The following is a 144,179-nucleotide window of genomic DNA, read 5'->3' as shown; positions in this document are numbered from 1 at the left end:
TGACACTGTTCTCCTTAGTACAAGTGCATTTAGCATAGATGTGTTTTTTTTTTTCATCATAATTACATTTTGTTGCTCAATAATTGTAGCCTCCTTACTAATTTAATGGAAAATGTTGTTAACGAGTATGGATCGAGTAGTGCAAGTGAAACCCACTTCAAATGTATTCCTGCCACAAAAATCTTTTAATTAAAATACTTTTATGGAAGAGGTTAAGGAAATATATTTCTATCTGTTATGCTTCTTATTACTATAACATACAGTATATTTTCTGTTGTATATCTACGTCTCACACACACATGCACACCCTGACAGGACAGACAATGCAGAGAAGGGTCAAAGGAATTCATTATTCAAACGTCAGGCTATTTTTAGAACCACCCCAGTGACTTTAGAATTATTTATTAAGCGCCTGATTATTAAAACATGTACGTTTGGTTGGGAAAAGCCATCCAGAAATCTCACAGATAGAAAGGGAAGGGATGGGAGGCAGGGTTATCCCCCAGGAATCTCTCTCTCTCTCTCTCTCTCTCTCTCTCTCTCTCTCTCTCTCTCTCTCTCTCTCTCTCTCTCTCTCTCTCTCTCTTCTATATTTAACTCAACCACTGTAAAATTCATTGAACTCAAACCAATATTTCTAAAAATGTAAAAATGCAAATTAAAAAAAAAAAGGGGGGAGACAGTAAAGAAAGCCCACACAGCCATGTCGCCATTATGCATCTTTTGGGAACACGAGGTTGCGTGCATTATGACGTCACAAATATGCGACACGACCATAGGAGAGGGGAGGGGTTGAGTAATTGGGTACAACTTGAGCCACAACCACAACAGATGAACATTATTGTCTATTATTATCAGCGGATTTCTTTATTATCTGGTTTAACTGTATGAGGTCAAATTGGTCGATGATTGCCAATAATTATGTACCACCGATATTATTGTGCATCCTTACTCATAATAGCAAAATTGTCCAGTGGGAAAATTAACTGATCACTAATTTGACAGAATTTGCCATATCGTCACCCTCTTACAATAAACTGCCTAATTCATCTTTTTTTTTTTTTGCATAAAAACAAAACAAAAAAATGCTTGAATCATCAATTTTTTGTGTTTCCTGAAAAATCTAAAAAAAAAAAAATGACTTAGACAATTATTTTAAGAAGGTGTCGGTATATTTTTATTTCTAACATAAATGTCATATTGCCTCACAGTAATTCCTTGGCTTAAGTACAAAAAAATCAAGTAAAGTCAGAAACACAGAAACACACTGAATAAAAGCAACAAATGTATAGAAACAGTCAAGTGACAATACATTAAACAGTCAACCAATCTTGTTAGTTTCTGTGCCCACTGACATATTTAAAGCGTAACCAGTCTCTTGCTCCACCCATCACTAATATTTGAAAACAGCGCTCAAAGGGGGTGTTGCCCTAGAGGACCGTAGGACTTGGGAATGGGGAGAGGGTTGGGTGTGGTCTGGCTGTGATTGGCAGAAAACTACGTTCGAAATTATTTCTACAATATGACAAACTATGCTAAATAAACAAAATGTCATGCTAATAAATCACTAACCTGAAAATAGGTATAACGATGTTTGCAAAACGCTGCTACTACACGACAACTCCCTAAGGATGTATGTACGATTCTGAGCCGCGGGGGTGGCAGAGTATTCTAGAAGTGACATATAAAATCACTTCTTGTCCAATGAGAGGACAAGCAGCCAAACTGTGTTTACCCCAGACGGTTTTTGCCCCACATTCAAGCTTTCAACAAACAGGCATGCTAAAATGTCAACATTATGACCAGGAAAACAGCATTAGTAGACACCCATTTATACAGCTTATCACCCAAAAAAAAAAAAAAAAAAAATACAGAGTTGAGTATCTATTTAAATTTGGAGAGTTGTCACATCTAATGTGCCACTTTGCGACCGCATAACATGGATAAAAATGGGTAGATTTTGCTAGTTAATTCATATTTCACAAACACAATATTAAACATACAAACATGCTTAGATTACTGGGTCCGGATAGAATATATTACATATAGTAAAGAATAAAGTTCTTTTTTTTTTCTTTTTTTTTTTTTTCCTGAGTTGACTTCCTCTTTAAGACTGGATTGTCTGGCCAATGAGTGACCCTGAAATGGGGTATATGCCACGGAAGAGGTGGGACTATTTTTGCACATCAATTTATTTCCGGTTCGGTTTGTGATGTGTGGGCTGCGTCAAAAATACTTGTGCTTCCGACTTTGTGCCCCTTGGTTACGCGTTCGCAACCCGGATGTGCAAAATCACGTCCCGCCTCTTCCGTGGCATATACCCCATTCTTCGATGAATAGTATGAAAAGTATTTATGAATAGCACACCCTTTCATTTCAATTTGGATTTTAGTTACCATAACTTGTCACAGATGTTGCAGGAAATTGAAACACTGAAATCCCCAAATGTAAATTAGAAAATAAGGATTAGCCAGAATTTCGTATTTCTGGCTTGGGATCAAATGAGACACGGAACTGAATAACAGCCAGTGTTACATAAAAGTGTAATCATCTAAATGTAATGTATGTCATTGCGTATTTCATTTAATTTTGGGTACTTCTAATTAAAATGGCAACCATATAAGTTTAATTCCATGGATGGAAATTGAAGCAGGGCACAATTAATGTGGTCTTGGGCACAGAGCTACTCCTAGGGATCGAGTGGCTGAGTGTTAGTTTATAATGGGACATATGAATATGATTATTAATGTAAACATGCCCTGAATTAAAAAAAATAAAATAAATAAAAATCCCCCCTCTTAGAAGTGTGCAATTTCTGCTTGGGCTAAAGGTTAACGGCGTTCTTATTCCACACAAACAATTGGAGAGTTAATTTGTGTGTGCATACACTATGTGATGAAAACATAAAATTAAAAGTGCAATCGTAGGATGTAACAAGTCTAAGTGTTGAAAAAGAAATGCAATTTATGCTGTGTGAAGTTGAGAACACGTTATGTCTCAGGTAATCCACAGAGGACATACCACCACCAAGGTCAACATAAGAGATGGTAGCCATATAACCTAAAGTTATCCATCAAAAATTTTAATGGGCACATTCCTGAAGTATTCAAGTATTTCATTCATTCAAGGTAAACAGTCATAGTTTAAAACAGCCTTCCACAATATTTCATTTCACTACATTCTTTCATACATCCTACATCAGCTATACGTTCACTGAAACGTGTGCCGGCTTAATCAACCATTAATTAATTAGTATAAATTATTCGAAAACATTGTGCTGTGTAATAAGTGGACATGAGCACATTTTGGGTTAATTTAAATCACATAGACGTAATATACTGTAAATGAAATATTCTCATTACCTAACCACAACTAAACTACAATAGATCTCGGTACACAGTCGAACAATAATGCCAGGCAAGGGTGGATACCATCCTAGCTCAGCAGCTACAAAAGCTGCACTCAGGTAAAATATTTGTAAACATTAAAAAATACATCAACATCAAAAATGCATCCTTTACTGTACTGAATGTCACTCATTAACTTGCAGCCGCAGCAACAAAAGTGAAAAATGAAAATTTGCGAGTGTCTTATGATTGTTTGTTCATCAAACAGTGTACTTCCAGGTTCTTGGAGGATGACAAACAAGCTGGCGGGTCAGTTGTCATTCACATATTTTTGCACAACCAATCGACCAAGTTTTATGGATATTTGTTTTTGTTTTTTTGTTTTTTTAAACTGCATAATTCTGCCAACTGTAACTCTATTACTACTTGCTATTATACTGTAGTGAAACTGCTGTAAAAAAAATAAAAATAAATAGTGCTCAGTGCTCAGCACTGCAACACTCCTTCCTCTTAAAGCTTAGCATTATAGATTTGTTCGACTCAAACCATTATGTGTATGAATCAAGAAGCAATCTATTGTCTTTAAACTGTAAAATGCTCATAATTTATTTACTTGTTGGGGATAGGTACATCATCATCATCCACTTTCCTACACATCTAACATCAGTTACACACGTGCACGCACACGCAAACACTTTGACCAAGCAGGAGCTGACAGTTCATTTGTAACAGCTCGTCCCTTGTGCCATGGCCCATGTCCTGCTTAGTTCTGTTTAATATTACAACAGACGAGGTCAGACGTAAAGAGGAGATGTGGATGGATGTGCTGATGACTAATGGGCTACAGGCCTTCCGATAGTAACTAATTTCTTCTGGAAGCCCAAGAAATAGAGTCGGAAATGAAGAAAGGCAACAGGAGTTAGAGTGGAAAAGGGAATAGATGGGAGAAAGCTGTGGATGAAAATTGCACAAGAAATTCCCCAAATAAACCAGTCAATCTCATAGCGATCTTGCTAGTCCCACCAAAGTGTTTTTTTTTTCACCCCCCCCCCCCCCCCCAAAAAAAAAGAAAAAAACACATGAACTCAAACTAACTTCACTAGAGAGAATTTAGCCTGAATGAATGAAAATTCATGTCAAGGCGCAAGCGGCAAAGATCCTCACAGACCTCGAGGTCTTTTGGGAAAGCTTGCCCTGCACTTGTTCTTTTCGTTTGAGGAAGCATGCGGCTTAGTCTAGACTCTTACATTTAACATGTCTCCATTATTCATGGTCTGTAAAAGTATGGCATAACTTGGCGGGATGCTACCAAACTGACTTTCTGATCCCGAGCTAACCCAATCAGTACTCTTATTGTATGCCTACTTTATTTTATAATAATTGTAACTCAGGTTACTGTCAGCGTACAACCTGTTATGTGCTGAGAGGTTTGGATCCCAAAGCACAGACACAAATAAGGTTTTAAGTATTCACATAACTTGACCAAACGAAAAACAATGAGAATGCATCGAGAATCATGATGCGCCAAGCCCCCTCGGGCTGCGCAGATGCACAGAGAACAGTGAGTAATAATCCGGCGAACACACACATTTCGCAGACAGCTTATATAGACAGTAAATCGATCCCATTGGTTGTGACTAGACATGTGAGTACCAGTACCGAAATGGCATTATCTGATTGGCTGTTAACCCAGTAATTACGGATAGTTCCTGACATCACCAAACATTAAAGATCCTTTACATCATATAGTCCTAAACTAGTTGAAACTAGATGATGGTTACATCAGTACAAAATAGACATTTGACCTTGGTCATGAACTCGTGGAGTCAAACCTAATCCAGGCGTGACCCCAGACAAGAGACAATACTAAAACATTTGAGTCATGACACAACCGACTGAGCACTGAGTGAACGCAGGAATACTTCTGTCGATCGCGGTCCTTCTCAATTCGTGTATTTTTGTGAGGCTTCAGATTATCAAGCATTCGCTGAAAGCCAAAGCCATGCCAAAAGGTGCATGGGCACTTCCATCAATTATCAATTCCAGTCAATGACAATGCCCACCTCTGCCAGTCAGACAAGTAATACAATCAATGACCTTTTTATTATTACTGAACACCAAAGAACAACAAATAGGTCAGTCTTCCCTTATTGTCAAACAAAATTAGTCATTTTCCACTTCAAGTGAGCCTGGAGCCTGAAGTCCTTGTTCAGGTGGTGAAATGTTGCTACTTCCTTTAGCAGACTTCCTTTAATTGGCACGAAGATGGGGAGGGATTTTCCCATATCTTTTCGGAAAGCTGTGCAGTGCTTTCTTCTAGGTTTGAATATTAATCTTGTGCTATCAAACCTGTATGAAATGGCCCATTAATGGTCCAAATAATACATATTTGAAATATAGATTTTTTTTTTCTGTGTGTGTGCATTTTTTCCCCAAAAGACAATCTTATTTAATTGTAAAGAAATATAGGAGTAAGCTCCATCACCCATGCTGTTGTGTAAAATAACAATTTTGAATATTTTGGAGTGGAGCCCATAGCCATAGCCACTTATTGCCCATGCTGAGTTTAGCCCATGGGTAGGAAACCCTGGTTCTCCAAAGCCAGTCTGCTGTCTGTCTTCCATGTCTCCCTCCACCAACACAGCTGATTTGATGACCAGGATCGTTATCAGGCTTCTACAGAACTTGCTGATGAAATGATAATATCAGTCAGCTGTGTTGGAGGAGGGACACATGGAAAACAGATGGTACAGCGTCTCTCGAGGACCAGGATTCCCTATCCATGGTTTAGCCTATCGACGGCCCAACAACAAAGCCCACTGCCCTGTCAAAGCCCAACTATCCCAAGTGGTGCCCATTTGGGCCCCAACTACGCGTTTGCTTGGTCTAGTCTACACAAGACAATCACGTTTTGTAACAGCCAATTTGGGTCAAAACCAATTTGTGCATAACCCTAATAATCATATATGACATCATATCACACATAATTTGTATTATTTCATTCCCTTACCCAGTAAACAACCGAAAAATAATTAGAAATTGAATTTCTATTCAATTCCCATCCCTCATTTTGCCTATAAAACTGGTTGCTTGTCTAGTTGACGTGTAACCACTATCAATATACAACAAAGCCATTAGAATTTGGTTGAGTTTTCCCAGGTTGTTTGGAGGTGAGCAGGACACTTTATCTCAGAGTGCATTAACCTTGTTTGAATTTGGTCTGTTCAGCATAGCAAGGAGTCACTGTTGGCCCACTTTCAGATTAGAGATGCCAAGACACATTGTCACTTTGCTCGGCCAAGAAGCCTGCGACCCAGTGATCTGGCATTGATTCTATTTTTCATCATCATTTTCAGCTTAACCTTAACCTGAACTCCCCTAAGTTCACTCCAGTAATTATTCCATTTCAAAGAATCGCACACCCACAAATTTGACATGAAGTTACATCAAAAAAGTGTGGGTGTTCAGATCTTTAGCTGCTATAAAGCTAAGTTGATAATGGCATTTTCATTGGGTGAATGGTTCTCTTTTGCCCTCCGAGGTGGAATTGCATGCACAGCCATCCTGATCCGCACCCTAACTGCTCTGGAATCGACACGTTTGGTCTATTTGGCCTAAATTGAGGCCACTGTCAGTTCAAATTGGCCATCAATGTATTCGCAGTGGCATAGCTGGTCAGTGGGCTGTGCCAGGGGACAAGCTGCTACAGCCAGCAGACTAGAGTGGGGGATTAAATGATCATCTTCGAGGTGGTGAACACCATTAGGCCGTTTGCCAAGCCTATTAGACAACTTACCTCTGCCACACATCATATACGTCAACTAGAAGGACAACAAACATAAACCTAATTTCAAATATGAAATGTATCATTCCATTCACCCTTTTGAATGTGTGATTTTACCTTAGATTGTGTCAGGAACATGGGAAGAAAACTGAATCGTCCATCGTTTTTTAACTAACAATGATTTGGTAGAATATTTCAATGTAATAAATGCATTCTTTAACTTTCAATACATGCAGTTTTTGTTTTGTTATTACTTGTGGTTATACTAACTAAAACAAAACAAGCGTGTTGCATGTAATATAATCAACCGGGTCTTGACTTTGCTGGTTTTCACATAAACGGCTGCCAGACTCAAGGGGTGGCAGTAGTGGCCGAATGCGAGCACACCAACACGACAGTCATCTCGGTCTCATTGTGCCACGACTTCTACGGTCAGTCAAAATGGGTCATTACGTGAAAGCGGTCTTTGCTGCAAAAACGATTAGGGCCATGAAATCGGAAGCGGTTTGCCAAATTCCACAACAACATGCTAACAAAGTTAAATGTCTTTTAATGGAGCAGAAAATCATATTGTTTTCAAGGGATATTTAGTAAGCTGCCTCTTTTGAAAATAAAATAAAATGAAATTAAAAACTGGTGGGAAAAAAATATTCAGTCATATCAAAATATCCACATATTAACATGAAATCACTATCTACTCACAACAAAAACATTTACATCTACATCATCCATACGAGGTGAGGATTGTGTGGACATCAATTAAGGATGCTTCCACTCTCCACTGCTCTTCTCCCTCGACAAGAATGGCGGCACCTCAACTCACACTGCTGTCATAGTTGAGGAGCTGAGAAAGCTCAGCCTGCCACAGGAGCTGTTAAGACAGTTCTACACAGGAATCACTAAGTTGAATCAGTCCTGTGTTCCTCCATTACATTCTGGTTTGGTGCTGCCATTAAAAGAGGACACAATCGGACTCCAATGAACAGTTATGGCTGACGAAAGTCAGTTTCCCCCTACCCACTCTTGAAGACTTGAACCAAGACAAGGGTATGCAAAAAATCTTTCTCACCCACAAACACCCGTGTCACTACCTCGTCCAGCTCCTTCTCTCAGGTAGGCGTTATGGAACTATGCACACAACTATGCCATTCCAATTGCTTCTCCCCTCTTTCCATCAATTACCTAACCAACTGACTCAAAATTCCATCGTGGCAATTTGCAAATGTTTGTCACTGTGTGACAGTATTACTGTATTGAATATTGGAGCTTTAGCACTCTGCATATATTTATAACTGACATTGATCAATATTCTACATAGACACTTTAACATACTCAAGGAATTTCTGCATCATTGCACATTCAAAGTTGTATCTCAATTACTGCGCTACTGGTCACTTCAAATAGTTCGACAACTATCTGCATCATCTGCACATCCGTCATTGTTTTGTAATTACCCCACTACTGGTCATTTTATTTGCCTGATGACTCTCCACTTTGTACGGCTGTCACTGGACGGTACGACAGCAAAAATGGTACCCTACCATTGCTCATATGTAAAGACACTGTATATGTATGTGTCACCTTTGTTTGTCATAGTAGTTCCTACAATCCTAGTGTAGCTCATACTATCAAAGATAAATTCCTTGTGTGCTTTTTCATACTTGGCAAATACAAATGACTATAATTCTTTTTATATTTTTTCAGTGTGCTGTCATGATGAGAGCTCAAATCACCACTAGCGAACTGCAAAATAATGTCGTTTTGACTTCCTGCATTGCAGAGATGGACATCTGCACATTCCACCAGGATTGTGATTAATTTTAGAAACATGGCCTGATTGATGTGCACCAGCAGAGTCATCACATTTTCACTGATTTTATGGAGCTAAGCAATACTGCTGATAATGGATGCATCATTATCAGATTCCTCAGCACAATCAATTGCAGCACTTTTCAGTGGAGTGTGCAATGTTATTAATGTTTTACTTAATTGATATCGCCACAAAGAGTCTCAATCGGGTCCAATAATTGAAGGCCACATAAGAGAAAACCTGCAGCTCAACATATGCTGTTTGATTCATTCCAGCCTGAGAGCACCACACTTTTCATGAAACGATCAGCGGACATAAGTGTGAGATCAAACAGGACAAAACAACAGTACAGAGGGGAAAAAAAAAAATGTGCTGATTTTCTCTTGCTCACACTGTCTATCAGAAAAAAAAAAGAAAAAAAAACTCTCTGTGGACCAGGGCTTGAGATGTGAAATTGTACAGCAAAAATGTGAGGAAAAGTCTACACAAACACCAGAATTTTAGAGGGGGTTCATCTGAGGCACCTTAAATGTTGATGTGGGCTGACTCCCAATGACATGCATGACTGTAAACAGAAGTCTGATTTTCAAAAAAACTTATGCTGATGATATAAAACTTTAGAGTAAGATCAGAATAGTAAAAACAAAAGCAATCAATCTTAAACAATCTCAAATAGCCACCTTCATAAATCTAAACGACATCTCACTTTATGATAACAGATTTGCCTTCCAGCCATTTGTAAATGTCATGCATTGTTTTCCCTCCAGATACTCTTGTGTCCATGGAGGCATTAACACTTTATGCTCACTCAGCTCTGCAAACTGTAATCCGAACACGCCAACAAGAAGAGAAAATGTAACCTGCTCTGAGAACAGTAATCCCATCGACCTGGAATCATCCCTCAAAATAGAAGTAGAGATCATAAAAAAATAAAACCTTGGTCACGGGAGGATGAATCCAAAACTCTGTTTTATGTCACACAACATCATGGACATGAGATGGATGGATGGATGGATGGATGGATGGATGGATGGATGGATGGATGGATGGATGGATGGATGGATGGATGGATGGATGGATGGATGGCAGAAATTTGCATTTGATCAGTGTAACACTGTAATGGTGCTGCATTCTTTTCACACTGCAATATCAATGGCTATACATAGAGGAGCTCGTTTCTGTTTTTATTTGGTGTCGTGAATAATCCGAGTAATGTATTCCCACACTGTCTCAATTCTATGGAATCAGAGATCAGAAATTCGAACAACAGCATCCTACACGGAGCCTTGGACTACGTGCAGCATATTTCCACACATTCCTTACACAGTAACTTCTTTCATACTAGAACTTGAACCACAACAAGTCTGTAGTGCTCTACTAAACCACACACACAAAAAAAGTTTGATGCCTTTACATTCAATGTACAGTTTTTACCTAAACAGTGCGCTACCTGAAAAGGTGTTGTTTTTTTTTTTTGTTTTTTTTGTAATTGTAAAGAATACTGTATATGCCCCAACCCCTTTATAAAGCTAACCCCTTAACACCTTTAATCCTGCTATACACAACATTAATAGCTTTTAGTTTCCCAAACACATCATGCTTCATATTTGTAAGACTTTGTAAATAAATATATGCACAGTACTTGTTCAAAACTAATATACTTTGGATTTTTATGAAAAAAATAATGTTATAATTAATGAATGTACACCTTTTTTGAAAAGATGCATGCACTTACAGTCTCACCAGCTCCCACTATAAACCTTTTTTACGCTTTCAGGCTCTATTCATCCCAAAAAGGAAACCTTATCTGAAAATCATCGCTTACAGTAGACAAAGTGTTTGTTTGATAAGACACTTGAAACATTTGAAATGAACACGCCAACAACCCTGCCCGTTTTGTATAACCAAGTAGTTTTAATGTCTTTCATTAAGTTTCTATAGTGTCATTTGATGCATGATACAAATTGCCTTCAGGACATATAGAATTTAGGACACGAAGATTTTAAACAAAAAGATAACAGGCAACTGCAATTATAATGGGATGTTGCTTTCAAAATAAATACATAAATAAATAAATAAATAAATAAATAAATAAATAAATAAATAAATAAATAAAGCTCATTTTACTATATGCCATCTTTGAAAAAAAAAGTCAAATTATAATGTGGATTGGAGGATAAATTATAATGTGGAATGGTGGGAATTAAGGGGAGGAAAGGATTCCCTAAACCCCGCACTCCCTTATTGGGCGGGGATTCCGCAACAAAATACACTTTGCACTATATAGAGCTGATGTAATTTAGCAATGACGCCCAAATTACCCAACACACACAAAACGAATGGATCATGCAACAAGGAAAATATGGTCTTCCCCGTGCGTGTGTGTGCGTCGGTGCGTGCGTGCGCTTACCGCACAGCAGCTGCATCCAGGCGCAGGTCTTGTACACTGTGGAGGTGTTGCAGAAGAAGAACAGTGCCATGCAGGCAATGCAGCCGATGATGAGCACCATTGAGAGCAGCACGAAGACCGAGGCCGCTTTGAAGGCTCCTGATGGGATGGAGCTGAAGTCGGAGAAGCTGCCAACGCAGGTGAGCTCCCGGCTGGGCGACGGCCCGGTGCCCACGCAGTAGTGGAAGAGGCCGAAATAGCCGGCCTGCTGCGTGTTGACGCTGTCGCCGATCCAGTAGGGCTGGATGAAGACCACCACGTTGACGATGGCGAAGCAGATGGTGAAGATGGCCCACAGCACCCCGACGGCCCGCGGGTTGTAGTTGTAGTTGTAATTGCCGTGATAGATCTTGGAGGCTTCTTGGGAAGGCAACATGTTTGTTCCTCTTCTTAAAAAAAGGAGAGAGAGGAAGGAAGAAAGAAAGAAAGACAAACCTCCCTCTTTCTCTACGCCCCCGTCCTCTGTACACCTTCCAAAAATGTAAATAAAATGCACACAAAAACACACTTTTCACCATCCAATTAATGGCAAAGCCTGATGTGGCTATTTATCTATTTAGGCCTTGCATGAAGGGAAAATGCTACGTGGAGAAAATACAAAAATCATAGACTATATAGTACAAATGAATAATTCACCACGACAAGTGATTCAACATTGCTCGTTTTCCTTGGGGCTACACCATGAATGATTTAAAAAAAAAAAAAATCCATCAAGAAGGGGATTTTATTTATTTCACAGTATCCGGCTCGATGTTTTCATTTAAAGCTGCCCTCCGTGCCCAATAGATGTTTTCATGGTGTACATTACGATCATCCAAGTGCAGGTGGATGTATGGATGTGGATGGATAGGGTGTCTTGCTTCGTCCCTTCCCATGCATCCGTGGGGTCGCCTATACTCCCCCTCTGTGTCTCGCCTATCTGGCCACGCAGGATTTGCAAATGAAGCCGAAGAAGGGAAAATAAAAGAAAGAGGAGGATGCAGGAGACCGAGAAGAGGCGTAATCTTGAAATAGCCTCCTCTGTCAAATCTGAGCAGTCCTCTCTTGTAAATCCACAATTCTCCACAGTCTCGGCTCCATCATCATCATGTTCCTCGTCGGACAGCCTTTATCCACAACGTCTAGCCACCGCTGTCGTTTCTCTCCGTAGCCGATTTCTCTCTCGCTCTCTCTCCTCCGTCCTCCTCCTCGCGCTCCTCTGCGCGCACCCCGGGAAGACGCTGATGTTTGTACTGACGACAGCGAGGGGGCGCGTTCACGTGCGCGGTCACAGTGGGTGGGGGTGCTGTAGGGGTGGGGAGGGGGATCGTTTGCCTCAAAGCGCGCCACCGCTGGTTTCATTTTGAATTAAAAATTGGAGGTTTTCAGTTGTCACCACAGTCAAACAAGTCCTCCAACAATAACGGCCAGTCTATCAATAGAGGTCGGGGGTGGGGTTAGGGTACTCGGGAGGTGAAATATCAAGGAAGTGATGGCATATGTATGCCCCATGAATTGCCTTTTTGGGCTCCTTATAATGTTTGTAAATCGGATATATGAAGACAATGGTGCATTTACCCAGTGAAATAGTGTGATGAAGGACTGTAATATAATTACTGAATTCAATATTCAAGTTTCAAAGACTTCATTTTATTTGTGCATGAAAAAACATTGTATCATTCCTTCTATCATTTTCAACTGTCCATCCATCCATTTTCTTGACTGCTTATTCCTCACAAGGGTCGTGGGTGCTGGAGCCTATCTCAGCTGGCTCTGGGCAGTAGGCGGGGGACACCCTGGACTGGTTGCAAGACAATTGCAGGGCATACAGAGACAAACAACCAGTCACACTCACAAGCACACCTAGGGACAATTCGGAGCGCCCAATTAACCTGCCATGGATGTCTTTGGATTGTGGGAGGAGACCGGAGTACCCGGAGAAGACCCACACAGGCACGAGGAGAACATGCAAACTCCATCCAGGAAGGCTGGACCCTGGACTCGAACCCGAGTCCTCAGAACTGGGAGGCGGACGTGCTTGCTAACCAGTTCCACTGTGCCGCCCTCATTTTCAACTGGAAATTGAAAATCAATTTAAAACAATATTTGTTTTGTTTTTTTAAATCCAAAACCGCTTATCTTCATTAGGGTGGCAGGCAGGGTTGGGGAATCCAGGTCCAGCAAGTAAAAACCCTGCCATAGATTAGCTTTAGCCAACAGGTGATTCTATTCAACTGGCAGGTAAGCAAGCTCGTCTCCACCTGCTGAGTATAAGCATCTGTGGTTAAAGCCAAATTGTTTTTGCTTTCTGGACCTGGACTTCCCAACCCTCGTCTGGGGTCAACTGGAGCCTGTCCCAAGATAGGTACAATTGAGCTTCATGTTTCAAGAGTACCTATTGATAGGGTTGATAGGGGAAAATAGTTGCTTGGTTTCAAAGACTGTATATACATGTATACGGTTTTTCACCCCTAAGACATTGCCCTGTCGTTATCTGTATAGATAGATAGCGAATATATATATACGTATATATATATATATATTTTTTTTTATTTATTTTATTTTATTTATTTTTTTTCACATTGTGAACATTGTGTTCCTTTTTTTTTTTTTTTAGCAGTATGACCTCTGGCAAAATGGTCTGCATGTCGCTAAGTAACAATTTGTGTGACCATAATACTGTAGCACAGGAGGTCCAAAATGTGAGGTCCCCGATTTTCAATTCCCAGAAGCACAAAAGTTAAAATTGCAGTAGGTGTATGAAAATGTGCAATTATTAGGACAAGCGCATCATTAGCAAACATTTATTGGCCTACTTTAGCTAGCAATGACTGACCATGATGATGAAATGATGTTGTTCTTTTATGTTTCTTGGTTTTTGTCATGCTATGTGTTGAGGACCACAATGGAAATAAGCCTTCTGGCTTTATTGTGTTTTTATCCTCGGTGATACCTGACTGAGTGATTGGAAGTATGTGTTGTCTGTTATCACCAAAATCAATCAATCAATCAGACTGAAACCTGCCTCGATTAACCCTGAGTTCCTCGCCTCGAACGTCACTTCACAAATGATTGACATAAATGGACATAAAGACCAATAAAAGTCAAAATACACCATAATGTGACCATTCAGCACAAACGTAAACAGAAGACACACAACATAACACGGCATTCTACCTTGTTGTATAGTAGAAGCACATGCCGTTTGGCACAACACCATCATCGGTAAACACCGCCACGAAAGTTTGTAATCCAAATCGACATAATCTTCAATTCCAGAATCTCTTTATTTGACATGTCTATTTTTAAGACGCTAAGGCTAGTAGCGAACCTGAGAACAACACTCCGAGGCTGTACCCGCCCCGCTGAATATGATTGGCTGCAGCACCGCTGGAAGGATATGACTCAATGCCATGAAGCGGTCTGTAACCATGGACGTCGCCATATTGGATTAGCGCTCATGAGGGGGTACAAAAAAAAGAGCTGCATGAAAGGACGGAACGCAGACGGACCATAGCGAAACTATTTAACCAATCTGGTTGAACAATACAATATATATTATGAATAATACAATTTGTATTGTTGAGTATATGTGCAATGAGATGATTAAACATTTATTTGGTTTCACCATCAAAACGGCCAAATGAGTGAAGTGGTATCTACAAAGTGGCCCACAACAAAAATGAGTTGGACACCCCTGCTTGCGTTATGCAACTTCACTTGCGTAGCGACTCGAGTGTTTAAGCATGTGACATAATAGGTTCGTGGCTGTGCATTTATTAGCTTAAACCAGCTGACATGGAATAAGAAAAATAGCTTTTAAAATACTAGAAGTTTTGTAAATGCTCAAACTAAAAGGAAGACGCCTCAAGAGTCGAGAGGAACAAATATTGTCACTTGGATGACACTGGCCTTAGCTACACTGAGGAAAACTTATTAGCACCCAGTATGATGCAATTAGGGATGTTCCATATCACTTTTGTTCAGACCGATATCAGTACGAGTACTGAGCTCTTCGATAGTCACTTATACCAAGTAATGATGCAGCTAGTACTTTTGATACATAAATCCCCCCCCCCCCAAAAAACAAAAAACAAAACAAAAAACAAGCAATGACACGTAATTTCAAAGAAAGACCTATATATTCCATTTTAGCATTTTTCCATAAAATTGCATGAAATTAATGGCAATTTTCTTGCCTTCTAATTTCTAATGTTATTTTTCTAAGAAAGATTCCACATTCATGCATTGTTTTGCATCTTCTGGTTGCAATGCACGGCACATCTGGGTGGCGTCTAAACAAACATGCGAGTCTGACCTTATCTCCCACAACACTCAGACTGAATTTCTTCATCCTGAGGCCTCATGTCATATGTTGGCTGCAATAGGGGCTTTGACGGGGTATTTTTGTGTGTGCGCGTGCGTTCATGTGTGTTATGTGTGTAGTAGTTTCCTGTGTGCACATGTGCAAGGATTTTATGTGCGCAAGTGTAGCGTATTAATGCGTGTGCTAAAACTGGCAGAGCGAAAGGTGCAATGGAGCTGCTACAGTGAGGAAATGTCATGAGAGAGGAAATAGACTGTTGAAGCTGGGAATGCCTCTTGAGGACTCAGGTGTGTGATGGAGGAAGATATACAAGGTGTTGTGTGTTTTGTGCATGTGTACGTGCATTCATGAGTGTGTGTGAGAGACAGAGAGAGGAGGGAGGAAGAGCGAGCAGAAAATGTCAGGCTGTGGCAAATGATCAGAGGACAGTATAATGCCAGCCTCATACATATAGAGAGACGGTGTTTACCTCATTCTCTTCCAGCCTTTGTTATTATGATTTGCATTACTATTGAATTGTATTCCCTACTGTACTGTATTGCATTTCGTACTGTAATGCACATTTTGAAATCTGACTTTATATGCAATTCAGTAGCAATTTAAAGAAAAAAAAAATGATATCCAAAATGTAGCACGGAACGTGAATGTGAATTTGACATATTGAAGTATTGTGACTGGTGGGAGACGAGGTTTAGGGGAGCATTAAGAGTGTTGGATGGACCCTCTCAAAAATGAGATGATGTATCTCATCTCAAGGGGATATCCTTTAATAAAGCAATATACCAAACATAAAGTCAATACAGGTTGGTTCTATTGACTAAATTGATAAGTGACTTTCAGTAAATGATATTTTAGTGTAGAGGTTTGGAGTTGTTTGGAAGAATCTAAAGGGTTAACCATGTATCTTGTTTGAGTCACAATGGTGTTCATCCCACTTATGTGAAATGCCTCTCTTTTTCTATAAAGTTACCCGTAATTATACACGATTACATTTGTGTATATTTTAGTTAAATTGCAACGTAACAGTGGTGATATCAAGAGGCAATGCTGTAAAGTATGTTTTGTGGCGTGTAACAACAACAATAATAATAATATTTTTTATTTTGGTTTGTTTTTACTGTATTATGCTGTTATCAATGAATGTTCTCACAATTGGATTTAAAAAAATTTTTAAAAGTAGCTTAAAACTAAAAAGCAAGAATCCAGAATGGATATTTGATTTGATTTGATTTGATTTATTTGTTCATTTTTCCTTTCGGACTTCTTCTGGCCGCGGCTTGTGCATAACAGAAAAGAAAAAGGGCTGGCAGCAGAAGAAGAAGAAGAAGAATGAAGCTTATAAATTCCCGCCCCTATACTGTTCCAGGACGCAGAAAATCATACAACTAACAGTTAAAAGTCAGCAGGGATAATAAATGTTCACTCAGTTCATCATTTCCATGATATTAGTTATCCAGTGGATTGCGTTTGGAGTCTTTTATTCCAGGAAAATAGATTATTAAAAGTTCAATCAGCTCATCTTCACCAATGATTTAATCGCGTCTGCTGACTTAAATCTATTATGGTTTTATCCATTTGTTGCGTCCTTCTCAATCAGAGTCAGGAAGCAGAATGATATCCATCCATTCATCTATTGATTTATTTAAGTGTCTTCACTGGACTGGATATAGATTACTGCAATAGTTAAAATATTGACGGGGTTTTGTTGTTGTAGTTGTTTTGGGATTTTTTTTTAATTTTTTTTTTATTTTTTGCCTCTGACACTATGGATGAGAAGAATCCTCTTGCAATACGGCATTTGCACCACTAGAGTGCAGCATTTAATTAAAACTGTCTGCTGAGCGCCTTATTCTTGTAAATTAAATTTTCATGGCTCATCCATCCTGCTCATACCACGGGAATAAATTATCTAAATCTTTTCACTCATTATGAAGAAGGTGACATTCAAATCATTGGTGCTGATAAGTTCTAAGTGAATGGGCTGCCTCAGTGACCTGCAATGCAAGAATGTGGTTTTTATTTGCAATATTAATGTGACTGAACAAGCCGTGCAACCACAAATGTGTTCACATTATTGAGGGTTTTTATGAATATACATCTTTTATGTATGTATGTATGTATGTATGTATGTATGTATGTATGTATGTATGTATGTATGTATGTATGTATGTATGTATGTATTTATTTTTTTAAATTTATTATTTTTATTTATTTAATTTGTACAACACAGTTCAGAGTGGATGATTGTAGTTTGAGGCTGTTTCATGAAAATGAGCCCATCCTACTCCCTTCTACTGTGGGGCCAATGCCAAGTAGCCTATGCCTTTCATAACCTTGACAACCAGGGGCAAAGCAAGGGTGTTGTGATGAGGCTCGTCAAAGTGCTCCATTCGAAAATTGAAGATTGATCAACTGAAGCGGCACTTAAACCAAGCTGCCAATTAAAGGCTCGATTAGTGTCACAGATCTGTGTAGGCTATGTGGTGCATGAAGCTTTCTACAACAAATTCAAATACCTTGATCTGCACCCACAATGACAACTTCACCAAACATTCAAGTGCGGTAATTATCAGCTATAGTGATAATGTTGATAGCTATGGGTAATTTATACTGACAACGCCGCTCTGCTTACCTTTTGATTTTGACATAGTAATACTTCCGCGGAGGATGGTAGCTGTTGTCTGGTGGGCAGATCTTATAAAGGCTTTCACACAGACACATTTTCATAAAAAGGCAGTTAACAGCACATTTACCTGGTTGTATATGTTCGATAGGTGGTTAGGTAGCGCTGAAACTCAACTACGTGTACACTTTATTTGGAATCACATTGTTTACCCACCACACAAATACTGTACATTCATTATTCTATAGGTTGCATTCATTATTAAGTTCAGAAAGTTTTAATATTGGACCTTTTCTAACCTCAAAGTTCACAATTTATACACAGAAGTAATTGTCTAATCAAGAAAGCCACATAGAAGGACTGTTTAGTCTCACATTAAGCATAACACAAATAAAAATAAAAGTCAACTTTCCCTGATGTGTCTAATGAAAGCAGTGTCCACTAAGTGCCACACAAGTGTAAAAGTTGGACTTTACAGCATAAAACCAATAAAACATTTTTTCTATCAAAATAGCTAGAAAGTTGGTGATTACCACTAACTGGCAAGCTGGCAAGGGGCTAACATTAGCAGTTTACCCACTGATCTGTATATATTACTGGATCACCGATAGCCCATAACATAACAACAACATTTCACCTCTCCTATCTCACGAGCAGACTACTGTATAATGTACTCAACTTAACTCAACTTTATTTATAAAGTGCTTTAAGAACAGGCATTGCTGTATACAAAGCGCTGTACATAAACACAAATATCGGTTGTGCAGTAAAGAATAAGGTAACAAAACAAGAACAGAGCAAACATTTTGAAGTGCGTATACAAGTTTTTTTTTCAAGTAAATACATTTTACTTTAATAAGAAGTAGGTGAGTGAATAAATAAATAAATAAATGCATAAATAAGTAGACTATACATCAAACTTATACACACCACAAAACACCAAGAACAAGTCTCATGGTGCGCCAAAAGCCAAAGAAAACAGATGTGTTTTAAGACGTGTTTTAAAAGAGGATAACGAGGGGGATTGCCTAATATTTAGTGGTAGGTCGTTCAAAAGGGAGGGACCGCAACAGCAAAAGCTCGATCTCCTCTAAGCCTCCGCTTAGCCCTCGGTACCTCCAGTTGAGTCTGATCTGCTGACCTGAGGCACCTGTGCAGGTGTGTAGTGGTGCAAGAGCTCAGCGAGATAAGGTGGGGCAAGACCATTGAGAGATTTGAAAACAAATAGAAGAATCTTAAAGTGGACTCTAAATTTTACAGGCAGCCAGTGAAGAGAGTCCAGGATAGGGGTTATGTGTTCCCTCTTACGGGCACCAGTAAGGAGACGAGTAGCAGCATTTTGGACAAACTGGAGACGCTGCAGGGAGGACTGGCTGATTCCAAAATAAAGTGCATTACAGTAATCCAGCCGAGATGTAACAAAGGCATGGATTACCATTTCTAAGTGCTGCTGAGATAGGAGATTTTTTACCTTAGCCAGCTGCCTAAGATGCAAACGCCAGGTCGCATATATCCGACCTCGACATCATCAAAAGTCCACAATATGCGCTCTGCGACGTCCGCGCAGGTGGGGGCATTACTCGGGAGACGTACGCGAATCGGCAAAGTTGTTTCGAGTAACAGTTGTCGCATTATATTTGACTTTAGTTTTAATCCCACTTGAAACATGAAGCATAAAGCTGACATTTGTGGTGATAGAGACCCTTCCAGCTGACGTCACTGCTTAGCTCCCACGGCGCCTCCCGGAGGGCAAACATCCCATAACAAATGAATGTTGAGAGCTTGATTTATGGACATTTTAATTGTTCAGCACTTGCATTTGAATGTATGAAAGGTGCTATCCATCCATCCATCCAGTTTCTTGACCGCTTATTCCTCACAAGGGTCGCGGGGAGTGCTGGCGCCTATCTCAGCTGGCTCTGGGCAGTAGGCGGGGGACACCCTGGACTGGTTGCCAACCAATCGCAGGGCACACAGAGACGAACAACCATCCACACTCACAAGCACACCTAGGGACAATTCGGAGCGCCCAATTAACCTGCCATGCATGTCTTTGGAATGTGGGAGGAGACCGGAGTACCCGGAGAAGACCCCCATATAAATAAAATTTGATTGATTGATTGATTGATTGATTGATTGATTGATTGATTGATTGATTGATTGATTGATTGATTGATTGATTGATTGATTGATTGATTTTCGGCAAGCGTTTTCGTTAAATGGTGGGAAATATGTCAAGTGTCACAAAAAGCATCCCGAGTAGGACACTACATTAATGCGAATCATTGAAACCAGTCGTTTGGAGCCGCTAGCTACCAAAAAAAATAATAATAATTGTTTGTTAGAAGGCAAAGTGGAAGTGGAAGCCTAAGGTATGTTGTTTTTGGTTGAAACAGTACGTCAATCAAGACTTTCACGGTGTAAATTGTCATTCATGAAATCGTTTGTGTCCGGAAAAAACTCATCTTGCTGTATATCAAAGTCTTCGAGCTATCTTAGCTTGCTAGCTGTTAACAAACAGACCGCACGTTTACTAAACATTCCTCAGCAGAAATTAATCCCGAGTTAAATTGTTAATTGTGATAGACGTGTTAAATCATTTACTTTTTATTCAAAATTACTTGAATACCACTAAAGATAATATGGCACAGTCATCACGTCTGCCTCCAATTTACAATCAGAGGTTAATGTTATAACCAACTGTATATGAAAAAGAGAAAAACTAACTGATACAAAATGATGTGAGCATATCCTCGTACTTTTTGTGGGTGCAAAGCGGTTGCGTCGTAGTTTCGCTCGCAGTCGCGCGAGCCACCGTGCTCGTCTTTCACTCCTCACTGTCTTCCGTCTGTTTTAAAATCGCTGCCGGCAGCCGAAAGAATGATGTCATCTCTGTTTGAGCTATTAGAGCATCCGTCGGCCGCGCACAAGTTCACCATAGCATTGGTAGCTGATTTATCAAATGTTTGACCTATTTTCTAGCTCACACTGATTGTTTTCTAATTCACTCGCATTGACGCCCTGCCCCCCACCGCAAGGGGCGTACTTAAATGTGACGTCACACTGCAAGGGTCTATTAATATAGCCACGTAGACGGCTCATTTATTACGCACGGCAATGACGTGACATCATTGTTGGGGGAGAAACAAAGCAGAGGTCACCGTGAGATGGAAAACAAACAAACAAACAAACAAAGTTTTCCGTGAGATGAGGAGCTTGAACAGGCTTTCCTCATTTTCACGAAATGTGATCCCCGATGATGGACTTCTAAATGTCAGTGGCTCTGACACGCTGGACCATACGTATTTACTTCCGCAAACACAGCGCTGTGATGTTGTATCTTCTTCTGTGCATGCGGGTCACTTTGTGGACACATAATGTTCACACAGCAGACAGACTGAGGTCGCAATTAATAGATAATGTAAACGCTTACTCAAAAATTGTCGGACTTCAAAAAAAAATTCCGAATTGAACATTAAGACCTGCAGTGTAAACGTAGCCTTAGATTTGTCAGAGGCATCTTTTGTTGAATTAGTTATAATTATTTAATAAATAAATAAATATATATATATATATATATATATATATATATATATATATATATATATATATATATATATATATATATATATATATATATATATATATATATATATATATATATATATATATATATATATATATATATATGTCCGTAAACATCCGCTATCCGCTTCCTCCTGCAAACATCATTACGGATATAATGTAGTATAAATGTATAAATGTATTTAAGGCAAGTTGTAAAATGTCTGGTCCTTTTGTTTATGTTTAACAAAATGTCATAAATCATGCTGTTTCTAGTAAGTACTGTCTCAAATGTTCTCCAATTTCGATACTGTAAATTTATAAGATCGTATGCCGAGAAACATTTCTTAGGAGTGGTAAAATGGCGGCCTCGCCGTTACAAAGGTCTTGGCCAATCGTCTATCCAGTAGTATACAGATCAGTGAGTTCACCCTACTCTCTGGACAATGCCCACTCAGCTGTGGCTACTGGCTATCAACAGTGAACTCCTGCTTTCACGTTGCATCATTACTTAAATTTTCTGTTCTGCGGTACAGTACATTAAATTCATTAATTTGTGGTTAACAAGCAACTTTTTGGTGTGCTTTAATGCTACGCCACCCACACTGGAAGCTACTGTTTTCAGCTAATGCTTTAATGTTGGCAGTGCTAAGCAGACGTGAGGCGGTAACTCCACATTGTATGGCTTTTGAGGCCCATTTTTCCCGAAAAGTTGTTGTTGTTGTTTTTTGTTTTTGTTTTTGTTTTAAATAACTTTTGGGGCCTACCTCTTTAAAGATTCTACTGCATTTTACAAAGCAACCAATCTCTATAAATCAAACAAGATAATTATTCCAAAGACTGCAGGCAGCTATTTATGGGATCAAACTGTGTTCCATGTATAATAGGAGGGAGAAGCTCAAACAGCCACCTTTCAGTAACTGATATATTCTCTGCACAGTCGAATGGAAACCAAACAGGATTTCTACTCCTTGGATAATTAGCTGTCAATCCACAGCCACCATCCCACTCTGATCTTCGCTGTCCACTTCATCATCCCATTTCATATTATTATAGATCAACAGAAACTTAGAGGGTAAAATAGCTAGAGTCGTATCTTGTCCTCAGGTACAGAATCTCTCTTCGTCTACCATTCTGCCACCATTGATTCTTTGATCAATTTTTGCACAATAGCTGTTAAAAAAAAAAAAAAAAAGCTGAAGTATCCTCTTGTCACTTTTACTGCCTTTAGGCAGTGAACCAAATCATGAAGAAGTCTATTCACACCCATCATGATTAAAAATTTGCACGATCCATCAGCTTCGGTATTCATTAGGGCCTATTGTTATTGTTGTTTCAATACTTAAAATTTCCGAACGGGTTCTCTCACACATGAGGTGACTAATAAGACAAGTTGTTACTCCCATTCTAAGCTAGGAATGATCATCCTTGTACGAGCGGTTTGATTAAGTGCTCCACTGAAAAGATGACACATTCAGTGATGCAATCATGAACAAGTGAATCAAAGATTCAAATAAAAGTTCTGGATGTGCTCAAAAAAAGAGCAGGCAATCATTTTAATGTGATTCCTGCTTCTTGCCATTCTGTCATGACTACATTAAACTTTTAGGGTACTGCTGAGGAGACACTTGCTCTTTCTCCCTCACATATGCTTGTCAGGGCTGTCACATGCAATTCTAGTATGCATGCACATGACATTATGGGCTTAACTGCACATCCAAACAGTAGATTGTAGTAAAAAAAAAAAATAATAGTAAAAAAATGAAGCATCATTTATTTAAGAATTATAGTGCATTGGGTTGGATGGTGTGCAATTTTTATACAAGCACATTAAAAGGGGATGGCCATGATATTTCATCCATCCATTTCTTAACCGCTTATTCCTCACAAGGGTTGCAGGGGTGCTGGAGCCTATCTCAGCTGGCTTTGGGTAGTTGACGGGGTACACCGTGAGGTTGTTCTACCCAATAGCATTTCGTGAAATGCTTCTATCTTTATTATTTATTGCTGTGACTATAACTGTCGGAGAAGCATGGGAGCATTCATTTTCCATTATAGTTAGTGTTGGGACAAGGATGTCACGTAAGTGATTTTTTCTTTTTTGTTGTTGTTGCATTTTTGTCTGACTAAAAAAACAAACAAACAAACAAAAAAAAAAGATTATTATATTGAACCATCAAGCATTACGGTAACTGTGAATTGTTTTTTGAAATTTACTTGAGATAAACAAACGATTAAACAAAAAACAAAAACAAAAAAACAAAAACAAATGAAGACTCATTTTTGTTTTCGACTAGAGATGAGCCCATTTGATTCTGGGCTGATGAAAAATTGATATGTCTTAATGCTGGGTTTGTTTGAGGTACAGTGTATGCTTCTTAAGTGCACCTCTTTCTGTGTGATTACACAAAAGCTGCAAGCTAGAGTGGTGGAACATGGGCCATGGAAGAGCTCATTAAATTTGGAAGCAGCTATGTTTAACATTTAAAAATATCACAGTAATGTTGTTGGAGCTTCTGCTCTCTGATGGTACTTCAGTTTTTTGTAATAAAACTATATGCTGGTATTTTTCAAGACCTAAAAACTATATTTGTTTGAATGTTAGAAAGAAAATGATTGCATCCCTTGATGATTGCTATCTTTAATTTTTCATTTTGCAAAACAGCGGTGAAATTAGCAGAGGAGCATAATACAGTTTATACAACACAATAAACGAAGGACAGTTAATTTGTGTTCCTGACATGTGGCTCAATGGAACAAGAAACATTTTGTTAGGGAAAAAACAATGTTTGTACTTGTCCTGTTCAGTTCATGTGGTGCAGTAAGAATAGCTCCAAGTTTTATTTATCATTACATTGACATTGTACCCAAACAAGAGGTTGCCATAATGCCATTCATTACAAAGTACTTACTTTGGTACCCTTTCTGGATCCCCAAAAATGAGAAATACTGAATGCAACTATGGGCTGAAGGCTCTATGCCTGATAAATAGGATGAATGATTACAGATCAGTTATTTTGGAAAATGGGGCTTATGGGTGACAAAAAATGGCGCAGAGCTCATCAATTATTTATGGTGCACCAAAAAGTACTGTTGCAACCCCAATGGTCTTTAGTTACCCAACATAACTGTACTTAACTTGTTTATTTTTCATTCATCCATCCAGGCATTTCCCAGACCACTTATTATTTGTTACTTTTATTTTTCTATTCAAAATGTATACCTGTACTTTCTACTTGTCAAAATAGGCTTATTACATTTTCAACCTAATAACAAAGAAGTACTGGTAAATAGAGAGCTGTAAATTAAGAACATACATAAAAACATAATTTTTACTTTTGTATCAAGTACATTTCAGTCTGTGCTTTTTTTTGTACTTTTATTTATACCAATCCTTTGCGTTCACCATTGTTTTCAACATAAGTATTAAGGTTTACTTGCAACCAGTGAGAGTAAAAATAAAATTAATATTCAGATAAAACCTAACTTGACTTGACTAAACTGGATTAATAAATTGTAGGAATCATTTTTTGCTCATCTGTTTTTCTTGACACAAAATACTTATAAAATGTCACTCCATGCACTGTAATATTTCTTTTGATCATAAATCAACTCCATGCTGACACATGTCAATTACTACACCAAAGGGAGCACCGGGAATAAAGAAATAACTTACTATAACTTACTGTAAACTTTAAGTCGACCATGTCCAACCCCCCACTCCCCGTCGCAATCTCTCTCTCTCTCTCTCTCTCTCTCTCTCTCTCTCTCTCTCTCTCTCTCTCTCTCTCTCTCTCTCTCTCTCTCTCTCTCTAGCTCCCCCGCGCGCGCACCTTTCTCGGTCCCTCCACAGGCTCTCAGGAAAAGACGAAGAAGGTTCTCCAAAATGGACTTACGGCGGTAGTCACCGGCCAATTGAGATGGTCATATTTTTCACTTTCTACTCGGATGCTATTTAGCGTCGCTTCTCCTCCAGTGTGCGCATCATGGCAACCATCGGGGAATTCGACCCACTCAACACGAGAGTCCCCGCAACTAAAATAGAAGTTACCGTCTCGTGCCGGTAAGATCAAACTCTTCCGCATCAACGTGCCCATGTTGTTAGCATTAAAAATTGATCTATGTGAAACATAATTTAACATTATATACTAAAGTTTCTATCTATCTATCTATCTATCTATCTATCTATCTATCTATCTATCTATCTATCTATCTATCTATCTATCTATCTATCTATCTATCTATCTATCTATCTATCTATCTATCTATCTATCAGTGCATTTCAACTGTCACCTATATTGAAATCTAGTGTTAGAATAACAACACTAGGACTGACAAGCTTCTAGCAGACCCCTGAGTGTGTATAATTATTTTTATCCCACCACCCCATCCCCACCAAATCAGTGACCTTTTGATTCTCCTGCTATCAGGGAAATGGTTGATCTGAGCAGCAGGTGCCTGCACAAGCGCTATTAAAGACATTCTATAAAGTCTATATTGCTCCTGCATAAAGTCCAGCCATGACTTTTAAGATAAGCATTGGCATTCACAGTCATTCCTAAAGAAATGATTCTTTCCATGCTTTTTTTGTATTAAGATATATTTCGGCACAGAAAGGGAGATCCGCTGCCAGAAAATATCTTATCGTGGGCTTTAAAAACACACACGCACACGCACACACATGCACGCACGCACACAATGGATTTTCTCTTAGCCTCCTGTTTGGTGTCATCTTGGCTCAACTGAATGAGCGGCGGGTCACCTTATAGGCCGACTAAATCGAGCTGTAAAACCCCGTCAGCCTTGTTGCGCCCATCAACCTAGCTGTGTGCTAAATGTCTCTTCAGTTCACTCCTGAATAATGAATAATGAATTGCTGGTGCTCCTGTGTAGTCTCTCCTCTGATCAGCCCCGCTTGAGATAGTGACACATCTCAGTGGACATAGGCTTTGAATTTTAGTACAGTCCCATGAAACAAAAACATTTGTCATAGCCAAATATAATTTGGCTTCAACTATCTCATTAAAAATGAACAGAACTCAGATGTAGAGTGGAACATCAAAGGATTACCAAAATACATCCCAGTAAACTAATCGAGCTCAGATTTTGCTAATATATTAAAAAAAAAAAAAAAAAACGGAAAAAAATAATTGTTCCAGGGTAAAACTTGCGCTGGCGCCATCCCAGACGATTTGGGTAAGAGATACACTTTGAACTGTTTGCACGCCAAATGCTGTAAAACTGCTTTCTGCTATAACATAACTGAAACTATTTAGCAGAGCGTACATTTCTTTGACATGCCTAACAATTTGGTGGCTGAAAGTCATCTAAACTTTACACCTACTGGAACCACGTCTACCTATTGGTATAAATAGTCTAACACGATTTGGGTGAAATTGATTGGGCCACAGGAAGACAGATTCAGTTTCTGGTTATATTTCATTCATAATGCCGTGCATCAAACCCTCTGAAGCATTGTGAAATCAAGTAATCGAACAAATGATTAATTATCATCCTTATGATATTTTTAAAACCACCCCTCTGGCCACATCTATGCGGGCGGCTGGAGCGTCAACGCACAGACATGAGTCATTCCTGTGGCAGGCACCTCACAGCGCAGATCTGTAATTGCCCCGGTCAACTTTATATTATCCACCTGTGGAGTTCTGATTACAGTTCCTTATAAACTTACTCACACTTTGACCTCCTGCATGGACACAAGCAAATCAGTTCCATCTTCTGACATGTCAAGGACTTTTGCCTCTCACGCGGCAATTTTAAAGAGAATGAGAGAAGCCAGCTGTGTTCACACCCACAACGGCACAAGGTGCACATCTTTAACTGCCCGAAGCTGTGTGTGTCTGCGACAATACCAAAACCAGGTTTAGTCGGACCAGATTACACTGGGCATAAAAATAGAGCCCTCAGACTGAACCTCAGTGACAGAGGTCTGAGTGGAGTTTTTTTTTTTTTTTTCTAAGTCATAGTTAACCACAGTAAAAGTAAGAACACAATCAGCCTTTGATAACATGTTAACGCACAAAAGAATACAATATGTTCTTTAAGCAAGGCATGAAAAAGAATATAATTGAAGATATTTGTTTTCACGGCATTTTCCCCCAACAGGAGTCTTCTGGATGTGGATACATTCTCCAAGTCTGATCCTGGTATGTATGATTTATTTCACACTTGACAAAATTAAGACTGGAACATTGCATCACATCCAAGCCAAAAAAGGCAGTATATAAGTTTTATTCTTAAACTATAGTAAATAAGCCAAAAAGGTCAGTGCTAATGGTGGGTCATCACACTGCCAATGCAGGGAACAATAAAACCTTACAGCAGAATTATAGAGTCAATGTTGAAGGAAGGTCAAGATAGAAGCAGTTTGGAACCAAAAAAACAAAAACAAAAACAAAAATCAAAGGGCATATGAATGTCATTGTTGGATAATAGTGTGACGAGTAAAACGCCTTGGTGTGAAAGAGCATGTTCCCTGGATACCCTGATCAAAAATTCCATAATAACCTGTGGCCCTCCTTCCGCTAATTAAGACACAAGGGAGCATGAAATTTTTTTGGTATTTCAGCTGCACTATTGATGTTATGCAGTAAGCCCCTCATAATATGTCACCAATGTTTTAATTCACCTTTAGCCTTTCGTCATTTTTATCTCAGAAATGTTATAGAAATATGAGATGTGAGATATGTTGTAGAGACTGGACTTAGCATGCAAAAATGATTGCTAAATGTTCTTGTCAAAGTGACAAGCTGACATAATGTAGTACCCCTAAGATCTCATTAGTGTGTGGACATGAAAACACACACAAGCATCGAAAGCCCAATAATTGGAAGATACCTGAAATTGTTGCCTCTGCATCACTGCGACATGACTCAATCAGGCCATTCATTGTGAGAAAGTAGCGCACATGAAGCCCAAAATAGAGCATAAAATATTTAACAAAAAAAAAAAAAAAACCTTTCAGACTAGATGTGCATAAATTTGGCGTTGCAATTTCTTGTCTTCTCTGAAAGGACTTTAATATCAAGTCTACTAAATGAACCTTAGGTAATTGCAGACATTCATTGTGCGCTTCTATGAAGTATAAATATTCGTTGCCGCAAAGGTCATCTTGGCAAGTCTTGCTAAGACCTGTGGGCAGTTATTTTGCATGACCTCATTAGTCCAGCAAACAATTTGCAAGAGCAAACGAGCAATGCTGAGCAGATATGTTGAAAATGCGATTCAGTAGTTTTTAAGGTATGATGTTTAGCAAAGTTGGTACAAGCACATAACTGAAAACATTAGCATTGATGCAAAAGTAGTAAAAAAGTAACATTAGCACTCTTAAAAACGATTCATGGCGTTAGTATCTGTTGTATATAGCTTAAAATCAAGGGCTTTCTCTGCATAAAAAAAAAATGATTTTATCCCATGAACACATTATAATCAATTGTAATTTATTTCAATAGAGAAAGCAGTCTTAACTTAATCATATATTGATTCTGAACTGACATGTTTTCCGAACCTTTTTAACTCAGGAGGGAATTTAATTCAGGACAACTTAAAACTCTCTGAACCATCCTTCAAAAGCTGAGTACAAAATAAAAAACTTAATAATGCTTCTTGCTATTTGCATTGTGGTCTTGCCATGCTGGGAATTACAGCATCAACTTCCTCTTTCACTGGAGTGTTTTGAGCATGTTTTGTGTACACAAAAAGAGAGATTTTTATTTTTCAAAGATTTCACAAATATATTTTTCTCCATGAATTCATTCATACCCACAAGAGATGCACAACCCCTATTAAGCTGCGTGCAGAGTGGCTGCCATCTTGATTCATTGGGTTAGTTCGACGTACGTCGCCCCTTTAGACCCGCATTTTTCTGTTGGGAAAAATGTCTCTCTTTCTCTAATATGGCTGTAGCGTGTTGTAAATTTACCAAGCTTATATGCAACATTTTTAACATGAACATGATGCAAATCTACTTGAGATTTTGATTGGGTAGTTCCAATCATGCTCCAATCATGAACCAGAAGTGTTGACATCATACAAATTGTGCGTTTTATTGGTTTCGACACACGAATATGTCATGTCCACTGCAAACATCAATGAGTCTGAAGGTGTTAAAGTCAAGGGCTTTCTATGCATCCATCCATCCATTGTCTTAACCGCTTGCTCCTCACAAGGGTCACGGGGGTGCTGGAGCCTATCCCAGCCAACTTTGGGCAGCAGGCGGGGTACACGCAGAACTGGTTGCCAGCCAATCGCAAGTTTTCTATGCATAAAAAAAATTTACTTGTTATATGTACACATTTTAATCAGTTAAAAATGTAAGTTGGCCTGTTTTGTGGAGAGAAGGAGAGAGGGGGCTGGAGAAGCTGCAGATCTACATGCTGCCTCAATACCTTTGTGACTTTGAATCAGTCGGACCAGTATAACTGTCAAATGGTTGTCTTTTTAAGTCAGTTGTTTTGTCTATGGATATTGAAATGTTAATGTGCAGTCATCTGTTCAATTCACTTCAACATTACCAAGTGGTGGCGTGGATCAGTGTTAGTAGTGCAGTTTGTGGGTTTGATCCCCAGCCATTGTGACCATGTCCCGAATGTCTTTGACCAAGATGAAGAACCTCCAGTTCCTGTTTGTATGTCATCATCAGTTGAATTATTCAAGGAGAATTGAAGAAAAGAACAAGTGACTAAAGGGAGTACTTTATAATCAACTTAATTAAGCTTGTAGAACACAAAACAAATCATGTTCTCGATACTAAAGTATTACATTTTCCTAACTAGAGAAGTTTTGTTGCATTTACGCAATGGCTAAGTTGAAATAACTCAACTCTTTGACCGCCAATAACGGTTAATAACTATTAGTAAAATCACGACGTATGCCGCCTAAACGTTAAATGACGTCAACTAAGTTTTTCTTTTTTTTTTCCTCAGTGCAACGTCTAAATGCAGCGCTGCCTGGTCAATGGGTTGTGGAATCAAAAACACTCTAACTGTGGCCAGCAGATGGAAGCATTGTATCTCTTTTTGTGAATGATCAAAGCCTTTGTCATATCAGTTTTTTTTTTTTTTTTTTTTTTTTTTTAGTTTTTTTTTGGATAACGTGTGGCAGTAAAAGAGTTAAAAAGATACAAATTGCCTCAATTTATTAGGTTGGTCCAGCACTATTTTTTTTTTACAGTATCTAATTAAATAGAGAACCATCACACAATGAAAATTAAGTTGGTTAAGCTTAATTAAGATTCTAGCATGCAAAACAAATTAAGTTGTTTGTACTGAAGTAATCTTGTGGCATTTATACAATGGCAGCTGAGTTGAAATGACTTTAAAAGATGCATGCAAATTGTTACCTCAAATGTTCAAGTTGAGTCAACTTTTTAGAGTATAGAGAGTCTCAGCTGGTCCACAGATATTATAGATGACTAAAGTAGGTTATCCATGGTTGCCATGACAATGTTGCAATTTACCATTCTCCTTACAACAAGAATATGTGCCATCCAAAGTTACATAATTCATAGTTGGTACATTAGGAGAAGATATTATTGCACAGTTGTCTTAATAAAAGAATCCAACCACTTATATTCAGCTTTTTAGAACTGATGATTTTGGACCAAAATTCCCTCTTCTGTAGCCACTGTACCTCTGCGTTCTCATAGTTTAATGAGATTCCCACTTTGCTGCTGGGATAAAATCAGTTTGAAGGTTTGGTGTTATGATAAAGGATAGGAGGGTGAATAAATGTACTGGGAATGACACCAAACTGTATCCAGTGATATCATGCATGCTCTCTGGTTTGTTTATATTTTACCAGACGCCGCAAATATTTTGTGAGTGCCAGGGGAATTGCAATTTTGAAAGTGCAGAGTGTTCACACTAGCCAAAACAAGAGATTTTTCTCAGGGTCAGCAATCTCGTCTTGAAATCATTGTGGAGTCCTGAAGCTATCGTTGTGTTCTTGATTCACTCATACAACACTTTACGTTGGCCTGATTTAATCAGACAGTTAAATAATGATAAGGTCAGCTTTTAGAAGGCACTGACAAACATTTGTGTTTGTTTATTTTGTATCTTTCACATTGTAGGATGAATGGGAGATGTCAATTTAAAATCCTGGTGCATGTCTACCTTTTGTTAATGCTCCTACTGGATACATTATAAAGCAAAAACAAGCCCAAAATTGTGTTATTTTAAATGAGATGGGAGACAGTATGAAGGATCAGAGTGACTATTAAAGTTTTGTTTAATCGACTCAGTGTCCAATATAAGTAAACAAAAATGGTCTGTGAACATAATCAAAGTGACAAGGCCATTGAGCGAGCCTAGAATAGTGTTTTATTTGGATCCCAAAGTGGGTGCGCATTTGTTCTCTCAAAAAAGTACCAAAGGGCCTTTCAAATAAAATTACATGGGAGTGCATCATTGCTGCATCTGGTAGTTTTAACTGCAGTGTTACCAAATTTGAATTATAATACATTAAAGCTTTGCCTTTATGGCTAAAACATGCATCCAACTATGTTCAACAGCAATGTTCGAGTTCCTGTCAGGACAGAGCATCTGGTTCTAAATAAACATATATCACTTGGAGCATGGCTGTCTGACTTTTACTCCCTGCTTACAATGCTCAAGAAATAACCCCAATGATCAGCCACTTGGTGATGGAAGACTGAGTGGGCTTTTCAACCGGTTATTAATAACAATAAAAAAGGTCAATAATCTACCAGACTACTACACCGATCGCATATCCGTTGAATTTGTCAGTCTGGCCAATCAAACGACAACAAAGGGGAAAACAAAATCATGTTGAATTTTTAATAAAAAGTGCAAGAGTGAAAACAACCTAAAGATTTGCCATTTTACAGAATGATAGTAAAGTAACTCCCCAGTTTAAAATATTGATTATTTAGTTGTAAATGTTGATATACTAGAAACATCTTACTTTGCAGGAGCATGTCCACCTTACAGCATGTTACAAAGTTTGGAAATTTGTTATTCATTTTGTGTTATGCCATGTGTAAATGCCAAAAGGTAACTTAGCATGATGCAAAATAAAATCGGACCCATTTTCTATGTGCTTAGGGAGATTTGATTTGCATTGGTGAGTTTGCCTGGGAGACATACAATTCATTGTGGTCAGTGTGAAAGGCGAGCCAGGTGTCCTTATTTGACCGGACCTTTTTGGGTGGGTGGTCGTGGAGAGGTGCAATGGGGTTGATTAAGCATGTTTGACCCAAACAACTGGACAGCTCGAGATTCCGGTAGTGAATTCCGGTGCCCCTTACCGAATCCTAAATATCATGCTAAAAGATTTCCTTTTCTTGGGGGGTAAAAATAAAATAAAATAAAAAAATTACACATGAAATACCCAACATGAAACATTTGGGAAGTGTGAACCCTATTTCATTTTTCAACATGCTCATTTTACCTACAGCATAACCATCTCTTCCCTTTTTAAAAAGAAAGTACTTTTCAGCGGGTGATCCACTGCAATCAAAGCTGGCTGGTATGGAAAAATTGCTTCTAAATCACAAAATGTTCACCGGTTTCATGGGAATGTAATAACAGCGGGGCCCCAACATGGGTGGTCCTATTGAATAATCATTGCTGCAGTCTGTGTCAGATTTGAACCGACAAAGATAGAATGATCAGATAAGCTGTGTCAAAACGTTTATCTTTGAAAAAAGTCAAAAGCACCAGAGTTTCATAACATCACCTTTGAAGTGAGACACGCTTTTTTTTCTTTATAATAGCGTCAATACAAGCAAGCTAGCTTTGATTGTCACCCAGAAAAACACATTGGATTGGGCATTACTTGCCCTAATGACAGAATACATAACCTACTTGTGACATGTTCCCATCAGCAGTTCCTTATTGGATGATAGCTTCCACATAATTCCATTGCTCTTTTATTCCCGTAGTCAACCACTCTATTTACATTCATAGGCACACTCTGCATCGGCCACATCTGGTGGTTATTTGGCAGGAATTATGCATAAGACTAAAATGCCATGACACTAATATGAGCGCAATTTAGGTGACAGGATAGACGTAATTAACAGAGTGGGCGCCATACAGGAGAGAGGAGATTGACGGGATGTAAATGGTTTAATTAAATCACACAGCCATAATCAGGGACACAACTAATCCCCATAGACCGCTGATTGTGTAAAATGCTAAATATAGGGTTACATTTTTCTGCTCATTCATATCATTCAGAGCTCATCAGCGTCAATTAGTAACTGGGTCAGTGAGATATACTAAGTCTGAAACTACCGCCTCATCATGTAACTCATAACCCCTGACAACACTGAAATCCATGGTGACAAAAATATATTTCTTACTTTAGGCCTACTTTAAAAAAATAAAATAAAAGTGCACAATATACAGAAGTGTGTCAGAAAATCGAATATTGTGATAAAGGCCATTATTTTCTGTAATGCAGTTAAATAAGCAAAAATACCATACATTCTGGATTCATTATAAATCAACTGAAATATTGCAAGGCTTTTATTATTTTTAATATTACTGATTATAGCTTTAGGGTATTATTATTAGAGAATGTTTTCGGGAATTATTTTACAAACAAGGTGACAAAAAAATTCAATCATGCATGATTTTCATAGTTTCCTCATTTGTGTTTTTCAAGATCCTTAACATGTCCGCACCACATCTGCTTTTTACAAATACATGGTAATGGGAAAACAATTTAAGCTGTAGGAGGACAGACTAAATAAATATATTTTGCTACAAAGTTTGAATCGCACATAATTTAGTTTGTCACCGCACTTGTTTGTGAATTGAATAATTTATGCTCAGCTCTGCTCTTTGAGATTGGTTTATTGGCCTTTTTTTTTTTTTTTTTTCCATGACATTTCCAAGATCTTTCATTTTTCTTTTTTCCCCCTCAATTTTCATCAATCAAGAAGTAGCAACTCAAGTACTCTACTTTCCTGATTTTAATAATCAGAACTTCTAGTGTATACTTTCCTTTCTTGCCATTTAAAGATATCCCCTGGCACTGTGCATTTCATTGTTAATTTGGGATACCTTGAAAAGCTAAAAGTCTTTTCTCTCGGCCCCATTATTCTGTCAAGCATCTCAAGCACTTTGGCAAGGTTATTCCAATTCCAAGAACTCACTGATGCAGACCTCAACTCAATTAGCAGATCTTCTGCTTGTATAATTGGTCTTTGGCCTCCAGATCAGTGTAAGATGCAGAATCAAATGTGACACCAAAAGTCTGTGAAGTGTTCTCTCAACTTAACGTGCAATTTTCAAGATTTTTGAGGCATTCAAGCGAATGATGTGACACGTACTAAACAGGGGAAAGCGATTATAACACACTCGACCATACCTCTGTACCCGTCTGCACAGTACCTCTGGAGGGTGGCTGACTCATACGCACACACAAAGGGGACAGAACATCAGGAGTCAGGATTCAAAGGCTTGCACACTTTGATGGCACTCCATATGAGATGATACTTTATGATACCTATAATCCAGCCACAGAAAGTCCCTCTAAGTTGGATGCAGGATTGAATCACTATTTTGTCTCTCCCAAGGCAGTTAGATGCTAGCATTGCGAGGCAGATGGAATCGCGAGAATGCACGCTACAATTTCACAAAGCCATCTTGCCAAGCTTCAAGCCGGATACTATTGTGGTGCACAAAATAGTGAGTGCCAGATGGTTTACTTGTCATGAAAGTGACAGTGAATAGGGTGACCAACATCCTCTTTGCCCAGACATGTTTTTTTTTTTTTTTTTTTTATAAATTCATGAATATGCCAAGTTTTTTCATTGCGCAACTAATGGGAAGCGGAGTGCACCGTATTGTTGTCACAACAGGTAGACCGGTTTGGTAGTCGATCGTGAGGGGTGTAGGGAAAAAATGAGGGTTATGTGAGAGCATGTTATTTATTTATTTATTTATTTTAAAGAAAAAAGTAGGCTAGCATTTCGCATAGCTCATTTCTCAAGCATTCAAATAAGATCCTGAGCCAGGTTGTCAGCACAGAACTTTAGCTCACTGATAGCCAGTGTTGCCGGTAACGCGTTACTTAGTAACGCGTTACTCAAAAAAGTTGCTTTCTAAAGTAACTAATAGTCTAACGCGTTACTTTATTCTACAAAGTAGTCTGATTAAAGTTACTGTCCAGAGAATCAATGCGTTACTCCACATTTTCATGAAGAAGGCAAACTATCTCACTGTTGTAACAGTCACAAACAACTACTGCTAACTACGAAGATGAGGCAGAAGTCATTGATCACCACACTGAATTCAGCCATGGTCTGGTCATGAATGGTTTGCACATTCAAAACAAAAGTGATGATACTTTTACTACTAGTTTTATTAACCAACAGGCACACAACACAACAAAAAAAGTGTGCATTATGGACCATAAAAGTGGTAAAAAAAAATAATTTATTTCCATCCTCAACTGGTCCGTGAAGCATTATGGGATGAGGTCGTCTCCGCCCTCTCGCCAGGGGGAGTGACGTCAGACAAGTTACATTTTCAGTAGGGGTGGAACAAAAAAACGATTCGACCGAACCATCGTTCGTCAAGGGGAGCTAAACGACCGTATCGGTTGCGAGTGAGGCTTTATGGTTTTCATAACAATAGCAAGAGTTCTGCGCCGTGCTCTACTTGTTTTGTTTACATTTCAGTAGCATCACCATTCAAGCTACTTCCGTGTTTCCGTGCTCGCGACACGGCGCGCGCGCGCGCAACGAGTGACAACATACAAATGTAGACAGTTAGCAGAAGCCGGTGCCGTACATCTCGGTATTTCCCATGGCTATCGAGTCCTCTCGGTGCACTTGTATGTCCCGGGCCGGCGTTGGTACTGCGCGCAAGCCAAAAAGAATAACTCCCGTGACGATCCAATGCATGGATTCAAACGACACAGGTATGTCCCACAGCCAACACACCAGCTATAAAAGCACACTGCAAGTATCTAATTTCTCAGTTTGTGGCTCCCTGTCAATGTCTACAACTAGCATGAGCAGCAGATAGGAGAACTGAGACGTGCCCGCGATTACGACAGCCCAAAAAACAAAATATAAACAGTAGTGATTCTGTGGTCATCATCGTGTCTCAGATTAAAAAAACAAAAAAAGATGTCATACATTAACCAAAAATGAAAGTGATGACAAAAGAAAAAACAATTGTTAAATACAAAAATTGTTGATTAAAAAGGGAAATGAACTTTTGGAAATATTTTTGCATATATTAAGTGGTTAAAATGTGTTTGATAGATTTATTGTTCCATAAGGTGGCTTCATATTTCTTTTGGCTGGACGGTAGGTTTATTTCATGTCTTAAATTTATGTTTCTGAAATACTTCACAATGTGCAAATATTCTGTTTAATTGTGTTGGTGTCTGTCTAAAGGTTAAATATTTATATTTAACATTAAATTATCAACCTTTTGTTTTCCTGATCCTTATTTTGAAGAGAAAAAACAAACAAACCAAAAAACAATTATAACTGTCAATAACTACTAATAAATATTTAAACTGATACATGTGTACACACTGGAATAGCGGAACAAACAAACAATAGAGGAATTTAGGGGATTTTCATTTTCAACCTGGATAGATTTTTATTTTTTGTTTTATAAAAAGTATTTACGTTACAAGAAGTCAAGAGAGACTGCCTATTTTGTTTTTCATAAAAAAAACCTTTATTTTCATGTTAAAAATGCACTTTCAATAAAGTATTTGGAACTCCGTTTCTACTGCATTATTTTTATGTTGAGATGGTGTTATCGGCAGCTGCTGAAAGTAACTAAAAAAGTAACTTTTAATCTAACTTAGTTACTTTTAAAATCAAGTAATCAGTAACGCAATTTAGTTACTTTTAAAACCAAGTAATCAGTAAAGTAACTAAGTTACTTTTTCAAGGTAACTGTGGCAACACTGCTGATAGCGCTCTGCGTCCCCAAACCTGAGCTATTTTCACCACCATTAAGAAAGAAAAGAGGTTGAGTAAACTTCAAAAGACATTTGGCATTTTTTTGTTTTATTTTCTACCCGTACAGAGGGGGCATACGATAAAACTGTTATGTTGTATGGAATCCTTGAGTAAACTTTCAGTGTTATTTAAGTGTCTCGAAGCCGGGCCGAGTGTCCTTTTTTGGAAATTATAGTCACGCTAAGTGAAGATTAGCAGTTTTATCAGAATTGGAAACCATGACTCATAACATAACTCTTTTCCCAGCTGCCTTTGGCATGAGGCACTTGCTGCTCATCAAGCTAGAAATTTGGTACACTCCTTTATTTGATTATTGGAGTGGCCGTGGCATGTTCAGGTGAATGCTGAGAGATGCAACTTGTCACCAAGCCAAAAATGCAACCTGTCCATCCATTTTAGGGAAGGTTAAGGAAGAGATGAGATAGTGTCTCTCAAAGTCTCTCTTGAAATGTCGTGAACTTAGTTTGATGCATTTGTTATGTTAGCAGAACAGTGCCATGGCTGCCTGGCTAGTGTTTAGCCTCTGAACAGGATCAACAACGCCTCCTACTGGTTGTTGCCACATAGTGGCTTCAATGCCTAATTCAATGACAACAAACATAATTGTAAGAATGCCCAACCAATAGTGTTCTCAGCCCAAACGGGTGACACAATTTATTCATGGTTGAGTTACATTCCCTGAGCTAAATTGTGCTATAGCAGCAGAAGACATTTAGCACTTTTCGTTTTCGAATATAAGTGAATCCTTGAATGTAAAAGCATTGGCAAATGGACAGTTTTTTTAAAAGCCATTTTGAGCAACGTTGTTTTGCAGAACAAAATGTCAAGATGGCAAAGAAAGTCTGTGAAGTACCTCTCTTCTTATCTAATTTATTGATGACTTAGAGTTTGTCCTTGAGATGTTATAGCGCGTTGCCTGGTCATCGTGTAAATTAAATTAGTTTGTGCTTCTCCGCCACCAAATTACTTGATGCCTGCATGTGTTTGCCCACACATGGAAGAGTAACTGTGTGATCAATTTTCGTTTCTCAATCTGCAGTCAAGATCAAGGAAACTTGCCAGTGAAGAGTGATGTTGTTTTTTTCTTGGATGGCTTTAGACAGTAAGACATATATCAATAAATGGAAGCACCGGACGTTGGAGGAAGCAATCACCTCTTCAATTTCAGGGCTGATACGTTTTATAAATTTACCCTTCTAGTTGTCCAACATACCCAAGACTTTTTTTTCCCTCGCTATTTCTGTTCTTCTGTCCTTTCAGACCATCATCTATCTGTAGTCTCATCCAAATGGACATCATTGTTAGATTCCTTTCAAATTTATATCACAAGCAAATTAAATTGCTTTGTTGTGTCACTTTGGCAGAACCTAGCCCAGAGATGTTCTATGTGCAGAACACAGGTCATCGCTGTAGTTGGCTCATATTCAAGTTTTGTGAGTTCCTAACAGTATGTGCTAAAAATGTTATCTTTCATCTATTTTGTAGAAATTAGAAGATAGGTTCATTCAGAAGTGGTTCATTAAAAACCTGACTGAGATGTAATTGTTTTCGTTCAACGACTTTTATATTACAAGCAAATGCTGATTCTATTCTGTTGTCTTCTATTCTGTTTTCACCTACAGTATATAATATGGCCAAATAGCCATATTATATACTGTAGTACTGACAAATAATGCCATAAAATTATGGCATTATTTGTCAATGTCTCTGACCATCTAGTTTTGAACCATTCTTTGTTAGTGTGCCCTGTGGTCATTGTTTGATATAAATAAATTGCATTATTTTATTTATTTTCTGCTTATATGTAGGATAACGTGTGAGAATCACATCTTTGATAGAGAAGGCACTTTCATACACTATCTTAAGGTAATTTATTCCACAGGTAATTTAAGTTCCAAGGTATTTTGCTCTTTTTTTACTCTGGCGTTTGCAGCCAGGTTGTGATTGCAAATGAGAATGTGTTCTCTACGGTGTTTCTCACACCGCCTTACCTAGTTACACCAAGAAAAAAAATAAATAAATATAAAAAAAATAAAATAAATAAACAGAGTTTCAGTAACTCGGTCGTAGACATTTTCTTATTTTTGTGTCAATCTGTGCAATTTTTTTGAAAGGGTACTTGACTCTTGGAAATAATACCAAAGACTTCACGTTACGCATTATTAAAATTCTTACTATACGTTCAAATCAATTATGCAGACGTGCAGCATATGTAAGGGTTATGCCACGGGGACTGACTCACGGCTACTTGGTTCTTTGCTGTCTTTTGTAAAGACGAAACCACAATAGTTAGCCAAACAATTTAAGAAATGTTTGGATTAGTTAAATAAGGTAAAATTTGTTAATATTCATTTTGTTAGTGTACAACACCAAATTCAGTTTCAGTTTGACTTTTGTGTTGATGTTACAGTAGTTTTATGGTATTTACATGAGCACCTTTAGGAAATTTTAACAGAAGACACAGTTGGCCTGCAGCTGTTGAATGTAACGAAGAGGAAAAAAATGCTAATTACATGAAAAATGGGAGAAAAAGTGGTTAGTTATTAGTGTTGTTCCGATACCGTTTTTTTGGCCCCCGATACCCAACTTTGCAGTATCTGCCGATACCAATACCATACCGATACTTAAGGCTTTTTTTCCTCAACATGAAAAAGCTGTGCTGCTATTGGTTCAGAGCATTCAAGGGCCAATAGGATATCTTAGATCGGCATACAGTGAACATATGACATACAAGTGAATGTCATGCACGAGCAAGACACAAGATGCTGCATCCAAAATCCTATATTAGCTTTGGAATTAATGGTATCGGAATGTTTCTTATGAGTACTCACCGATACCGATGTGTTTTAATGCAGTATCGGCGCCTCTGCCGATACCAGTATCGGTATCGGAACAACACTATTAGTTATACTGTTTTCACTAGATTCATGAAAGAGAAAGAAAGTCATCTGGATTTTCATGTATTTATCTTTATTCAAATTCCTCAAGAGACAGCTGACTCTTATTATGTTTTAGTCTCCGCTGTATATGTATAATAAATAATACTGAATAATATGAATAAGAAGAGCCATAGCGAGTAGTATTGGTATTCAAATAAACCACAAATGCATTTCAGATCCTTTTTTTTACAAGGGCATATGACGCCATTTCCTATTCATGAAGGCTTGTTGCAATTTATGCTGTCAGTCAGTGTTTTAAAGAAGATGCCCCCCTTTTTTTTTTCTTTTTTTTTTAAAATGAGAGTTCTTTCTTGCTGGTAGAAAGTCACTCGCGTTGACCTGTATAACACGGTCATATTCAGTCCCATCTTGTTGAGGTTTATTAAACATATTCCAGGCATGCATGACCTCAACTACTTTGTCGCTGCCCTTGAGGAGTCACACAAGGCTTTGTGTGTTTCCCCAAGCTTGTGAAGTCTTCTCCGTTTGAACCACAGTACCTCGATGAAGAGATTGAGTTAAAAGAAAAGCAAATGTCTGTTATTTTCTTCAGACAATGCGATAAGAGATAGTCATTTGAAACCTGATGAGGATGAATGTATTCTCAACTAAACTGTGCTCAACATAAATGAGTACAGCCTATTTGAAAAGTAAGCCTTAAATCCGTTAATCAGTGGACACAAGATCAATGTTTAGACTTTTGATGATGATTAGGCTCACCTGTGAATGTTTCATCTAAAAAATGAACGGTGCTGCATTTTCTTAGTTGTTTACTCGATCTTTTAAAACATGATTGAGCAATTGTTCGTTTGACAAATTAAATGTTTGTGTGAACATATTGGCAGAATTAATTTGAGAGCAATGGCCCATATTTGGTGGAGTAAATGAACCTCAAGGTTGTATTGAATAAATAAATAAATAAACAAATAATTGTTGGAGTGTATTGTATGCATTTATGTTAAGCACTGTGCGCTCTGTTCCTTGATTGAGCTCTTTCATAATCATATCAAATGGCTAAGCCATATGGGGTCGCTCAAGTATCAGTTCTTGAACCCCGTTGGGTCAAAGTCTGCAAATTTTTAATGTTGACTATCACAGCAGGTAACGCACATTTACGATGTCGACTGATGACTACAGTTCAATGGTGTAGTTGAGTCACAGTGGGGAACAAAAATAAGCGCATAAATTAACATTTCCTTCAGTTAAACCATAAAAAAGTAAAGTGGATTGTTGTTAGTAAATACCTGTAATCACTTAAAAACCAAAGACTCAAGTCCGAAATTTCGGTGTGCTGATAGATTTGGATCTGAATTTCAGTAGTCTTATCCTCCTGACTACCAGGGGAAAATATTATTGTCCAATCATGTTTATTTTGATATTCCCCAATCTTTATGAAGTAACTGGAATACTGCAAAAGATTTTTATTTTTTATTTTTAAGCTATGATGTGTCCACTGCAGAGGACATTTTCAAAAACTTAAATGCTAGGCTCAAATACAGTTACAATAATTCAAACAGTACTTTAATGTGTTCTTAAGTCTTATAGAAAACATGCTAACAATATTTAAAGCCTAAATTTGTTCAATAAAAAATGTTATACACTTAATTTTCCTTTTCCCTAAAAAGTGATTGCACTGAGGGAAGCCATTTTCTTTTATGAGCCCATCACTGGTAGCAAAGCCCCACCCGTACAGATTTGGTATCATTGGATCGCTCTGAATCTCCTCTATAGAGAACAAAAGGAGTTAATTCAATCGTATGCACTGGGTGGGAGATATTCAGGTTTGAAAAGGTCCACTACAGTGGACACATTTGAATTACTGGTAGTCAGGATACGAAATGAATAATAAAACAGCCTTCTAACCAACTGACGAACATATCCAGAGTGAAGGCTTTCAAGTTCCAAGCAGACCAGGAGAAGCTCATCCTTGCTTTTTTCTCCACAACTTCTGACTGGAAATCCCCCAAAACAGCATAAAACAACTGCAGCTCATTCAGAACGCTATAGCTAAGTTTCTAACTACAACAAAGCAATCTCAGCATATTACTCCTATTTTTTCCCAAGTCTTTTTAAAGTCACTGGCTCCCAGTCAGCTATGGAACAGACTTTAAAGTTCTACTAGGTTTAAGTGCTAAATACATGAAAGAAAGGGGACTTCAATTTTTCTTTTCTAAATAATACATATGTTCTATCCACTCCCCCTGGTCTAAACAAAGCATTCTGATGAAAATTATGATTGCGGAATATAACTGAAGCAGTAAAATCTACCCATTTTCATCCATCTCACTGCTGTCGCCTGAAAATAATATCACAGTTGCTCTCAGAGATCAGGTAATGAGCAATCACAGCTCACCTGTTCTAAGTTTGGTCATATGACGCTAGTAAATTGAACCGTAATTGGTCGTTAATTGCGCCTTGAGCAACGACATCATTTTCAGTTGACAGCAAGTGGCAAAATGGCCATCCCCTGAGATGGATGAAAACACGGGTGGATTTTGCTGTTTAATTCATATTCCACAAATGCAACATTAATCAGAATACCGTGATTGGACTTGTGGGGCTGCATACCTATAGAACAAACTACAGTAAAGAAATATTTTGGGTTGAAGAAATGCTAATGAACTATAAATCCAATATGCTATGAGGTTTGCAGACTCGGTTCAATTAGTGGAACCAAGAGTGCAAGCAACACATGGTAAAGCATCAAGCATATGCTACACAAATTGAATGAGCTCCCGACAGAAATGAAGTCAGCCCAAACAGCGAACACATTTCAATCCAACCTTTTCTTTCTCATGCTTGAGATTCAGCTGCCTGCCTTTTGTTTCTAAAAGTGACATTGCTACCCGTAAGGAAAAAAAAAAAAAAAAAGGGGTGGGGGGTGGGGGGGGATAATTTCTAGTTCAGTCATGATCTACATGTCCTGCCACTTCAAGGAACCCAATGTGAATTGATTATGGCGTGCTGTTATGAAGTGTGCTTCTGCCATCTATCGGTGGGGGTCTGAAACACACTCGTAGCTCAGATTTTACAAATTGGTCAAGTGTCACCTTGCAAGTTAACACACTCATATGTCTAGGCAAGACCGTAATCCATTGCAGGGGGCAAATTGTTCCCGCATCTAAACTATAAATAACATCTTTTTCACAACTCTTTTCAAGCACCTCTACAGTAATTGTTCTAATTCGAAAAGCCGAAAGAAGTAATTTCTCATTCCAGAGGATGTGATTCCTCCTGACATCCTCTGCTTTGCCACTGCTGGACTGTGTTGCACTGCATATACACGAGACCTTAATGTGATTTGTGCTTTCATCCAACTTCAGTCTTTTCACTAAGTCGCCTGGGCCCCGTCTTGTAGTCGATTGTCAAGAGTTGTATTTAGAAGTAGGCCTTGGAGTGCTGGCAATGAATAGCCTTGTGATTTGGGCGCTCTGAGGCTGACCAGATGGGCACTTTCCTCTCTCAGTCACTTTCCATAAAAGAGGTGATCAGTCAGGTTCTTTGGGTGACACTCCATTGGATTAGTGTGATGTCGCCGCCGTGCTTTGGTGCTGTTACTCTGCAACCTTGGGGAGATACCAAGGTCCCCTGACTTTGATTACAGGCAAAATGCTTTTGGTCGCTTGGACATCATTACTTTACATGTTGGAGAAGAGATGGAATCAGGGTGCAATTTAAGGACCGAATCTCCTGAGAATGTTCTTTGCTTCCAATGTCTTCTTCCTCTTGTCCAAAATCACTCATTTATGATGCTGTGATTAACAAAGCCCATTGGAAACAAAAAAATATGGCTAACAATCTAACAAATGAAGAATTATCGCCAAAAATGCATTACTCCAAAGGCTCCCTGCCTTCTGCTCTTTCTCCGTTATCTCCACTCAGTTAATTGCTCATTAGGAGAGAAAATGTGGTTTTAATCGTGTGCTCGTCCAAAACTGTCTGAAGTTCATTCCAGCTAATGAATTTCAGAGAAACATGCAGTGGCTGATTGTTCCCATCGAAACACAAAAAGCAACACTTGACCGATTATTAAAACATCCAATTAGAGCCTCTAGCGAGTGTTGTTTGTATGCTTAGGCAAGCACATTTGTGTTTTGTGTCTAATGTTATCATGACAAAGTGATGAATTTGTGGGTTTATAATTTGCTTGCTGCTGAATTATTGCTTATTTATGCAGTTGTGCTTAGTACAGCTCAGAAACAAAAGCTCTGGTGTGTAAGAAAACCATGCTGTAATACTTTTTATATTTACAGTATAGGCCCTATACTGTACTATACTATAGGGCCTACAGGGTGGGTGTATATGTAGGCTACAATATATTATGATGGTATATTCCAAGTTGGGTGTGTCTGTTTATTGTTGTTTCTACAAATTAGTTAAATACCCGTGGGATTAAAAACGTACAATCAAAAACAAAATGATTTTTTTTTTTTTTTTTTTTTTGGTTAATTTCTTGCTTAAATGAATTTTTCTGCGCTCAAATGTTTTTTTGTTGTTGTTGTTTTTTTTAATTGAAACAAATGTGGACTTGATAACTACTTAGGGGTAACCAGTATATAGGCTGTTGAGTCAGTTTGAACTCATTTGCAGTCCGAAGAGCACTTTACAAATTATAAAAGTTGTGGTCAAATTTGGTAAATACTTTACATGAGACGGTTGAGAATGGTTTAAGGTTTAGGTTCAAGGTCTCAAGTATAGGTGTTTGTTTGGCAAATGTCTGTGCACTCCCTTTTCAGTTTTTGTGTCAAAATTAATTCTTTTCCAACTCTTCTTTTCAGTGGTGGTTCTGTATTTGCAGGCTATAGGAACCAAAGAGTGGAGGGAGGTAAGAAAAACATTTTTTTTTATTACAAGCCAGCATCCAATGTCTTTTTTTTCTTTCTCCACACATCACACACCTGTGTTGACCTTGGGCGTGAGTGACTTTACAAAGTGCCAGGACACAAATTAAAAAATGTCAACCTCCTCACTGGCCCGAAGTGTAACCACAGTCTAAAAAATACTGTCCAAGCTGTAGACAGAAAGACAGAAAAACACAAGATTAAAAACAGAACATCCAGTCATGACTGAGGACAAGAAGAGGCACAAGGGTGATTAATCGTTTGTCTCATTAAATATGCACTTCACTCCTCCTCCTGGTATCTTCCAATATTGCACTCTGTCTTTACAATTTATGCCAGGTGCATGACCTTTCATTCATTGCCTTCACCTGTTTTGTCACATTTCCCTATTACCGTTTTTCCCCCCAAGAGGTGAAAGATGAGAAGTATGGTGGATGCATCCAACAACTCATATATCACTGACATGACATCGACAGCCAATAATTACTTCAAAATTCCAAGTCAACTTTTATTTTCATTGTGCAATTTGCTATAAGAATGGATGTTCTCAGAAATACAGTGTCCCTTCTAAATTTGCTTAAGTTTTTGTTAATACATAGATTAATCTTGGTTGTTTGATTGAAACATTAGCGAAAGCAGGGTTTGTATAGTGAAATACCTGCTCTTTTTCTTTTTTTTTTCTTTTGAAAGTAAATAATAGTAGACTGAAAGCATTTTGCGTTTGACATCAAAAGATTAGACAAGACCAAAATTTCAGATCTTTTTTTGAGGGGTTTATTTCTGGCTCTGGTACACAATTTGAAGGTAGCACCTTTTGTTTGAACCTACACATTTTTCATGAAAACAAAAGTATTGGAACAGTAAAACCTACAACAGGGGTGTTACGTTTCATTGCGTGGTTGAGGGAAGGCAGATCCAAATGCACGGCATCAACACAGCTGACTAAAATGATCAGTTCATCAGCAAGCTCTGTAGAAGCCTGATAACGATCATGTTCATTGAATCAGGTGTGTTGGTGGAGGGAGACATCGAAAACAGACAAGACAGTGGCTCTCAAGGACCAGGATTCCCTACCCCTGTATACATGAATAAAATAAAGCTCAATGCGGTATTTAGTTGAAAATCACGTTTTATTAAAATAACTGCATCAAGCATATGACCCATTGTAACCAACCATACATTGGCCTTCTTCAACTTTTTTGCTTATTGTTCATTTTTGTTGGTTTGTTTGTTTGTTTGTTTGTTTTTGTTCATTTGGTGGAGCCTGATACCCATTGTGTGTTTTGAAATTGCCTGAAACAAATAATAAAATACAAAATACAATACAAAATACAAATTTTAGTGGGTTACTCCTTTTGGGCCTTCCTTATAACAGGTGCTCGAAACTGTGTTTAAGATGGTTGGTTTGGTCAGTTTAAAACCTTCCACTTCTTGCTAATTAAAAGCTATATTGTTATTATTTTAGTGATGTGTTTTGGGTCATTATTGTAATGCATGAATTAAGGATCATTCAATCAGTTTGCATCTTTTTTTCTTTTCTTTTTTTTAATAGCATACAAAGACCTTGTTGAAAATGTCAGCCCCAAATCCAATTTCTGTCAGAGCCACGTGTATCTGTCTTGACTTTATTAAGTCTGAACAACAAAAATCCCAAGAAATTCGATTGGAGCAAGTAGGATACCAAACCACATAGGGAGAAGTGTGGACGCTCCGGTCTCTCAAATGTGATAGTAGAGCGGTGTTTGCTCACTTGCACAACAACGTAGAGATTAATTAAGCAGAAAAACCTTTAGTTAATCCACCATAATTAACAACGACTTGCATGACATTGACATAGAAACAAGAAAACACCACCAGTTTTACAGCCTGTTGCTGCAACTTTGTTGATGTTGCAAACCCTATTGCATGGTGAAAACAAAAAAACAAAACAAAACAAAAAACATCAAAGTCAATGAAATTGCTGCCACATCACACCAAAACACAACTAGAGCTACGTATATACAGTTGCTAGAAAAAGTATGTGATCCTTTTGGACTGCCCTGGATTTCTGCATAAATTAGTCATAAAACATGGCTTGATCCTTTTCTAACACGACCGTTTTCTTAAACAGTACTGAACACAACATAAGTATTCACAGTGCATGGTGGAAAAAAGTGAACCTTTAGATTCAATCATTTTAGAGCCTCCTTTGGCAGCAACAATCTCAACCAAACATTTTCGAAAATACATTTTTTCTTTCAGTTGCAGATCAGATCTGCACAACAGTCAAGAGGAATTTGGACCTTTCCTCTTTACAAAATGGTTTAAGTTCAACAATATTGTTGGGATGTCTGGTGTGAATTGCTCTCTTGAGGACATGCCGCTGCATCTCAATTGCATGAGGTCAAGACTCTGACTGGGTCACTCAAAAAGGTGCATTTTCTTCTGTTGAAGCCTGTTGGTGATTTATTCCTGCCCGTTGGTTCATTATTCTGTTGCATTACCTGGTAAGCTTTAGTTGCCCAATAGATTGTCTTGAAATGTCTTGATGGGAATTCATCTTTCTATAAGTGATAGCAAAATGTCCAAACATTGAGGGAACAATGTAGTCCCAACTCCCAAACCACCATATGGTGGAGTGGGCATCGTGGTTATAAAGTTGTTGGTCGTGGTGTGCTTTTTTTTCTCTCACACCTTCCAAATGATTCAACTTTGGTATCATCTGACAGCACAATATACTTTTTCAGTAGCACTGTGGAAAATCCTGTTGGTCTTTTTGCCAAGTTGAAGCCTGTAGTAATGTTTTTGTTGGACAGCAGTGGTTTCCTTCATGGTGCCCTCTAATGACATCCACTCTTATTTAATGTTTTACTTGTAATAGAGTTATCAAGAGATGTTAGCATTGCCAGAAATTTCTGTTGATCTTCAGCCGACCCACTAGGATTTCGTTTGCTGTTGTTGCAGTCGCCATGTTTTTTTCTTTATTTTTTTCTTACTGTGAGCTGTTGAACATCAAGGCTTTTATAGATACTTTTGTGAGCTGTTCCAGTTTCATGCAAGTTAAAAATTCTTAATTGTATGCATCCTGAGAACTCTTTTGTGTGAGGCCTACTTCCCATCGGCCAGAACTTCTGGAGTGTAAAGCATAAAAAAAAAAAAATAAAATAAAAATTGGTTGAGTTTTTATTTATAGGGCAGGTGAGCTTTAACTAACAACCCCAATCTCATCACTGATTGGTCACTAGTTTGACTAACTCCAATTAGCTCTTGGAGAAGTCACGTACATTTCCTACTCGGTATTGTGAGTGTTTATAGGGGGCGTCCAACAAAATGCATATAGTTTTTGTGTGGTATTGTTTTAAGAAAACAGTGTTTGTCTATTGTTGTGACTGTACGGAGCCCCTAAGGTGACGAGGTAGAAATTTAAAAAAAACTGCGTTCCCGCGCAAAACATTTTGCGTTCCCTCGCAAAGATTGCGAGGGTACGCAATCTTTGAGTACCCTCGCAAACTTTGCGTTCCCTCGCAAAGATTGCGAGGGAACGCAATCTTTGCAAGAGAACGCAAAGTTGTTTTGCGAGGGAACACAAAGTTGTTTTTTTCGCCTACCATGTTACCTTCGCTGCGCCGTAAACACTTCCGGGTCATCTTCCATGTGAACAAAAGCGACGTGTAAACAAAGCAGTGGAAAAATACATGCTCCATCCTAGTCGTTTTGGGAAAGCTTTCCCACTGTTTTGTTTCATGTTTACGAACGTTCCATCCTCGTCGCTTTTGCGTTCTCTCACAAAGATTGCGTTCCCTCGCAAAGATTGCGAGAGAACGCAAAGTTTTTTGCGAGGGCACGCAAAGATGTTTGCGAAGGAACGCAAAGTTTTTTGTTTTTTGTTTTTTGTTTTTTGTTTTTTGTTTTTTGTTTTTTGTTTTTTGTTTTTTGTTTTTTGTTTTTTGTTTTTTGTTTTTTTTCTACCATGTCACCTTAGGGGCTCCGTATAACTGAGATGTAAAACAGATCACATTTTATGCCATTTTTTTTCTTGCAGAAATCCAGGTTAGTTGAAAGGGTTAACATACTATTTCTTGGAGACACTGCAATGCGTATGCTCCGGAAAAGTTACAATAAACTGTAAAAACAAGTAAAGACCCCATTGTCATCATTTTTTTTTTTTAACTGCTCATACTTCATGGTTGTATATGGCATGGCATTGCCACTGCACATACCTTGTTACCATAGCAACCCATTCAGACAGGTCAGTACAAATCTGATATGTGGATGAAATATACGATCTGGTCAGTGGTCACTTACAAATGACTTTGCAGACAGAGCTTCAAGATCTGATTTGATCAAACATAAGAATCATTCTGTGGATCTCTCAGTTCATTTTGATGCTCTCATCACGTCACATCAATAAAAATGTGCCAAGTATATCACACTTTAACAGCCTGGAGATAGTCAGTCCAGCAACTAAAAACACCAACTCCCAAAATACCAGAAGTTGCCGTGATGATCCAACTGTTGTAGATGTATACATTATTTATTTTTTTTATTTAATGGCTAAAATTCACTTCCTGCTGTAAGACTTGCAAATGAGTCAAGTTCATATTTACGTATACCAGCTTCCCAAATGGTGAAATATTTTTTTCCCTCCGTCGCTTCAAGGAAAAAGGCTTATAAGACAACATAACCATTAATAATTCAGAATGTTTGACTAATCGAATTCCACATGGTCAAAAAACTTCCTTAAAACAAAAAATCCAATCAATGTTTAATGACCATCCTTGGTTGGCATAAACTTTCAGCCATCAGAAATGATGGTATTCCTTGTGTCAGGATTTAGTGCTTATAGAGACTGTAATGCATTGCAATCTCCAGAGTAAACAAACAGTCATCCAATAGTGTGCACACATTTTTGGTGCCACACAGGAGTAGATGACCATGCATGAATTGAAACCAGACAAATCCTGTTTGCTTTCGAAATGACATTTCCAATCAAGAAACAACTTGGAAAGAAAAAGTAACTCTGTGTGTGACCTTCTTTCCCTGAACCTGGAAACTCGTGGTGATGGTTGCATCGCCTTCACAACAAGAAAATTCAATCCATAGAGCGGGTTTCTGGTGGCAGGATCTATGCAGTTGAAGTGATTTTTCTCAGTGCCAAGATGACAGCTGACATCGGACGAAGAGAAAACACTTTTAAACCTGACAAGAACTAAATTGATCGGCTGAAAGGTCAGCGTGTCTAAGTTAGATGGGAAGAAAAGCCAGTGAGCCATTAGAGCACTAAGATTTGACCGTGACATAGTTGTGTTGTACAGAAACTGTAGTGCACAGTGTCTGCATTTGGATGAAAAAAAGATCAACCTTCAAATTGATGAGAGATGTCACAACCTTTCATTCTAACCATTGATTGATTGATTTTTATTAGTCTCAAGCAAGTACAAGAATACAAACGCAGGATGTTTGAGACCATTTTTTCCCAGACAGATACCAGTACGGATAATCAACTCTTGAGTAGTCACCAATACCAATATCAATTACTGATACCACTAGTATTCTGATACATGAAATTCCAACCCCCAAAAAGAAAAACAATGACAGATCATTTTAAGAAATTTTATGTATATATATATATATATATATATATATAAATATATAGATATAGATATATATAGATATATCTATAGATATAGATATATAGCATTTTTCCTTTTCCTGTTATTGTAATTTCATGTTTGTAGTTCCTGATTGTAAATTGGCCACAATCATGAGTATCAATAACTTGAAACAAATCCGTGGGTATCGGCCCAATATCGATATCTGGTATTGGTACTTACCATCCCTAATCAAAATAGTATAAAATAGAAAACAAAGGAAAAAAGACGGGGTGAGGGCACATTTAATAAGTGCAAGTTTGAGAAGGGGTGGAAGGAAGCAAACCTTATGAAGTTCAGGCCCCTTTACATTCTAATAAATTTAAGATCCATAAAAAGGAACACACAATTATGATGATCACATTGAAAAGCATGTACTGTACCCCTTTATTGAAACTTGATCCTAAATGGGCAACACGTGCCAAAATGTAGGGCAGTGCAATCCTGTGGTTTCTCTTCAATCAATGAAAAAGGTCAAAATCAGTCAAAATCATTATGACATTAAAGTTATGTTAGATTTTATTCTTATAGCAAATGTCAAAATTGTGAAACATCATTTATTTAGGTGATTAAAAAAACCGTCCGAAATTCTTTCCCTCACAATGTGGCTATTAAAAAAATCACAACTGATTGAAATTTGAAACAAGCAGGGATTTGTTGTAGGGTCGATATACGGCAGGTGGACTCTAAGGTCCAGGGCACTTCCTAGCGAGTCCTTGATAATGAATAGGGTGAGGGAACAGTTGAGACCATCGTCTATGTGTCCAGGGCACTAAAGACATGAGTCAAGGAATTGTAGCTATGGCGAGGCAGTGCCAAAATCAATAGCTCATTACATGGTGCTTTCGGGCCAGACCACGGAGGCGAGGCTGGTTGTCCGCTGGGGGAATTAGCACTGGTGTGATTGTCAGGGAGATGAAAAGATGGCTTGGCCCAGAAAGAAGGTTGGGACCTGAACTTGTGCAGGATAGAGAGGCACTATTCTTGCTTTAAATAGCCCCTGATTACTCACAGGAAACCACATTTAGCACAAAGCCCAGTCACTTGTTAAGATCATTTTTTTTTAAACGGACATTTGAGTGTTTTAACTGTCACAAATCTTGTAATCATGTCATGTGAATTTCTCATGTACTGTTTTTTTTTCTTTTGTTTTTGATTAAGCTTAATAACTTTTCCACTGTTGTAGTCTGGCCGGACAGAGGTGATCGATAACACTCGGAATCCTGATTTTGTCCGAAAGTTCGTCTTGGATTTCTTCTTTGAGGAAAAACAAAATCTAAGGTTTGACGTGTAAGTAACTTGATGTTTTATTCAAATTCCCCAGATAAATCTGAGGTGACTCTGTTGCATGACGACTCAATTTGGTGCAAATGAATCTCTACTCACTCGCAATCACCTGTCTAGTTCATGTTAAATTCAATTCAATCTTTATTCGAGTCACTTGGTGGCCTCACTGATTGAGTTAGATTTTTTTTTTTTTTTTTATCCCCACTTAACTTCACTAACCAATTTATTCTTAATCAATAGCTATCAAAGGTCACTCACATTCCACTTTAGCTTAATCTGCAGGGTATGAACTGTAATTATTGTGCCAATTGCTTTGACTAAACTGAAGATAGTGTAGCAAGGAAATTGTACTTAAAAAAAGGCTGTATACATTTTCATATTCTTTGCTGTACACTCATAGTCTTGAACAACTTTAGATCAATAACAAAAGCTGTACAAAAAAAAAAAACATACTATTTTTTTATGTTTATTATTGTGGTTGTACTTTGCAGAAGTGTGGCCACATGCAATCAATGAAACATAATTAGCCATAATTAACTGTTTACAGTATTACCTTTTCCAAACCTATTCCTATTCCATTGAAGACTAGGGTAGACATTTTTATCGCTTATTATATCTATTTTATGTTTTGCAATAGGTTTGATCAAGACTTATTTTTCTGACAGTAACATACACAAGCAGCCTGTATGAACTACTGCCAGGATCTCATTAAATCCACAAAAGCAAGTACCACCACTATGGATAATGCACTCTTGAGTAGCTGAGCTAAATTACGTGCAATCAACGACTATTTAGGCACAGAGGGAGAAGTTATATGAAAATATGAGCAATCAAAACATGTGATGTTGTCACTGTATGCAGACACACATTTTAAATGTCACATATAGATGCAGCATTCTTCTCAGTTCTAAAGAAGCAAATACTCTCAACAAAAATATAACACTTTTGTTTTTGCTCCCGTTATTTATGAAATGAACTCAGAGATCTAAAACTTCTTCCACATACACAATGTTACAATTTCTCTCAAATATTGTTCATAAATCAGTGTAAATCTGTGAGCGTGAGCACTTGTTCTGAAAGGTGCAGTTTTGTTTTATTGGGAACCCAGAAAACCAGTCACCACCAGTACTGACTGTTTTTCTGAGTCCCCAATAAAACATAACTGCACCTTTCAGAGTGGCCTTTTATTGTGGGCAGTCTAAGGCACACCTGCACACTAATCATGGTGTCTCATCAGCATTTTGATATGGCACACCTGTGAGGTGGGATGGATTATCTCGGCACAGGAGAAGTGCTCACTATTACAGATTTCGACTGGTTTGTGAACAATATTTGAGAGAAATGTATGTGGAAGAAGTTTTAGGTCTTTGAGTTCATCTAAAAAAAAATGGAAGCAAAAAAAAAATCGTTGCGTTTATGCTTTTGTTGAGTATATATTTGTGGAGATAATCCTTCTAGATCAGGGACCACCAACATCATGCTCACGGGCAGCAGATAACCCACAAGGACCACATCACTAACGCTTGGGACTGTTCTAAAAATAGCTTACCAATGAGATGCCTCTGTATTTTGTACGTCTATAAAAAAAAAAAAAATGGGGGAAAAAACAGTGCCAATAACCAGAGAGTTTTATCTAGCTATAATTTGTTGCTTTTATTTTTAAATCACACCTGCATTGTGTAAATTCAGAAATGACCGTATTTAAAAGAAAACAGTAAAGTTCAAAGATCAATCATTTTAAGTAAAGCATGCCCAATCCATAGCATTTGTGGAAAGAAACAACCGGCATAACTATGAGGAAGTGATTTTTTTTCAAAATAATTTGAGAAAATGTGTTATTTCAGAAGTGTATATCTCACTGGTAGCCTTTCGTATTAATCAATATCCAAAAAGTAGCTGTTGGTTTAAAAAACAACAATAATTCACTCAGATTCTGAGAAATTGCCTTCAATTTCAAAAAGGTGCAAGTTCAGTATTCATTCAAGTTACCTCTACTCTTCAGAAATACTGCTAAAAACAACTTGGTTGATAACAGTTAGACGGTAATTGTGATGATGAAAAGAAAAGATTGGTTGCAATGTTTTCACAGTGGTGTTTTAATTAAAAGCTCCCTAAATTTAATTGGCCAACAAGCGTAAATAAAATTTAACAAGAGGAACATCATTTCTTGAGTAATTGGAGTTAGTCAAAATGAAGCAAAGAAATAAAACTGATCACATTGTTTGTAAACAACACGTCACTGCTAATCAGCAACAATTGATCCTTGCAAATGTAAATCTCAACAGGCTTTGATAGAATCTTATCACATCTTTGTTTCTGCCAGGTACAATGTAGACTCCAGAAGCTGTAACATTTCCAAACACGTAAGTACAGTATGTCATTGTCAACTGGCAGTTTTGACTCAGTGCTGATAGCTCTCATTTGCAGTGTAAACTCATTTGCTGTGTTAGAGTGGAAAAACAGCCATGTTGTGACTCAGTGGGCATAAAGTGTCATTCAGAACTCAATGTAGCATGAGCCTTCCTATTGACAAATGTTCCTTTTTTTTTTTTTATTCACAAAACTATCAATCCTGCCGGAGCGCAGAAGGTGAGTGGTTTATGATTAAACTACTTTTGATGGCTACGCTCATCCTCCTTCACTCATTCCATGATTTATGTTCTCAACTGGTCCGCTTCATTGCTTTTTCTCCCATTCTTTCATCTCATTTCATCAAGGACAAACAGCTCCAAGCCGGAGAGTTTGCCCACTTCCTGGTGTTGTCTCGCTGCAGCTGGACTTCAAATGTACACACAGCTGGTGTTGTTTGAAGCTACACCATATTGTGTCAGGACATTTACAGGTGCTGAACACATCTAGTATCGTCGCTACACATAAACGACGTACAAAACATTAGATGTGTAATGTATCATCCTGTCTGTTGTTTTTCCAGACATTTTGTTCTGGTAGTACGGAGGCAGGTTGTAAACTTGGAGAAAAATGTCATCCATTGATAAAATGCATAAAAGATCTATAACAAAGCCCTGAAAAATGTAGTGTGTGTCACAATGTACTTGAAGAAATGTTGCTCTTTGCTCTGGGCATAAGGGACCATTCAATTAGACCGAGGTATAGAAATTCGTACTGGTTGCTACCCTGCTGGGCTATTAGTTCTGTCATGTTTTACATACAGTAGCTAGTTGTCATGCAGCTGGCATGAGATCCATTCCCACTCAATGTGCTATTCACAAATGCCCTGTGAATGACTAGCCATTAGACCACCCTCTGCCTTTTATTGGCTGATGAAACTTTTTACTTTGAACATCCATTAAAATGTTCCATAGGCATTAGCAATACAATGATCCCATACTGAAACACCATGTACGCTACTGCTTGTGTCACGTGCTGACGGGGTGAAGGACCCAAATGCAGGCAGAGCAGGGCATGAGGGCAGAGGAGTCAAGGAGGGATTTTATTAAATAAAACAAAAGCAGGAGGCAAATAAGGAACTGATCAAAACACAAATAAACTCCGGGCAAATGAACAAGGGGAAACTAGGGCAGGGCAGGGCAGAGAACAGGACAGGACAGGACAGGACAGGACAGGACAGGACAGGACAGGACAGGACAGGACAGGACAGGACAGGACAGGACAGGACAGGACAGGACAGGAGAGGAGAGGAGAGTGGCAGTAATTCAGGGAGGAAAACACCAACAATGAACCAAAAACAGGTGACTAAATACACACACTAATTCACAATGACTAGACACAGCTGGGCAAGACACAAGTGGCAGGGGAAGCTGATTGGTAGATACACCGGGAAGGGAAGACACACGCAGGTGGATAAGGTTAACAATAACGAGACCAGGGGAGACAAACCGGAAAGCAGAAACAGAAACGTAGGAACATGACAAACTCAAAACTAGAACCCCAACAAAAGCAACAAAAACCAAAACCCAACCCAAACCATAGGTGCGTTTCCATTACCCTTTTCCGCAAAAATAAAAGCGATATTGTACTATTTCGATAAAGTACAATTTTGAATTGTCGGTGTTTCCATTGAAGAGAGTTTCGCTTCTGAGGCGCAATTCTCGGAATGTCCCGTCTCGCGAGCCCTCGCTGTTCTGTAAGAGGTGCTCATGATGTTTACCGTAGAAGGACGCCCGGTGTAGTTATGTTACTTTAAAAAAAACACTCACCCCTCATCGGGCGGTTTCGGGCATTTAATGTTGGTGTTGTTGTGTGTGTCCCTCGGCAGTCGGCAAGCAGTTCTGACACGAAAGCGAGTGGCACCGTACTTCCTACTTCCTGTAATCCTAAAATGTTGTTGTTCCCATGCAGAGGCTGTGTAAAAGGCGGGTTACCAATTGTTAAAAGTTTCTGATGTTTTCTGCTAAATTAACCAGACATGGCAGGACAGGATTTCAAGCTCTCCTCTCCTTCAACTTTTTGAAGGAGGCTCGCTCGATTACACCTCTCTCTCTTTTGCGCTCATGACGTGCAGTAGCAGATACAAATCACTTCAACATGTAAAACTAAAATACAAACCCGAAATTAATAATTCTCAAAACAAATGGTAATTGCAAGTTTAATAAAAATACACATAAACGTGTTACAGTCCTTTCCGCCGTGACCGGGCGGGTGTCACATGACTACTAATGCGCAAAAAGTGTTTCCATTACACTTTTGCGAAATACTTATTTTTCAATACGTCTCAAAAACCACCTCATGAGAGCGCAAAAACTTTTTTGCGATATTTGAGAGTTTTTTCGCAAATCCGGTGTTTCCATTACCAGCTTACTTTTGCGAAACATGCCTTTTGCGCAAAACTGAGGGTAATGGAAACACACCTCATGACAGCTTGTCTGAAAAGCAGTAACAAGAAGTTCTAAGTTATTTAAACCCCAACCTGTCACATTACATTACATTATCCATCAAGAAATACAAGCTGAAATTCATACATTCAGACCTGATTCACCTTGTGCAAGGTCCGTCAACCTCCCATAGTTTTTTTTTTTTTTACCACTTACTCACACACTCACACACCGGCTTACTTCATGTAAGCCACATGGGTCTCCCAGGCGGAGGAGCGAACCCGCGCAAACCAGCACCGAAGGCAAGTGACGGTTCCACTCCTCCACCTGACCTGGAGCCACCGCCAATAGTCTTGTTTCTGTGTTGCCACCTCACGCTGACATCTTTTCCATTAGTACATGTCCACTGTTATATGCATGTTTATTTCTTATGTGCATCTTCTTGTTCAATAGCAAGTTACTAGAAATGCAAATAATTGATTATCACCATGCGGAAGGAAACAATCATTTCGCTGAATCTAGATTTTAGAATTTTAGAATTAGGATTTTTTTTTTTTTTTTTTGTCATTGCATAGACGTGTGTCGCTGTTATGGAATAACAAGTTGGTCACTTTTGTTGTAGGAATTAATGAGTTAAAATCAACTTGAAATTGATACATAAAATGTGGCATGATGGTTAAGTGGTTAGCACATCTGCCACATGGTTCTGAGGTTAGGGTTTGAATCTGGGACCCAACCTTCCATATGCATTTTGCATGTACAGTTTTCTCTAAATTGTCCTTATATATGAATGGTTGTTTGTCTATATGTGCCCTCCTATTAGCTCATGACTTGTCATTCAAAGTCAGTAGGATAGGGTACAGCACATCTGCAAACCTATTGAGGGTAAGCGGTGTAGATGATGGATGGATGTGCCTTGAAATATTACCTCTACAATTTATACACATTTTCATTATGGCGACAGTTTGACCCTTTAGAGATTTATACACTTTTTTATTTTATTTTTAATTTATCTGGTGACTCGTGTCCTGGAATTGATTAGACTGCAGCTCCACCATTATTTCTTTCGTCTGCCATACAAGTCATCCCCTTTTATCTCTCTTTTTTTTTTTTTTCAGGATTTTTTGGGCCAGACGTTTTGCACCCTTGGAGAAATCATCGGTTCTACAGGAGGTCGCCTGGAGAAAACTCTCTCGTAAGTCGTGCAACATAATCTTGTTTATTCTAATATAATCACTCAAGACAAATTAATTCCCAATTTCTGCTATTGTGTTCAATGATAATAAAATGTATGCTCATGAATATTGATGGCCGGCCCCTGATGAAATCTAAGCTGCAAAGCCCATCTCCGTGATGAAGTGTGTATCGCCTCAACAACGTCGATCAGCGCGAGAAGCCTCTTCTGACAGCCTTAGATCACATTCATCAGGAGGCCGCGACATCATCACCGAATATTCTCATGAGCCATATACATTCCTATATTATAGAATATTAGATATAGGAACCCCCACTATTACCAACTCAGAAATAGATTACTTTCCAGAACATATTACAATGCAACCACAAGCCTCTGATTTTACTTCAATTGAATGCTAGAGATTTTGATAAATTATATGTCATAATATGTGACAAGTGTCATTCATCCAATCATCCATTATCTGAACTGCTTATTATTTATATTATGAAGAAAAGTATGTCACTATACTGATGTCTAGTGTTTTTATCAAACCTTTGTTATCTTATACATAGTTCATATGAAAAGGAGCACAATGAATGCTCACTCAAACCCCCTTCACTCAATTGCCATTTGAAATTCAGGCCATGAGTCCTTTGAAGGTAGACTTCCGTTAGAAATGCAAACAAAACTGGTGTGTACAGTCAGCTTTACTTCATTCCCTCTTCATATCCTTTGGGTCCAACAAATGTGGTAAAAGCGCACCTCATGAAATATTGATGAGCTGTTTCCTTGTAAAATGAGGAAACCTGTGCTGTGTGCTTGATAGCAGTCTGTTCAGTGTCTTAGCTTGCCCCCCTTTTCTTTCAAGTGACACCCCGGGACAAATGACAGAGTGGTGGAAGGTCTAGCAAATAACAGTGCTTCTCAAACTTTTTACTCCAAGTAACATCCAACCAAAAATTTTCTCACTTCTCCAAGTACCACCATCATGTAAGTGTTCGTCATAAATGTGACAGATGTTTTTTTGTTTCTAAAATGTACATTTGGTATTGTGAGTTACTCTAAAATAATACACAGTTTAACATTGCGCTTTACTATGGGAAAGTTTAAAAAAAATAAAATAAAATAAATAGTAAACCTTGTAAGCTTTTTTAAAGAAAAAATTCTGGCCAAATTTTTGGGGTTTGTTTTTAACAGTTTAGCATACTCTGCCCTGTTAAGTGTCCTTGGGTGTCTTGAAAGGCGCTGGTAAATAGTAATAATAATAATAATAATAATAATAATAATAATAATAATAATAATAATGATTATTATTATTAAAGTTACTTAAATAAGTACAATTCATTACACAAAAGAAATTAAGAAAATTAAATAGAAATTATTAAAATTAAAATATGTGTTTCAAAACAAAGAGTACGAGTAAGACTAAAGGCAAATGTGTGTACTAAAAAGTTTAATTCATCTGAACATTACTTTGAAAAGTGTACAACACTGTACTGTATTGCACTATACTGTGCATGATACTTAAAAAGAAAAATTAAACTTTACTGGATTTAAAAAATAAATTAAAAAAAATGTAAAATTATGGGCAGTTTGAACATTTGAAACTGGCCTTAATTATTAATTGTTCCTTACTTGTTTGTTGATGCTGTTTGAGCTGTGATAGTGTGATACTTTTACTGCTCATAACTTTTCCATTTACCATAGACTATGGCCTAGGTTTTCCCTCCCTCCTGCTCGAAATCAAAACGAATTTGATGTACCGGTAGTTCCAATCATATTTGCTGACTAGTTTATGCCATTTGCTGTTTCTAGCACCTGCATGCTTAAAATGGTTTTTGCACTTTCCTTAGCAAACTAAAGGCATGATAGCCAGCTGCTGCTACTGCGTCGTATAGTTTTAAAGTCTTCCTGTCATCATTATGTACACAGATGGCAGACATGTTTGATGGTGTTAATTAACCAATATACTGTATCTCTGTGGACACACATTTAGGATTTAGTTTCTTGATGTGGGGCCACTCACAATCACACAGCCTATATTATCATGTCAAGTTCAACTATACCCACACTATATTCTCTCGTTTGCACTCTAAAGTCCCCACAGGTGATTAAGCGCTGCATAGCTACTCCCTCCAACCACATGTAGCACTGCCTGTCTCACTAAGCCTGGCCTGTCCTCCCCAACCTGTCCTATTTGTTATATGATGTGTTCTTTCCTTACACCCTATGCCTTCCATCACAGATACTGTAAGAATGTGACTTCCTTGCAATGCTGCTGTAGTCATTTTGCCAATTTATTTTGAAATTATTCTGACATTGGTGTGCGGGTGTGCGTGTGTGTGTGGGTGGGGGTGCGTGTGTGTGTGGGTGTGTGTGTGGGTGTGTGTGTGTGTGAGAGAGAGAGAGAGAGAGAGAGAGAGAGAGAGAGAGAGAGAGAGAGAGAGAGAGAGAGAGAGAGAGAAAGCATTATAGAAAATGGAGGGATGCTATAGAATTTTAAAAGGATAAATGATTATTTCATATTACAATTTGAGAATCACTGTCATATAGACAATATATCACATATTGTATATATTTATATAATTCACAAAAACAGTAAGTACAGTTTTTGCTGCATGCATCTGTGGCACGGTTCACTTTGAAGCCATGTTAAAAAAGACTCCGTAACATTGAGTTGTATAACCACAGTGTATTCCATCGGATATATATATATATATATATATATATATATATAGTTTACTCTATTTATTTATTTATTTATTTTTTTACCGTTTCTGGCCCCATATCATAAATATGAGAGCAATGTCATTCAATAGTCTTGCTCAATGCTTTGTAAAAAGGTCCGGCTTGCTTGTACACACTTGTGACTACCGGTAAAGATGTCAATGTGTAAACAGATGGTATGTAAATGAAGAAACAGATGTACCAAATGAATTTGGAAGTACTTTCATATCATTTACATTATTTTATTTTTTTTGAGAAACGAGTATAAGTAGTCATGAAGGAAATTTGAATCTGGCAAGAAAGCATTTGTCAGTGTGTTTTCAGGATGCTGTATATTTTTCTGGAGACTGATGTTGTTAGAAGAATTTAAGACAATGTTGCATGGTTCTTCCAGAGCTCACTTAAAAAAGAGAGAAGCCGTTATTTTACCAGAAATAGATTAAATATTTTTTGGGGTTCTCAGGGCATGGCAGCATGTTTTGCACAGCTGCGACTAGTCTGGCTTTAGTTGACAGTTGCAGTTAATTCTGTTCTACTCCAGTCCCATAGGAGGCAGTAATGTGCATTCCAATTGCCAAACAAATCAAGGCCAACAAAGCATGACTGATGTTTTCCTGCAATCACGCCAGGTTCCTGTTTTTGTGTGTGACTGTAATTCTGCCAATACACACTAACGAGCAAATGAATACCAAACATTATCAAAGTGTCATATTTTTCCCTTATGCTGATTCCACAGCACACCTTATTTTGATGGCTTTGATATTAAATTTCCCTTTCCACCACAATCTGAGCATTGGGGAAAACAAATGAAAGGATTCAAAGCGAGCAGCCTGAAGCAACAGACTTTTTGTTTTGTTCTGCTTTTTGGAGGCCAAACGATCACAATTACTATTCTTTCCATACGGTCAGTGTCTCTGATGGCGACCTGCAGGGGATAGACAGCTGTCAGGAGTCTCTTGTAGACCAGACGCATTAAAGCCCGGGGGAAGAAACAAGGTAGGCATGAAGAGAGGCACGAAAGGGAAGGCGTGTGAAAGTTGACAACCCAGTAGAGCAGAGAGAGGGGGAGGATATCGATGCTGAGATACAAGCAATTGATAGAAGAGGAGGATGAGAGGCAGAGGAGGGAGAAACAAAAAGGCCGATTGAGCCGATTCCTCCTCGCTATATGTGCTGCGTTTTAGAAGACTGCCCTTCAGGTGCCTACACACAACAAAAACGTATAAAAATGCACAATGTACAACATTTATCGGATTTTCCCCTGCATTTTCAGACCTGCGCTTCCAAATTATGTATGGCTCTGGTTGCCTCCTCATGTCAGTGGGTGTTTGCTTTTAAAGGGTCACCACTTTTAGAAACGGACTCCATGCTGCGTGGCAAGCTAAGCACTACTTTCCACTTACCTGTGTGTTGCTATGGTGACCAAAATATGGGGTATCCGCTGAGGCGGCAAATGTATAATAATGATTCTAAATGCACTCCCTTTTGAACAGATAAATGTGGGGTTTCGTGGGATATACTGTACAGTGTGGATATGCATACTGTGCTGTGGGAGCAGCAGATACCAGAGGTTATTTTTAAACTGAAAGTGCTTGTGAGAATGCTCACACACTGACACACACAGTTTAGGTTTTTCAACATGAGGGTTTAGCAGGGCCAAGTATGATATGAAGCGGTGACATTTTAAAAAAGTGAGAAAAAGCAAGGAAAAGAAACAGAAATTGCCTGTTTGTAAGGGTGGAAAAATGAGGCCGATCTATTAATAATCCCACTGTCTGCCAAGACAGCCTTGTGTGGATTGGGATTAGACAGGAAGGGTCTTTTTTTTCTTGCCCAGAAGCCAGTTGTGGCACTCACACTGGACGTCTTTTTCTTATTAGAAAGAAATAACCTTCTTTGGAGGCTACTGAAGTGTGACCCATTTCTCAAACCTGCCCTGAGGTAGAAATAAAGAGCAAAAGAGAGAACAAAAACCAAACATCCTGTCAGTTTAATGAACAACAGTGGCCATCAACGTGGAGCAATGAGATGACAATCTTATATTGATCGTTAAATGCTGTTTGAGAATATTGTGCGGCAATGTTGAAAATGAATGTTTTGCCTTCTATGCCTTCTTGTTTTGTCCCCTTGAAAAATGGCATTCCTCTTCTCACAGCCTGGCTCCAATTTAACTTTAGAAAATTGCCTTTGTCTCTCCAATACACTGATACATTTTTGTCTCATAATCCAATTTCAAGATAGATGTAGGAGCCCAAAAACTTGGCTGGACTATCTGGAATGTATAATGAAAGGATTCCCCCCTTCCCACCTCATCCCCTTCTCCAAGCCAACTCCACAGGGAGAAAGACTAGTGGACAGCCCAAAAAGCCCTTGGGCTGCATCACTGTAACACCCCGTCTGCCAAGAAAAGTTATTTTTAATCAGTGCACCGTGAAAAGCACATGACACCAGAGATGCAACGATCTACTGTGGGGAGCAGTTATGCCTATGCTGTGTATTCAATTTTAATTAATGCATTCTAATGAAATAATGCAAGAGCATTATTTTGTTAACAAAAAATGTAAGAAAATGAAATATTTTGTCCATCCATTTTCGTGACGCTTATTCCCCACAATGCGTTTGGCTGGCAACCAGTCCAGGGTGTCCCCCGCCTACTGCCCAGAGCCAGCTGAGATAGGCGCCAGGACCCCCCGCGACCCTTGTGAGGAATAAGCGGTCAAGAAAATGGATGGATGGATGGATGGATGGATGGATTATTCCCCACAAGGGTCGTGGGGGTGCTGGAGCCTATCCCAGCTGGCTTTGGGCAGTAGACGGGGTACACCCTGAACTGGTTGCCAGCCAATCACAGTTAAGCATTTTAATTTAATATAAAACAAAATAACAAACATGCTGTATGTATATTTTTCCCTACTTCTAATAAAAGGTTAGAATGCTATAGCCAAATATTCTCTTCAAATTAATTACTGTAACTTTCTACTAATACATTCACTTAAGCTCATACTTTTTGTATGGCATATGTTTATGTGAGAACACACTCAGCAGGAAGGCGCCCACTCCACTCCATTTATCAGAGCGGTTGTGTGAGCTATTTGTTTTGTTCAAGACATGCAGGCTGAATGTAGCGTTCATAAAAGTTCCCTTCCCCTGGTGAGTTCGCGATGGCGAACTGTGTCATGCGACGATGACAGTCAGGATTCTGCACATGAGCTGCTGGTCAGTCTGTTGGTGAAGTGTGTTAGTGGAGGGCAGAGTGTGTAATTGTGGGCAGCTGGTGGAATGACTTCAGATCTGTGACCCAATGCACAAATGCCAGAAGCACTGGGCAATATAACTTTGTCAGCCATGGAAAAGTACCATATTTTCAGCACTTTGACAGGCCAAAAATAGATTTAACATGGTTGCTTCAAGCAGAGGGGTGATTATCATCTCTAAAGTACATGCAGCAATAGATAAAAAATATATTCAATCAAAAGGGCTAGGTGATATGGACTTAAAATACAATCCACATTTTATCCCCAAAATATAGAATTTCTGATTTATTTCATTGACTTTTTTTCTCCTTCTATAACATTGAAAAAAAAAACAGATAATAGTGACATTATTGAAAAGCAGATTTTGATTTGAATTAAGTTGATGGTAGTCGAAGTGGTCATTCAGTTTCATAAGAAAGTCATGACGAGCCTTCCAATGTCATTTGAAAGTGAATTCTACAACATCCCTCATATTAAAGTACAATATTGCATTTGAAAATTTGTCTGGAGATTTTCCAATACAGACCAAAAATCCCCCGAGAAAGGCATCTAATCTCGCCTCGTTTGCATTCCTTTGGTCGCTCAAAGCTTTGATGGTAAAACATTTGCACTATAGTCAAGAACCATTGCCAGCAAGTACTGAGTAGTTTCTTGCATGTTTTATCCTCCCTTTTTCTCAATTATAAGGCTATCACACAACTCTCAAGAGTGCCCTACATTTTTTCCTCATTCCCCACATTTGAAGATTATAATTGTCACTGGACTGGAAAATGACCAGCTCTCATTATCTCTGGGAGGGTGCCAAAGATTCCTTAAGCTAACATTGAATGTCAAGGTGAAGTTCAAATTTAATCAGTCCTGCCAATGAAGCCATTTAAAAGTTGAAATGTCATTTTACTTCTTCTTGTCATCCATCCACCTACCCATCACATTAGTATTGACCGCAATAGAGCCCTCGCTGCCGCCATGAAAGTTAACCATGGCAGACCTTTTTTTTGTTGTTGTTTTTGTTGGGGCAATTCATCACAGATGATGGTTGTGCTTTCGTTCGATGCATACATTGTTTGGCTTGGCTTCTTTAGCTTTTGAGTAAATGTTTTTATACAATGTTTATTACATTACAATATACATATTTTTTTTTCTTAATTGATTTATAAATCATATTGTCTTTGGCACATTGGTAATTTTTATTAGATGCCTTTATCAAATGTGGATTTTGTCGGAATGTATGATACATTAGAGTAGATTGAAATTCAGTAACTTTATATGTTGTCTTAAATTTTGCAATTCATTCATCATTCGCTAATTTATTATATGTGCATACCATTCACACTTTCACACACACACGCATTCATAAACCAGTGATCGGCTGTTGCCATGCAATGGGCTGCCATGTCTTACTGGGAGCAAATGAACGTTCAGTGTTTTGCTCAAAGTCACTTTGATGCTATCAGGGGTGATGATTGATCCCACAACCTTTGCGTTGGGAGACAGCATATTACTTACCACAGTTTCTTGTTTCTATATAGTTGAAATGAGCTTAAATCATTTGTTTTGAATCCATCCAATAACAAATGCATGTGTCTCTATGTTGTCCATTTAGATTTTCTACAATAGGTTGAAAGTGATTTATCCGGAGGAAGATCTTTGAAGCAAAAGCGAGAACAATGTTGTTTAATCACACTAATTGATTAGAATTTAGATGATTTACTGGTTTCTAAATGAGGCCATCTATTATCCAGCTAACCAATAAAAAATAAAGACTGAAATCCCAGCAGTGTTTCCATTTTGTTCCAGTCTGAACAATAACACTCAGCCATTTATTCCTCCCTGTATCTGTTTACACACACACACACACACACACACGACGCGTGCACACAAACCACACACACACACACACACCCCAATGCGCGCATACACACGCGCGCACACACACTTTCCTCCCCATGTGGTCCATGTCTTAGCAAAGCATCACCTGCCAGCTGGTGCAGTCGTTGAGGTCTCATCTGGCCTGCTCTGCTAAGACGAGCCAGAAGACAAAACACTTGCAGGTTTCTGATGAGCCTGTTAGATCAGGTTAACCCAAATTTCAAATGGGTGATGTTTAATCTTACACCTGTTGGAGATCTATAAAGAAAAAAATAGTCTACTCTATGCCAAACTGTTGCCGCATGCTGTGTGCGGTCTTATTATTGCTGAGTAAATAGAAAATGATTTCCAACTGTCTTTCAATTCCACTTTTGCGCAAAGAAAAACTAACTTTTGTTGCATAGCAGAATAATCAAAATAAGTAATGCATTTTTGTATTTTCCAACTGGCAAGAATGACTTGTTAGCTTGCAAAGCACAGATCTGTCAGCAGTTGGCACGCTTTAATGTGGAAATTAGTGATTCCTTCTTGCCAGCTTCAAGCTTCTTGGCAAATAATGTGACAGTGTTGTTCCGTGACACTCTTAATCTGTCAACCACACCACTTGTTGGACCAACAAGGGATTTGTAATAAAAATGCATTCTAAATGAGAAAAACACTAAAGATGCTCTTTCAAAATCATACAACATTTTTTTTAAGCTCATGCCAAAATAACAGGTGGTTCAATATAGTAACCCCTAATCAGGCCTTTATAATGTGGTCAGAGTTACAACAATGTAAAACCAATTGAGAAGCAAACAAGCATTTTAACTGTTTTCAGCCTCAAAAGGCACAATAAAAACACTCTCACAAAACTTGTTGTTATAAATAACTAATAACCTGTAGCATTTTTAGACCATTATAAAATTCAGACGATTCTCCAAAGACCTTGTTTAATATTTGTTGACACAAAAACATATTTGCACTTCTGGTCTCCTGAGGATAAAGCTAATGGCCTTTCATACCTTCTCTTTAATTGTGCATTTTTGGGTATCACATCTTGATGCACCTGAAAAACCACACTCACCTCTTCTCAAATTCGTACTTGTTTGCATTGTTTACTAGGGGTGTTAAAAAAAATCGATTCGGCAATATATCGCGATACTACATCACGCAATTCTTGAATCGATTCAATAGGCAGCCGAATCGATTTTTTTAACATCCTTTTTTGATGGAAAATTTTTCAACAAAACGTCTAACTTTCACACCTTAAGCATGTAAGAATGTTATAGTAATAGAACATTAAGCCTTAATATTTCATTTCAATGCGTTACAACCTGTTTGTTAAATACAGTGGATCACTGACTGAAGTTTCAGATCAATAAATAATACATTTTCATACAAATCTTACAGTGTGCATGTACAAGTTTACTGAATGGTATTTTCTAAATTTGAGAAAAAGTCGCAACAATCGACTTGTAAATTCATATCGAGATTAATCGGTATCGAATCGAATCGTGACCTATGAATCGTGATACGGATCGAATCGCCAGGTACTAGGCAATTCACACCCCTATTGTTTACCCACTTTACCCCTTAAGATAATCAAACAAATGTAAATATCATACCAAGATTACGGAAGTAAGTTCAAAATGCAGTTTTTAAATTGTGATTTTATTTAATAAGGGAATGAAGTCAGTCAAAAGATCCAAATACATTCAAAAAGGATGATACACTAAATAAAGTAATTGGCATGTATCAGTCTGGAAAGTCTTACAAAGCTGATCCTAAAGCTTTAGGACTCCACTGAACCACAGTGAGAGCCATTATTCACAGATGGGGAAAATGTGGAGCAACGGGGAACCTTTCCACTCCAAAAATTACAACCAAGAGCACAGCAACAAATCTTCCAGGATGCCACAAAGGAACCCAGGGCAACATCTAAAGATCTGCAGGCATCCCTTGCCTCAGGTAAGGTCAGGCGAAAAACATTGGTAACCAAAAAGAACATAAAGACTCTTCTTACTTTTGAAGGGAAAAAAAAAAAACATTTGAGTGCTTCTCAAGTCTTTTGGGAGTATACTCTAGGACAGACAAGACAAAAGTGAGAAGAACATCAACAGGGGCTGTCTCGCTCCTTCAGGACCTGGACAACTTTGTTCTGACTGATGGAACCATAAATTCTGCTCTTAACCAGAAAATATGGAGGGCACACCTAGTTATTAGGTTCATGTTGCATTTTGACACAGAACCACTTTGATTAGTTTGTTTCACAAATAAAATCACTATTTAAACAATGAGCTTTAAATGTACTTGTGTTATCTTTGTCTGATATTTACATTTGTTTGGCGGTCTTAAAGTGGGGTAAGAATTTGACAAATGGGCAAATACTTTTTCACAGCACTGTAGTTGTTTAGTCTGTTTGTTCATTTAAAGAATACATCTGCCAAGTTTAATTAATGTTTGAAATTATTAATTAATTAATTAATTAATTAATTAATTAACCTGGATTGGCTGGCAACCAGGTCAGGGTGTACCCCGCCGAAGCCAGCTGGGATAGGCTTCAGCACCCTGTGCGATCCTTGTGAGAAAAAGCGGTTAAAGAAAATGGATGGATTTATTTATTTATTTATTTATTTATGAGAGTCTACCTATTTGTATAACCATTTGTGAAAAATTACATGATAGAAAAGAAGTAAATAAATAAATAGATGATTTTGTCCTCATGCCAGTGTCTTTTTTTAATTTACTGTATACAAAAAACAAAAGATCGGTTTAATAGGTAGGTCTACCATTCTACTGTTTCATCTGTTCTATTACAATGGCAGTGTTAAATCATCCATCCATCCATTCAATATCTGAAAAAAAAAAGCCATTTGTGATTCATCTTAAAATGTAACAATGAAAATATAGTTTGTGCCAGATGCAGCAACATACTTTATGCTAATGTAGCTACTAGCTATAACATAAAAGCTAATGCATAACATTGCTCATAATCTTTATCCTACTCATGGCTCACACCACCATTTTTAACTAAGGTTGACAATGACCTTGGTCTGCCTCACTTGAACCATATAAAATGAGTTTTTGAAAGACTTTTCTCAAGATGTACCATCTGCCCCTCATCGCACAGCTAGCCATTCGCTCTTGGCCAAAGCACAAAACTCATGTGATTGGCAGTGGCAAAAGGTAACAGTGAACCATGTCGACCTTATGAGTCAGATTGAGGTTAAGGTGATGTTTCGCCCTCTGGCTTCTCTGTCCCAGCTCATCATTCCTGCACCTCAAGTTTGCTCGTGGCCAAGCATGAGACATTGCATTGTTGATTTAACACCCGCTATTTCCCCACCCACATGTGGCCCATTTTTTTTTTAGAAATTGCCTTTCATCTATATGTAGATAATATTTTGTTTGTAAAATGTCATAATCTTTTGTTGTTTTTATGCTTATTCTGGACTTCTGTACCATAATAATTTATACGACCAGTTTAATTGTCTTAATTGACCCTAGATTCACACAACCAGGGTTCCAAGAAGATACTTACTCCTACCTATATGAAGAGAGTTACAGTATGCTTTTGTCACTGTATTGTCATTGTACCTTAGTTTGTAAATGGGTCATAATGAAATTTGGTGTATTGCATTAGTATAACGTAGAGGAAAATAGATTGGCTTTAGATTATTTAGATTCATAATATGGAACAAGATCACGTAACTAAAAATATTGTGCAAGGTCTTCTCTGACATACTGTGTCTCGTTTTGGTATGACTCAAGGATTAATTAGCTTTTGATGAATGAATCAAGGCAAGGAAAAGGACATGGGCAAATCCAATTATAGAACTTAATTGTATACATTGTGTTGTGTGGTGGGATGTTTGCCCATGCTAGCTAATTTTAGAAGAAAATAATTTGCTAAAATCAGGTTGGGTATAGAAATTTGTTCAATGTGAGCCTTGGTACACTCAGGGCTGATAATGTGTCACGTCGCGGGAGTTAAAAAAAAAGAAAAAAGAAAAAAGTGATATTGAAGGAGAAGATTTTTCGTGAAATAGTACACAAAATGTAAAGATTTGGGTTAAAGAGGTAACCTTGGTGAGACTTTGTCAACAAAATGCGTCCTCATCAGACATAAGCCCCAGGAAGTTAGAGGTTAGGTGGAATCCACTGGAGACCAGATGCAGGTGGTGAGGGTGGTGCAACAGAGCCAGCAGATGGAAGATGGAACCTTTTACACAGATGGTGATGAGAAGATTCATAGGTCAGAAATACAGAAAGGGGGGAAAGGCAGCAAAAGGACACTGATTGCTAACAAATAATAACAATAATGGGGAAAAAGATTAATGGTCAATAATCTTAATTTGTAGGAAGTAATGTTTTATACAGATTCCGATTGAGATCCAAAAGATGTAATTAAATATAACATAGATAATATCTAGAAATATCTAGAAACACAAAAACGCACAGCTTATGATGTGTGATATTGTCTAGATAGCTACATATTTTCTAAAATTGAAGACATTTTCATTTTAAAATTGTAGCAAAAAGCACATATTAAAGTAAACAAGGCATAAAACATCACCTTTGTGGTAACAAAACAAAAGAAAATAAGTAATTGTAGATTTCTTTGACAAGTTCTATGAATAAATACCACTGGGGTGTTTGGATACATAATGAACTTGCATTTTAACAACTAACAAGCGCATGGTGTAAGCTTAAAAAGTGTTGTAGAGGAGACAGAGGCAAACAGAGACATAACCTTAATTGAATGTTACAGCAGTTTGCTTAGTGACCAGATGATACAAACACAAATGGTCTATGCACAGTGCAGCAATTTAAACACAAGTACAGGTTTCCCAAGGTGACCTGACTCCTGATGTGTCTTTCATAGCTTCATTAGTTGGTAGGTGATAGCAGGCAAAATTACTTTGCAAATGGCGATGTCATTACTTGTTGTAATTTGGATGTAGATTGGAACAGTTCCAATTAGGGACTAGGGATTTATTCATTAGATAACTTGTTGCCTTTTACTTTGAAGTTTAGTCTTAGTAAAACCTGATTTAGTCTAACTTTTGGAAAAAGTGGAATATCCATCCATCCATCCATCCATCCATCCATCCATCCATCCATCCATCCATCCATCCATCCATTTTCTTAACCGCTTACTCCTCACAAGGGTTGTGGGGGTGCTGGAGCCTATCCCAGCTGGCTTCGGGCAGTAGGCGGGGTACACCTTGAACTGGATGCCAGCTTATTTTCATACTAAATCACCCGTTAATTTACACAGTATTTTCTGCACTCAGAATATTGTGGATATTAGTCTGGCTCTATTTATATTGACTTGGACTTATAAACGATTTTTCATGCTTAGGGTCTGAATGATTAGTTAGAGCAAAATCATTGGAATGAATTCAGTACTGAACATGGGAGCTATTACTGATTAATGTGAAATGGCTGCAAGGTGCAACTGGACTCAATTGCGATGCAAAGTTATAAATGTATACCTACAAGTGTTTGCATTTCCCACCGCTCAGAGTCATCAAGACAAATTATCCTGATAAGGCAGGCTTAGATTTCTTCTATGAGGTATGACTGTGCATTCTGTGGGCGGCGAACTGAGCAATTGTGTTTGCTGTTATCCTGCCATGGTTTCATGTGTACCAACGTCAGGTCAACATAATAACACAGCCAATAACAGGACCTCCATCTGAGACCTCTACTATGAAGCAGTATTGGAGTCAGAGAGGCAACATCAAGTTCATGTTTGATGTTCTCAATCACAAAAGCTTAAAAATGAGCGTAACAACACCCCCTTAGACATGTTCTCTGATAACTGTGAGTATATTGTGTGTGCTTGTCCATGAAGATAAAGAAGATTCTCATTGTCACCCAGAATTTTCATTTCTTTGAAAAATTGCTAGTAAATCCTGAGAAATAATGTCAATATTAAGCCAAAAGAAAAACATGAATATAATGTGGGTCTATAGTACAGTGTGGTGCCTTGACTTAATGTATGAGTTTACTGTACATGGGAATGCCATTAATCCTTTCCAGCCACCCACAAAAAAAAAAACACCACATTTTTTTTTATTACAAGAAAGAAAAAAGGCACTATACAGTATTGTAAAATATCAATATAAAAACATATCATGAGAAATATCAGAAATAAAGTTTTAAGATTAATAAACTGACTTTCTTGTGCTATCTCTCGCTCTCTCTCCCCTGCTGCATGGCAGTGGGGACAGAGTAGGGCCTACCTAACCAGCGAGAGCTCAGTGGCACTTTCAAGTTCCACTTTCTTAGGAAATGAAACAAATACCTGACACGTGGTGCTAATAACATTTATGCTGTGTGAGAGTTTTCCACATGGATGTCAGGAGGCATAATTCAAGAACCCAGGCAATATTTGTCTGAAAAAAAAAAAAAGTTGTAAACAGATTTAACAGTGAACCAAGGTTCCACTAAGAGATTTCATATTAGCTGCTCCATTATTTATTTTTTTATGTTCATTGAAGCTGTGGAGAGTCTAACTCTCACTTGTTACTCAAGCCAAGGCAATAATAATAATAATAACAATAATAATAATAATAATAAAATAAATCAGCTAAGCAATGTCTCATATCTCGAGAAACTCTTAAATTGGAGCAGTCAAAAGTCGAGGTGCCACTGTTCTGTGTGATGACAGCATATCATAGTAAATGGAACACAAACAGGACTGTAATATCCCAGATACAAAGCAAATATATCCCAGAGAGGCCATGAGCAGCACAAGGATCACAGAGCAATCTTACTGTACACTTAATAATTGCTATGAGGCAATTCCCTCATATCATTGCAACATCATTTCCTTCCTGGCAATTATCTTGTTCTTTCAACTCATTGCATGAAAAGTCCAATACTTCTGAACATATAAGTGTTTGGACTGAGAAATGTAATAGCTCACCTACACAAAATAAAGGCCATATTTTAGTTTCAAGTTCAATTCTCTTATTCCAGTCACCTCTACAGTAGTTAAACAGCAAAAACTTTTATTCATAGGCATCCAAGATTCTTTGAACACATATTGCTTTTTAAAGAGAGCATAACCCCAAAGCTGAAATAGTTGAAACATATTTTGAGGTGCAAATTAAACCCTAAGGCTCACTGACAAGCAGCAATATGAAAGATTTTGAGGGAACAAGTATCTTTGTGATTTGTAATTCACCCTTGCAAGGCATTTACCAGACCTGTGAAAATAATGTTTTTCAATCATTGGTATGAAATATCTAAAGACTATAATGAAGGAATTAAATACTTGCAAATGGCTAACAAATGTAGAAATACATGACGGATACATGTTAAACTACCCTCAACCAAATAAGTACCTTTGGTGGAAAGCGATCTTCATATTTTATGGATTTTATGGGCATTAAGTCTTTTTATCAGGTGTGCTTATAAGTTTACATAGCCCTAGTGTGTCTATGTAAACTTTCAAGCACAACTGTAAGTACATTTAATATTGTAAAATTGCCTTGGATAGTTTGGTACAGTAAATGTCATAGCTGACTACCTTAAAGGGGCTGTCTGCCGGATTCACTCAGGAAAATGCACTTTTTAAATACAGGATGTACACACGTAAGCTTCTGTGAGTGAGTGAGTGAAAAAAAAAAAAAAATCCGTGTGTGCTTTCAAATTGCCGCGGGAGTGACATCACGCAGCTGACACGTTCGCCCGGCCCCGTTTGCGACAAGCCACCCCCCCGCTCTGCGATTGGCTGGAGGGTTGTAAATACTGTCTTTCCACAGAAACGTCCCGCTGTTTACAAAACAAACACAAAATGGCAAAATACAGGCTGGGGAGGTGGGGGTATACGTCGAAATTACCACAAAAGATTAATAAAAACACAGATGTGTAGACTGAGAGAAAGTTCAAGTGTGTACATCCTATATTTAAAAAGTGCATTTTCCTGAGTGAATCCGGCAGACAGCCCCTTTAAGACTTTCTCGCAATTAATATTTAAGGCGACTAACCAGATTATTTTCATTGAAGATATTTTTCATTTTACTCAATATTGCTGTCAGGTATTTTGTACAAGGCTTGTTCTGGACATGTGGGAGGAAGGAAGAGTATGTGCAGATAACTCATAAGCGGAAGTAAAACATGCAAACGCTCTGAGATTCGAAGTTTGAAATCATCTGACAGTTGCTTAATTGTGTTTGCATAAGCAGATGCTTTTGCAAAGTGATACCTGCTGGCATTTTATACAGATGGCTTGACGTAATAATCTGTTGGCTGGTGGAATTGTCATCCATCTTATGCTTCTTGGTTAGTGATTTGATGTATCCTGTTTATGTAATTTACCCAGTTTAACCCAGTTAGGGCAGTTTAATTAACAATTGGCACAAATGTAAAAAGTCTCTGTTGATATTTGTGTTGTTCCGATACCGTCTTTTGGCCCCCGATACCGATACCCAGCTTTGCAGTATTGGCCGATACAAATACCATACCGATACTTAAGGTTTTTTTTTTCCTCAACATGAAAAAGCTGTCCTGCTATTGGTTCAGAGCAGTCAAGGGCCAATAGGATATCTTAGATCGGCATGCAGTGAACATGTCACATACCAGTTATGTCGTGCACCAGCAAGACACAAGATGCTGCATCCAAAATCCTATATTAGTGTTGGAATTAATGGTATCGGCATGTTACTGGTGAGTACTCACCGATACCGATACCACTATTTTAATGCAGTATCGGTATCGTAACAACACTAGTTGATACTAATAAAGAATACAGACCATTGCCAACTCTGAGTCCCAGGTACCTGGAACTGGCTAACCATAAGACAACAGTGCCCCTTAAGCCCAACCAGCATTATGTCAAGAGACTCAAATACTTAATGTCACTAGATAATTCACAGCCTACATTTAGTTATGTGTTTAAATTTACTTTCACTTAGATGGAATACTGTGCACCATTTCAAAACTGCTTTCAATATTGGTTGGATGTCTTTGGCACAGTCTTATTGTTTTGTATAACAGTTACCCGAACATGATGACTGTTTTGTCTTGCAAAAGAAAATTGATCAAATTCAATATACAAGTATAAAGTAAAAAGATGCAATGGAACAGCTAGTTGTTATTATCCAGCAGTCTCTGAGGGAGACACAGCTTGGAGTGAAAGTCTTCATTTAGAATCAGGACATATTATTCTGTACATAAGAGACCCACCTGGCAGTTTTGCAACCGGATCAATTCAAAAAAAATTCCACAGTGCTTGCTGTAGGGAGGCTGCATATTGTAAATGGTGTATCAGCATTAAAGCCGCAAGAGTGTAGATTTATGTGGACTTATGAAAGGCTATCGTAATGTCCACATTCCAATTTGTATTCTTTGGTTAGCCTCAGGCTCTACCCCTGGTGTCCTTGAACTCATTTTCATCTTCTGTCAGATCTCCTATTCCTTTTTGGTTATCAAATGAAAAGCAAATACAGCTGGAAAGTCTGACAGGATTGTTATTATGCAAGCTGCTTCATCATGAAATCTAACAGCTGAGCTCTAATAAAACATTTATGGTCAGTGGACAGTGGCTCTGTCTGCTGGCTGAGCCTCAGGCCCTTATTTACGAAAACCAAGTTTTGGGTCCAGCCAGTGACACTTAGGTCAACATAAAGGAAATATATGGTCGACGGTTACTTTCAATTTAATCCAGAAATTCCTCTTTTTTTATGTGGGTGGGCGTGCGTGTGGGTGTGTGTGTGTGTGTGTGGGGGGGGGGTGTAAAATGTATTTGCAGGTGTTACTTAATTTTTATGTTAATTTGTAGTCATTCCTAGCAACATGCAGTGGGGCAATACTCATTTGTACTTTGAGATACACGAATGCACTTTATTAGGTATGCTCTTACACTTCACAAGGACGCTGTGCAATGTTCTCGCTCTTCACTCCACGCTTTCCCAGTAGAGTAGTGGGGAGGCGGCTTACAGCTCCTAAATTCCTATGGGCCATGCCCAACCCCACACACCCTCAACCCTGCCTCATTTATTAAAACATGGCGGCTCATTCATGTGGTTCCTTTGCCTGCTAACCCACAATGCAATACAGCCGTGTCACATTTGCCGAATTTCCCGTGAGGATCAATTGTTTCTCCTCACTTCATAGCACTTATATAAAAGATGGTACATAAAGCACATCTTTCTTGTGCACACTTAGTTAGTCACTGAATGAATGGTTGATGTGTACTTGTATGTTTTGTCTTGACTTTTCTTACCCTACTTTTATTGTATTTATACTCAAAATATTGTATCAAACTGCCATGTTTAAATTTTATTTTAAATATCCATTAATATATACTGTCAGTTTTAAAATAAATGAATAAAATAAAGCGACAGAATGTGGTATCTTCAACTGGAATATGTCCTGTCCTTCATTTCTCTCATTTTGGTTCTGCTCAAATGCATTCTTCAGAGCAAGGATTTTCAAAAGCGAAAGCAGGTATTGAGGCTCAAACAAACCATGAAATACATTTAAGTCTGTTTTCAATGGGGCTGTGAAATGTGGAAGAGGTTTAAAAAAAAAGAAAAAAAAAGAAGCTATAACCACTTATTTATGCTACTTTCAAACATAAGTGCTTGATTTTTTTTTCCCCCCTACACGAACCTTGTGTTAGCAACTATCACTCAGACTGCATGTGACCTCAGTGACGTGAAACAAGAAGTTTTAGGAATACTACTTTTTCATTTATTATTGTGATTTCTTCATACAGAATCAATACAGTAGTATACCTATTTTTGATATGGCTGATAGTGACACAACATTAGACTGAACATAGATGTCTAGCACTGTGCTGCAAGACTTTATTTCGGTTATCATCATGACTACATCCAAAATCATTTGAAACACTTTACTTTTTGCTCACCGCAATTTTCATGTGCAGAGAATCCAAAAGGCAGAGCTCTGAATTTAAAAGTCACTTTACATTTCAACACTCACCTAAGGCCATGAGCCTTGGGTAATGACCTGCACCTGAATTTCCCCTCAAGGCACAATTAAAACAATTGTTCTTCGAAAGAGCAAGATCTCAGGTGCAAGAAATGAGTTCATCACAGGGTCGCTGGCCCCAAGCCTTCTAGATACTCTATAGAACTCAGACCTCTCAAAATAGGCTGAGGAGGAGTCATCATTGCCACGCTCTAAGGGTGGTGGTATTCTCACAATGCTTCTTTAGAGGTTTTCTGTTCATGTCCAACTACTACGAGATCCTGAGGTAAACCTTGGAAACAGAGTGAACTATCCGTCCAATCAATCTGCCACAGTTTCCTGAGGAACTGGAGAGACCATTGTGAGGGAGAAGGACTTATGGGTTCTGGGCTATCTGATGACAGCATGCTTAAATACTGGTACACAATCAAGTAATGTTGTTTCTGAGTCAACAGCGTCTGGGTTTTTGACTCAAAAATCTCATGGTCGAGATGCCGTGTATACCAATATTTTCAAGAGAATTAACACCAGTTGGTTATTGTGATGGTGAACAAGTCAAAAAGAATTATTTTAGCACTACAGAACTGGACATTAGGCTAACAGTCAATAAAATGTGCCATATACAGGAGGTATAGTTATAGCTGAGGCTCGGAAAGCGTCATGTTGCTGCTGAACATTTTTACCCAGCGCTTGAGTCCTTGTAAATTGTGTGGGGTGCAGGCTGATAGGATGTCCGTCTCATTCTATATTCCAGTGTCCTGATCGCTTGTTTGAACATCACAGTATGCAGTTACGTTGTTCCACATTCAAAGGTCTAAATACTTCGAGTTCAGTACTCATTACACGCATGTTGCCTCCTAAAATTGAATTTGTATGTTGATTAATTTGCTGTCTCATTGATATTGCAATAGCAAATTTAAAAGCAGATGGATTGTCAAAGTGCTTTATTGACATTCTTGTGACTCAAGTCACATTATTAAATATCTGGATTGAGACTAGAATATCATTTTCCTATACCTCCTAACCATGTACTTCCACCGGCTGTCACAAGTACATAGTGTATAGACATTTTATAAAGGAATATACACAGTAGGTGCTACACAATACACAATATATACGGTGTAAGACTGTGACAAACCTTGAATTAAGATATGGTTGGCTTTTGGATAAGTTCCAAAGGCTATTAGGATTTCTCATTTCCCTGTCGCAGCCTTTCCCTCATTTAATGTTTCAGCCCTGTTTCCCATCATTTGGAAACTGATCGATCAAACAGCAAAACGCTTTGCCCTTTTTGTGCACCGTCTGTCACTAATTTACCTATCAACTCTCTCATTCCCATTCTCATTTTTATTCACTTTTTTTTCTCCCTCCCTTGCGACAGTTCAATAAATCGTTCGTACGCTTGACCTCTAAAAGGTTTTCATGTAAATGGAGCTTTCAAACTGGGGAAAACGGTAATATACTGTTAGGTTTGACTTGAGATGCATTTAAAACAAGGACTGATGTAGTAATTCCAAACCAGGGTTTCATGGGCCCTTGTGTGCCATGACATAACACCAAAAGTGTCGCAGGAAATTAGCTGATTCCACTTATTTTGTCCAAAAAAAAATGTATTTATTCATTTCAAATATGTATTTGTTCATTTCTCTATGCCAGTAGTGTGTGGTGACACTCGACTATTAGACAGCAGATGGCCCAATAAACGTGTCCACCTGTTGCCATTCATACGACAGAATATATTTTGGCTTCCTGCGAGTAAATCAGCTTTGTGTTTAATTAGAAAGGCCTGCATTTAACACCAAATAAGTGAATTTAGCAGTAATATGGGTCAAGATCACCATTATGTCAGTATCCATTCATTTTCCGTAACTTTTTATTAGGTGATGTAAAATGTAAAATCAAAGCCATTTATTGACATGCCACATTCTGTGATCATAAGGGTGAAATGGAGAGAAAGCATGAACATGTAAATTCTGACTAATAATAATTATTTTTCTTCTTAACTTGTATTTTCTTTCTTACACTTTTATTTTATATTTTGTATTGCACTTATATGTTCAATAAACCAAAACCAACCAACATGGGCTAACACTGCAAAACAGAAAAGAGTATTTATGAACAGAGTACCACATATCTACATTCAACTACATGACTAATTTCATGCATCACTCATCTTCTTTTTTTTTTTTTTTTGCAGTGGAATTCCTGGAAAGAAGTGTGGGGTCATTATCTTAACTGCTGAGGAGCTCAGCAACTGCAGGGTCAGTAGCCAAGTGCTCGCCGCTCATGCACCCATATGCACACACTTAAGCTGTGCCCCAATAATAGGATGTACACACACAACTCCAGAAAAGTTTTAATGATGGTCCCAACTTTTTATAAGAGACCATGAAATGTGACAAATGAGCTGCAGTTCCACATGTGAATCACTTAGTCTGGGCTCAAGTATATATTTTTTTCCCGGCTATGATGGGAATATAAATGTTCAATCCCCAACGGTGTTGCTCCACTTACACTTATTCTTACTTACGTACATTCATACTTTTGATGCACGGAATGAATGATCTTGCGATACTACTATAATGACTAAAAATAAAGAAATTAATTAAATGTATACAGAAATAAAAAAAGAAAATAGAGTATAAAATGTGAATATTTGTAATATGACTTCAAAAGGTCTTTTAATGCCTATTTGCGTTATTTCCAGCCATGAAACACTATTATCGTAACTTCCACCATTGTGAGCTGATGGTAGATACTCAACTGTGCATGTGTGTGTCATGACAGTGAAAGCATGTCCAAAAACATGTCATCTCAATCGTACGAGGTTAAACAATAAATATGAATCTGACAAATGTGACTGCAGTGCAAGCGGGCTTGGGGTAAATATTCTAATATCAGTGAAACGCACTGGCATGTAACAAAAAGACACAAAACCTTTCTGTTTTATGTATTATGATAAATTCATAAGTTTCTAATGATGCCTTACTACTGAATGCGAATACGAGCCTTCATCAAGGACAATCCATCCAACTATCTTTCTACTGAGCCCTACCAAGCATCTGAAAACAACAGCCTTAATAAAACAGTGTCTCATTAATGGGCGTAACCAGCCATAAATATGTATGAGGCTATTCCCCATTCCTGCTTGACTATATTACAGATGATCCGTGATAAAATGTGTTTCTCCCACTGATACAACGTATACTTCAAATGAAACACTGGGTCGAATTCACAGTGTAATATATGCACTCATTATGAAGATGCGGTTTGACTGGTTGCCGACTTGGGATTTCGCATCTCCATTACACAAGTTAAACTCTGACAATTGTTTTGCATTCAGACGGAGTGTTGAGTTTTAAATTGCCGTGTCTGTGTCGCAAAAAGCTGTAGTCTCGAAAAATATGTTGAGCAACACAGCAGATCGTTGCCTTTGAAATCAAATTGTATCTTAAATAATTAGAAATGATTTTCATCTAGACTTATTTATCTTCTCTCACAGGATATTGCTACTATGCAATTGTGTGCCAACAAGCTGGATAAGAAAGACTTTTTTGGCAAGTCAGACCCCTTCCTGGTTTTCTACCGCAGCAATGAAGATGGAACGTGAGTCTGAGAAACCTCAAGGGCTGATTTTAGCGCATGAAAACAAATTATTTGCATCTATATTAATCATTATGCTATTTGTTGAGATGTGGGATGTGTTAATTAAATGGCCCCTTTATTTTTAAGCATTGTACGAACTCATTTAGTCATTCACCGGGATTTGGAAAGGTTGTCGAAATCTTGACTTTCAAAGTTACATGAACAGATTTAATTCTGAAATTTAGGAGAATCACAGCAACTTTGCATGACTGCAGTCAAAATTGTGTTAGCGCTAGCGTTGCAGTTTCATGTTTGAACAAAATGTGTGGACAAAAACATGGCCATTAAAAATATTGTACACGTTCTCGACCAGTGGTAGATGGTCTGGAATATCTTCCAGTAAGATAGGAATGTCGAATTGAAGGTAATGGGCTATTTCTTTGTTTTTGCTCAGCTCATAAATTACAATGTGATCATTTTATCAGTATAATGAGTGACACAACAGTGTAAGAAAACATTGCTTGGTGGTCCGTCGCTGCTGTCCTTCAAGCCTATTTTTTCATTTTTTGTAAGACTCTAGGTTTAAGTATTATTAACAAAGGTCATACAATAACATACAATAGTCATAATTTCAAAAATTCCTGCCAGCTTTAAGTATTTATCTTACAAATATGTGGTGGGCCGCCGGGGGGCTTCTCTACCACCAGACTTAGCTAGAAACCCTGTGTATACATGCAAAATTTACATTTTTATTTACGGAAGCTAAAACTGTGCAGTTGAGGTATTTTAATTAAATGTAGCTTTTTTGTGGCTAACAAAAATCTGTCATTATCTAAATAAATAATCATCTGTAAAACATTATACATAAATCTTCAGAAGAAAGCTGAGAACAATTCTGTGAGGACTCTGGTGATGAAAAAATTGTGTGGATAAAGAATTTTCGCATTACTTCCATCTGGTTTCACTTGTTTATCATTCTGATGCAAATAAACCATTGAGATTGAGCTCAAACGTCTTTGTCCGAGCAAAACTCCATCTGCTCATGTCCCCCAGACATCCCGACGTAGTCGCATGGCAATACGGAAAATAAATGCAGTGCGATTCTCATCAAGAAAGCAAATGAACTCGTGTTTTGTTCCGTCTGTTTGTTTCTCAAAGTGTTTGCCATTTTCCTGGCAGATTCACCATCTGCCATAAAACAGAGGTGATCAAGAACACACTGAACCCGGTGTGGCAGCCCTTCACCATTCCTGTTCGAGCTCTCTGCAACGGCGACTATGACAGGTCAGAAAACAGCTGCCAGAATCATACATAAATGCATGAAAAAAACTGCATAGTAAAATGGTGGATTTTTTTGATCATGCATGCATTTTATGCGTGAGACATTCCCCCTATATGAACTGATGTAGGAACCCTGAATACATCAGAGCGGACATCGGGAGTAGATGACATCACCTGTTGCCGGGGCGGTCAGAATAATGCCAGCAGTCGGTCATTTTGTCCCGGGGACCAGCGCTGGTGTTATTGAGATCGCTTCGGTTTCCACAGCGCACTCTGCATTACATTGACATTCCGACTGTGCCGAGCAGATGTGATAGCCACTTGCAGCCAGGTGCACTCTGCATATACTTAAAGCCTTTCACGGCTCCTGTCTAGCTGCACGTGTCCTTGCGGGAATAAGATCATAGTATTACACACCTAAAAGTGTGAACATTGGATTAAGCTGCATGGCATTTGAGATTTTTCTCAGCACCAGTAAAATAAAACGGCAATCCTCAGATGATGCAAATCTTTCAACGTATGACATAAACCGGGTGCAGATATCACGCTGGCCTTTTTTTTCCCTAGCCACTATAACTCAAAATGCAGTGAGTAGCAGAATGACTGGGGGCTACCATCATATTTTACATTTGGTGTCCTCATGAGACACCACTGCTTTCCATGTGGGAATGAAATTAAATGTTAATAGGTGAGCTGGGTAAGTCTAGAATGTTCAGTAAAAAAAAATAAAAATGGACATCTAAATAGCGAATGAATAAAGCTGAACTAAAATTGCATGTAGCTAGCAGCAGCAGCAAAAAATCACTCCCATTTTTTTCATACGATTGCCTGGCCACAAGTTGCTAGGCAACATAGGCACTGCCCCACACATGAAAGAGAGGGAAAATTCCGCAAGGACACCACCAACAACTTCAAAACCAAGTGTATAAGGATAATTGAATTTCATTATACAGTATGTAAACTAGTGAGCGCACTGTGTGGTGAGCAAAAGGTTTAATGCCCATAAAATCCAAAATACTGTGCAAATTGTTTTGATATGTTCAGAGGTTGAAGTTGACATGACTAGAGATGTGCATGTGAATGTTGGTGATGATTCATCGCATTTTTGAGTCATTAATCAACCTTTAGCTTTTGTACATTTACAGTTATGCTCATAAGTTTACATACTCCAAGGTATGTAAACTTTCAAGCACAACTGTATACGTGTACATTCATTTTGCAGTTGAAGTGTGACTCAAGAGGACTGGTGGATGTTTCGCCCCAGCGCCATCACAGTGTACAAGAAAATTTAAACGTGTGTCCCCTGGAACAGTTCCACTGTCAGGTTTAGAACTACAGTGGCGATTTTCGGCTATATTTCTGCAGGGGGTGCATGGGAACATTTATAACCCAAAATGAAAACAATACATCAACGAGGCACACAACAACAACAAAATATCACCAGAGGATAAATATTGGGCTCAGGATGTATCACGAAGATGAGTACTGGACTCAAAACTGCTTCATAAATTAGAGCTGTGCCATTCGGCTGCCTATTAGAAGTGAGTGGGAGTGTTTAGATCGTGACAGAACCCGCCAATATATCGCAGGAATTAGATAATCAATGGCACTAACAAGTGTTCATGAAAATGGAGACTGTATATCACGGTCACTTTGTCTTTACACCACCGACTATATGAGAGAGTCCTTTGTATTCTTAACTCTATTTCATCATCCGTGCTCCTGATGAATTCCTTCATTAACATTTCCATCCTGTAGTTTGTCAGTGTTTGTAAGAGGTTTTTAAGTGCTTTCTCTTCTGTCTGTTGCTGCTGCGTGCAGTGCATTCCCTTGTTGTATTTTTGTAAAAATAAATACATAAATAAATAAATAAATAAATAAATAAATAAATAAATAAATAATCATCACCATCCTGCCAGGCTGTTTTTGTTCTTCCTGCACTTGGGTCCATCAGGTTCGTCTAAAGGGGATTCCACATCTCAGAAGATAAAATATTGAAAACAAATTAAACAGCAACTGTTTTCACAGTGCATTTTTGCAGCCATTTTTTTCTGCACTGCCAGTAGTGTTGTCGTAGATTGAAATGAAGCACTCGGTTTGCTTTGTAGTGCCAGCAGGTGCTGCATTTCTAAAATTCAGCAGTGCTATAATTCATATTTAACCTTATTTCTGCTGGCAGGGGAAAACATTGTTGAATCATTGAATTGCACTGTCACACTCATAAATAATATGTTCTGTATTTCAGGACTGTAAAAATAGACGTCTATGACTGGGATCGAGATGGAAGGTAAAGGCATGTTACCTTAGTGTGAACCTTACAGTTATTGATGAGGGATTTTTTATTTTTTTTTTTCATTGCACAACCTAACAAATAGAAGTTAATGTCATGTATCTCAAAACTGACCTCAAAACAAAAAACTGACCTGTAACAGTTTTAAATTGTGACAGTTGTTTTAAATTTTAGATAATATACAGTAATTTATTACTGGGAATACATGTATATTCTTTATAGACTGATTCCTGGTCCTGAATGAGAATTGTTTTATTTATGTCAACATTAAAGACGAAAGACGTTATGAATCGTCACTGCTGTAATTTCGCCCTTCAAACAACTTATACATTTTGTGTTTTTCAAAAGGTCAACATAATCATTAATTTTCTATTTAGAAGAGATTCATGCTGCCGGCAGACAGGCCATTCATTAGCATCTGAACTTTCCTCTTTTCCCACCTTGCCCATAGGCAAAGTGTAAAGAATGTGCTTTTGATCGTAGGCTTCTTTTTTTTCCCCCCTTTCCAATGCCACCTACTTTTTTATCAGTGTTTGTTCCAGAATGCTTCATAGTACATACAGCAGCACCTTTCTTTAAACTCCACTTTACAGATGCCATTCTGCTGTGCGGGTGGTGTGTATTGTGGTAATGAAATTTTGTTGGCATTATTTACAGTGTAGCGCTATATTGCTAGCTAATAAGAGCCGCCTCTGAAAGAGAAAAGGCAGCATTCATTTAAGGTGATGTGTTTATTTAGCGCATACAGTGATTACTTGGGGAACTGTTACTCATTCCCACAACGTATCAGCTTCTAAAAGCACAAACGCCTAACAATTTGGATATTAGGTTATTTCTTTCTTTATCCCTACCTATCATATTGACGCCTTCTTAAAATAATCGTAATTATTTATTTATTTATTTATTTATTAGATTTTTCAGGAAACAGAAAAAAATTGAACCATTTGCATCATGAGATGATTTAGGCAACAAAATATTTTTTGTCAAAAATGACTTACAACTATTTTAAGAGGGTGACGATATTTGTATTTGTGTATACTTATAACTGGAAGATAAAACTCACACAGTGACAATGAAGCAAGCGGGTTGTTAATCTGGCAGACCCACAGAAGGAGATGTGAATAGGCTTGACACTAGGCTTGTCTCAAACGATGACATTTGGGTTCATGTGTGGGCGTGTGTCTGCAGCCATGACTTCATTGGCGAGTTCACCACCAGCTACAGAGAGCTGTCGCGCGGACAGAACCAGTTCAACGTCTATGAGGTGAAACACAAAAGAATGATGGTCAAATGTTAGCAGAATGATCACAATTTCCAATTTGTAGCATGCTCAACACAATCTGGAAATGGTGGAAAAATCATATTTTCAAGTAACCAAGCAAAAAAACAAAACAAAAATGGTAAATGTCCACTTACTTTGTCTACCCTCAAATAGCTTAAATTACAGCATTGTTGACATCTGATTATGGGTGATGATGCTATTAACGCATACCACAAATGAATCATCTTCATCGGCTGTATTGATATAATTACAGTTTACATTCATAGACAGTCACAGCGGTGATTGCTGCATTCATTTTCATTTCAAAGCCTTTTGTGGTGTGTTATGCTCATGTACAGTAACCTCATTCATTCCTTTCTCCCTCCGACAGGTTTTAAATCCCAAGAAGAAGGGCAAAAAGAAGAAGTATGTCAATTCAGGAACTGTGAGTCTTTCCACCTTCCCTACACTTTCCTGTTATTGGGGGTGGCAGACGCTCACATGTGAGGACTTGGGTTTTGAAGCCACAGGAGAGATGTTGGTTTACTTGATTGGCTACTATTGAGGACCCCTTGAGCAGGGCAACCTCGCCACCACCCCAGCTCAAATAGTGCAGGACTGTTTGTAAACATCTTACTTTCTGGATCAGCCCTTGCTTTCCTGCATGTGTGATCTGGTTATCTGTGTCATGTATAATACAAAAATACACAGCAGAGCGAGCGTAACTTGAATTTCACTCTGAGGCATTATAATAAGCAGAATACATTGAAATTAAATTGCAATTATTGGCTTCCTATTGGTATTTTATGTTATGTTACCCACATGCCTTTCTCTCCCAATGTCTGCTATGCCGTTCGGCAACCTGTTTGTGTTTGTCCCTTCCCATTGGCATGAATTTGGCTCCCTTTCCACTTCCACTTTACTGTTTACCTCTGTATTTGTGCGTGTGTGTGTGTGTGTGTGTGTGTATGTGTGCAAACTCAAGGTAACTCTGCTGTCCTTCAAAGTGGACTCCGAGTACACCTTTGTGGATTTCATCCGAGGAGGGTGAGTGGAATAATGATTAGTCTGCTCTCACTATGTCAATGCCACCCAGTTTTGTACACGCGTGTGCATGTGTGTGTGTGTTGTTTGCTTTAACACTCCAGAGGCTTTGTGAGCATCATAATTCATATTGACTTTGACAAAATTGCACCTGAGAAATTTTGCACTGCTAAATCTCATATGTACACACCTGTATGTATTCCATTTATTCGCTTATAATTGAGTATTTTATTTATTTTGCCTAAACAGAAAGTTGTAGCGTGAATATTGCCAAAGCATACTAATGAGTAGCCTGGCTGCCACAACCACTTTCTCGGCCCAGCTTAAAATGGCCGGGCAAATCAAATGTGTTTATTTGCTGTGACGTATTCTTTGTGAGCAACATTACTCTTTGGAAACAGAAGTTTTTACCGCAACGACGACGTAAGTCATTCACTACTGTCTTTGACAAGCCATGTTGAATTTACTCCTTATCCGCAACTGTTAACGTACGGACTTATATATGAATATCATATATTTCATATGTACATCCATGTATTTACTAGGGATGTAACGATATCCAAACATCACGATGCAATATTATCACGATATGAAGGTCACGATACGATCATTATCATTTTGTGGGGGGGGTTGGCGATATATAAAAAAGATCACAATATTATAAAAAAAAAAAAAAAAAAAAAAAAAGCTCATACTAAAAAAAAGGAAAAAAAAGCACAATATTGTGCTTTTGTACATAACAGCAATGCATATAAACCACCTACAATCTCTAATAACAATATTGCTAATGCAAGCACACATTGATCGCTTCACAAGCAAATTAGGTTCCTCTTCATCTGACAATTAGCATAGATTTTAAACACAGAAGGCCAAAACATCCCTAATGAAAATGAAATTGCACTAATAAACTAGCCTCTAGAGGGTGCTAGAACTGCACGAATGGAAATCAACCTGGCTTTTTTAACAGATGTGGTCCTTTTAAATATTGTGAACATGACGACAATGATATTGTGGCAGTTTAAATATCACAATATCACGATATTGCCCTTATCGTTACATCCCTAGTTTTTACTACTCCACACTCCACACATACGTCCCACTTTTATGACATCACGTCCTTGCTTTATTGATGGGCTCTTGTCACTGTCTGGTAATGTTTGCCCTGCCTCAGAAATGCACTTGATGCTGACAGTGTCCAGACTCATCCGCTGGTTACAGTAAACTTTAGTAAACTAAAGTCTGAATTCATCACAGCCTATATTTTTGTCTTAATATTAGGACTGTCAACATTAAAGCGCTAAATCTGGAGATTAATTTAAAATCTCTCTGAAGCATTAAATAAAATTAACTCAGTTTTATTTACTTCCTGTTATTTCTTATAACCTACATCCAAACTTAGCCACTGGCACGAAGATGGACAAACACTGACTACTTGTATATAGTTTTACTTTCAGTTTTACTTGACGTTTGTTGGAAAAATCTCAAGAAATGTGTACAGTTTATTTACAAAGCCAAATTCAAATAGCACATTAGTTGTATGTCTTTGGCGTGTCATCTCAGAGTAAAACACCCTGCTCACATTCCCTTGCAAATCTAAAGTACTGAATTCTATTCAGGAATATATAATACTAGAAAGCTATTTCACAGTCTTTGTTTCTAAATATACTTTCTATATGATGAGTTTTACATTAATTCCAAGATTCTACTCAAGTAAATAAATATCTGTTACAAGCTTTGAAGAAAAAAATAGAAGCAGAAGTAGAAAACTGTGATTACCGGTAATTGCAATTAATTACGAAAATTGTGAGATTAATTTTGTCTCTTGACAGCACTACAATACTTAGCAAGTTTATTAGACTACAATCCAATGTAAGGCTTTAGTTATTTATTTATTTATTTTTATGCTGTTTCTGTAATAGTTAATGGACCAGTTGGGAGAGGTTCTTTAACCAAGTAATATTTATAATGCTAAAACATACTATAATCATTATTGTCATCCATGAATTTTCACATTTGCACACTGACTTGTGTTTTTTGTTTTTCACTTTTGGGGGGAATTTCTTGTGCACCAGGACACAGCTGAACTTCACGGTTGCCATAGACTTTACAGCATCAAATGGTAAGATTCTTCTTCTTTCACATTGCTCCTAGCACCAACCCATTCACTGTGTGCGCGCTGCTTTGTTGCGAGGGCGCAGTACCATGCTGTGGAGGCTGGAGGTTGGCCTCCCCAATTGAAAAATAATCAACTTTGACGAGCACGCTATGACAACATGTTGGTGCAGCCAATAACAGAGATGGTGGTGGAGCGATATCAGAGTGAAAATGAAAACAGATTTTGTTTCGCAAAGTTACATTATATAGAATAGTGAATTAAAAGGCAGGGGGGTGCATTTTGACTTCTCTTTATTTTACTTTGTTTGCCTCCCTACAAGGTAATCCATCTCAGCCAACCTCACTCCACTATATGAGCCCCTACCAGATGAATGCATATGCCATGGCCCTGAAAGCAGTGGGTGAGATTATCCAAGACTATGACAGCGACAAGCTCTTTCCTGCCTATGGCTTTGGCGCTAAGCTGCCCCCTGATGGCAAAATCTCCCACGCATTCCCACTGGTAAGAAACACACCACCGTTTCACATCACCTGCGGAGGACAAACACACACACATACACCCCCACACACACACACAGCGGAGCCATAGCAGGATGGGGTTGGGACCAGTTGTTGCTGCGACAACAGCTGGCTAAGAAGTTGTGCTCATCTGCTTGCCAGCAGGAATCTCCCTGCATCCCTTCGACATGCAACTTTCGTCCTTCCGCTCCAGACAGCCCCCACTTTGTCACCAAAATACCTTTTACCTATGGTAGATTTACATGTATGCATAAATGAATAACCTCATGAGGTGGAGTGGAAAAGTAAACAATATACAGTAGTACAAAACATGAAATAATACTGAGCTAGATACAAGACTAACTAATAATCAATGGGCCAAAATCCGCTGAAGGTTTTCTTGGCTTTTGCTCAGCGCTAAACGGTATAAATGGAGCAAAGCGGGAGTGTTTAATCCACAAAGCACACGCAGATGGGAAGATTCATTACTAACTGTGATACCAACAAGATTCCACCCCGGTGATTTTTGTGCATATTTATACATATATCTGACGCAGAAATTGCCCACCTCAACACAAATGAGACTCATTGATAAACATCTAATTCACTAAAACCACACACTGTTTGATTGACACGAACAACATCTGCTGTAAACTCGGCACGATCAGTGGAAGCCGGAGAAAAAATCTGGGCGGGGTGGGAGGTTCATTTGTGAAGCAAAACGCTTATGTCTAGGAAATGTTTTCTAACAGTCCTGTTCGCACCTCCTCGGTCCAAGCTCACGTTCTGATAATTTCATCCATGGTAGTCTGGGCGCAAATCCAGCATTGCCATGTGTGGTAAATCAGGTGCAAACTGCACTCAACTGTCAAACTTTGTGGGTGTGTTTGTTCTGGTATATGATTAGAGCACTATGCTTTGTGAATAGGATGTTAAGAAGGAACAAAATGCAGTTGCAAACGAAGAGCAATTAATCAGTGCATTCTTAGTAGATATGGCCCAATATGTAGTAAGGAAGTTTCATTCCAGGATGCCAGTCATCATCACGCAGTTACTGTTTTACAATTCAGGGATGTCAAACTCTTTTTTCCTGTGGACCACATCACAGAGGACTATTAAGAAATGTGTAAAGCATATACATCTTCAATCACCTTATCTTTTCTTACATACATCTACACTATTGCCCCCACTTTATTTAACAACAAATTTAATTTGCATATTCGTTGACTAGGTATAGTTGGAAAACTGGTTAGAGTGAAGGAAATTTGCAATTTTATAACATATTTTGTGCCAGAAAGAGAAGAACAAATTCATTTATCAAGACGTAAAAAGTGGACATCCTGTTTTTGCTCTGTCACATAAAATGATGTGGCATCCTGAAACTGGTCATCTGGCCTTGAATTTTACACCTGTGCTTTATATGCCCATTGAGTTGATGTCTCGCAAATCATGATTTACTCAAGTGTTGTTCTCTCCTGAAAATATTACTCAAATTCACAATATTACTGCCTTGGTGTCATGTACTATAACGTCAAGTTACAGTTTTAGGATAATCTAAAATTATGCAATGACTTGAAATACCTGATTCAGTTGTGTGCAGTGCACGTACAAACATGGCAGTATCAAACTTCTAACAACATTTTTAAAAAATTATTTATAGTACAGTATAAAAGCACAGACAACTTTCGTTCTGTATGTTCACTGGATTGACTTTGTCTTTGCTGTTTAAAGGGACAGCAACATGAAAAATCAACTTTTTGGAGCTAATCACACAGGGAGAGGCGGAGTTTTACTGAACCGGGTGTTTTACTGAACCGGACGTTTTACTTCCGCGTTACAAATCTAAGGAGCAAAACACCTAATATTTCATAAAAATTACATTGTCATGGTGTCAAAAGTAAGATTTAATCATTATAGGCATATAGTTAACTTTTGGAAGGTGTTAAAATACAGTGGTATAATCCCTGTAACAGATTTGTAGTTTCTCTTTTTTAAAGATGTCATCAGTTTGAGAACAAAACACTCTGAATATGAATGTGGGGGTTGAGAAATGATGAACTTAAAGCAAAAAAAAAAAAAAAAGTCAAGAAATGACTGACTTGAACATGTGAAAGTCTGTCATAATGCATTACTTTGTTTTGCAGGGTGGCAATGGTGATAATCCAAACTGTGTGGGCATTGATGGAGTCATGGAGGCCTACTTCCAGAGCCTAAGAACTGTGCAGCTTTATGGACCTACCAACTTTGCACCTGTTATAAACAAAGTGGCAAAGTGAGTGTTTGTCAAGTACTTGGGGATAGATTGCATTTTTAATTAATACAACCTCAATTGCATTTGTTGATCTTCATCTAATTGTGTTGGCTAAATTTCAAGCAGAGGACAAACACTTGCTGTTTCTGTAATAAACCCTAGGTTTTATCATATGTATGTCATACTGTTGAAGGCAGTGAAATTATTGTAGACTTGTGTGCTCCTTTGTAATCCATATTCAGCCAAATGTATGCGTGTGTTTGTGTGTGTGCGTGTCCCAGCTGTGCATCAGAGATAACAGATGGCTCCCAGTACTTTGTCCTGTTGATGATCACAGATGGAGTCATATCTGACATGGTCCAAACCAAAGAGGCCGTGGTCAATGTGAGTAAACACACATGTTAGCACAGCCATGTTTCCAGCATTTCTTAAGTTTGCATAAATTTCAAAAGAAATCATATGTGACCGATCATTCAACCCACGTCAGTCCCATACGCAGATATTTAGCTTGATCAAACCCTTACAGCATGCGCTCAGATGGCAGGGGGAGACACGTCCCCCACACCTTCATGATAAATGCGTTTCACCATGTAAAGAATGCATATTATATTTTTAGTTTAATATGTAATGGTGGGCGGCACGGTAGTCGAGTGGTTAGCACATCCGCTTCCCAGTTCTGAGGTCTCCGGTTCGAGTCCAGGCTCGGACCTTCCTGGGTGGAGTTTGCATGTTCTCCCCGTGCCCGCGTGGGTCTTCTCCGGGTACTCCGGTCTCCTCCCACATTCCAAAGACATGCATGGCAGGTTAATTGGGCGCTCCGAATTGTCCCTCGGTGTGGCCAGAGCCAGCTGAGATAGGCGCCAGCAGCCCCCGCGACCCTTGTGAGGAATAAGCGGTCAAGAAAATGGATGGATGGATGGATGTAATGGTAGGCACAACCGCGAGCACTTGATAGTGAGATTTGAACTCTAAGCATTTTAGGTAGATTTTATGTTCACTTCAACTTGTGCTTACAGTAGTCAGTGCCATCTGGGCAGAAATTGATAAAACTTCAATAAACACAATACCGAAGCATGGTGCTGAAATAAATATATCAACAGTAAGTGAACAATAATTCAATAAAAGGAGTGGTTGAAGACAGCTTTCAAAATACTTACACAATGCTGCTTGGCATCTTGGGAATTCTGGCATCAACTTCCTCCTATATTAGAATGTTTTGACCTTTTTTTTTTTTTTCAAGAACTCCAATTTGTATTATATATATATATATATATATATATATATATATATATATATATATATATATATATATATATATATATATATATATATATATATTTGTTCTTTTTTTCCCCACATTACTCACTCAAATCCTACCCACTTGCTTGCTCTCAATCAGGTATTTTCTTGCTGCTGAACTAAGTGCAACCACAGACTACGTTTACCAGCCATCAATATTTGGGTTAAGGGCAAAATTCCGTTTTCTGAAACATTCAGGATAATCCGACTACATGCGCGAGCTGATATATATATATTCAAATCTAAATCACAACTCACTAGCGGCAACGTCATTACGCAAATAGATGTCATTTTTGCTTCTTACCTTTGATCGTCAATAAAAGACATTTTTTTCATGCCACTATCCACAGCAATAAAATAGTCGGTTTCATCCTCATTGTAGTTCTGTGCTATGACGGTGTTTCCTTCATGTTTCTTTACCTCTTTGTGCTTCTGGTGGATTGTGTGTCAGTACTTCTTATACTCAAAGTACCAATATTCCTCAGTTGGTAGTGTGGCAGTCTCCCAAGCTGAAGGTCGTGAGCTGATTCCTCAACACTTGAGTGACTTTAATTTTCGTTTTCCAATTCTCTATTTTACTTTCTCCCAAGTGTAAATATTAGCCTACTCTAATACTGAGTCTATTAGGTCCCACTCTAAATAGAGTCAAATTTATTCTAAATAGAGTCAAATTTACTCTACAGAATTTACTGTGTAAATGAAGAATGGGCTTGCCAAGTGGCCACCATTTCTGTGAGAGACGCTTGTTATTTTGAGCCAAATAATAGGTAACATTGAAGCAATCTGGTTAAATGTACAAATTATAAGGTACATTTGTAGAATATAATGCTTGTCCAAAGTTTAGGCTGACATTTATTGCATGTTGTGATAAATTGACTCATACTGTAGCAGATGAAAAAAATGCTGGAAAAGTCCTGGAGAATAATTTCAAGAAAAGAGTGGAAGTCTGCCATTTTGGTTTGAAGCAGCCATTTTAATCGATTTCCAGGAATTATACATTGACAAACTCTGGATGAGGTGCCACTCCACTGCCAGATAAATTCACGCAAAAGAACACCAATCAAAACCAGATATCCTATCGAGACAGATGGGCGATGCTAGATTTCCAAGTTTTTAGGCCTATGCCATCTAATGGGTGGAGAACTGTGTCAAAGTGTGATCATAATTTGGAAGATTTGCCAAGACAACGGTGTGAAGACCCGTTCATCACAGTTTTCAGGTTCATTTATCGTTGTTTCTCCTGCCTTATTGACAGTGATAAAGACACGTGTGGAGTCCGTTTCTTGCTTGGTCTATAGGGAGCAAAAGTGTCCTTATCCTTCACTTGACCTTAGCCTGCATTTCCTAACATAGAAAAATTGCTCCACCCTTTTAAAGTGAAATAAAATCCATTTTGTGTTTGCATTTTGGCCTGCAAGTGTTGCTTGCCACTATGCCACAATGTATGTGTCTCTTTGCTGTCACTGCTCTGAAAGTTCTTTCTTTTTTGCTGTCTCCTGCGCAGGCAGCATCACTCCCGCTGTCTATAATCATCGTAGGTGTCGGGCCCGCTGAGTTTGACGGTGAGTATTACATTTTTTTTAGGTCAGGATATGATTGAGAAAAAAAGAATGAACGACAAATAACGATTTATTTTTTAAATGTACTTCTATGAATACTTTTGTTGCTATTTAAAAATAACTACTCTGCTGGTTAATATAATAACAATCTCCACGAAATATGCAGTCCGTGGTTAGCAGTTGTTATGTGCTGAAGGTTGGCTCCCAATTCATGACTATTCATGACTAAACGAAAAACACGCCAAGCCCCCTTGGGCTCCGTAGGCACACCGAGGAACAGAGTTAATAATCCGGCAACGCTCACATTTCTCAGACATCTTAAATAGACAGTGAATTGATCTCATTGGTTGAGGCTAGACATGTGTGTAACCCTGATAGGTCGCTGAAACAGGACTGACATGGATTGATCTGATTCGCTGCTGACTGGCTTCTAACCATATAGAGAGATTAAAGAGTCTTGACATCACCTAGTTACAAGCCGATTGCATCAGTTCAAATAAAACAAATAATACCAAACATTAGACATTTGCCTCAAACAAATCATCAGTTCAAATAAAGTCAACTATCAGACATTTGCCGCAAACAAAACACAGTCATGACATGAAACAAGACCCAAACATTACTCCTGCATGACCCGAGTCAAGACAGCAGTAATCCATCCATCCATCCATCCATTTTCTTGACCGCTTATTCCTCACAAGGGTCGCAGGGGGTGCTGGCGCCTATCTCAGCTGGCTCTGGGCAGTAACAGCAGTAATGTGATGTCGTCAAATGAAACTGACTGTTTCAATAGGTAATATGACACATCATTTTCCAAAATCTCTTTTTGAATATATGTCCCATAGCGTGGTAATAATTACGTATTGATTCCTAATCATAAAATCTAGCAAGAGATTTGTTGTTGTGTTTTTATGGTTTAACCTTTTTTTTCAGCCACTAGTTTAGTTTCAGTTACTATGGATTATACTGTAACTGCATTCAACATCTTAAAAGGTGTTTTTCATCCAAAGTCAGCCGGGATAGGCTCCAGCTCTCAACTACACTAACCAGGATAATCAGTGTCGAGAATGGTTGGACGGAAGAGAAAAGATAAAATTTCACACTCCAAATTCATGTAAAATTCCCCAGCAGGAGAAAAGAATCCAATGCTGGACTGACCTGAAGTGATTAGTTACAGTTGCGAAGATTTAATTGGCAATCTTGTCAGAGAGAAAATGGAGGAAAGTCATCTTTTTTGGTGAGTGTGTTTTCTCCCGAAATTCCTTTCCATGGTTCACCTAGGTTTTATTTCTAGGCGATGCTGATACTTTTATTTGCAATCGCCTATTACTTGATATGATAGTCGCATGCTGAATTTAATCCAGCAAGTGGCCTTGAGCCGGTGTAGTTTAATGTCAGTCTGCCAACAGCTCTTTATCTTGAGCTGATGCTATGCTTCAGGGATGCGTGACAATTTGAAGCTCATCCTGGGTTGGATTGTCCTTTATATTTTCTAATTCCGAAATCCAATGTCAGGATTAATATCGAATGCAATCAGTCAAGTTTGAAGGTCGCATGTGCTACCTGAAGTGTGTACGTGTCTCGACACACATTATTTCAATAGTCATATACTGTCTTCAAAATACCTATTACATAACACGACTGAATTCCAATTGCATGAGAATTACCACCTCGAGCACTCTTCCATGGTTGAAATGTGGTGTATTTGTTTGTCTGAGCACATCGTGACGAGCAGCAGTTTCTGCAATCAGCGACCTGCACTCTGACAAGAACAAGGCAATTGATAGAGTTCACCTCTTTCTTATTCTCATTCCTCCGTGTTAATGACAGCTGAAAAATATTTAACAATAATAAATTTACTGGTTGCACATGCGCAAGTAGATGAAAAAAAAAATTCACAATGTCTCAAATTTTAGCAGAAAAACACTACTATTTAGGGGCAACATAAGTCAAAATATTCCATACTTCAAGAATACAAATCATAATTAAATGGCAGAATAATTTCTTTTCTTTTGTTTTAAGAGATGTTTCTATTCCATCTAAAAATCTATTACTGTATTATTATCATTATTATTTATTTTTGCAAAGTGCACTGGATGTTATTACACTGTGCAGACGTGCCCATGGCCAGAGTGGGACTTAATACACGCTAGTCAAAAGTTTGGCCACATTTCTCCTTCTATTGTGTGAGAAACAATGTCCAAACCTTTTTGACTGGTAAAACAAAACGAGACAAAAGAGGCAGTAAGTGGATCTTTGGTGTGTACCTAATGTTGTGATCGACTGAGTATACAGTGGTCCTCAAATGTTTACATACCCTAGGGTATGTAAACTTACGAGCACAACTGTTTGCCTTCCAACTAGTGGTGAATGGTGATACATACAGTTGTGCTCCTAAGTTTACATCCCCCTAATGTGTATAAACTTATGAGCACAACTGTATATGACCTTTGACATGTTTCCATTGTGGTATTTCATTTCTACTTGGCTATCAATACATTATGCATTAAATATGTGATGACTGGTGGTGCTTCAGATGAGGATTTCTAAACACGTTTCTCCAACAAGTGCCCATTTATTGTTAGCATGAATGTCTTCTGCAGCTCTCCCTCAGCTTCACATTTAAACTACTTGGCTTCTCAATTTTCTGACCAGTGATTTAAATTTGTATCATCTTTGCTGGAGCCATGACATTTTTTGTTACATAAAATGTTCTATCCACGTCCACTCAATACCTTTCTCCCCATGCCGTTCCATTTCAGTAGTTACAATAATCGTTTTCATTTTCCCCCTCAATGGCTCTGTTATTGAGTCATTCTTTCACTCTTTCTCTGCTGCTTTTAGCAATGGAAGAGCTGGATGGAGATGAGGTGAGAGTATCCTCCAGAGGGCGCCTCGCTGAGAGAGACATTGTGCAGGTACTCATCACCATTCTATTGAACTTGCTTGGCTAGATTTTAGTAGTAACACAGAAGTGCATATTGAAAGAAGGCTTCAATCAGGCTCGAAAATGGTTGCGTTCTTCCGCTGTAACTTAACTCATCTGCACTTTATGCACTTTTTTTAGGACATAATAAGGGGGGAAAAAGTACCTTTTGTACTGTACATGTTTACATCAACTACAAAAAGTGTACTTAGAATTTTACTTACATACACACAGATAGATAGATAGATAGATAGATAAATGGGGGGTAATCAATCGACTATTGTACATTCACTACACCCTAAGTGTTATTGATCCAAAATGTTTATTTTGCATGGCAGCAAAGCTGACTTTCCCACCCACCCTAAGTCACACGGTTCTCATGAGAAGAACAGTCATGTTGTGGCCAGGGTTCTCCTACATGGCACCAGTGGGAAGCATTTTGTTTACAGGAACAACAAAACAGTTGGTTGGAAAGTAGGTCGTCAGAAAGTAGACCTTGCTTTATGCCTTTGAAGTGAGACTGCAGTAGCCGGTCCAAAAAACAGTACCTGCTTATACTCCTTATAACCTTTAAATCTACTATCAAAGCTTATTGCCATCTATGAGTGATTACAGTTGTGCTTGAAAGTTTACATACACTTGAGGTATGTAAATTTATAAGCACAGCTATAAATGTACAGAAACTAAACATGCTTAAAGACACAAAAATGCAAAAAAGCCCAACTGTACATACTGTATGAAAGTACTTTACTTGTATCCATACTGTACAGTATGTTCCATCTTCCAGCAAATATTGAGTCCACAAACAGTGTTCTATCCATTTCACGTTACCTTGCTTGCACTTTCATGATGAAGAAATTGTGAAAGGATCACACCGATCAAATAGTTTCCATTTGAGCTTGATGTGTTCTTTGAATAACAGCCAATAAATTGGTTTTCACTTGTAGTGCGTGTTTCTACCTTAAAAGTAGTCGAAACGCTTCAACACTGCCTTCTCATTTACCCCCTGATGAGACAGCATCAGGAGCACCTGGACTCAAGGACACGTCAAGGGTTGAGGATTGAATCCGCAACCAGTCTACCACTTGAGCTATGCCACCCAACAATAACAATCCAAAGAAATTTGTTAAGACAATTTTTATGGCTATTTGGTTAGTTCTCTATATGGCAACCAAGAAAGGCAACAATGAGCTATAGATTGAACCAGCTTTAAGTTTTTGATGTGATTTCTAAATGCCACTGCACTCTGGAAGTCATGACTGAGTCTGATTCTCGGATTATCTACCGACCATTTTTTTCTATTTTTGGCTCAGAGCAGAGAAGGACAAATCAATATCTAATAAATAATATAGTATAGTTCAATGACTTCATAAGAAGAGCGCCAGAGGTCAGCTTCAATGGGAAAGTACGGTACATGCGGAATAGGATACAGTTGATATTTATTTATTTTTTGTTGTGTAAACTTCTCAAAGATTGAAAGAGATCGGGGAGACATGTCACGCACCAGTGAGATGTAGTTGATTGATCGTGTCTCTTTTCACTTAAATTGGCCCATTAGTCAAAAAGACAAGCAAGTGCAGCAGCATTGTTTAATCATAATTATCCAAACAACTTGGTTGACTTTTGTTCCCTGCCACTCCAGTTTGTTCCATTCCGAGACTACGTGGACAGATCTGGAAACCAAGTCCTCAGTATGGCGCGGCTGGCCAAGGATGTCCTCGCCGAGATCCCCGACCAACTGTTGTCCTTCATGAAGAGTCGAGGAATTGAACCGCGGCCAGGCATCACTTCCTCCCCGATTCCGTAACCGCTCCAAGTGATCTCGTTCGTCGCCACCTCTCTCCGTCCAAAACTCTGTCCTCCTTTTTGACTCGTCTCCAATACCAACAGTGAAGTCCTCATAAGTGAACAAAAGCATCATCTCGTATCACCAGTTGAACTGAAACAAAGCACTTACACAAAGTCCTCGCTTCACTGGGCAAATAAGTACTTCAAATCTAAAATTAACAACAACTTTGCTTTGTATTAATTTCTAAGACATCAAATAAGAGCAATGTTAGTCTGCGTAATTCCACTAGAGGGCATATTTCTCTGGTATTCTATGATATGCTGCAATATATAGTCCTCAATTCATTTCCTTCTTTTGTCTCTTATTTTGATTTTGATTTTTTATTTTTTTGGGTGGCGGGCGGGATTGCAAGTTATAATATAATATTAATTCACTTGAATGAAATAGAATTAGTAAATTGTTGCCTGCCGTGTACGAAGATCCATTTCTATCTACTCTTACCAAAAAACACTTTTACACACACGTACACACGCAATTCATTTTGCCACACCCACCCATCTTTTCACTGCGTGAAGTGATGCTGGGTGCAGATTTGCTCTCCCGCTGTTAGAGAAATGCCAGTCTCCCTCACTGGCTGCCCTGCAGAGAGGAGGAAGAGAAGGAGGAGGAGGGAGTGAAGAAATGAAAAGTGAGGCAGGTGCAAGAGAGCGAGGAAGGAAGTGAGGAGGACAAAAGGAAGATCCGGAGACTTTAGCTTGATGCCTGAAATGAAGATGGAGGGTGAAGTAAATAGAGGAAGATAGAAGGCACACATTTCTCTTTCTGATGGGCATTGTATGCATTTTTTTTCTTTTTTTTTTTTTTTAGATGAGGGAGATGCTCCCTGGTGGACAAATGCACATTATTTGAAAAGCAATAGACTTGATTGAGTGTAATGTTCGCCCTATGCATGTCCCCCTTCCTGCCGTTTATCCGCCCGCCACGACTTGACTGGGTGTCAAAAACTGAGCTGTGAACAAAGGTCGCCCTCTTGTGACCATCATTTGTACAGACAAACTATCTGTATTATGCATGAAAACCACTATGATCCATTCGTCATGCACATAGTTATAATAATTGTGATTGAATTAATCCACATGGTGTATTTTTTAATATGAATTTTTTCAGCGTGAAGATGGTGGCTTAAGAGGATGCTGTAAACATTTGTGCAAGTGTGTGGATCAATTTTATGACCTTGTATTATGATAATATAAAAGATGATGTTGTCCTCAAGTCCCTTGCATGTTGGGGAATAAATGATAAATGTCTAAGTGCTCACAATAATCTGATCACTGCTACTCAATAGATTAGTAAAATAAACCAAGCGGCCACAACATTAGGTACACCTTTACAGCTCAACGGTAGAATAGCTGTTAAAAAAGAATGATTTTACAATGGTCATAATGTTTACTTTTGTGTATGTTTATTATTGTGGTTTGCAATAGTGTAGACCTGCACAGAATGATCTTGCTAATATTTTGGTTATAATACCCTTGTTGGAGTCTTTAATATTAGAAACTGTGCTGGTGTACTTAATATTGTGGCTTTTGGTGTATCTATGTCTGAATAAGTGAATTTTACTTGTCGGTCAAGTATTGTGTGCATTGTCTTGCGGCGACCAAGCAAACTTGTCATTTGGGTAATTTGTTATCATAATATACACTATATTGTAATATATTAAAAGCTCAGCAAGAAACTAGCTCATAGAGTAAAGTATCTGACTGAGAGTGCTTAAAGCCTGTGGTCTTTATTTAACAATAGGATATTTTTATCTGTCTCTTATCATTGGCTTATGCATGTATAGAAATGTCCATACATAGCCCCCGGATTTACTGTATAGAAAATAAAGCTTTAATTCATTATAAAAAATAAAAAATAAATAAATGGAAAAAAAAGACACTTTCTGTTAGGCGCTTGGTAGCAATACAATAAACTTTTATATTCTGTGTAATGCTGAATCTATTGTATTTTGGTGTAATAAATGTTTGAACTGCTAATCTGGTCAAACGCAAAGTGGTAAATCTTGACGTTTTTGATCAAATGAATAGTGGAGTATGAAGAGGGGCTTTGCGCTAAATTGTGACTTTCAGTGGTTTCATGAAAACTAGTAATTATGTTTTATGGAACAAGAAAAGATTTAAATGACATTTAAAATGAAACTTCATAAATCGTTCAATGTTTTCTTTTTAGGAAAGTACAACATCTATTGGGTGGCACGGTGGCCGAGTGGTTAGCACGTCCGCCTCCCAGTTCTGAGGACTCGGGTTTGAGTCCAGGCTCTGGCCTTCCTGGGTGGAGTTTGCATGTTCTCCCCGTGCCCGCGTGGGTCTTCTCCGGGTACTCCGGTCTCCTCACGTATTTCAAAGACATGCACGGCAGGTTGATTGGACGCTCCGAATTGTCCCTAGGTGTGCTTGTGCGTGTGGATGGTTGTTCGTCTCTGTGTGCCCTGCGATTGACTGACAACCAGTTCAGGGTGTACCCTGCCCAGTGCCAACTGAGATAGGCTCCAGCGCCCCCCGCATCCCTTGTGAGGAATAAGCAGTCAAGAAAATGGATAGATCGATGGACAACATCAATTGTTTATTTTCTTTTTCTTTTTCTTTTTTTTAAATGAGTCTACAGATAAGTGCAACAAGTGTGACAGTTAATAATGTGCCGTACATTTTCATTGTCGCTCTGGACTGCTGGCAGGCCAGTCACCCTCTTTTACTCCAAAGCCAGACTGTTGTAATACATGCAGAATGTGGCTTGGGATTGTATTTCTGAAATAAGCAGCGACATCCCTGAAAAAGTCATTGCTTGGAAGGCAGCATATGTTGCTCCATAACCGGTGTGCACATTGCAACATTAATAGTGCCTTCACTGATGTGCAAGTTTATACCACGCCATGGGCACTAACACATCCCCATACAAAACACATGCTGTCTTTTGAACTTAGTCCTGATAACAATCCAGATGGTTCTTTCTTTGGCCCAGAAGACTCATCTTCAGTGAATTCTGAAAACAATTGCTACTTTATTAATTAATCTAAACTTGCTTGCACTGCTATATTATGGCCTACTGTATACCTTATACAGAATAATGTATTGCATGTTGATAATAATCAAGAGCATATGGGCCAGTGTCTTTAAAACCTCCCACAGCACTAACAAGATACTCAAAAATTTATTGCTGAATGTTTTTGACGTTCAGATTGAACATCCTGTATGTGTTTCTGCTATCATTGTTAGCACCATGTAGATTTTGATGTGATTATTCATTGTGCATATCTTGTGAGGGAAAATTTTCTTTCCTGCATGCCATGAATGTTTGCCAGCTGCTCGCTAACTGCTCTCTCGCTCCTGATGTACGACAGATTTATCTGAGTTCTCTCATAGGAAACAGATGCCAAGTTCTGGAAAGTGTGATTATAATGAAAGAAGTCAAGGCAAGACTGCAGGCTTGAGTAATTATTCTCTGAGGGTTCACGACAGCATCGCCTTTCATCTTATAAATAAAAAGCCTTTGACAATGACAGCAAGAAATCTCTCTGGTGACTGAAATGCTTCTTTGACTCACCCATTGTGACGGGAGTGATGTATTGCACCTAGTTTCTTGGTTAGAACATCACCAAAGGCATCTAAAAATCATGTCACAGCATTTTAGCAACAAAATGCTTTTGTTTTCTGTTATTTCAAAGGGTTTTGCCTTATTCTTGTCGTAAATTTGAATGTCCAAAAGCAATCAGCAACCACATGACTCAACCAAGACTAAAAACAAGACTATAAATAACATTTAATAGTCAAAAGTAAGACTAATCCACTCTTCTCCTGTATGAGTTGTCAAATTCAACTGTTGTCATGAATTATTGAGAAAAGTGTAATTGTTTTTTGTACTTTTAAGTGTTATAATTGCCAAACAACTATTTTTGTCTTAATCTTATGACCTTATTCTCAAGACCTTGCAGCTGTTTATCATAATATTATTCCATTATGCTGGTCTAGTTATTGTGAGTGGCCGACAATGGGCCAAGAATTGTAATCATTGGTGAACGACTTTGCAATGTCACAGATATAACAGCCAATCAAAAATGCCATGTCGTATCACATGAGCTTATACAACAACAACAACAAGAACGAATGCTTCCAGAGATTACCGGTAAGTAACATCCAGCTAGTTCCATTACCATACCACAATGTACGGTATGTATAGTATATTGTTGAAAGAATAGAAAAATAGAAAAGAAAAGAATTGTAGAAAGTTTGTTTGTTTTTTTCTTGGGGGGGGGGGGGGGGGGTCGGGGGGGCGGGGCGGGGCGGGGCGGGGGTCGGGGGGGTGGGGGGTTGTCTAGTTCAGTCATGTTTGGCCACGCCACTGGATATGCGGTGGGCGTTAAATCTTGAAAATTTGCAACTTTCTGTAACCTTTTGTAATCATTGAAAGACATTTTCACTCACAGTATTGTGACTATTCTTATGTAATTGGTTTCTCACATTATTATGAATTTTTGAATCACTGCAATTAATTTTATGTAATATAAATTAAATTGCTCAAAGAATTTCACTTATTTCCTATAATAATGCAACTTAACTCTCATAAAATTATATTTACAACTTTTGTCTGGAAATATTTGGACTATTTTCGCATCACCACAATAATGTTTGAGTAATTTTTTTTTTTTAGTTTTCTTGCAATAGTGTGACCTTATTCTCAATAAATCAGACTTAAGGCTATATATTGCAAGTTTAATCTCATGAAATCCAATTTATGACTATATTCTAATAGTGACTGTTTTCCTCTAATATTCTTTCTCCTGATATTTGTACTTATCTCTTCTAATATTACAATGCAACACTTTTTCAAAAAAAAAAAAAAAGTCCTGTTTATTTTATCTGTTAATCCTTGCTTGTTTATTATGTATGTATAATAATACTGTATTATGAATGCAGTTGACACTAGCAGCAAGTGTGGAAAAGTGATGACTCATGCGCGTGGTGAACGTGGACCATTACAAGGACACTGTTCAGAACTATAAAACAAAATGTTCTAAAGAGGCCACTGGACGTAAACAAGCTACTTAAGTGAGAATGGTGCAGCAAGTGAGTGAAAGACGGGAGGAGTCAAAAAGTGAAGGAGCCCACTGTTACGCACTCAGCCTGATGATAGCCACTTAAGTACTTACCGAAAGTGACTTCATTTTTTATTTACCGCCTCAATCGTTCACTCACTCTGCAACAGCTCAGCACATCAACAAGCAAATCCTGCTGTCATGACAACTCACTTTTTCTGAACATAACTCTGCATTAATAGCCACTTGGAAAGCCGAGTGAGGAGCAACATCTGGCAAAAACGTGTGTTATTTAAAAGGGACTTGAACAAAACGGGTTTTGTGGGACTTTGGGTAATGGGTCAGAGGCTGAGCTCAGGGAAAGTGTGCCCAAACATAAATGAAGCTTGCAAACTGGGGAAGAGGAGAAAAAAAGTCTGACTTGAAGTTTGCAGCAAACAAACTACCCCAACTTAGCTGCGCATGGATAAGACAGCTGTAACATTGTACTCAAGCATTTACAAGATGCGTGATTTCATTATTAGTCACAGTGTTCCTAAAGTAATTTGTTCAAGTCATGGAAACTGACTTTGTTGGATTTCAAGTGACAGACTTTCAATGCTACACATTAATAGAGAGTAAATAATGGAGGCGGTGTCATGTTCAAAACCATGCAATAAAAAAGCACCAGTAGCATTAGCAATATCAACAATGAGGCCTCTCTGTTTTTCCACTGACCTCACGAGTTGCTTCACAAAACAGCTCTTTGTTGTTGTTATGCTGTCAAAGTTGAGAGGCACTGTGGACAGAGCTATAGGGCCAAGGTCACCGCAAACATACGCTGCATAAAAGACTCTCCTAAGAGTACCTCTATGAAGGAGAGGTTTGATATTTTACAATACAATTTGCTTCTTTGGACCGTGCGCTTGTTACCTCATTTTGTTATGGGGCAAAATCCAAATATTAGACACATTTCCACACCACTGCACCAACTACAACCACAATCGCAGACGTATTATTACGTTAAAACTGCTTAAAATTATTAAGCCCATAAAGCTATCTACTTACATGCCTGAACCGAAAATCGAAAAATTGATAGCTTGCTGAAACTGATATTCATGCTGCTGGATTATGTCTTTATCACGTGTTCTAAAATCACTCTATATACATTTTGTTCTCCTCTTTCCAATACACTTATGCCCCAGATGGCTGCAATGTTCTGCCACCAGTGTCAAAACAATCATTTTAACAGCATATTTAGATGGGATTGTTGCTTACTTTCCTCATATACGTCAGTGCCCTCAAATCCACTCCAAAAATGATAATCACAGGCGGAGGATGCAACCCAATTCAAAAGTGCTTTGGCAGTATGTCTGCTGACTATTAAGTAAGCTTTCAGTGTGTCCTTTGTGGAAAAGGGGAGGCAATTTTCATGATGAACCATCCGAACGGCATATTTATTGTATCAAACTACTTTTGGATAGCACAATCAGGAAGAGAGTGGATTGAATCCCTTTATTCTTCATTCTGCCATAGCATTTTGGATGATTTTGAACAACTGAATAGCTTGAGTGTTGTGTGGAAGAACCCCAATGAGGAACTGATTACAGTTTCATGTCACTCCCAGCTGTAGTTTACAGTCACTCTAAATAATCAATCTATAAATATTCAATCTAATAAAACTGAATTACATTTTGTGTGTTTAAAACAACCAAACAACTGCCTAGAAAGGAGGATACCAGTAGCTTTATGCTGACATACAATGGAAAACGCCTTTGATATGCTAAGATGTAGCATAAAATTCAGAACCCTTAAGAAATTGAGCAATTTGAATACAAACTGTGGAGTAAAATAACTGCAGCTGTTGTAATGGTGGCAATGGTAAGTTCGATTTTGATTGGTTTTATTTGAGGTTGTGAAATCTATAGAAGAGTTTTATTATTATTGTTTTTTTATTTTATTTTATTTTTTTTAAACAGAATGCAAATACACATACTCCTTCAATATAGCCTCATAAATGAGCTGCACATACGTCACTCATGACGATCAGTATAACTGATTCATTCACTAACTATGACATATTTTCTGAATGGAATCATTCGTCATATTTTTATAGTTTTAATAATATCCTTGCTTCAGGTCATTGGGATTAACCTGCAAAAAAAAAATGCTCCTCAAATCATAAAGTTGCTCATCAAATCATAAGTCAGTGATTCACAAATTCCTGTGTCCTTTTAGTGTCTTAATTTGTGTGTACAGTATATATGTATTCATTGATGGATGGATGGATGGATGGATGGATGGATGGAGGGATGGAGGGATGGATGGAGGTATGTGGAATGAGTTATTTAATTAAGAAAATAATTAATTAAGTTAAAAAATATTATTATTATTATTATTATTATTATTATTATTATTATTGTTATTATTATTATTATTATACTAAAAAGAAAAAAAAACTTTTTTGATTACAATTATTTTAATTAAGAAAAATATTTGAAATATTAATGAATGATTAATATAAATATAATATAAAGTATACTAAATGGACCAAAAAAAAAATTTGTACGCACCCCACATGATTTGTTGGTGACAGAATTGATTTTCCAAATGTGTTGAACCTTGGCCTGTCATGCTTTAATAGGTTAAACAAATGAAATTGGGACTACTAGTAAATAGGCCCACAGATGCATGAAGGATTTAAATGAGTTAATCTGTCTAGTCTAGTAGTCTAGTAGAGTCTCTAGTCTAATCTCTGTTGATGAACAAAGCACAAACAGTTGAAATTAAAACAATAAAAATACAAAGAAATCAGTGAACCAAATCAAAGTGAGTAGGGTTTGAAATACTGAACTCTGTTACATTTAAAATGTGCGTCATCATGTCATGTAGTTAGGGGTCATTAACCTGTCATTGGCTTACTCTTTAACCTTCAAACAAACCTGCACCCGCTTTTCATTATGCAGTATTCACTTTCAAAGCTGTGTTGCTTCAATCTTCCTTCACTGTTACTTTGGACTAAAGAACACATGTTTTACTGTCATGACAACATGCATGTCTAAGTACCAGGCTGGGAAAATAAGAAACAGAATGGTGCTCCAAACACAGCATATGGAGGCTTACATCAATTAACAGTACTTGTTTATGTTATATGTGCTAAAAGTTATGATATTTTCCATGTTTCATAGTTATACTAGTTAGGTCGTAAGGTCTATCCATTAGTAAACTTGATTCAGAGTGTTCTGTAGCATTAAAGGTGGCTGATTCAGTTGTGGCCTTGGCCCATCTGCTGTTGCGTCAATGAGAGAAGGCACGGCTCCAGGATTTTTTCATTCCCAGTGGTAAGGCGGGCCTGATTGATATGCAGAGGGCTGAGAAAATAATTCAGAACTATATTTTATACAATAAAATTTTAATCTTTTTTTTTTCTTTTTAATTCCACTGGAGCTACACAGATTTCTGTACTGTTGGGTTAGGAACGTTTAATGTAAAATACAGGGCTATGTACAAACAAAGTACCGGTACGATTTTTTTTTTCATACAGTGTTGTGTTTACTTACTGAAGTTGTCGACCAATAGCAAACAAAAGACTTAAAAAATGTCATGAAGGCCCTAAAAGTGGATATTCAACTTGTGACATAAGAAAGTTGCCCGCACATCTGCTGCTGTATGCCAGAGTGAAATGCATTTAGTCATTATGTGAAGAGAGACGCACCTCCCAAGGACAAAGTTATTGTCACACATTCACTGCCAGCCCAGTTACAATTGATCTTTAATGTATATAGCTGTCAATGACGGAGAATGAGTGTCGAGGGTGAGTATGCCTTTAATTCATTTTACATTTCAAAATGTACTGTAATGTTTTGTTTTTACACTTATATTCCAGTAAAGTTGCTCTTCTGTCGCACATCATCAGTTAAGTGTGAGTACACAACATTTGACAAACATTTGACGTTTGCTTCTGCTGGACATTTCAAAGGGATTTGAATATTTGAATTTTTTTAAATGTGCCAAATTACGACCAAGTGTTATGTAGTGGGCGGCACGGCGGCTGACTGGTTAGCACGTCCGCCTCCCATTACTGAGGACGCAAGATCGAGTCCAGGCTTTGCCCTTCCTGGGTGGAGTTTGCATGTTCTCACCGTGCCTGCGTGGGTCTTCTCCGGGTACTCCAGTCTCCTCCCACGTTCCAAAGACATGCATGGCAGGTTAATTGGGCTCTCCGAATTGTCCCTAGGTGTGCTTGTGAGTGTGGATGGTTGTTCGTGTCTGTGTGGTGTGCCCTGCGATTGGCCGGCAACCAGTTCAGGGTGTACCCCGCCATCTGGGATAGGCTCCAGCACCCCGTTACCCTTGTGAGGAGCAAGCGGTTCAGAAAATGGATGGATGGAACAAAGTATTTGCTAAATTATTAATTAACTAACATAGAACATCATTATTAAAATAAATGATTTAACCTATTTGTGAATGCATTTCAACTTTTTTTTTTTTACCTGAGCTACAAATGATTACCCAACTGTCCATAAAAAAAAACAAAAAAACAAAAAAAAGAATCAAATGTGGGCCTTTTGAACATGAAAGTTTCCCCATTCAGCCCTGCTCTAGATGATTGCAGTATATGCACTCTTGAGTGCGAGTTGCGAGCATATCTAGGCAAAATGCAAGCAGACTTAATCCACCAAATAGGATGAGATGTGTGAGAGTAACTAAAAGCCATCTAAGCTGTCTGAGATCTTTAAAGCACAGGGCGGGTGAGGGTGTTTGTGTTGGCGGCCGAGCTCTTTTGTTTTGAAGTTGAGGATGAATAGATAGGAGTCGGACTATTATTTAGAAAGTGAATGACCTTTCTTTGTGCTGAATTTAACATGGTGGCCCAAAAATGTGGTGGTCCATTTTCTTTAGCCCAAACACATTCATAAGTGTTTTTCCCCATTTTTTTTCCTACATACGTGCTCGAAACTATCCATCCATCTTCTTGACCGCTTATTCCTCACAAGGGTCGCAGGGGGCGCTGGAGCCTATCTCAGCAGATTTCGGGCAGTAGGCGGGGACACCCTGGACTGGTTGCCAGCCAATCACAGGGCACACAGAGACGAACAACCATCCACACTCACAAGCACACCGGGGACAATTCGGCGCACCCAATTAACCTGCCATGCATGTCTTTGGAATGTGGGAGGAGACCGGAGTACCCGGAGAAGACCCACGCAGGCACGGGGAGAACATGCAAACTCCACCCAGGAAGGCCGGAGCCTGGACTCGAACCGGAGTCCTCAGAACTGGGAGGCGGACGTGCTAACCACTCAATCACCGTGCCACCCAATAGATGTTGTACTTTCCTAAAAAGAAAACATTGAACGATTTATGAAGTTTCATTTTAAATGTCATATAAATCTTTCCTTGTTCCATAAAACATAATTACTAGTTTTCATGAAACCACTGAAAGTCACAATTTAGCGCAAAACTAAGCTGTTCACATGGAAGATGACCCGGAAGTGTTTACGACGCAGCTAAGGTGACATGGTAAGCGAGAAAAACAACTTTGCGTTCCCTCGCAAAACAACTTTGCGTTCGAACGCAAAGATTGCGTTCCCTCGCAAAGATTGCGAGGAAACGCAAAATGTTTTGCGAGGGAACGCAAAATGTTTTGCGAGGGAACGCAAAGATTGCGATGGAACGCAAAGATTGCGAGGGAACGCAAAGATTGCGAGGGAACGCAAACAAGTTTGCGAGGGAACGCAAAGTTTGTTTGTTTTTTTCTACCATGTCACCTTAGGGGCTCCGTAGATATTTAACCCTAACACGACCCAAAAAAGGGAAAGGGGTTGGTGCATCGATTGGCCGGGAATCATCGGTGTTCAGTCCCACATAGGTGCGAATGCACATTTCTCCTTGTGCTTGTCTAGGATAATACCAAAAGAATGCAAAATCCACCAATGCGTCCTTAAATGGTTCAGGTCCTATTTGGAGGAAAGGAGTTACTTTGTGACCATTGGAAATTTTGAATCTGATCGAAAGGCCATGACATGTGGGGTCCCTCAAGGGTCAGTCCTTGGACCCCTGTTGTTCAGTCTGTATATGTTACCTTTGGGTCAAATGCTTCAGAACACCGATGTTGACTATCATAGTTATGCAGATGACACACAACTGTATTTATCGATGTCCCCAAATGACAGCAGTTCTATTAACGCATTGTGTCATTCTCTAGAGCAAGTTAACAACTGGATGAACCAAAATTTCCTTCAGCTGAACGAAAACAAAACGGAGCTCATTGTTTTCGGCAATAAAGAAAAGAGGATTGCTGTTAAAAAAACAGCTTGAGTCACTGTCTTTAGAAACTAAAGACCAAGTTCGAAATCTTGGGGTACTAATAGACTCAGATCTGACCTTCAGCAATCATATTAAATTCATCACTAAAACAGCCTTTTACCAGCTGAAAAACATATCCAGACTGAAGGACTGTATGCTTCAAGCAGACCAAGAGAAGCTTATCCATGCTTTTATCTCCAGCAGACTAGATTACTGTAACGGTCTTCTGACTGGACTCTCTCAAAAGAACATGAGACAATTGCAGCTCATTCAGAACGCTGCAGCTCGAGTTCTGACCAAAACAAAAAGATCAGAACATATTACTCCAGTACGTAAGGATTTACACTGGCTCCCTGTCAGCTGTAGAATCGATTTTAAAGTTCTGCTACTCGTCTATAAATCACTAAATGGTTTGGGTCCTGAATATATCCAAGAAATGCTGATTGAGTACAAGCCCAGCAGGGCTCTGAGATCCACAGACTTGGGCCAACTAGTGGAACCCAGAGTTCGAAGCAAACATGGTGAAGCTGCATTTAGCTATTATGCTGCACACAGATGGAATAGGCTGCCAACAGAAGTGAAGTCAGCCCCGAGTGTAAATGCTTTTAAATCCAGGTTAAAAACTTTGCTTTTTTCAGATACCTTTGATTAGGGATTTTTAAACAGCTTTAATTAAGTGTTTTTTTTTATTATTATTATTTTAAACTTCCTTTTGTTAAATGTTTTAAAGTTTGTTGAATAATGTTTTAAGATTGTTATTATATGTTCTTTTTAGTCAATTTTGTAACCAATTTTCATTTATTTTTCTTCCTCTGAATGTTAACTACTGTTTCTTGATGCTTATGTGTTGTCTTTCCTTGTGTAAAGCACATTGTGTTGCCTTGTGTATGAAATGTGCTATACAAATAAACTTGCCTTGCCTTGCATTGCCTTGCCTTTTAGACTGTGCATTGCGCTATACTTGCACTGGGCATGAAAATACTCCCCTTAGTCTTTATGGCGACTCTCTTTTTGTCTTTTAGGCTTAGGCTCTCCTTTTACTCTTTAAAAAAAAAAAAAAAAGTCTCTCTGTGTACTCCGAAGTCTTTGAAAATGTTATTTTCAGTTAGTACTTCTCTTAGAGGAAATGCTACTATTAATCTGCTACATTAACCAACATGCATGCTACATTTTTTTTTTTTTACTTTTTTTTTGCTTATGCAATTATTTATTTTGGCTCGTCAGAAAGACGTCTACCTGGGACACTGTTATGTAACTCTTTCACCCATCCAAAGTGACAACTAGTGTTGTTTGACTCCGTTTCATCAATCAAATGGCGCCAGGCAGTTACATGACTGTGCACCAAGTTTGTGGCCCTGCCCACACAATAGGAAAGTATTCAAAGTTAACTCATTTATGTGAAGTATGGCAAAAACAATGACGTGATTCAGAACACCATACTTAGCTTGTGCTGTTTCACCCGTGTAAATAAAGAAATTGTTTGTTTGTTTTTGGATGACCATTGTGGGTGAATTTGCCTGAATTCAATTGTGTCGATCTGATAGTCATGTTCAGATTTGAAAAATAATAATTAATTAGAAGTTACACATACAAAGTTATCATTTTCACTTAATAATTCTTTTTCAAGTAACTATTTCTAGTTTTTACTTAAGTTACGGTATAATTTTTAGTACAGTACGGTACTCTATTCTGAGTATTATTTTTGGGTCCTCTGACCACCTGTACCTCTATGTAAGGAAATGTGGTGCGGTATGTTCATGGGAAAATGATGTGGTTTCTTCAATATTGCAGCAGTAGCCACAGTACACTCGCTTTACACAATGTTGCTGTACATGTGTGCACTGAACGTGTACTGTGGGTGCCTGCTGCTCTTGACAGCCTGGAGCTCACACATGGTGGTTTTGTGTGTCACGGTGTGTTTCACGTTTTTCCCGCAAAGTCCAGAGCCATAAATCCCACCGTCCCCTTCTGGTTACTTCACAGTCTGCGGTCGACCTGCTTTGAATTCTGCTGCCAACTCAGGGTCTTAACAACACTTCTACAACAACGTTTGCTTGTTGGTAGAAAAGGCTCAATCATTTGCACCTCAGCTCATGTGTAAACTGAAGTTGACGTAGGCTACAGTTTGCTGCAATTGCACAGTCGTAGAATTAGACCATTTGCGATAAAAGTGACATTGAAACAATTTTTTGTTTTAAATTGTTCTGTATATTTTGGCACGGTATATTTTGCACTTTTATTTTAACGTGTTCAAAATAAAACATTCATTCAATCATTACAATTGATTACAATATTTGCTTACACCTTTGAAGATGTAAGAGAAGGAATTATTATTATTATTATTAATAGTAATAATAATAATAAGAAGAAGAAGAAGAAGAAGAATGAACTTGAAAAATATATAACTTAGTAAGAAATCAACTCAAATTCGGATTAAAAACTTGTTCAGTAGCTCCTTTAATTACCGGTATGTTGATTTTATTCCATTGTGTCAACGGGTTGAAAGATTAATTAAATAATTGAAGCATTCATTGCATTCTCATCTAATAAATTCTGAAAATGTCTCATAGGTTACATTGTGGCTTTTTATGACTGTGGCAACGGGCCCTGCTAATGTTTGTAGGGGTTAATTATTGTCCAAATGTATTCCTGTGGTTATCACTGTACTGTGCTGGTTCTTATTATATTGTGTCGCAGATACAGGCTGTTGATCAATACTATGAATTGGGTAAATTGATGTACAAAGTAGTTTTCCCAATCTTTGACAAATTCAGACAAGACAAACAGAGAAGTCAGAGGGCGATTTTACATGACAAGTTTGAATGGCATGAGTCAGGAAGATGCGTATTTGGTGAGACACTCAATAAAACAGGTTATACACGGCTTACATACAACTGTGCAGTATAAAATCAGCCTCAAATGGATTATTACTCTTTCATTTTTGTGGTCAGAAGTTGTACAAATACTTCTATTACCAATATCCTGAATCACAGCACTCCTGTCAGAACTCTTTTTGTGTTCATGATCATTTTAGCCTTGACAAAAATGCACCTAAGATGCCCACATTTTTCCCATTTAACTTTTGGCCGGTTGTAAGAACCACCAGAGGGACTTAATCATTTTGATTCATTAAGTCCATGTGGGCCTTACATAATATGGCTATTTGTTGGTATTTGCGAGTGTGAACGCACCATCTGGTATTAATTCATTTGTTGGGCAGTAACAAGAACCTCTGTTTACCTCTTGGCACTATACGTGTGGCTAGTAATATGCGCTCACTGGACACATCATTTAGTACGAACACACGAACCAATTGGATCCAGCAAGAAAGCTGTGTTGAGAATTGTTGCATCTGTTCTCTGTAATGGAATCCAATACGACACACTCTAACAAGGACTAAATTCCTCATAGATTAAGATTGAAAACTAGGTTGACAAATGCATTTTTGCAAATTTAAAAAAAGTAAATAAATAAATAAATAAATAATAAGGGTGGGTTCATCATGTGTGTTAAGGTACCTTTAAGAACCTTTGAATGTTCATATTCATATTGAGATTTTTTTTTTTTTTAGCCTATCCTCGGTTATTTGGGGGGGGGGGGGGGACACAATTAAAAAAATAATAATTAACTCAGTTAATTGCTCTTTGGGTGCCCTGACCAAAGCAGTATATTGCTTTGGCCCCATATGGTGGCATCTTGGTGCCCAAGAAACAATTGGAATTTAAGTGAATTGTATAGCTTCTGTTAGATAAAAGTAGTCCTTTCCCACCCATATTGTAGGGAATTATAGTACAAATCCCTTTAGTGGTGGCATCCTTACTGGAAGATTCTCACCATTCACTGCAGAATCTGTCCTTTACCTCCTGCGAACAGCATATTTACTGCATTGAATCTTTGGAAGAACTAATGAAAAGTTCATTGACATTATCTGAAAGTAATTCATTGAACAGTATGCTAGTTATTGTACAGTGTGGTTGTATACTACCGAAAACATTGTAATAATACACACGCAAGTAAATGATTGATCTGATTGGTTTGGTCATTGTTCGTCAACTTTAGTTTCTTAAGCTTGGCCTCTCGAGCAAAGTCTTCATTAGTGCAACTGCAAACGGACTTTTGATATGGAAACATTTTAATCTGACATGTTTCGAAAATAAAGACTTACTTGTGTCATCTTGATTTATATTCAGGTCAACCATGAATTTCAACAGTTTTTCTGTTTTGTTTGACAAGATTCAGCAGATGGAAGGAGCCAAGAGTTTAAAGTACATGGATGGAAAACTATGCAATGGTAGCGTTGTTCGCATTTGTGAGTACAATTTGGTTGCTTTGTTGTGAACATATCCAGAAAACTTTAACTGCTAAACAAGCTGAACGTCCATCCATCCATCCATCCATCCATCCATCCATCCATTTACTACCGTTTACCTGAGGTCGGGTCGCGGGGGCAGCAGCTTTAGGAGGGAAACCCGGACCTCCCTCTCCCCAGCCACTTCAACCAGCTCCGCCGGCGGGATCCCAAGACGTTCCCAGGCCAGCCAAGAGGCATAGTCTCTCCAGAGTGTCCTGGGTCATCCCCGGGGCCTCCCGCCAGTAGGACATGCCCGGAACACCTCCCCAGGGAGACGTCCAGGAGGCATCCGAGCCACCTCAGCTGGCTCCTCTCAATGCGGAGGAGCAGCGGCTCGACCCTGAGTCCCTCCCGGATGACCGAGCTCACCCTATCTCTAAGGGAGACACCCTGCAGAGGAAACTCATTTTGGCCGCTTGTATCAGGGATCTTGTTCTTTCAGTCACGACCCACAGCTCGTGACCATAGGTGAGGGTCGGAACGTAGATCGACCGATAAATTGAGAGCTTTGCCTTTGGCTCAACTGTTTCTTCACCACGACGGACCGATACAGAGTCCGCATCACTGCAGACACTGCACCAAACCGCCTGTCGATCTCCCGCTTCATCCTGCCCTCACTCGTGAACAAGACCCCAAGATACTTGAACTCCTCCACTTGGGGCAGGATCTCATCCCCGACCCGGAGAGGACCATGGTCTCGGATTTGGAGGTGCTGATCCTCATCCCAACCGCTTCACACTCGGCTGCGAACCGCTCCAGTGAGAGTTGGAGATCCCGGCTTGATGAAGCCAACAGCACCACATCATCTGCAAAAAGCAGAGATGCAATGCTGAGGCCACCAAACCGGAACCCCTCAACGCCTCGTCTGCGTCTAGAAATTCTGTCCATAAAAATTATGAACAGAATCGGTGACAAAGGGCAACCTTGGCGGAGTCCAACCCTAACTGGAAACGAATCCGACTTACTTACAATGCGGACCAGACTCTGGCAACGGTCGTACAGGGACCGAACATCCCGTATCAGGGGGGCCGGTACCCCGTACTCCCAAAGAACCCCCCACAGGACTCCCCGAGGAACACGGTCGAACACCTTCTCCAAATCCACAAAACACATGTGGACTGGTTGAGCGAACTCCCACGCACCCTCGAGGACCCTGCCGAGGGTGTAGAGCTGGTCCACTGTTCCACGGCCAGGACGAAAAACACACTGCTCCTCCTGAATCCGAGATTCGACTTCCCGAGGGACCAGCACCCCTGAATAGACCTTACCAGGGAGGCTGAGGAGTTGTGATCCCTCTATAGTTGGAACACACCGTCCAGTCCCCCTTCTTAAAAAGGGGGACCACCACCCCGGTGCCAATCCAGAGGCCCCAATAAATTACTAAAAGATAAATCTGAATGACTACTAAGGTTTACAAAGTAACTTTACAAAGTTATCACAGAGTGCTGACTTCGGGTGCAATGAACTCCGCCCTGTTTTTGAGACATTTTGGTAAAAGTGTCTTGGTAGGGCTTCTGTACGAGAAGAAATGAGCCATGGTCGTCTGATTTGCAGCAGCAATTACAAACGCTGAAATGTTGTCATTGGCAGAGTTACCTTAGACATGTTGGCGCTTTTTAATGAAGAGGACAAGTATTACCAATTACATCAACTGCAGTGCGGTCATGGCAGCGGGCAAATCTCAAAAGAATGATACAAAACTAACTTAAAGTAAAGGGAAGGGAAAGCCAAACCCAAGGCCACTGAAAAAGGTCTCATATACTGTAATTTAAGTTGTGGCAGCAAATCAAACTAAGTAGGAGCCAGTGAAGTGACCTCAGGTGTTTTGAGGAAGTCTATCTCTTGTCAGTTGAAGCAAAAGTTCCATTACTGATGTCATTAGACACCATGTAAACAAACTCTGCGACTTGTTCACCATGGGGTGACCTTAGGGCTTCAGCTATGTCCTACTGCTATTGCCAGGCATTTATTCTTTGTTTTGGCCCACAGCTTGCTACTATATTAAAAGGTAGAACAGCTTGCACTCAATATTATAGTTTGACAGTTCATGTTTACATTCATGTTATTTATGTTTACTCCTGGTTTCCTCCCGCATTCCAAAAACATGCAGATTCATACCCTACCTCTTGGTCATTTGGGATAGACTCTTTGTAAATGAAAACAAGTGGTATAAAAAGATGGATGGATGACTAATACATCGATTTATAGTCTTTGAGCAATAATATATAAATGCTATAAGGCAAGGTAAGGTTAGGGAAGGGTATGTTTTACTATATAAAACAAACATCTCCTTTCACCTCCATGGGCAATTAACCATGCATGCTAAAACGTTAGCTGACATTTTCTGTACTAGCATTTATTTTTTTTAATTTATTTATTTAAATGAAGTTTTGGGACCCAATTTCCAAATAGCCCTACTTTTATTTCCTTCCATTCATCTCATGCGGTCTGCACACATGATCGGATTGAGGGCAAGTCTTTTTTTTTTTTTTTTTTTTTTTTTTTTTAAGCAAATGGGGACAAAACAACAACAGAGAGTGTCAGGTTCATGTTTGTGTTCTGCACATGACCCAGCCTCTCTCACTCCATTGACGCCATTCCCTCACGACGGCCTCCTTTTATAAGCAGATAGCCAATGAAAACGCACGGAACAGGCGAGCCCTCTCAAGCCGAACCCACAACACCGCCAGAAGAGATCATGTGACTAAACTGCAGAGCCCAATGAGAAAGCGAGAGAGGGAGTGCGAGCATGTGTGTGCATGCGTGTACACAGAGAGAGAGAGAGAGAGAGAGAGAGAGAGAGAGAGAGAGAAATGCGCCACGCACCCTCCCGCGGAGCTATCTCACCATTATGCACGAAGGAACATTTGGAAGAGAACGCATTGCATTCAGGAGAATTAAAACCTCGTTTTTCACACGCACAGAGGTGAGAGAATGCACACGCATATAGGCTACACACACATTGTGCAGTGCATCGTGTAATCGTGTACGTGATGTTGATTTGCCGCAGAGTGATCTCGGAGTCTTCTATGACTAGCCTACACATAAACAAAAACAGAACCCAACACTTAGAGATGCAAGAAGGGTGTTTTACTCTTTTACTATACTGTAAACTGTCAAAATCGTGACCGTATGCGTAGTTTTCGTTTTGTGTCATCCATGTCTGTAGTTGTTTGGATACAGTACTTTCAGCAAGGCAGAGGTTACTATAGGGCAAATTACTCCACGCTCAGCTTGCCCTGCATGTTTGCATCAACAAGTGATCTTGTTTTTATTTCTTTATTTCTTTCCTTATTTTTTTACCTTCACTCTCTTCATAAAGCCTTTCGATCATTTTCAGAAAAAAATGCCTTATTTTATAGACTCAATCAGGGCATCAGCATTTACTGTACGTAATGCAAATGTGTCAATATTCGTAATATACGTGCTCATTATGTTAAATACGTTAAAAAAAAACGCATTTTGGCACAACTGCACTATTAACTTTGTAAAGTGAGATTTGCTCACCCCAACACTAGATGGCGTGCATCCCCACTCATTTCAACTTGTCCTACATATGCAACTTTTTATTGCTTTAAAATATCAAACCGCTACGGTTCTATTTATAGGGCATTTGAATAATAAGACATGTTGAAAATCATTCTCATTTGCAACCGTGTTGTGATTAGTGCCATGAAAATGGAGCAAAGATGCTATCGTTTCTGTATCCACTGATTTTATTTTTTTCCCCTTAAGCCATGTGGCTCCCTCACTTAGAGGCAGGCTGGCAAATGGGAACTCCTGATTCCACATGGTCAGTGTACGCCACACCAGCTGCTATATACATACACACACACTGCACTTCTTTCATGCAGGCGCTGCACAGAGGCCAAACAGTCGTGATGTTCAGTCTCTCAGTTTGCTGGCTTCCACATTTCTGTGAAGCTTGCAGGACACTTGTAGAACATTAACTTCAAAGTTGACGTTGACAAACAGAGTGATGCTAGATCAGTAATCAGTGTCAACAGATCATTTTAAAGCAACTATGATTCAACTTTACAGTAAATGGCAACATGTAGGCTATTTTCTAATAAAGATGTGTTTCCAAAAAGGATATCCTTGCTCTAACTGATGATTCCGATTGTTTTGTTTTCCACAGGAGGATGAAATCCTTTTTCATTAATATTTAGCCCAGTCTCCAAACTTGATCTTGAGTGCAGAGCAGAGTCCAGCTGCCATTCATCCTCACAGGAATGGTGGATCACTTACCGCTTGGTGAGGAAACCTTCCTGTACTGTACTAGCTTATCGACGTGTGACCACAGTAACCGTTGCTGCGATGCCAGCGAGCGGGTGTCCCGAGGCGTCATGGTGACCGACGCGTGCGTCTACCACCCCTACCAAGGGGCATCCTCTTCACCGGGGCTCTCCGAGGATGACGTCAGCATCTCCTCAAGCCCTCGATCTTCGATCTGCTCCAGCCCGGAGTCCTCGTCGCCCAAATCCCACGCTCACGTGAGCTCCAGCTATGAGAGCAAGAGCTCTTCTGGAGGTGAGAGTCAGGACAGCCTGCTGGACCTCCTCCTCTCACAGGAAATGACCAACTCAATAAGCTTCAACATCAGCAACAGCAGCTTGCTCTCCTCACCACCTTCTTCATCTTCCACCGCCCCACTTTTACCCATGGGCCTCGCTTGGGAGTCGAAGAGGGATCAGCGGATGGGTCTCCTCCAAAACCAACCCAAAGAGGATTATTGCGAGTTCCCCATTTTTCTGGATGAGCTGCAGGATCCTACGGCGCTCCTCTTTCAACCCACTCTGGAAGAGATTGAGGAGTTCTTGGAAGAGAACATGGTGATAGCGATGGAGAAGGAAGACGAAGGAAGTGATGAGGCAATGTCACCAACGGCAGAGTTCTCTGAGGCTGAAAGCGCAAAGACGATAGCTAGAGAGGTTTTACAGAACTCAGATCAGACTGTACCCGTGGCGCATTCTCCACTGTCCTCCCACAGAGAGACCAAACAGACGCGAAATGCATCGAAAATGGACAGTTCATCAACAGTCGATGTGAGCTGTATAAGTTCCAGTTCCACTTTCAGTGGAGTGGATGGAATCAAACAGGAAGATTGTGGCTCTCCATCAGCCTCAGGAGAAAACAGCAGTGCTGCTCCCACTGTGCCGGTCATCTTACAAATCCAGCCCATCCAGATCAAACAAGAGCCTCAGTCTTGCACCGTATCAGACGCTCAAACGCAAGAAGCTCACTTGCAGAAGCCTCAACCGACACAGGGTCCATCGGACATCAAGATCGCCCAGCTCCTGGTCAACATCCAGGGCCAAACCTTCGCCTTGGTGCCTCAGCTGCTTTCCCCGGCGAACATTGCATTTGCAAACAAAAATGCCTCCAAATTTGTGCGGATCGCACCGGTGCCCATTGCTGCCAAACCCACCGGGCTTGAGGAAGGCGGGTTAGGTAGCGGATCAACAACAGGCGCCCTCGCTGGAGGTCAGAGGTACCAGAAGAGTGCAGTGGCAGACCTTATTAAAATGCACAAGTGCTCTTTTCCGGGCTGTAATAAGATGTACACCAAAAGCAGCCACCTTAAAGCTCATCTGAGGAGGCACACTGGAGAAAAGCCTTTCGCATGCACATGGCCTGGTTGTGGATGGAGGTGAGAAAAACACATTATTACTTACATAGGCTCCCAAATTGTGGCACAGTAGGTCCATTTCTGACCTTCAAGTAACATTGCAGGGCCGTGATTGGTCCAAGACCAATCATAGAGATAGAGACATGATCTTAATCTGGTGTTAGAGATAGACCGATAAGGTTTTTTCGGGCCCGATATCGATACCAATTATTAGTAGTGAAGGATGCCGATAACCGATATTTGGAGCCGATATTCATTTTCACTAAAAAGGGACATCAAAATTTTGAAAAAATACAAACTCCAGCTCTTATCTTTTTTTTTTTTTTTTTTTTTTTAAAGCATATGTTTATTGAGCAACTTTTAGGGTTAGTAAAATATTTTTAAGGGGGTTTTTTTCTACACGAAATAAAAGTCTTCCAAAATTTAAAAATATCCAAAGTATTAAATTTTTACTTATCTCAGTTTTAATTTCAACCAAAAACAGAAGGTGCAGAGAGTTCCCAGAGTCGACAAAAATGAAAATAAAAACTTTTTTAAAACATTTACATTTAAATTAGTTTCCTGAAGTTAACACTTAAAAAAAAAAATGGATCTATTATCGGCCATATGATTCGTCAAAATGGCCGATGCCGATATTTCTCAAAATGCTAAATATCAGCGCCGATAATCGGCCCAGCCGATAATCGGTCTATCCCTAGTGTTTACATTACATAAACATTGGACCCTAAAGATTTAATAATATACAACATGAACAAGGATAGCTTGTGAATAGTATGAAAGAAAATGAGTATATATGGCACATATCTTGGACATAGTCTACTGAATGCTTATGTGGGTTTTTTTTGTTTGTTTTTGTAATTGAATCTTTATCATCGATGCTCTTGTACTTCAATTTTTATTTACCAAAAATAAAGATTCAAACTCACATAACATACCTATAGTGCACATAAAACTGTACTTCCCAAAGAAAATAACTCAAATGGAAACACCTCCAGGGTCAAATTGTTACCATGGTACAGACAAAACTTAAAAACCAAAAAAAAAAAAAAAAAAAATGCAGTTATGTGAATCATTATTAACATATCCTTTAAGTGAGAGAAGAAAACTTGAAGAGTGTTTGAATCTTAAAAAACAAATACCAAGTAATGGTATATAAAATGAGGCTTCAAAATGGTGAAAAATCAACCCCTTCCTTGCTGGTGCGCTCCAATGCTGTTGGCGTGTCGACTGAATGCATGAAACCATGCCCGGCTCAAAAATTGATGCTGTTAAAAAAAACAACCTTATTCTGTACGAAAAATCAAAAGTGTTGATAGATGTATACACATACTACATGATGAGAACTCGCTCCATAAAACAATACCCATGAATATGAAGAGGGAGATTTGACATGCCCCTTTTGAACTGCATTCTAGCATTGCAAAACTAATGTCCATGCTTTCCATTAGCTTTTTGCCCCTGCCAACATGGCTGCCACGTCAGCACATCTGTTAGCCTGCTCTAGTCCTTCTATAGGCCTACTATACTGTACAGTATATCTTTGACAATGGTGGCGCAACCCAGAAATACGTATATACATGTACAGGTCTCTTGTCTGTTGATTGCACCAGAGCGCCAATAAACAACGGTGGCCAATTCGGGGACTAACAGACTTTGACAACTAAAAGGGGTACAAAGTGGTGTTTGTTAAATCTTGAGTCTGTTGTTAAACTTATCTTCCACTGTACGCTATAGTTGTACTGTAGTTCTAAGTCACTACACATTTTCAACAATTACACTATCTCTTAACATGTCCAATGCATTTAGAAACAAATCTCTGAATTCCATTTGAGTTCTTTAACTGCTATGTAAGTATAAAGTTAGTTAGTCAGAGTTATTACTTTGACACCTGTAAAACATTCCTATACATGACTAGAATGACAAAGGAATATAAATGTGATTTGTGTTGCCGATGCGCCTCCTCATTAATCTTACTTTTTGACCTGCTGTCTTACAAGTATAAAAAATAAGTTAAGCACTGTATATCTATAACAAAGCACACCACGTGACACAGTGACGCTTTATTTTACTACTATTATTACTACTTCACTATTATTTCAAAATCACTCTGCATTCCACAGAATAATAATCATAATCTTAATGATATTATGACTTTTGGCTTGTCATCCCGTTAAGCATCACTGCAGTGAGTCATCCATATTATTTGGTTTGGCACAGTTTTCACAGCAGATAATTTATATTGAAAACAATTATATGCAAGGACACTTTATGATGAAGTGGATAAGAAGACTGAATCATGATATTGTTTGACAAGCAGCAGAAATTGCAACATTATATGTCAATTCAGGAGACAAAATATTTTTTAAAAAAAATGTTTGAAACTGTGTTGATGTGAGCTGGTTCTGTGTCGCCACTATCTGTGTGTTTTTGTACTATGGTAAAATCTCAGATTAGATTAGAGTTTCCTTTGAAGTTAGTTGAATGCAGACTTTGCCCCCTGCTAGTTATTGCACTTGTTTGCTCACTGTCTGTGAATTCTTCCTACATACACATACACACGGTTATTACGGAATCAAGTTCAAAGTTTTTAGCTCATGACGTACATACAAATTTTCCAGTCAGCCAGGTTGCACAAAGTATACAAAGCAGCAAAAAGTTAGATCTCCTCTTTAACATTTCGACTGCATCCAAGTAAAAGCAAGCCATCTTTTCCAAACGCCAACTTTCACCTTGCACCTCCCCCACATGTGGTTTTTGCTCAAGTTGTGTCTTGGCCCATTTAAGACAAGAGTTCAGACGAGCAAGTGTTTTCAGCTATTTAAACTGTTTCCTTCCCAATGACTGTGTTGACTATGGTAGCTGCCTCATGTCTAAACATGTTATGTAACATAGGGTTGGAGCAACTTTATGAGGTCTTACGAGGTCTGAACACGTGTATAAATGCAATGTAAACTTTTCCATTTGGAACATTCACACGAGTAGTACATGCAGATGGGAACAGTATTCTCCTCTTATCCCGTTCTTGTTTCTCTCTTCTTCTGCGACAGTGACATGCAAACAGGAAGTTATTACATAATTGTATCATTTCTCGATTATACTGTGGGACGTCTAAGGTCGGAAACAATTAGTTGTGAGAAGCTGATCATTAACTCATTGACTGCCATTGACGGAAAAAGATGTCAAATAATGCATTTTTGCTGGGCTGGCAGTGAATGTGTTAAACACAATGTGCCAATATATTTTGTTTTTATATTGCAGCCTCCTTTTTTCATTTTTTTTTTAAGGCAAATGTTGCTTAAAAATCCATCAATTTTGGTTACATCTCATCTTAAGTCATTGACTGCCATTGACGGAAAAAGATGTCAAATAATGCATTTTTTGCTGGGCTGGCAGTGAATGTGTTAATTTGTTCAAACATCATTGTCAAGGGAGAAATGGAAATGGAAACAATCATAAAGAGCAGTTGAACAACAACTTTATTAACTGTACTGGTAATGTTTAAGTAACACTACTACATTCTCAACTCTCTTACAACAGTAAAATAATAATAATAATAATAATAATAATAATAATAATAATAATAACTGAAAACAAATGTAAGATGCGGTGAAGAGTGGAGCAGCTTCATTCATACTGAAGAGACATACTAACTTTCCAGTTTTGTATTATTCCCCCTTAATTTTAGGCTCTTTTCCTGGCAACAACTGCACTATTAGATCCTTGATATGACATCAGCATTACAACGTAATATATAGCTCTCCCTTCCTGCTCTTCACCCCCCGCCAGGATCTAGAGGTGACCTGGGACGTCCTCGTAAGAGTAACTTCAGAATAGATCCATGTGTGAGGAGTAGGGAAGAGTCGTATTTCATTGTCCAGGCTCCTACATATAACTTGCAGAGAGTCATATTTTCTCTCTGCCACATATTTCTACTCATTTTATCCCTGTGCTTCCTTCATGCTTTACGTATGTTATCATCTGGAAAAGATGTAGTAGCTGAGGAGCAGTCCCATGTAAACATTGAAGTTGAACACAGGCGGGGTACGTAACTGCAGTTGTGTTCAGCTCTGACCTGCATAAAGACTCGTATTTACGGTCATGTTCGATGACTGAAACAGTTTAATGTCATAACATTCAAGTCTGCGTACACACTTGACAAGCCGTCACCTGATCAGCGGCTTGTCAGCTGATGCATTCTTTGTCACGGCTGTTGCCAGGCGGTCACACCGACTGATTTATCTTTGGATTGTGACACCTTTAGATGAATGCAAACTGGAGAATGAGAACAACTTTGTTGACATGACGATGATCCACGTGAGAGTCTGATTGTGACCTGTACACATTGTTCAAAGACAAATTCTCAAGTGATGTTGTTAGGCAAGCAAATGTGATGGAAACTGGTGACCAGGGAGTTACAATAATCGAGAGAAATAACTCATATTTTTTTGGATGTTGTTCTTATACAGGTACAAGTTAGACTGTCAAAATGTTCAGAGATTGAAAATAGGTTTCTCCTTTGCAGTTGAATGTTTATCATTGTTTCAAGGTGAGGAACGACAGTGTAAATCGAGTGATGTTTTTGGCCAAGCAGCAACCCTTCTTCTTGTTAATTTAGGTGTAGCAAGTTGGAGGACTTCCAAAATCGAGGTGATATTTTATCTTATTTTTTACTCTTTATTTTTTAAATCAGATCTAAACAAAACATTATTTAGTCAATTGTATGGCTGAAATGGCGCAAGAAATATATGGTGAACAGAACTGGACCAAATACTGAGCCCTGAGGAACCCCGTGGTCACCAAGGTTGTCTGTGATTGCTTACATTGATTAATATGAATCTGTTGGTTGCAAAGATTTTGTTTTTGAATTTGAATGTGAAGAGGTTTAGCTGAGAGCTTCAGGTTTTTTGTTTTTTTTTGCAGTTCTGTGAAGAGTCCTGTCGTTGCATTTCACTTTTTTCTTTGCTTCTCATTTAATGTTTAGACTTGATCACATTTTGGATGATGGATGTTACATTTTCAAATTTTAATTATTGGTACTAGCTTTGCTGAGAGTAGTAGTTGTCTTTGTGCTTCAACAGCAAACAAATGGCAAGATGTAATCCATAAAAGTAGCTAAATATGTAAAATCTTTTTACTCTGATTCACATAAATATGTCATTAATTTTAAGTACATTTCATGCAATTACATGCCATTCTGTTTTGCATCCATGAAAGTAACAAAGTTTGGACTTAATTGATTAATATTTGACTATAGGCTCTATCACAGTCATATCACGGCCAATTTTTAGGGCGTGTGTGTGCGTGTGCGTGTCTGTGTATCTTTAAAACGATGGTCCCGCCATTCTCTATTACCATACTGAGAGCTACCACAAAACCTGTGAATATGTGCTTCCCACACTCTTGATATGTATGCTATGTGCACGACTGCAGTCACGCCATGCTAGCCCTACGGCGAATGGACTCAAATGCCCTCTAGCCACCCTCAGTTTTGAACAGTGTAACCTTGCATGCTGCACATGGAACATGCGGTATAGAGGTGGCAAAACTTCACACGATTTGTTGTGGGGCTGTTAAAAAGCAAGGGGTTGGACACAGACGGCTACGTGATCTGCCCAAACAAAATTGCGAGTTAATATCCATGCATCCATTTTCTATATTGCTCAGCCTGTTCAGGGTCGCGGGGAGCTGGGGTCTATCCCAGCAAACTGCTTTCTGTACTGGTTGCACTTGCCAGTCAGTTGCAGCGCACATACTTTATCATGCTAGCTACTGTATACGCATGTCATATCAAGTAGGGTGATATGTTCTTATGATTGAGGCATGACCCAGCTTGAAGCACAGATAGTCTACATGGAGCTCATATGTGGTTTCACCATTTGTTCCCTGAATTAAGATCATTGGGTTTTATCTTATGTCAAAAGGTTCTCCATTCGCTAGGTTTTGTCACTAGTGGAGTAGGCTAATTATTTTCTCTTGTTGTCACAAAACCAGATTATCATCATTTCACTATTTAGATTATGTTCAGCTCTGAAAGTTTCGCTAGTTATGTCTTTTTACAATCTACTGCATATTAACACTTAAAAATGTTAAAGGCTCATCATCAAGAACTAAAAGACCCCGTCATAAAATCTTGTAAATTGTACAATAACTAATATTAATTAAAAATAAATAAATAAATACTTGCCCCTATGCCTGGTATTACTACACCATCAAGATAAATAAACATTGGCAGTAACGCAAGTGACAGCATATAAAAACTTTACAATCCAATAAAAGCATTTACAACACAGTCAATTATCTTCAGTCAGTCCTTTAAAATTGTCATGTATGGGGTGTGATGGGCTGCGATTGGCTGGCAACCAGTCCAGGGTGTCCCCCGCTTACTGCCCAGAGCCAGCTGAGATAGGCGCCAGCATCCCCCGTGACCCTTGTGAGGAATAGGCGGTCGAGAAAATGGATGGATGGATGGGGTATGATGGGTGGACCCAAAAGCGGAGAAACCAGGCATGAAGAGGAATGACAGGAATGAGAAGAACTTTATTGACCAGACTGTACGTGGACTGATGTGGCATGACGGCGCAGACTTGGGAGGACGAAGGTGGGCAGACTTGGTATGGCGTGGCGACATGGCGTGGCGTGGAGACATGGCATAATGGGATGTCTTGGCGTGGATGTCTTGGCGTGGATGGCTTGAGTTAATGTGGAGAATCTGACCAGACACGGAGAACTTGAACCGACATGGAGAAAGCTTAACCAGACTAAACTAACCTGACCGAACGTGGAATAACCTGACTAACAGTAACACAAGACAAGACAAGACAAGACAAGACAAGACAAGACAAGACAAGACAAGACAAGACAAGACAAGACAAGACAAGACAAGACAAGGTGCTATATAACAATACAACAATGCTCCCACAACGCGTGAAACAACCCCACTCCCTAAATACCAACACTAACGAACACTAACAATAAACAGCTGGGACACACAGTGGGCAGAGGGACTAATTAGAAACACACAGGTGGATATACTCAGATCGAACGAGACAGGGGAAAAACACCAGCCCACCAGACAACAAAACCCTCTCACCAAAATAAAACAAAAACCCAACTCAAACAAAACTGAAACGTGACCAAAATAAGTTTTTGTGCCTTGAAAATTATCTTACGCATAACAATCATTTCCCCCAAAAATTTGAATTATGTAACGAGAAAACTAAAGCTTTATTACAAAAACCTGAATCCTACAATGCAAAGTGAAAGCTGATTGGATATTTTCATTTGTGACATCAAAAAAATTGCATTGTCAATCTTTGGTGTTGATCACTGCAACATTGATTGATAAATTACCAGTCAATCAATGAGGACAACTGAGCATTGTGTACTGTGTGCAGTTCGTAAAAGCACGCCCTAAACAGAAACATTAGCGTCATCTAGTATCAATCATTATTTATGGTGTCTTTATATGAGAATTATCTTAAAGATTGTCAAATACAAAATAATCAGCCTGTGGTGAAAAGTGTCAAAATGTATGGTGACGCTAGAGTCAGATTTCAGGTTAGAATTATTATTATTATTATTATTATTATTATTATTATTATTATTATTATTATTATTAATAATAATATTATACTGTACTCTCATTGGTCTCTTACCCTTATTGACGAAGCATATAGTAAAAATCCAAACGTATCCAGAGTTCATCCTTTGATGCTCGCAAAACTGAAATCTTGATGGCTGAGGTTTTATACAACTTTGCAGGCCTGTTTTGGTCGAAATCCAAACTATGTTTCAGTGAATTACACTGCTGCACTTGCTTCAAAAGTGTCAAATGATTCTGTATCAGCGCCAACGATAAAGTCAGCTCAGATGCATCATAAGTAACTCGAAACCAGAAAACATTAATCATAGTGCCAATAAATTGTTTGACTTTCTGATCTTGCATTTCCGTTTTTAATAGTACATTATGAACTCTGCCAGCTATCCACTCTTTAATGTGGGGACATTAAGATGATGAATAGAATAGGTTATGCAATTCATATCTAAGGTGGCAATGGCTTGAAATAACTGAGTGACCACTCCGAATTATCGCCATGGGAGAAAAATAGGGAAGCCGCGGAGGATCAACTCATGTTACAGATTACTCAGACCTTGGCTTTACTAATACATAGAGGGACGCACGCAAAAGGTGTGTGCTGAAATGTGCGGCCGCTCCGCTATCATCCACTTAAGGATCCCCTGTCATGATATTCGCACTGTGGCAAGCCCATGGAGACCAGAGGCCGGGCAGGCCAGGAATAGACGAAGATTTGTGGCGCTCATGTGTTGGAGCTAAATATGGGCCATCTCCTCAGAACGGATGCAGCCCAATTCACATGTATAGAATCAGCATCATGCTCAGATTACCGTCATATAAAATTTGCTTTCATGTTATTTGGAACCTTAGAGCAAATTTGTGACGTAACGGGTCATCAGGTTTGCTGCAGGAAACAATCCAATTTCACTTAAAAGGGAAGTTAGCAATAAAAAAAATAAAAACACTTTGCGATGAGTTACACACGGAAAGCACCTTAGTCGTACTGGAGTGTAACACTAAAAGTTATTGTACAGTGGGTGTGTGTTCGTTTCTTAAAAATCATTTAATTATCATTTACAAGTAGTTTATCTTCATCTACCTATGACAGCAACCCAGAATGCTTAAATCCATCCAACAAAGTTTTGTGTAAAACAGATGCTCACATTTCACACTGACTAAGTAATTTAGGGAGTCAATTGAGATGAGATCATTATGATTGGAGTATATAATTGCACTAATATGTCCTAAATCCTGTTCTGGCAGGTTCTCCCGATCTGATGAGCTGTCCCGACACCGGCGCTCCCACTCTGGAGTAAAACCATACCAGTGTATTGTCTGTGAGAAGAAGTTTGCACGCAGCGATCACCTGTCAAAACACCTCAAAGTCCACCGCTTTCCACGAAGCAACAGGACAGGGCGCTCTACAAACTGACCCCTTCGACCCCGCTCTGAAAGACTGACTCTAAGTACTGGGCGGGCTCATGTGACGAAGGACAGATGAGGACATTGGTTAAAGGAGTTGGCGCAGGACTTGTGTGTTCAAATGCGCATGTGACGTACGTACTGTGATCATTTGATGGCTGGCAATGAAATGACTATATAAGGTAAACAAAAATGTTACTTGACACACAACCCTCACAAGTGGAATAAGCTTCTTGTACAGAACAACTTTATTTTGTCTCACTCAATCATGGGACTAATCAAAATTGAAGATCAATATGATATTCAGAATATTTTTATATTGTTTATGTCCAAAAAGCCTTATACAAAAGTTGCATCACTGAGGGTTCCGATACTGAGAAAAAGAAAAAAGAAAAGAAAAAACCCAAGTGACTCTTTTATGCCTTTTGGAGCCATATGTTGCCACACAGGATCAAGAAACACATTTGTTATGATATTAATTCAACATGTTGGACATTTAATTGATGTTGTATGTGAATAATTGTGGCCTTGGTTTATTTGGTCTCCTGTCAAGGGACTACAATGGATTTGGTCCTATTCAAGCTTTTAGACCAGAATTAGGCAAACTTGATCCTCGAGGGCCGGAGTCCTGCAGGTTTTGGAGGTTTCCCTCTTCCAACACAAGCTGATTCCAATCAACAGGATCATCAGGCTTATGCAGAGCTGGCTGATGAGCTGATCATATACCAGCTGTGAAACATCCTAAACCAGCAGGACCAGGACACTCGAGGACCGAGTTTGCCCACCCCTGTTTTAGACAGTGCTTCACAGCTGAGCTTTCAAGTTAAAACAAGTACGCAATTGTTTTTAAACGATCTTTTCCAGGCATTGTTCAAGGGAGGCAGTCATTTGTTTTCAAACTGGAATTGCTGGTCTATGTCAAAGCGACAACCTTACATATGTTGCAACGTTTAACTTGTCATCTTTTAAGTCCCTGCATGTAAAGTGAGCGTTTTATAAATTGTCACACCACAGAGACGAATGTTCGTAACAATCCGGCCAAAAAAATAAAAAAAAGCCAAGTACTGTTTATAAAATGAGACTTCAAAATCGTAAAAAAATAAGCCTTGTCTGCACTTGTCCACTGAATTCGCTGAAACCACGCCCCGTTCAACTGTCCATCAAATACCAGTATTACGACCTTCTTATGCTAACACATAACTACATGAGCCGTGAAAATATATCCGCTTGAAGCCTCTGGAGGCTGGAATATATTTCACCTGGTTGTCATGGGGTGTGTTTCCACACTGTGACAATGAGGATGTATTTTGTGGATGTAGGTATTGCTTGCTAGCTAACTGCACGTCGCACGTGCACCATGTAACGGCTGATGTGGATTAAGGCGAGGGGAGTGGCGATCAGTGTCAGGTCAGAGGCGTGTCACTGGTTGCCTTGCCCAAAATAATCAGGAAAACTAAACTGTTTATAATAGCAGCTATATCTCTACAGTTGAGCACTAAATAGTTTTCAGTCTGCACGTTTTCAGCAATTATCTTCAAATATGTATCATGTATTTAGAACAAATCTCTGAATTTATTTTGCAGGATTTTTAAGAAATGAGTACTGTACAGTATGTGAGAGCCAGAATCTGAAACATTTCAACACTCTACCAGTTACAAGTCTCAAACAATCATCCTCAAACTGGAATTATAGGACAACGCTAATACCCTAATAAAATATGAAGTACTCTTTTGTTTCCGGTAGCAAACCATTCAAACCCTCCACCCTATTATTCTGGAATCTGTCGTCTATTTCGAAGCAAGAAACCTATTGATTTGAATGATATTATACAAACACTGTCTCAGGTAGCTCGGATCGGTTTCTTTTTGGCAATGTACTAGTCGTAGCTTTTAACTGGTTGGATTCCAGCTTCTACTTGGTCAATATCAGAACAAAGCTCTATGGGTATTCAGTTGTATCGATCAGGCAATTGGACGAGGTGTGCCTAAATCTGTCACATCTGAACCTGTTCCATTTCAGCAGTCTCAACTTGACATTGATCGTGTCAGATCCAAGATACTGCAGTTCAGCTCTTTGCTAATCAATGAAGGCTTTGCGGGGCAACACGCTGCTTCTTCTTCCATACATTGAAGAGTCAACGTTGCATCGACATTCCTTTGAGCTTTGAATACATTTCTTTGTTGAATGGCAGGAAAATAAAACTAAAAAGAGAAAATTGTAGAAGAATAATGCTGACCGCTAAAATCATGACACTGTATAATTTACACTGACATGCAAAACATTTTTGGTTGTCTGCCCTCCCTGAATATTTTGAGAATTGTCGTGTTGTTGTATTGTGGTCAATCTTGACTCAGATCTCAGCAATGCCTTGTTCGCCTCATCTGGTCTCAATGTCTATTATCTGACTTCTTGTCATACTTATGGCAAATGAAATCAAAAGTAGGTGCTGGTTTATCTTTTTTTGTATCAGGAAACACTTTGTAATTCTGTTTGTTCGAAGTGAGCCATTTCGTAAAACTTCATGTCCCTTTAATTCTTCCTGTCCCAGATGTGAAACAAGTAGTAACATAACTTGCCAAGGGACACATTTTTGAACGTGCCAAACAACTTCTCTGTTAAAATCAAATACCTATACAGTAGTGTACTTTTTACTTAACATCTTAATTTTTTGACAGATTTCATATTTCACATGAAATAAATGATTTATAATTTTTTTGTGGCCATTTTGTTCAATCTGGAATCCTATTACATCATCCAAAATAAGTCCAGACCATGACAGAAAATACCTAGCATCACAAACCTTCAGATTAGTCGTGTTGTTGATGCTAATTTAAGATATATAATAATGTGTCGAACTTTGCAGGTTAGAAGAAAAAATTGGGATGCATAGATTTTAAATCCAAGAGAAACTCAGAATGTGATTTATTTTTATTTTTATGCTGCTGGTTAAGAACAGTGATATATCTTTAAACAGACAGTGGTAACTTACTACGTTACCAAATCATATCATAAAATTTACAAAAATGAGCAGACATCGTTTGTTTGTAAAAGTGCACAGAAACAAGTCTCTGTCCATCAACGTTATAGCCCACAGAGGAGTGAATTTGGGGTCACCGTGGCAATGATTTAAACAGTTTTCTACAAATGTTTACTTATTCTTATGGGCTGACGTTCGGCATGTTTATCTACCAATTGGAATCTATTTATCTTTAAACTGTTTGCTTTATTGTCTGGTATCAACAATGACACTGATTAATTTATATTCCTTATTCAGCCTGGCCTGAAATCATATCCCTGGGTTAATGGACAACTGAAAAACTTGAAAATATGACATTTCCTTGCCTCAAAAGTTACCTTTGCCCTTGGGTTGTAAGGGAACAGCAGCTTTTGCTTCCAGTCACATTATGTATTCTGTCTTTTTTTTTTTTTTGTCTGTGTTGTAATAGGTAAGGAATTGTGGGAATGCTAACAAATTGTATCATCAGTTTGACACTAATATAACAATAGATTGCTGAAATATAATTTGGATAATTTTCAATGTTTAAGATGCAGCACACAAAATTGGATTGTCATTTTTGTCAGTTGTTTTTATAATGTAAACTCATGAATGTATGTTGTATATACATTTCAAAGGAGTAAAGTACATGTTCTATGGATCATGAAATATTTTCTGTAAAGAAAGTGTACAATAGATACAAATCTATATTTATAACATGTACCTCATGTCAAAAACAGCTTTATTAAAAAAGTTTTGTAAAATTTCATATATGCATAGATCTTTCGATGCTAAAAACGTGAAATTTTGATTCCTCCACCCAATTGCCTTTACAATAAAACTGCATGCATGTACAATAAAAGGAAGGCAAAGCCAATTTGTTTTTATTATTTTTTTGTTTTCACTAGAATTTAAAAAAGAAGAAGCAATACCACAAAAACAGAAATTATCTGCATCCAAAAAAGACGGGACTGAAAAAAAATGGTGGTAGGACAAAGATTAAGGACACTTTTCAACACTTCCCTGAAAATGGTGTCAATTGATATTGAGCGATTATGATTTTATAGTACTTGTTATTAATATTTTTGCATTAAGTACAGTATCGGCCATTTTGGACAGTTACGTGATCATCGTGACGGATCGCGTGCGTAAAATACACATTGAATGACATGGCTGCCAGTGACAACAAAGAGACTCACAAGCAATTATTGCATCCCACGGCAGACATCAACGGTGGAATTACGCCTTATAGCAAAGCACTTCTTCAAAAGCAGTACAGCCATGGAGGACTCGCCAAACATTTGTGTCCAGCCGAAAGTGAAGATGAAAGGAGGACACGTTCAGCCGGCCAGCTCATAGCGAGTCGAAGTTGGGGACCGTCTGCAAGTTGCGTGTTACAGGGGCTCAAATTACCAGTCAAGTCACCATTGACATTGTTCACTCTAGAAATGTAAATTGTGGACGGTCCCTAAAATGGACGGTAAACATCCGGGTGACTTTTACTCTTTCAGACCATGCTACATGTTGTGTGCTAAGCACACTTTAGTCCACATTAGGAGGCCACACCCCACTGCTCCACCCCCACACGGAATGACATGAAACCAGACATGCTGAGGATTTTACTCTGAACAAAATTGGCACAGTGTTTGGGATAGAAGACAGTCTTTTCTTGCCCATTACGTCAGCTAACTCCCATTCAAGTGAACGACGGCAGCTATTATTTACGCACGGGATACGTCATCACAATCGAGTAACCAGGATAATGGTGTTCACCACTGTATGTTCAGGGAGAATTCAGGGAATACGATGCCAGAGATATTAGCACTTTTATTCTTTATACACAATGCCTAATCCAATACTGTAAAATGAGTTATAAGTCTTTCATTGCTTTATCAAGAGTGTTCAAATCCTTATTTGACCATAATCTTGAATATATTGGTGCTGTAACAATGACACTTACCGCCTAAAAATTCAAATTAACGTGAAATAAAAAGGTGTGGATGCTATCAATATGATGCAAATTGCTGCCAAAGGTAATACATGTGTTTCATTATTGACCTTTTTTTTCAGCGCAAGCCAAAGAGACGGAGCAGTTTTAAAATTGAAGCCCAAAACTTAATATAGATCTCAAATACTTGGACTGGATAAAAATTATTGACTATCCTTAATCCGCAAGCAATTCAATACCAATGAGATTGAGTGCTTGACATGGAGCCAAGTTATTATTCAGCAACAAACCAAAACTATTTTCACATTTATTAACACAACAACAACAGACTCAGAATTGCCTATAATGTCACTGGACTGTATATAATACAGTGAAATTTGAAGTTGCTACTCCTTGGTGCCTTCATATAAAAATATTTATTGCTAATGCAATCAAATCAACTAAGTACAAAAATAAGATATGTTTAATGCATGAAATGTATTAACATTTAGTACATGCACACAGAATAGTAAACTAAATGCACGTTACATGAAAGAAAAGATATTGCACAAAAGTACAATTCTTATTGTACATAGGTCAGCATTATTGCAACAACCAAAGGAGGAAGAGCAGCTCACAGCTGGCAAAAGCGTGAAAACTTGCCCGTGTGTGGATTTGGAAAGCAAGACAGCCGTCTTCTTCTTCTTCTTCTTCTTCTTCTCTTTCCTTCTTAGACTCTGTGTCCTGATTGAGAAGTTAAGGTAAACTTGTTGAGCCTGCCTGTGTATTTTAATGTGAACAAAAGACACAAGTGTTTTCCATTAAATTTCAAAAATACGACATTCTGTAAATGGTTAAGATTGATACATAAATTCCAATTAATTACCAATAAATTCCAATTAATTGCAATGGAAAGTTTCTCCCAATTTTGTGATGAACAAGGTATTAACATAAATTTTGGGGGAACAATAATATCCCAGTTTGATGGCAGTACTGAAAACTGAATTGCATTTTTAAGTTTTTCCTCTAAAATTGAATTGAAAGTGTATTTCTTTTTTAAGTTTATAGCCTGTTGAGCAATTTCCTTGAAACAGCAATTGTAGTGGTGTTGAGAAAGTACCGGTACTGTAAGCAAAGAAAGGATGGGTGATCTCGTTTATGGCCTGCTTACTGCTTCAAGCACCAGGTAGCAATTTTTCAGCTGCCTGTGGAATTTTGGAATTGGTGCCAGAAGTGAAGCTAATGGCGGACTGAAGCTATTTTGTTCCCACAAACAACCATCTTGGTTTTCTTGCATATTCAACCAGCAAGTAAACTATACTGTACTGAATTACATTTAGGTGAAATGTTAAATAGATCAATGGCTATTGTCTGTTTTATATTTGTGAAAATACTTAAAGAAAAGTTGTGAGGGACATTTTTTTCTTATTTAGAAACATCAAATGTTGTAGAAAAGGACAGTGAACAAAAAAAAAAAGTGGTTGCTCTCTTTTGAATACTGTACTGTGTATGTGCCAGATATATTCTGACCATAAGCCGTTAACTCTGTGGTACAGCGGTGTAAAATGTGCACACATATGTAATTTAATTGTGGCAAGGTAAGTAGCAGCTTGCCTGCGTTTGTGAAGACAATTCTATCCCAATCTTGACAAAGTATATTCAGTATTGTCTCATGCCTTTTTTATAGAAGAAAAACAATTTGAAACCCAAATCAATCTGACATCAGTTCTTTCCTTAAACAGAGAAAAACGGTCAGATTTGCAGTACATCTTTAACTTTTTAGGCTTGCATGTGCATTGATCATTACCGAGTATTATTAGGAAAATAACACATGTGTAAATGACCATTGCATTCAGTCAGGAGATAAATTAAACTTTCCAGTTAGCATGTAGAGAAGACTACCATGATTTTTTTGGCACATGAGGACCCTTATACCAAAGCCGGTCACATATATTCTGTGAGCGACAACTCCACGTTTTCACACCCTCCTCATGGGCATTCAACGATAATCTTATACTTGCTCACTTATTTTCCTGTATTTGTAAAAGCAAATGTCTCATTTGTCATATACTGTATAAGACTGGAATAACAATGAACAATCAATGTTTCCATTTCCAGTTCCATCTGTTTTGGCTTCCCCTTTCAATGCGAAGCTTCAGGGGAGATTCCATCAAACTCTTTCCCATAAGTTGCATAAGGAACATAAAGCTGGGAAATGTGGGGAATGTCAATGCAAGATTTGTACCACATGGCACATTTACATGGAAATTATACCGCTGCTCATCCTTCATCCTCACTATACCTACCAACTACCCAGCCAACCACTCCCTCAGTGCAATTAAACAACTATTGGAAAGAAGTTTAGTAATGTATTTTATTTATTTATTTATTTATTTTTTATTTTTGTCTTTTTAGAAATTTTCTGTGATGCCTGTTTGACTGATTCATTGTGTCAAACTCAAAGAGAAGTAACAGCAAAACAAAGTTGTGTGTTCCTCTGTGATGTCTTCTCTTCATATAGATCATGTTGATTTATGGACAAGTGCAGTCAAGGATACAACAGGAGGACTTAATGCAACACATCTGGAGCTCAGCCGCTCCCTAAGATCTGCAAGAATTAGGCTATTCAATAATAATAATAATAATAATAATAATAATAATAATAATAATAATAATAATAATAATAATAATAATATTTTTTTACTATGTGTGTGTATATAGGTAGAGAATACAGGAGAAAGTAATGAGCCTGGGTGAATAACAAAGCATTCTTCTGTGTTTATAAACTGGTCAGACGACATCAACATTGCAGAAGATGCAGTATGAAGCTTCAGCAAATGCTAACTTGAAACCTCTCCAGTTGATTCAAAATGCTTCCACTTAACTGGAACATGTATAAGCGGGAGCACAAAACTAATATTCTGGCCTCCACCCACTGGCTGTCGTATGCACTTTAGAGTTCATTTTAAGATTCTGCTATTTGCTTTCAAATCTCTAAATGGTTTCATGCTCTCTGTGCCATCTTATTGCTTGTGGTCAAATGCCTCAGGTCATTTTGGTGGGTTAGTGCCCATGGTATAGGAATTTACACATGAGACAAACAACTGCAAAATAGTTTCAAATGAAACTAAAGTATGTAACCTCGCTGAACTATAGCCATCGCAGCACACTTTTTACATATACCGGTACTGTGTGTTTTCTTTTGTTGACATTTAGTCACATTCTCTTCTCTCCCGGAAGCCGCAAAGAAGCGGTCATACTGAGTTCCTGAGTGTCATTACATAACACTTATCATCTGATCCCAGATGTTGAATCAGCACATAGGCCATCATAGTTTGCAAAATTCTAACTCGGCACTGACATTCAAATCCCGTGCACTGTCTGCTTTTTCCTTCATTTCATTGACACAGTGTGAAGAGCACACAGCTGTCGCTCACTGTGTAGTGTTTCTTCTGTTCAAATTCATCGGCCATTTGTATGTGCACTTTTCTGGTGGGCGTGTTATGCATTATTTCCTGAAGCTGCAATATTTCACTACACTTCCCACATAGCAGACATTAAGTTGCACTTTCACTGAGTCTGCTGACAACATTTGGAAAAGTGTTGGAAACAACTTTATTTATATTTGTGTACTTTCGGTCGCACTAATGGTATTCACAATGAAAAATCTGTGAGTAGAACTTCAAGCCGAAAATGAAGTATTTTGTGATATAATTGGATGCGTTTGTGGAAGATGAGTAAACATAGGCTGGGATTGGCTGGCAACCAGTTCAGGTTGTACCTTGCCTACTGCCGGCTGAGATAGGCTCCAGCACCCCCGCGACCCTTGTGAGGAGTAAGCGGTACAGAAAATGGATGGTTGGATGAATAAACATAGACTATATGAGTGAATAACAAATCAAAGTTACAAAGTATAGTATACAGATTTTATTGGAGAAGCCAGTAACCATCTAACCATCAACTAATCCCAAGTGCCCATCCTACATAATATAGCTCTTAAAATCTGGGTCAGGACACTGAAAAACTGCTGAAGTAGAGGCCATGGCAAATTGTCACAGTGCGCTAAAATGACCCAGAAGCAAAGAAATACAGATATGAAAGGAATTTAGTCGTAGGTGATATGGCGTGACGCCAACTCATGAATGGCTCCAAGGCAGCTCTTAGATAATTCAGAAGCTCCAAAATTGCATTGCTGAAGAGATACTATGTTGAGAAAATTTTTTATTTTAACTTTTCAAAAAAATGTACACGAAAAGATATGTTCGCCCTGTCACCTTCCATTTGGCATATGCACCCTCATCATGTTTCCACACAGTTCGTTTTACATCTGCCTTTTAAACATGCTATTTAAGATGCAAAAACAGACACCACAACTACACTGCATATTTTTAATTCATTGTGGAACAAAATTTTGTGGAGATGGGTCTGACAGATGTTTTCTACTAATATTGGGGTACGGAATCCAACACTATCACATCTAGTTTTTGACCTACAGAGCCCCATTTTCTCTTTAAAAAAACAAAAACATAAACAAAAACAAACAAAAAAACATAAAAAATACTGTATTTGACAGATATGTGCTTGTTCTACCAAAAAAAAAAGTCAGCTATAGACATAAAGTACAATGAAATATGAAAGAAACAGGCATGACTGTAATGTTTATTTAACACTATTAAATATTTATAAATGATTTGGCCCAATGGACCTTTTTCACACAAAAAAAAAGGAAAATAGGCCTACATCATCCCCATGAATTTCAGCTTCCGGTCCCTAAATTTAGCGCTAAAAGCAAGATGGATCGCAGAGTATATTGTACACTATCTCAAGCATTTGCCCTAAATCACCTTTGCCGATGTGGAAACTAGCATTGTACAAGAAAACTTCATCAGGAAAAAAAGAAGAATGAAGAAAGGGTGCACATTTTTCAACAAGAAACTCATTGAAAAGTGGGACATCTCAAACACTTCATGTGCGTGTATGCCGCCTAAGGTAAAAAAAATAAAAATAAAAAATAAAAAAAAAATAAAAATAAAAAACCTTTATGAATAGTCACCAATATTCACCCCACATCTGTACGTCCTATGCCCAGTTCAACCTTTGAAAATATCAAAACAATTGCCCATAGTATTTTGGATTAGGCGATATTGGCTTTCAGCCTTCCTCCCCATAGACGCTCACTATGCATAACATGTTAACTACAACCAATCGCCACCAAAATTGGCATGCACATCTCTAACTTAGGCCCAGATCAATCTCTTAAATTATCAATATGATCGGCTCAATAGTTTAGATTTTATGGACGAGCGTTTTCTTCTTTAAGCGACGTGATAAATGTGCGCACCTCGGGAGAGCATGGGAGTACAGTATATGTCTATAAGATCCAAACTGTGTTGATCGCTTTCATACTTTCAGAGATTACTGTGGGCATACGTACATATGCATGTGAATTTTGATAATGATTGGTCGTAGTTTTCTCTTTTTTCTTAAGCCACGTTGAGCTTGAATGACCAGCAGCCGCCACTGGTCTTTTCCATCAATATATGCAAACAGAAAGCTAGCATAGCAAGAATTCAGAGATAGTAGCGAGCTGCACACATCTCTCACCTTCTTAACTGTGACTGGACAAACAAGTTGCCATGTAGCTGTAGATGAATCCAATCATATAATCAGCTCTTCTTACTATAGTCTTACTACAGCTAATCAGTGTAATTTTGCTTTTCTGGAGTCTAAGCTCAGGAGGAAAAAATGACTGAAATTTTTAAATCAGCATGGTAATTTTAGTCGGCATAAAAATACAAACCAACAGTTAAAAAAAAAAATAATAATTGTTCCCCAGTGTTATCAATTTTAATATAAGGCCCTTCGAGATTTGTCTAAAATAAAATAACATGTTTTGTGTTTATAGTGTCTTTATATTAGGAGGATTTATTTGGAATAGCCAACATTTAAATGAGAAAAGGTCTGTACCACAACAGATCCATCCATGTCCTATCATTTTCATGTTCAGGGTCACAGGGATCTGGAGTCTATCCCAGTAGACTTTGGGCTCAAAGCAGCATGTACTGTGGACTGGTCAATAGTCACAGGGCACATATAGAGACAAACATTCAAATGTACACGTCACTGCATGGACGTCAGCACAGCCTGCCTGTGTCCTCTGTAAAAGAAAATGACAAAGCTATTAGGTGCTTTCTGGACATGCAGTAATGCTAATGTGGACATTTAAAGCCATGAAGATCAGATAGCACACAAACAACTGTACACTATTCAGCATCTCAAAGTACTCTAATGAGTAATTGAAAGATATGCCTATTCGCACATCAAGCATATGATGTAACCCACACATTTTTGCATCAATCCCCATGTTTTCGAAAAAAGATAGGACATTAATTGGATGTTCTTCCATTTGACTGTCTCAAAACAGCTTTAAGGTGCAGTGTGAAAGGGGGAGTGCAGATCTCAGCATTTCCAGTGGAGACGCAGTGTGGACCATTCCAACATAAAAGCTGCTAAACAGTTCAACATTTAGGCTACCTGATACAAACGCCCATTTATTTAGACAAGCTACTTGATGAAAAATGATTCAATATAATCTTGCTTGCATCGTCATCATGCATACAAAAACAATTGTTTCAATTATGTGAAGGTTAACTCGCCAAGTCAGAGTCGATTTCATCATGTGAAGATAGAGTCCACATGCAGGAAGAGCTTGCATGTGTTATGTAACTCCCACTGGGCTCCTTGCAATAGGTGGAAACAAAGTACCTTCCTGAGGATGATGGCGTCATCGCAGTGGACAAAGATCCTGCTTGTGGAACTCAAGTTGTCTCCATGAACTCAGTTTTTCCCAAGGACTGATTTTTTGTCTGCTTGTTCTGATCACGGGGACACAGTAGCCTCCTACTGTAATATGTATGTGAGTCATATGTGTGTCGCAACCAGCAACTAATATAAGACAGCCTGGTGGTCACCACGAGCAAGGATAAGTAGCTTTACTATGCCACTATTTGAGTCCACTTAAATAAACTGAAAATAATGGAGTAGCATTTCGTGACTGCAGACCTTTGCCAAGGTTGAACTAGACAGATTTATGCAATTTTTAATTCTGGCCCAGCAAAACCTTTAATGGAAATTTGTTGTATATTTTCTGAGCAACTAATTTGTTTTATGCATGATGGTAGCAAAGGATTAAAGAAATAATAAAATCCACAACCTTTATCCACATCAGTGCCATTTCCTTTCCTTGGTCAATGCAATGTATTATGACATCTTTTTTCTGAAGCATGAATTCACAGCCATCATTTCTAATGATAAAGATGTGAGCTTAGTATATCGGAGCAGTATAAACAAGCAAAACTTTTCATTGCACTCAATCATTCCTCAGTGTCACAGCTTTAGTCACGCCTCATGTCCTCAAGCTTTACACTGATCCTCCTTATGAATGGGAATGACAGCTTCTCTGTAAACAAGAGATAAGCTTGATAAATGAAAGTACGTGAATGCGGAGAGAAGCTTTCATACTAATCATTGTATAGCAATGAAACGCAGAATGAATTTATATATGAAGTTTAGAATAAAACATTGTTATTCCTCACCCATTTTGATTGAACCTAATCAGAACAACAATACCTTCAAATGCCAAAAAAAATAAAAAATAAAATAAAAATCTATTTTAAAATGTAGAAACAGCAAAGTTGAGATCATAAACAGAATAGTAATGATGTGACTTTGCTTCAAAACTCACTAAACTTCATTGTAATCCTTAATTCATTTCTTTCATTGACATGTTGGCTTGCTTAGAGCAACATTCTAAAGCAATATCCTATGGATTATTATTTTTTTAATTTCCAGTCCCAGATGAATGAAGCCAAGTTTATATCATGTGTAATTGTCCCAAATTTTACAGTTTTATCTATTAGACAGTAGACAGAATTATAAGTGTTAGGTCCAATGTGACATGTTGTATCAAACCTGGGGCTGCCTTCATTTTGTGTTTGTGTAACGAGTCACTTTGGAGTGATTCGAGTCAAGGTCATGATCACTGTCATGTATCCTCAACTACAAAGACACACATTATGCCCCTAAGAGCCATACCTTTGTATGAGGAAGGGTGTGTTTATTTTTCACTTATTTTTTTTAAGCTTTTCTGTACTTGCCTTGAATGTATGTTTTACTAGCACAGACATGTTCGTATGCTGACAACTCTACATCATTGCATTAGTTCTTGTCTAAGCGTCACCAGCAATGTACAAGTTTTCAGGTACATTTAACCGTTAATACTGTCAAATATTAAGCTAGAATGGCACTGATTTGAGCTATATAGGCCTCCACCAAGGCAGAACAAGATCCATCTATTTTCTATAGCACTTGTATTGTCAGGACCGACTTTGGGTGGGTTGCAGGTAGCTAAAAAAATGGTATTTGTGGAACAGTACAGAGGCCAGACGACGACCAGTCCAGGATGTAACATGCCTTTCCCCCGAAAGGCAGCAGGGTTAGGTGCTGGCTCACCTGTGACCTGAATCAGAACAAGCGGTAGTAGTAGTAGTAATAATAATAATTATTATTATTATTATTATTATTATTATTATTATTATTATTATTATTATTATTATTATTATTATTATTATTATTATTATTATAAATTTCGTTTGTAAGGCACTTTATAGCTCAACAATGTCAAAGTGCTAAAGAGTAAAAAAGTAAAACACTTGCAACCAATGTGTCAGTCAGAAAGCGTGAATTTCTGCTACTTTTTCCATAGTTGAATCTCATGACACCAACACAGGACCACTATGTATTGGTTATAAGATTTTTGCACATCATGCGTCAAAATCATTCACCATCTGGAACAATAAGCCCACAATGACCAAGCCCAGAGGAGAACTGATGTTTGGAGCCACACCTCACACGCAAGAATGACAACAAGTGCTTGATAGTCAGACGCAAGAAAAGATGATGATGTAGCCATGAAAGAAAATGGGTGTTTGCTATCTTCCTCCAGGATAGTTGAAAGAAAGAATTGTCTTTATGTAAGTGGCAGTCTTTCAACTCAGCTGCTTCGTACCAAAACTTGATACTGTCATCTGCTAGCCATCAGTATTTTAATACCCCAAAGAGATGCTTTTGCAGCATTCCACAATATTCCCAAGCTTTTGGTACCACTTCCTCAATCTTATTTGGAACGTGTCAGAGCCATTAAAATCACATTCTCTTTAACACATAAACCTTGCACCGTCATGTTTGTCAACTGTGTCTTAACATTTATTGCAAATCACTTTATGCTGTGTTCAACAGAGTAAGTGTTTATGTGTAACAAGGATTACAATAAAGCTACTGATCCAATTTGCCCTCTGAACATGGCGAAGTGATGCAACATGAACCATTAAATTCTGCTTCTGAACCTTTCTTCATTCTTTTGAAACCTACCATTGCACTGCCAGCTCCGGTCTAGGATGATTTGACAAAAAGACTGGATTGCTTTCTTCAGCCTGTTGTATACCTGCAGTGTATCAAGTAGCAAAAAAAAAAAACGAACAGTGAAAACATGAAGCAGTAAACACACTCTTATGTAATCCCGTTTGCTCATTCCTGTGTGCTCTTTATTAAGTGTCCATTGTGTGTGTGTGGCTTGGTTTACGTATGTATGTGCATATTTCTGCACATGGGAGCTATGTAAACGCCAAT

At 38.5% G+C, this 144,179-nt stretch overlaps 3 protein-coding genes across 7 annotated transcripts in view; 2 read left to right on the top strand and 1 right to left on the bottom strand.

The window, feature by feature from the left end:
* Positions 1 to 12,608, bottom strand: part of LOC144014632 (LHFPL tetraspan subfamily member 4 protein-like) — a 35,522-nt gene extending 22,914 nt beyond the window's left edge. Inside the window, exon 1 of the mRNA XM_077514760.1 lies at positions 11,352 to 12,608. Coding sequence (XP_077370886.1) covers positions 11,352 to 11,766 — 415 coding nt within the window. The 5' untranslated portion in view covers positions 11,767 to 12,608. The remainder of the gene's footprint in view (positions 1 to 11,351) is intronic.
* Positions 12,609 to 25,704: 13,096 nt separating this feature from the next.
* On the top strand, positions 25,705 to 101,251 carry LOC144014631 (copine-9-like). 2 transcript variants are annotated; one of them, XM_077514759.1, is made up of 21 exons: positions 25,705 to 25,946; positions 28,010 to 28,050; positions 45,586 to 45,632; positions 52,465 to 52,568; positions 54,889 to 54,928; positions 55,152 to 55,154; positions 58,477 to 58,553; positions 79,515 to 79,578; positions 80,820 to 80,923; positions 82,082 to 82,186; positions 84,429 to 84,470; positions 85,662 to 85,737; positions 86,126 to 86,179; positions 86,720 to 86,781; positions 88,851 to 88,897; positions 89,214 to 89,395; positions 91,536 to 91,663; positions 91,924 to 92,026; positions 94,446 to 94,503; positions 97,345 to 97,418; positions 99,069 to 101,251. In XM_077514759.1, exons 1-21 carry the CDS (start codon positions 25,870 to 25,872, stop codon positions 99,231 to 99,233), a joined length of 1,653 nt encoding a protein of 550 aa, XP_077370885.1. In that variant the 5' UTR covers positions 25,705 to 25,869; the 3' UTR covers positions 99,234 to 101,251. The 2 variants fall into 2 exon arrangements, with proteins under 2 accessions (XP_077370885.1, XP_077370884.1); XM_077514758.1 differs by lacking the exons at positions 52,465 to 52,568; positions 54,889 to 54,928; positions 55,152 to 55,154.
* A 6,653-nt stretch (positions 101,252 to 107,904) lies between these two features.
* Positions 107,905 to 133,442, top strand: klf15 (Kruppel like factor 15). 4 transcript variants are annotated; one of them, XM_077514755.1, is made up of 4 exons: positions 117,613 to 117,869; positions 118,679 to 118,736; positions 119,082 to 120,593; positions 129,412 to 133,442. In XM_077514755.1, the coding sequence occupies exons 3-4, from the start codon at positions 119,176 to 119,178 to the stop codon at positions 129,578 to 129,580; spliced, it is 1,587 nt and encodes a 528-aa protein (XP_077370881.1). In that variant the 5' UTR covers positions 117,613 to 117,869; positions 118,679 to 118,736; positions 119,082 to 119,175; the 3' UTR covers positions 129,581 to 133,442. The 4 variants fall into 4 exon arrangements, with proteins under 4 accessions (XP_077370882.1, XP_077370881.1, XP_077370880.1 ...); XM_077514756.1 differs by lacking the exons at positions 117,613 to 117,869; positions 118,679 to 118,736 and adding an exon at positions 107,905 to 108,097; XM_077514754.1 differs by lacking the exon at positions 118,679 to 118,736.
* Positions 133,443 to 144,179: the final 10,737 nt, after the last annotated feature.

This window comes from Festucalex cinctus, chromosome 2 (assembly GCF_051991245.1).
Source record: "Festucalex cinctus isolate MCC-2025b chromosome 2, RoL_Fcin_1.0, whole genome shotgun sequence".
In the NCBI taxonomy this organism is placed as follows: domain Eukaryota; kingdom Metazoa; phylum Chordata; class Actinopteri; order Syngnathiformes; family Syngnathidae; genus Festucalex; species Festucalex cinctus.
The sequence above is the reverse complement of the archived record's forward strand: the minus strand, read 5'-3'. Positions and strand labels throughout refer to the sequence as shown.

Bases quoted from the DNA above. Each gene is read 5' to 3' on its own strand.
- LOC144014631 (XM_077514759.1), top strand. From the start codon at position 25,870: ATGGCAACCATCGGGGAATTCGACCCACTCAACACGAGAGTCCCCGCA. The intron at 58,554-79,514 runs GTAAGTCGTGCA...TTTTTTTTGCAG, and splicing joins CGCCTGGAGAAAACTCTCTC to TGGAATTCCTGGAAAGAAGT. The intron at 91,664-91,923 runs GTGAGTGTTTGT...TGCGTGTCCCAG, and splicing joins GTTATAAACAAAGTGGCAAA to CTGTGCATCAGAGATAACAG.
- klf15 (XM_077514756.1), top strand. From the start codon at position 119,176: ATGGTGGATCACTTACCGCTTGGTGAGGAAACCTTCCTGTACTGTACT. The intron at 120,594-129,411 runs GTGAGAAAAACA...CTGTTCTGGCAG, and splicing joins TGGCCTGGTTGTGGATGGAG to GTTCTCCCGATCTGATGAGC.